We start from the raw sequence: 144,179 nt of genomic DNA on the forward strand, positions 1-144,179 counted from the left end.
GGTGGGGCGGTACTAACTGAATCTTGGACATTTACCAAAAGCATCCTTTTTGACTTCTGCTATATCATTTGAAAATGCACATCCGCCCCAGGAAAGGCTCTCTGCTTCCCACTTAATGAAGTAAAGCCCATGGACACTTTTTCACCCTTCTTTCAGTATTTGCTTTTCAGTAGTTAAAAAACCTTGACCCCACTGAGAGGTCTAGTGGGAGGAGCCTTAGCCACTTGGGGGTGGCAGTGGCTGCAAGGCTAGAGAGCCAATGAGGTTGAAAGTATTGTTTAGGCCTGACTTGGCAGCACTCCAGCTATGAAAGAAGGCTAAGGTCGTTTGGGAGGTGGAGAGGGAGGAGCCTGGGAAAAGAACTACTGGCCACACCCGTGGGTTCTCTTTACTTTTCAAAAGCAAATTACTCATGCTCAGTGGCTAGCAGTTCTCTTGACATGGAAACTCCCGTCAGAAACTGGAGACCAGACGAGGCTTTCCTTGCATTGTAGGAGAGCAGATGAAAGGTACCCAGGAAACCAAACTCCTAGGTAATGCTCCAAACACAGCTCAGAAATGCACTTTTTAGACTAGAAAATGGAATTCAAGAGACTACAAGGAAAAAATACACAATCATTTTTCATCAAAATATAGATAAGCTTTTTTTTTCCAGGTGTCCTAGAAGGCATCTAGGTGAAAGATGAATCTACTTTCCTCTCTATTCATCCCTGAATCAAATATTAATAATCATACTTACTGACATTTTATTTAAATTCTTGGGACAATATTTTTTTTTGGGTTACACCTGGCAGTACTCACGACTCATTCCTGGTGGGGCTCGGGAACAATATGGGGTGCTTAGGTACCAAACCTGCATTGGCTACGTGCAAGGCAATTGCCTTACCTGCTGTACTATTGCTCTGGCCTCTCTTGAGACAATTTTATCTCATGCTAAATACAAAATAAAAACAGCTTTCTGGGCTCCACAGAACCAATTACTCCTGAGGATCTTCTGCAGTGTGATAAATCAGGAAGAGCACAGGTCTTGGTGTCAAGGGAACCTTATTTGGAGTGTACAGCCAGGAGTAACCCGAGCACAGAAAACCAAAACCAAATACACATCCCCCCACACCCCCTCCACAAAACAAAATGGGAAACTATTAAAGCCTTAAGTCAGAAAAGACCTGTACAGTGGAGTAGCAGCAGCTAAAAGATAGCAGCCTGAAAGATAGCAACACCCATTAAAACAGTGAGATTATCTTTAGGTACTGGGGTTACCCAGATCACTGAATCCGTGCTCTACCACTGAGCTACAATCTAGTTTAGGTTTCCAAATTAGGTTCTCAGGGTTGTTTTTGTGCAACACTTGGCAGTGCTTAGGTGCTCTTGCTTTGGTGCTCAGATTGCTCCAGGTAGTATTTGGGGAACCATGTAGTGCAGGGATACAGGGAGCTACAATGATAGTTTGGACTGACAATTATTTTTTAAGTATTAACTGCCTGGCTCTGGAATAAGTTGAAGATCCTTTTGGCCAAATGATGTTATAAAAAAATTTTTTTTTCCCTTTTGGGTCACACCCAAACAGAGATGCACAGGGGTTACTCCTGGCTCTGCACTCAGGAACTACTACTGGCAGTGCTCGGGGGACCATATGGGATGCTGGAAATCGAACCCGGGTCAGCCGCATGCAAGGCAAACGCCCTACCCGCTGTGCTATCGCACCAGTCCCGATTTATTGAAAAATACTGGAGGAGCAGGTTTCTAGGGGAAAGATAGGGAATTTTAGCCTGGGGTATTTAAACTTCCAAAGATGTCAAGAAGACTGCTGAATATTCTAATCTAAAATCAAGGGAGAGGACTATTCTGGAGAAATAAATGGCTAAGGATACATTCAGATAAATGATTATTAGTTATGAAAATTTAAAGATAAAGGGCCAGAGAGACAGTACAGGGTTACCATGGCCAATCCTGAATTGGTCCCTGGTACAAGAAAAGATTCCCCAGCACGGCCAGAATGACCCGATTACAGAGCTAGGGGTAAGCCCTGAATGCTATAGGATGTTGCCCCCAAAAATTTCTAAGAAAAAGATTCTCCCTTTGCCAACTATTTCCAAAAGTTTTGTTTTCCAAATATCATCAATTTAGTTAAAGCCCCTTTAAGAGACTAATATCCTTTTTATGCCCACAATTCCTCTTGCCAGTGAAACCATCTCAATAACTTTCTCAAGATTCAGATTTGGAGGAAGGGAAATGTGGAATGGGTGCAGAAATAACAGGAGTCAGGGAGTCATCACTAATAAGAGGACACCAAAGCATATTTGAGGCCCAGGCCCTTCCTCCCCACAACGGTGAGTTTTCAAATAGTTTGAAAGTAATAAAAAGCCTCACAAACGTCTTACCAAGATTTAATGTACATTTATTCTTAACACGTGGAACATATAGTATAAAGATTTCATACTGAATAAATGATATTCATTAAGCCAAAAAAGGAAAAAAGGAGGAATTTACATCAAGTTTTAGCTACATTGTTTGAAATACAAATATGCAGATTTTATCACTGAAAAAATCTCAATTGTGTTTCTTCATCAGGAACTTCAACTGAACCTAGAACTTTTTCACACCTCGATTAGAAAGAAAACAAAACAAAACAAAAACCCAGAAAAAAATAAACTATAAGTTGATTGGCTGCTGAGACAGCAAGGACTTTTTACAGAGACCTGTACAGCATCGCACCAAGAGGGGCGATGTCTGGCAAGAGATTAAATAGCTGTGTCTCGCTTTGTGCAGGTCACCAACTTATTAACTCGTCATACTATAAAGGGGTAGCTGGGAGGGGACCAAACTGTGGGGCTCCAAGGGTATGTGCAATGTACAACGTCATATATATACACACGTGGCAGCGCAGCCGCTGCAGCTAAAGGTTAAAACCAGTTCTAAGAGGTGATCTCAGGGTTATTCATACAATCAAGGAGGAGAGAAAGAGGTCAGGGTGTTGTAGGTTCACACATGATACTTTGGGGGAAAAGCCTTTTTTTTTCTCCTCAACGTTTTAACTAAAAACATTTTTAAAAACTACAGCTTGCTGCTGACCCAGCGTTTTCTCTTGTTTCCATGTGAGACATTATTATTACAGTATGTTTACAGTATCAGGTGTACAGTACAGTACATAAAAGGGTCTACACTCTACTGCACAGGCCTCTCCAGTGAACAGAGTCTGTTCACAACTGCGAACTTCTCGGCTCCTGTAAGATTGTGAATGTACAATAAACCACGCACAGTTCAGCAGTCATCTTTTTTGTCCTTCAGAGGTTTTTTTTTGTATTTTTCCTTTTTTTTTTTTTAACCATTAAAAACAGTTATGAAATGCGGCATCCCGTTGATGCAAGGACCGGGAAAGCCATTTTTATTTTACTTTTTTTTCCCCAAACTCACTGTAAACGACAGTAACTTTGGTTAAAATAAAAAAGTCTTCTATGTAGGCAGAGCTTTGTCTTCAAACAGGGTTGGGTCCTGAGGGGAGTAAGGTGAGGACAAGGAACAGAAAGGTGTGGGAGGGGAGGGTAGAGGAGGAACAAGAAACAGGAGAGACTTTTTTTTCCCCAAGGGAGAAGCTGGACAGCACAGGGTAAACTGGATTCTGAGGTGGTTTTGCATAAATAAAGGGCAACAGTCAGTTTCTAAGTTCTCCACACACGCACACACACACAGGGAGGGAGGTGTCCCACGGCTGTCATGACTGGCCAATCAAAAACAGTACATCGCAAATGACTTGTGAAACCAATGAGTTCATCAATGGTGATACCGAGATGTCCAACAGCCGTGATTCATACAGCGTGAACTCCGAGTGGTTCTCGTCCACCTTGGCCAGTGCCAGCAGCGCGCGGGCAGCCCGCCGCATCATGTCCACACTAGTTGGCTCGAAGGGTGGGTTCTGCATATGAAGCAGGCTTGCCTGGCTCTGCTGGAATTGTGTAGCAGCGAGACTGTCCTCCAAGAAGCCCAAGAGGTTACCGATGCTGCCCTTCTGTACTGCAATGGCACGGGCTGCCAGGCTGTCACCCTGTGCCAGGTTGGCCAGCAGTACCACAGCCATCTCCCGGCATACCGGGTTCTTTCGGTCACTGAGGAAGCGCACCATGGTGCTATACAACTTCTCTAGGCGGCTGAAGGGGGGAGTGGCCAGGATCAGGTCCACATTGTTGTCCTGGATGCTGAGTTTGCTGAGGGTTTCCAAGACCAGTCTCTGAGGGGAGAGGACGGCATTGGGGCCCAGGGTTGAAAAAGGGTCCTGGGCTTCAGCTGAAGGGCAGACTGCCCAGTGCAGGAGTCCGTCCAGGACAGGCAGACAAATGCTCTCTGGGTATGGGGAGAGGTCCAACTGCCCCGAGATGTTGGCGAGCGTGACTAAGGTGTTTTCCCGGAGCATCTCCAAGCAGTCCCACCACCACTCTACCTTGTTGCAGCTCACCCCTTGGTCCTGCTCCTCCTCCTTCTCATAAGTTAGTGGTGCCTGCTTCCGTTCTGGGTGTTTGTGGTGCAGCAGGATCAGCTTGCCCAGGATCAGCAGGAGCCCCGGGTGTTTGGACATCTCAAAGTCGTTACCTGGCACAAACGACAGGCTTCGGATGGTATTGGAGACACAGACACAGCGCTTGGCAAGGGAATCCTGCCAGTCCAGAAGGGTGCACAGTGGGGTCTCATCTTTACTGTGGGGTTCATCCTCTAGGATCTTGATGTTCCGATGGCTCTGTGCCGGGCTGATGCTGAATGGAAACTTGCTGCTCTCCTTGGTGGTCTCTGCATTCTTAGCTCCCTCCTCGGTCAATGTGCTAGACCGACTGGACAACATATCATCCATAGTGGCTGTGATCCGTTTTTCTGGAAGGCCATCTGGTGGGGGTCCCTCTTGCTCTGTTGTCCCTGGCATATTCTCCATGGCTGTGACATGTTTCCGGGGGATTGGTGGGCAGGGCCCCTGAGGCCGGGTAGGCAGCAGCTCTGTCTTGCTCTCAAAGTGGGTCTGGATATGCTCAGTGGTGTCTCCCCCACCAATCCGCCAGTGCAGCAGGCCACTGTCAAACTCCTGTACACGCCCAAGCTTATCTGAGCAGTCTACCACAAACGGGTCGTTCTTCTGTACGATCTTAACTGGAAGCTTGTCAAATTTACTAATCAGTTTCTCTTCACTATTCTCCGAGGCTTCCTTGTCCTTGCCAGAAAAGGCCATCTCCTCATCATTTTCAACTACTTCCTCCTCTTCTTCCTCTTCTAGCTTAGGACCTAGAAGGTCTTCTTCTTCTTCCTCCTCCCCCTCTACAGGAGCTGGACTAGATGCCTTGCTGAATCTCCCAGGGTCCAGTAGTGTTCTCTGCCCTGGGTCACCCACCTCATACTCCTTTAAAATGCCAAAGATCTCAATCAGGCAACGTCGGAAATATTCCACAAGGAGTTCTAGTAACCCCGGGAGCTAAAAGATAAAGAATAAAAAATAAATTGAGAGAAAGAAGACAAAAGAACCTTAGGTATGTGACATCCCAAAAGCCTCATTTCCCTTTTCCCTCTCAAGATTAAGTCACCAGTACCATTGGAATAGTCAGTTGTTCCTTCTTATCCACACTCAGTACCAAATGACTTGCACTTAAGCACTCCCCAGCAGGATGCAAGAGCTCTGCAACTCACCTATCAGGTATCAATTTCTTAAATCTCCTCTTTCCCAACCAACCTTTTCTGTACCAGGCCCCATTTCCCATTTATTGGTTATTGCCATTTTCCCTTTTAGGATACTCTCTTTCTACATCCCACTGTTAATTGGAGCCCGAAGTTAAGGGAACACTGTATGGTCTTATGTTCATTTGCTCTATCCTTTTTCACTTATTTTTTCTTTTTGGGTCACACCCAGTGATGCACAGGGGTTACTCCTGGCTCTGCTCAGGGGACCATATGGGATGCTGGGTATCAAACCTGGGTTGGCCGCGTGCAAGTCAAACGCCCTACTCGCTGTGCTGTAGCTCCAGCCCTGTGCTGCAGCCTTAAAAGAATTTTTTGTCAAATGCTTGGCAAATGGAAATTGCTCAATCAATATTTGATCCTTCTATTCCTCATAGGAAACAATACTATGTAACGGACATAAAAGTCAGGTTTCATAATCAGAAAGACTGGTATTTTTTGTTTGTTTTTGGGCCAGACCTGGCAAGGCTCTGGGGACAAATGTGGTACCAAGGTTTGAACCCAGGGTGGCCGCGTGCAAGGCAATGCCCTACCTGTTGTACCAACACTCTGATCCCTGAGTTAAGACCATTAACAACTATGGAAACCGTGGGGGAAGAGTCAAGAGTCATCTACAAATGGTCACATTTACTTCAGAAGACTGTTGTGAAACAGAGGTTGGCATAAAGTAAGAAACAATAAACATAAGTATTAATAATAACACTACCCTATCCAGGTCCATGATAGATGACTTAGTAAAGATAAGGATTATCAAATAAAGCATTAACATAAAATAGCGAAAATTCATTCTAGCTACTAGAAAAACTCAAAGTACATCTTTTAATTTTTGGGGGGGCCATACCTGATGGTGCTCAGGAGACCATTAGGGTGGTGGGGATTAAACCCAGGTTGGCCATGTGCAAGTACACCTTACCTTACTCGCTGTACTTTCTCTGGCCCCTCAAGGTATGTATCATGTGGAAAGGATGCAGAGCAACAGTATAGAGGTTAAAGAGCTTGCTGAACACATAGCTAACCCCAATTCAATATCCTGAGCACTAACAGAAATAATGCCAGAGTATAGAGCCAGGAGTAACCATAAATATTACTGGGCACAGTCATAGTGTCCCCACTTCCCCACCAAAAATTGAAAAAAGTGAGGGAAGGAGTGTGGTAAAGAAACAGTTTGTTCACTGTAAAAGTCATAGGTTCTTGGTAGTCTAGAAAATACGGCATCCTAAATGACATCAACCAAATTTGTCTTTCTTACTTTTTTTGAAAATTTTTCCCCTAATTTCCTTTGAAGTCAATCCTTCACAAAAATTACTATTGTTCTCAGTACTCTGGGCCCAGGAGCAGAGGCAAATTACTGGCACAGAATCAAAGTACTGGCATGAAAAATACCAGCAAGAGATAGCACATCTCAGAGAGAGGAGATGTAGCCATGTTGGCTGCGGAGAGTTTAATTCCCTGCGCCACTTTGCACTGTCTATTTCAAGAGGAGTCCAGATCCTCCCAATCTTCCCCAGGCATCTCTACTCACCTGACTGAGGTTGAAGGTCATGATGCTGTTGTCATCATATAGCAGGATGTTTATGGTGTCTAATGCCCACGTGCTCTCTGCCAGCAATCCAGACTTGAGAGACATCATTACCCGCCATGCCTCCGGGGTTCCTAAAATAAACCTCAATATGGTCCATTCACAAAGCCCAGAGTTGCTGGAGGTCTTCCCCCTCCCAGGGTTGGCCCATCATTCTGAAAAATCACACATGGTGGGAATGTGTGGTTTTTTTTGGGCAACATCCAGCAGTGCTCAGGAGTTACTCTTGGCAGGCTTGAGGGATCATATAAGATACTTGGTATTAAACACGCAAGGCAGACACCCTACCCGTTGTACTAATGTTCCAGTCTGGAGAAAGTGGTCCTTATCTGATAGATGGTACCAATCTACCCTTCATGACTTCTAGGCTTTCAGAGGACCATCACCACATGGTGATTACTTCAGGATGGAGAGAACAATGGGCCAGACAGAAAGGGGCAAATTAAGTAACCCAATTAGGGGGGTCTCCTTACCAATGTCTTTCATCGTGAGCCTCCTCCTCTGCTTCAACACAGGTTGTGTGGCTTCTACAGAGCCAGGTGGGAAGGTGATGTCCCGCCGAATCATGGGGGGCTGCACGGGGGCAGGTGCTATGTGTGAGGCAGGTACTGGAGGACCTGCCTTCTGCATCTTCATCCCAGAGTGCAGGAATGGAGACTTGCTCGGAGATGTGCGGTTCTCCATTGGCCGGGGAAGGGGAGCGGGGCTGGATACCTGAGGAATGTGATTCTGCATGCTTGGTGGGGGCTGGTAGTTGGATGGAGGGGGCCTTGTCATGGGTGGCACGGGAGCAGAGGGGCCATATGGAGGCTGGCGTGTGCCATGGGAAGGCCAAGGGCCTTCATGGTTGGCCCTCTGATCCGTGTGCAGCATTTCATCTGTTCGGTTCACACCATGATAGGCAGGGCCCTGGGGGGCAGAACCCGTGCTCTGCCTGTTGGCATAATTGTAGGTCATGTCATTACGTCCCTGCCACATAGTGCCTTGCTGAGCAACCTCAGCTGATGCCTGTATGGGTCCACCCATCATTTGTGGTGGCATGTTCTGCTGGGCATTGGTGCCAGGGGGTGCAGAGACACGGTCTCGGCCAAACTGGAATGGAAACTGGTTTTGGGGGCCGCCTGCTGGTCGGCGCTCAGCAGCCGCCGCGGCAGTGGCAGGGTAGGCATTGCCATACTGGTTGTACACATCTTGCTGAGGGGAAGGCTGGGCAGCTTGCTGCTGGCTGGAGGGCTGGGGCTGGGCAGGGGGCAACTGCTGCTGCTGGGCTTGCCCCTGCCCTGTGCTGTATGGCACACTGTACATCTCTCCTTCATGCCGCTTGGTAGGAGGACCGTAAGTGCCATCCATTGGCCGCTTGTAATTCTAAGACAGAAGAAGTAGAAGAAAAATTAATACTGCACTCAGAACCCAAGACTTGGAGCTATACCAGTAATTGGTTAGTAAAATACTACAGACTTTGTGGAAACAAAGGAATCACTATTAAAGAGCATCTTTTGAAGTTCTTTCTGAAAGTGACATTCTCTATTTGCTCTCTGGCTTTTTTTATGGTCTTAAACAGAAAAAGGTAAAAAAGCTCAAAAATCAAAGTAAGGACCTTTTCAAGGCCTTTTGGAAAACTTGTGAGACTGGGCTACAAGGAAGAGATTGAGTACAAGTCTCTTTAGGCAGAACTGGCTATCTGGGTGAGAGGAACATGAGAATATCTAAAGCAAGTTTCTAGTACTCTTCAACTTAGTTTCTGAATTAGCTTTCAATGGGAACCTGTCAGATCCTCCTTACCTGCTGCTGCTGCTGCTGATACATTGTGGTCTGCTGGCTCGGGAAGGGGCTGCTAGAAGGGGTGCCTTGAGTGGAGAACTGATTGCCATAGGAATCGTGTCTGCAGGAGGGAGATAAAAGATGAGGGTGGGAAACAGGAGAGTGAGCCACACTAGCACTCAGACTAGTTTTACTCACCGCTGCTGCTGCTGCTGCTGTGGAGGGTAGCGGCTGGGAGAATACATCCCCGAGTCTGGATTGGAAGGCATGAGATTAGGTTGTGGGGCTCCAGTGCCCATGTTTCCCTCAGGTCCTATTCCAGGTTCCGTCCTAAACATTAAAGAGAGGCAGGTTGAGTTCACTGTAGTGGTAAGGTGCTGGGACAGGATGTAAGTGGGGCAGAGGGGGCCATGCTTACCTCACTCTGTCATAAGGACCTCCATAGGGGTAGTGCTGCCGCGGTCCCATTGCCACATTTCCAAGCCCAGGGCCAGCAGCTCGGCTGTAGGGGTCCCCCATCCCACCATTGGGGCCCTGCCCTGAGGACATGAAGGGATCACTCCCTGGAGCTGTAAGCAGAAAGAAAGGCAATGAGCAAGCTGGAGATCAGCAGGCCTAGCAACCTAACCCTATCAGCCCCAAAGACCCAGATGCTCTTCAGTTTGGCTTTTGTTTGTATTATTTTTTGGACAAATTAAAGAGAAATCCAACCAACAAAGAGCACACATGTGTCAAGGGGTGACAAGGAAATGCCAGAAAAAGGGAAATAAGATGGCTCAGCAATATCTTCAAATCAGGGCCCAGGAGACAATTCAAGTGGTAGAGCACCTATCAGCATGTACACGGACCTGAATTCGATACTCAGCAACACTTGACCACTTAAGTTTTATAAGTAGCCCTGTGTCCCTCCAGCCCCACTGATTGTTGCCCCAGTGGAGCCAAGGCTGGTAGTGGCTCCTATTAAAAACAAACCTTATATCTCTCTCAAAATACCCTTCCACCCTAAAATACCAGTTTATACAGATCTGTCATCTTGAAAGGCAAAGGCAAATAGCATCGATCACCTTTCCTCATGCTGCCATAAGGATCCTTATTTGGCTCGTAGGACATGCGCCCCATCATGTCAGAGGTATTCATACTGGGCTGGTACCCAGGGTTTGGAGTCATGGAATTCCGCTTCTGGAATGTGGGGTCACTTCCATCAGGAAAGGCATCCTGGATCCCAACTGAATTGCTCCTGCTCCAGAGTAAGGAGAGCCAATTAACATCAAAACAAAAGCAAATTAATGCACTTATATTTGGGTACAGGGGAGTCACTGTTCTGTCCAATGTCCTCTCTAAGCCAGTGCTTCTCAACTAGGAGCCATAGGGCCTCCAGGATAGTCTCAGGAGGCCATCGGTAAAAACTGTGTAAATGGGGAGTCCCAGGAGATTAGGGACACAATAGGATGGGGGAGCCCACAAGAAACAAAACCATGGTAGGAAAAAGGCTGAGAAAGATCTAAGCCACCCCCCCCCTTCCTGCCCTTGTCTTACCTCATGCCTGGCAAGGGGGGTATCTGACTGTGTGGTGTGGATGCTGGGGTTGGTGGCTTCAGGTCTCCTCCTTCTGCCATGGAACTGCTGGTTGATTGAGGTGTTTGTGGCCCCTGCATAGACCCTGATCCCGCTGTAGACAAAAGACAAGGGGTAAACAAGAAAGTAAACTGATAAACACAAGTGTCCTAAAACCTTTTTAGAAAAGCTCTGGGAAAGTCAGGGCTCTTCATTTTTGTTTGTTTTGGGGTCATACCTAGTGATGCTGAGGATACCACGTGGAGCCCAGAATCCAATGTAAAGTAAGTGCTCCTATCTATTGTGCTATTTTCTCCAGCCCTAAAGTCAGGGTTCTTTAGAAGCCTAATGACATTCTCAGTAGTGTCCAGTAATGAAAAGAAATTTCTGATTTCTTTGACTCCTCCCTGCTACTTCTCATCTGGAGACTAGGAAGTAGTAAGTGATGTCACCATGAGGTAATTCCTTGAGTTTCTGACAGCATCCAGACTACTTCACTTCCCAAGAACCCAGTCTTTTTTGGGGGTCCATATGTGGTGATACAAACCAGGGATACAAACCAGCCCCATGCCAGGCACTATAGCCTTATGCCAGGCAAGTGCCTTACTTCCTGTGCAATTTCTCTGGCCCACTCCCATCTAACCCTTAAGACTGCAGTGTATACAAGTTTCCCAGTTAAAGCCTTTAGAATACTGGGTAGGGAGGTGCCATCTGCCCCTAACATGGTTGCATTTTGGGAATCTAGAAGATCCTATTCTCAAACTTCTAACAGAATCAGACCACTCAAGTTTGAATTCCTCTTTAAGCTCATGGGTAGAGAACTACCAGTAATTAAAGTTTCCATTAGTTACCATTCCCAGCAGCAGATATCTTACTGCCTAGGCCTCCCCGGCTGATGAGTCATCTCAGGCACTCATTACACCCTCAGAGGTCAACACCAGGGCACATGTGTTTACACCCACCTTCTAGGAGCCCTGGCCTTCTTCCCTTTCCATGCTTGCCCAGGCCCCAACCTCCTATCAGAAAGGAGGGTGGGTAGAGGCACTCCCATTAGAGAGTTCCATTCATATCCTCCTCACCCCCCCCTTTCCATTCATTACCATCTCAGCTCCCTAGGGAATCCAGGCTAGAGTCTGAATTGCATTCTAAGGCGCTGACATCAGTAGGCCAAAGCTCCCAGATGGCCCTGCTTTACTGCTATTTGTCAGACTTACCCACTCCTTTGGTGTTCCTCCCACTCACTAGTTTACAAACATTTGGCAAGTTGCCAGGTGCACAATGAAAATTAAAACTTGAGGGCTGCTGCAGAGTGCCTCCCAAGAGAATTTGTCACTGCCCATTCTGCAGTCTGCCAACCTGTTAAGTCTCATGGTAGGAAAGGGCACAGTATACATCCCTGGTGGCAGGCACTGCTGAAAATGGAGACAATTAAGGGGTGAACCTTGGTGGGAGATGCTCATCAGATCCTTACCAGGAGAGGGAGGCTGAATCTTGGGCTGGGACTTCTTGGAATCAGCAGCTGCAAAGATATCTGGGGGTGGGTCTTCTCCCCGTTCAATTTTGCATTCAAAGGCATAGAGACACTGGATATACTGTTTTTTCAAGGAGCTGGCGGCACTACTTGAGGTGCCAACATTGAGGTTAGTTGCAAGTTCCCGCCATTTTTTGTTCTTGTTGACCTGTACAACAACCAGAAAAGTTGAGATACATCTACTGGGTCTCCCTGCTCAAAAGCCCCAAGCCCACTCAGGCTACTAGGTACTCATTCCTTATACATTATTTCCTATAGTTAATTCTCAGTTAACTGCAAAAATTACCAGAGTTGGCAGAGAGTCCAAATCCAAAGTTAAATCTGTGACTAGTTTCCCTCTAATCTTTAGCATGCTTTACTTAAAGACTATTCCAATTATCATATAGTATTTATTTAAAATAGGAATACTTAAAAGCATATTTAATAGACTAACTTCACACTAGAATTTGGGTTATATAAAATTATCACCAAAAATTGGTAGACAAAGAGCCATGCCAACTAAGTTTTATAGTGTTCCATATCCATTTGATGCTCAGGGCTTACTCTAAGCTCTGTGCTCAGAAACTGCTTATGCCAGGGCCTGGAGGACTATATGAGGTTTTGGGGATGAAATCCAGGTTGACCGCGTGCAAGGCAAGCACCTCACTTGCTGTACTATCTCTCTGGTGTCCCACTTTGATATTCTTATGCTGCTGCTCCCTTGAAAAGGTCAGTGACATAAGATTGCAAGCCCCTGACCCTCTGAAAACACTGCACTTAATGTCCGGGAGACTCCAGACCCATAACCACTTTCTTTCGGCCATACCTCACACAAGACAAGTGACTTATCCCTGTACTATCTCTCCAGCCCTGTATAAGAGCTTTTGTATCTTCCTAGCAATCATTCTCTAATTCTTCTTTCTTCAGCTTAGGACATATTGAACAGAGATCTTTTCTCAATCCCCATAAAATTATTACTAGCTACATACACACCAGAACTCTAAAACTCAATCTTTTGCTTTATCTAAGAAGGTTTACTGGATGATTAAGCTTATTAATTTAAAACATTACTCTTTCTATGGGGCCAGAGTGATAGTACAGTGGGCAGTGCACTTGCCTTGTACACAGGCAACCCAGTTTGATCCCTGGCATTCTATTTGGTCCCCTGAGCAATGCCAGGAGTAATTCCTAAGTGCAGAGCCAGGAGTGACCTCTAAGCATTGTTGGGCGTGTCCCCAAACCCCAAACAACAATAACAAAATCAGAGACATTGCTCTTTCCACCCCCAGCCTACAAAGAAAGTTCAGTATGTTGTTACTTATGATCTGGTACCACCAGAGAAGACTAACAAAGTAGCAGGGTCTGGAGATATAGTACAGCCTTAGGATGCTTGCCCTACATGCAGCTGACCTGGGTTCTATCCCCAGCATCACATATAATCCTCCAATCCTATCATGGTCCTTGAAGCCTGCCAGGAGTGATCTCTGAAGGCAGAGCCAGGGGTGAGCCCAGAGCACCATCAGATGTGGCCCAATAACCAAACCAAACCAGAGCAAAGAGGGGAGGACAACACTTAGAAGGGAAATGACTAGGAATATTTCCAAGATCAGGTAACACTTGGACGGGTTATTGAAGGCTGGAGATGGCCTTGGCAAGGAAAACTGCTGACTCTCCCACCTGAGCTTGTCAACTGAAATGGCCCCTTCGACTTAAACCCTACTAATCCTTTAGAAAAACTAGAATTTATGTTTTTCTTTCTTGGAGATTTCACATTGTTGCGGCGCCAGGGATCATACTCAGGCCCTCTACATGCAAAGTATGCCTGGCTTACAAATTAATTTAAAAACACCCTTTGATCTCTGAACTTTTAGTTTTTATTTTGGCCAGACCCAGCTATACTCATGGCTTATTCCTGGTTTTGTGCTCACAGACCACTCCTGGAGGGGCTTGGGGGTGGAGCTGGGGCATATGGAATGCCAGGTATCAAACCTGGATAGACCATATACAAAGCCAGCACCCTACCCACTGTATTACAATCTGGCCCCTGAACCCTTTTAGAATTCAAGTATACCATAACATCTAAAAACTATTTATATTCTTTTGCAAAGAAATCCCCATGTATTTCATCATATGTGCAATGAATTCAGAAACCCACCTAACTAAAAGTATGTCAAACTCAATCCAATATCCCTGCCCCTTCTTTCTCTATAGGCAGGACAGATCCCCGAGAATTCAGCACTAGGAAGAATGGTAGGAATAAGACTGGGTCAACCTCAAAAGCCCTCTGGGGCTTTGCTTCCCATGCCAGTTAGATGGTGATTTGCACGTGTTCTGTTTTGTTTTGTTTTCCTTTGTGGGGGAGGGGAATAGAGCCTGAAGGGAGAAGGAATTCATAAATGACTGTTAGTTGGCTTCATTCCAGGCACTTTCTTTTCTGCAAGTGACAGCTGTTTTCCTCTTCTGATTTAGGAGGTTTGGCTTGCTACACTTCCACCTGAGGTCAGCCACACTTAAACCCAGCAGCAGGTTCCTGTTCTGATGACTACAGAACACACACAGGAGAGATTCTAAGGCACTGTAAGCTGCCACGAGTACTGCCTCACAGGTCTGCCATTTGAGCTGAGTATAAAAAAGCTGCATAGGACAGGGGCAAGGCTCAGAGTGGCATTTAACTCAAGAGGTTTTAGGCAAATCCATTCAGTAAATCTCCCAAATTTTTCAACCTACTTCTTTCTTAATAATTTTTCTATTAGAGATGTTAAAATCCCATTTCCACTGGGAAGCTTCCTGGAACGAAAGGGTCAATAACTACTCTGGCTGCCTGTATACCATCTTCTGGCAGACCAATTATGTGGCAAAAATCTTGCTGGAAGCTTTATTATTTTTAGCTTTGGAGAGACTAACAGTTTACAACTGTTTGTACAAATAAGAAAACTGAGAGTCAAAGGGATTATATACCAGTCTGTAAAAGTCACATATGTTGTAAGTGGATAAGAGAATAATAAAAGCAGGCCCGTCTCCCAAAACCCTGTCCGTGTCTACTAAAGATGAGTTTCATGGAATCAGAATGCCCATGAATTCTTCCTGCCCCAATTTTTACAACCCCGTGGGACCACAGACAGATGGCAAATTTAATGCTAATAATTCATACTACACCAAGGAAGGCCTTAGCCTTCTGTTTTCTGAAAGCCCCCGCTCCCTGGCTTATTGCTATGTGACTCAGAGAGCAGAAAGTATGGGATATAAAGCACTGGGTGAGATTCACAGTACCTAAAGAGAGGCTTTCTGAAAGCACAGAAGAAGCCAACTGCCAGGTACTCACCTGAGTCAATCCACCAATCTCTTTCACAGACACATACAGGCGATAGAGGTCCAGAGGTTTCCTGCCCACAGCAGGCAGATTTGTCATGCCCATCGCCTTCTCCTCCGTGAAGGCCAGATAACGGTCCACCCACATCTTCCTCTCAGGCTCACCGCCCAGCTCATACAACTTGGTGATTTTCTCGTTGGTTGTAGTAGAAGAACTGGATTTCTAATATGGGAGGGTCAAGATTTATAGGAACCAGTTGGATTCAAATCCTATACTGTAGATCTTCTAAGTCCCTTGATTAAATGGTGGAAAGTTTATTATGTCAGGGGGGGTTACTACACATACCCTGTCTTTGCAAAATTAAATGGGAGCTAGAGGTTCCTATAAAGGAAGAACACCAACACTTATTACATGCTATATACTGGGTGCTGTGTACATACCTTTACATATGGGTCATATGGGATGCTAGGGATCAAACCTGCGTAGATTACATATAAGGCACGCATCCTATCCACTGTACTACCGCTCTGGTTCCTGAACCCTCTTTTAGAGTTCAAGTACATCATAACATCTAAAAACTGTACTCTTTTGCAAATAGGATTCCCAATGTATTTCAATATATGTTCAGTGAATCCAGAAACCCATCCAACCAAAAGTATGTCAAACTCAACCCAATAGGCAGGACAGGCTTGCTGAAAACTCAATACTAGAAAGAATGGTATTACAAATTACCTCACCTTTTTTGGGTGGGGAGTGGGGAATGGGGGTGTCTACACCCAGTTGTGCCTAGGGCTTACTCTTGGCTCTGTGCTTAGGGATCAAACCCAGACAGGCTGTTTGCAAGGCTAATGTCTTACCAGCAGTACTACCACTCTGGCCCAAATTACTTTACTTTTAAAGGACCAGAAAGCAGGCATAAGATCATGTTTAATGATCTCACAACTTCCAAGCAGCAGGGCTGGCTGTCAAATCCTTGTCCACCAGTGTCACTCCTATTGCTATCATATTATCCAGTAAAGTCTGTCTCAGATAGCCTGAGAAACTCAAAACATGATACCTGAGAGACAATGAGATGGACTAAAAGAAGGGAAAAAAAAAACCCCAACTCTTCCTTCTTTTAAGAAAGCATCTCTGACCTGGAGGAAAGACTTTAAATATTGTACTATCCAAGATAGAAAGACAAAAGGGTCTAAGGGTTAGACAAAGGCCAATGGTTTTTGTTTTTCCTACTTTATAAGACAAGGAAAATGAGGCATGACAGGGGAGATAAGGGTCAATAAAGAACAAAAATATTTCAAGTGAGTTAAATACTAAGTAGATCCAAACTGTCAAACGACTAATAATACACCTTGGATCAAGAGACTCAGGACCAACAACCCACTTGACTTATCCCCCCTTTAATCAACTCAGGTTATCAATGGTTTCTGCTACTCTGAAGAGAAGAGAAGGAAGAAAAGAGCAACTAGTTGCCCATGGCACACACCCTCTATCAAAGCACAATGATAGGGGCATAGTTTCACAGAGGGCAACAGAGAATTCTAGACTGCTGGTCTGGACTTTCCTCTACAACAGAAAGCTATAAGAACATCATGTTATTTACATTTGAACCATTCAAGACAATTCAAACCAAGTCTTTTTTTTGGGGGGGAGAGGGGGCGGAGGGAACCTGACATGACAATAACAATCTTTTTTGGGACAATCAGGTGGGTCTCTATAAAGGCTGTAGTCTAGTCATTATCTTTTCTATTTACTTTCTATCATTGGAAAGGCTAGGACAGAACATTTAGAGGAGTCATGACATAAATCATTACCTTGGATTTAGATTCCGTTTTAGGTGTCCCATCTGCTTTGTTGTTCATCTTGGTGGCTGGAGTTAACTTGACATCTCCAAGACCCATCATCTCTGGGCTGGCTGCCATTCCTTTAAGAGAGGAAACAATCTCTGTCCAACATATTTGTGACATAAAGACCTCACTGGAAGAAATCCCAGAATAAGCAATGACTAAGACATACCTGCTGAATTGTTGGCCATGGTTCCACCCATGGGATATGGGGGTCCCTGAGGGTTGATCATGCCGGCCATACTATTAATACCTTGTCCATAGGGAGGTCCAGTTCCCATTATCCCCCCTTGATTCATATTGGGATAGCCTGGTGGTCTGAGGAAGAAGATAGAAAGTGAAACAGACAAAACTTAGAGACACTAGCTTTCAGATTTGGGCTTGAGCAAATGGGTTGTGTCAACCAAGACCATTTAGGCAGACTTATAACGACAAAGCAGGGGTCCTTCCAAATCACAACACTACCACGTAACACTTATCTACATATTAATTTCCCTCCTTTCCCTTCCATTTGTTGTTGCTCTGATGATGGGGAGGGGGAAGAGTCTGTACACACTTGGTTGCAATGTGAAAGAGATCACACCTTGCTGTGCTGGGAATCACAAACAGTAGTTCCACTGGGCTGCTCTCAGACTGTGAAGATAGTATCGGGATTAATCTTGTGCCTGCATGCCTACAAAGCAAAACTACTAAATTTTCCCTGAAGGCCCCACTAGACAATCTTGTCTTTATTGTGGGGAAAGGTACCAGTCATTCCCAGTACTGCTTGTGGGGAGGAATATAGTGCTAGGGATTGAACCTTGTACCACAAATATGCAAGGCATATATATATATGCTCTACTACTCAAGCCACCCCATTCTTATCTTCTCCCATAAAAAATTCTAAGAGGTTCGAGCTCCAAAGAGGAACCACAGCTCAATTTCAATGGATTATACTCTGAAAACAAGAGGCCTATTAAGACTTTTTTTGTTGCTGGTTGCTGCTGCTTTTTTTTCTTCCTTTTTGGGTCACACCCAGTGATGCACAGGGCTTACTCCTGGCTCATGCACTCAGAAATTACTCCTGGCAGTGCCGGGGGCGGGGGGAGACGGGACACACAAGATGCTGGGAATCAAACCTGGGTCAGCCGCATGCAAGGCAAATGCCCTACTACTGTGCTATTGCTCCAACCCCTGTTATTGCTGTTCTTGATCACAACTGGAAGTGCTCAGCTAATGAAATCATGTGGTGGGGATCGAACCTTAGGATTTCTACATATAGTGCAAATGCTTTAGCCCTTTGAATCATCTCCCCAGGCTATGACTCATGGTTTCTGATCCACTTAGCAGTACTTATGGACTAACCAGGCTCAGAACCGAGGGCTAAATATGCAGTGCTGTGGATTGAATCTGGGCCCCCTACATGTAAAGCATGTGCTCCAGTTCTTTGAGTATTCTCTTAGGGCCTCTTTTTCCATTTTTTGATTATACCAGACAGTGCTTAGGAATAACAGAATCTGAAGTTCCTGCATACAAAGCATATACTCTACCCTATAAACTATTTACCAGTCCTAATATGACTCTTAAATACTGTCTCCCTCTAAGCTATTTCCTAAAGTCAATCTGCAGCAAAAGACCAAAACTGAATTGGTCTCCCCGATCAGTTTTACCTTTTCTTTTTCTTTAAATGAAGCAAGGCAGTTTTTATTGAATGAACTGCTTAGAAAGAGAGAAAATGTGTTCAGGAGAAAACATGGACTTCTTTAGAGTGGAAATAAGCAAACAAAGAAAAAAAGAAAAGCAAGCAAGATATGTGTTCATGGGAGAACATGGGTTGAAAAGCAAGCCTACCTTTCTTAAAAAAAAAAAAAGAAAAAGAAAAAAGAAAAATTTTATTGATGGGGTAGGAGGAAAGGGCAATCCTGAGAGTACTCAGGTTTTACTCTTGGCTCTGTGTTCACAGGAGCATTTTCTGGTTCTGGGATTAAACCTGGGTGGGCTACATGCAAGGCAGTGGTGTGTTTCCTATTCTCTTTCCAGCCTTAGTAAAATGAATTTTACTATTGTCTCCAGTAAAATGAATTGTACTATTCATTGTCACATCAAGAACCAACTGTACTGGACTCCTATCAGCACAGTACCTAGAAGGGCTTTATATTCTTTATGGATCTACTGCAAACTTCATACTATTACTTCTATTATTCTTAAATATTACCAAATCCACCTCTTTTTTATAATCATTAGTCAACCTCCATCCACCAGTAATACAAGAGTCATTTTAAGAACTAGAGGCATTAACAGAGATGTAAAAACAGACCCTTGATAAACTGTGAGATAATAATGTTTAACAAAGTCAGTAATGAAGGAGATTTTTTAAATCATCATACAAAAGCACACAGTAATTTTGTATTTCAGTATCAGTTAAAAACATAGAACCTCATTAAAAAAAAAGAGAGAGAGAGAGAGAGAGAGAAAGAGAGAGAGAGAGAGAGGGGCCAAAGAGATAGTACAAGGGTTAAGGCACTTGCCATACATGTAGCCAAGCCTTGGTTCAATCCCTGGCATTGTCAGGAGTGATCCCTGAGCACAGAGCCAGGAGTAATTCCTGATCACAGCCAGGAGTGGCCCCAAAATTAAAAACAAAATATAGTAAGAGAAATTTCTCACACCAAATTCTGAGTCACGTATATGATAAAAAAATCCTTCTGGAGGGTCAGGAATATGGTTCAGTGGTACATCACATGCCTTGCATTTGGAGAATATGGATTTTTGTTTTGTTCTTTGAAGGAGGATATGGATTTGCTTCTGGTACTGGGAAGAAGGAGAAAATCTTTTTGGAAACCTAGAAACTAAACTGGGAAATATTAAATAAGCTTTTGAGAACGGTTTAGCTGAGCCCCATAAGTGCACAAGTACACATGGACCAGCATTTTTGTTTTTCACTATAAGGATATCTAGTTTTCTAAACAAGCCAACAAAACCCCACCTCTATATAAAATGCATAGTGACCAAGATGATATGGTTTAGGACCAGGAGTATCTCAACGATCTGAATGACTCTGTATTTCTTGCATTGACATCCTCTTTTATTTCCTAGGCCTTACCTGTTTTGGATAGAATTGGCAGCAACATGCATGGCGACAGCAGTTTCTTGAGTTTTCCGGTTCATGCCCCCTGGTGGGGGGCACATCCCTGACCCAACCTGAGGTGGCATATTGGCCATATTAGGGCCATAAGGCCGGTTGCCCATGGAGGCATGACTCATTCTCCCAGGAGGGAGTGTGCCATAAGGTGGGATGCCAGGTTGCCCATGCATTTGACCTCCAGCACCCATAGGGTTCATGCTTCCAGCCATGCCTGCACTGGGGTAGTTAGCATTGGGCAAGGCATTATAGTTTGGCTGCCTGGGGTAGCCTCCTGGGAGGAGAAGGAGAGAAGATGCAGAGATTTGGTTAGTGATCCACTAATAACTCACCAACATTGCTCAACTCTAAAACCCCAAAGATAAAAACAAGAATCATTCAATATTTGGTCTGGAAAAGAGGCCGGCTTTCATGGTAGCCTTTCACTGTAGCACTGTTATCCCGCTGTTCACCAATTTGCTCGAGCGGGCACCAGTAACGTCTCCATTGTGAGACTTGTTACTGTTTTTGGCATATCAAATACACCACGGGTAGCTTGCCAGGCTCTGCCGTGCGGGAAGGATACTCTCGGTAGCTTGCCGGGCTCTCCGAGAGGGACAGAGAATCGAATTCGGGTAAGCTGCGTGCAAGGCATTTGCCTTACTTGCTGTCCTATCATTCCAGTCCCTAAAGGGAATTTGGTAGCTTTTATCCCATTAAAAACAACAAAACAAGGGGGACACAGAAACATATAAAGGCAACCTCTGTGGTCTCCTTACCACAGGACAGCACAGCAGAGAGCAAGGTTGGCTCACTTTGCTATCATCCAAACCCTTTAAACTCCCAGAGAGAGTCTTTCTGTTCTACATGCTCCGCTTGCTTTCTCTCTATGCATGACACTCAACCTTAAGATTCTTTTAGGGCTGATTCTGAGACAAAGGTTTATTACAATGTATTCAAATGAAAAAATGCAATAGCCAATAGTTAATTACCTTCTGGAATTCTACTAAGTTTCTTTCTTTTTCTTTTTGGTCACACCCTGCAATGCTCAGGAGTTAGTTCTGGCTCTGCACTCAGGAATTACTCCTGGTGGTACTCAGGGGACCAAATGGGATGCTGGGAATTGAACCAGGGTCAGCCGTATGCAAGGCAAACACCCTACTTGCTGTACTATTACTCTGGTTCCACTCTCTTTTCTTTTTTGTGTCACACCCAGTGGTGCTCAGGGCTTACTCCTGGTTTTAGGCTAGGATCAATCCTGGTGTGCTTGGGGGACCATATGGGGTCTTAGGATTGAACTTAGTTATACTTTGTGCAAGGCAAGCTGTACCTACCCACTGTACTACCTCTCAGGTCCCCTGTGTTCTGTCTTAGGTTTAACACTTCAGTCCCATTTTATAGATGAAACTGATGCTCAGGGATATTTAAAATCTTTCATAGTCCTGCCCCAGCTAGGCCCTGAAACCAGTAAGTATTAAAGCAAAGACAGTCCTACCCTTATAACCAAATAACAACATACTAGATATATGACTTTTCTTTTCTCACATCTATACACTCACCCTGTGGGCCATACTGACTCCCTTGGGGTCCGTAACTTCCCATGGAGTTCTGCTGGTAGGAGCCCATGCCTGTGTGCATCTGTCCTCCGGAAGGCTGACGTGGAGATAAGGCTGAGCCAGGCTGGGGGGAACTGTACTGGGGCATTTGGGGGTTCCTCTGGATGTAACCTGTTTGTAGGGAGATATTACAGTTATGATCCTGGTAAAATGGAACAAATGCTCTCCCCTTTACCCTAGAATTTCACCAGCAACCATAGCAACTCCCTGCATAAAGTCTATCTTATTTGTTATATAATTATGTATCTTTTTATTTACTTGTGTTTTGGGGCATATGAGGCAGTACTCAGGGCTTAGTCTTGACTCTGCTCAGAGATCACTCCTGGTGGAGTTCAGGGGACCATGTGGAGTGCTGGGAATGGAACCCAGGTCAGCTGCATGAAAGGTAGGTGTCTACCCATTGTACTATTGTTCTGGCCCCTATGTGTCTTTATAGACACAACCCCTCTGAAGTGGCACAGCCAAGCAAGAAAACAGTTTCTATAATGGAGGCTGACAAGACAATAGCATGATAAAAAGTTAAATTGTTGTGTGAATTAAAGGGCAAAGATTAATGTCAAACCAAATTAAGTAAACTGGCAGTGGTGGAACTTACGGTGGAATTTATTAAAAAACAAATACCGAGAAAAAAATATCTGTGGGGGAATACAACTCTAGGAGCTACCAACATGGCTACTTTGACAATGTACTGCTTGGATTGTCCTAAGCTTTATGGTCAAATAGTTTGCAAAAACTATTGCACAAAATAACCAAGTGCTGGCTTTAGCTCTCTACTATGTCTCCTTTGAAAGCAGAGGCTCTCACCTCGATCTTGGGCAATGCTTGATTGATTCATGGAAGGATGCATGATGCTGTCTGACTGGCCACTGGGTGGCCGAGGTGGCATCTGGTTGCCTGCTCCAGACAGAGAAAAGAATTAAGTCAATCATGGCCAAGCCTGGAAATTCTAAGTAGGAGGTCAACTTGGAGCTGGATATGGCTCCTGGGAAGGCCAAACACCTCCCAGGATCACATACACAGAGACATTCAGTCAAGGGCTTCCAATTCCCATTTTCAAACGTTGCAGGGAAACTTCCAGACATAAATCAGAGATGTGCTATTTTTGCCAGAGAAAGGCTGGAGGTTTTCCACTATCTTTGGGGGACAGTCCCCCCCTTTTCCTCGTTCCAAAGCCCAGCATTTCAGGGTACCTGGCACTGCAGCAGGCGAGAGTGGTCCTGAGCGAGACTGAGCAACACTGGCAGGAGAGCCAACAGGGGATGGGGAGGGGCCTCGAATGCCAGGTAGGTGAGGGGAAGTGTGAGGAGAGAAAGGAGACTGAGCCGGGTTACTCTGCTCTCCTTGGCTGCTGGAAATCCCTGATGTGCTCACTCCAGGGCTCAGAGCTCCTTCTGTCCCCATGGGGAGATCGTCTATCGAACCAGACAGATCCTGAAACAAACACACAAGATCATGGATTAGCAATATTAGGCAGAAAGGTTCTTCTTTCAACATTCTTATGACATGATTAACATTTTATTTAAACCAAAAGCAAACACTACACACATATCATGTAGTTATTAAATTATGGCCTACATATGGCAAACAGTATTAAGAGCCATACAGAAAATTTTATTTCTTCTTTCCTTCCATTCCCTTTGTAGTAGCAGTTGATGCGATGACTAGATACACCCAGTATTTGCACATACTTGGTTATACTACACCAAACATTACACATTTTTTTGCTGTGGTACTTACTAGTGACTACACTCAGCATGTGGAGTAACTCAGGTATTGAATTTATAGTCTCATGCTTACAAGCCAGGTGCTTTACAACTAAGCTATCTCTGTGTTCCAAGAAACATTTTTGATTTGATATAGTATTTGATAGACCATATAGAATTTGTTATAAAATGGTTCAACTCTGCTATCATAGTAGCAAGAGCAATTACAGACAACACATAAAGGGTTGTGGTGTAGTAGTAAAATTTATTCATAAAAAATAGGGGTTGGAGAAATAGCACAGCGGGTAGGGCGTTTGCCTTGCATGCGGCCAACCTGGGTTTGATTCCCAGTATCCCATATGGTCCCCTGAGCACCGCCAAGGGTGATTCCTGAGTGCAGAGCCAGGAGTAACCTCTGTGCATTGCCGGGTGTGACCCAAAAAGAAAAAAAAAAAGGCAGGGCTACGGGGCTGGAGAGATAGTACAGAGATTAAAGGGCCTGTTTTGCATGAGGCCAACCCTGGTTTGATCCCTGGTACCACATATGGTCTTCAGTGCACTGCCATGTGTGACCACTGAGCACAGCCCCTGAGCACTGTCAGGTGTAGCTACAGTGACCCACTTCTCCACAGAAACAAAAGACAGGGCAAGGGATGTGACTGAGTGGTAAACCTTAAGCCTTGCATGCATGAGGCCCCATGTTCGATCCCTGCAGCTGCAAAAACAATCAGTTATAAGCTATTATTAGTTGTGCCTATAGTCTATGCAGTCATAAATTTAAGCCTTTCATCTTTCCCAGCTCCAACTTTTAGTCATAAAAGAATAGGTCTTTCAAGGGAGAGTTTAGTTCTTTTCCAAATGGAGAAATTTTACAAAAACAATGCCAAAATAGGAACAGAGCTATTTTAAGAATATTAACAAATTGGGCAATATTCATAGATTCCCCTATTACATTACTATAATGGAAGTTCAGAAAGGACTGATTCCAAGATACTATGCGACATAAGTGTAAGGAGGGAGGAAAAGGTATATTGTACAGGAAAGGCAACTCCATAACTGCAAAGAAGTCTGGAGCTAAAATCCTAATACTTGGCCAAAATAGGAATAAGAAATGTTTATCAAATGAATAAACCCAGTTCTCTCCCCAGACTTAAGACCTTTAATGTGAAGTTGTGTTTATTTAGAGGCTTTGCCCACTTTGAATTAACCACTAGAGGAGCCACCGAACTTTTTTATCCAGTCATCTGTTTTTTGGACAGTTGGGTTGTTTCCAGATTTTGGCTATGGTGAACAATGCAATAATGAACATAGGAATGCAGTATCTTTTCTGAATTTTTTTTTAAATTTTTAAATTTTTTAATTTTTTAAATTTTGCTGTTGAGTTAGATGCCAAGAAGCAGGGTTCCTGCCTAGATAATATCTCTCTTCCTAGATGTGTTTTGCAGGTTTTCTTTTTTGTTTGTTTGTTTTGGGGCCACATTGGTAACAAGGGTTACTCCTGACTCTGCATTTAGGAATTACTCCTGACAGACCCAGGGGACCATTTGGGATGCAGGGGATCAAACCTAGGTCAACCATATGCAAGGCAAGCGCCCACCTGCTGCATGATTTTCTGGCCCCTCAATTTCTAGGTTTCTTTTTTTTTTAGTGTCTATTTTCAGGGAAAAAGAAGAAAATCCCGCTGGCTATGAATGAGGCCCTTCCACATTCACAGCAGTAGTTGTTTTTGTTCTTTTTGATGTTTGTTAGGGTTTATTCTGTGTTCAGGGGTACTCTGGGAAAGTCTCAGGAGACCACTTGTGGTTCCAGGGATCAAACCAAATGAGCTAGGCTGTGTGCAAGGCAAATGTCATACCAGCAGCACTCTGCTTAAACCCCAAATCTCATTGTTTTTTCTTTTTTCCCCCCAAAAAATACCAAATACCAGTATTTGGTAAGGCGCTACCACAGGGGAGAGAAGGGAGGTATTAAGGGAAAGGGACAAGCACAACGCTGGGAAACGGTGGAGGAAAAGTGCACACTCTTGGGGCGGGTGTGGTGAGCGACTGTTACTAAAGAAATCCTATTCATTAAAATATTGCAAATCATGAGCCAAAAATATAAGAAACCAAAACACCCTACCAAAAACCAGACTTTTTATTTTTAAAGAATTTTTTTGTTTGGGGGCCACACACAATGCTCAGGGCTCACTCCCGGCATGGGGGACCATATGAGATGCTGGGGGCTTGAACCTGGGTTGGCTGGGTGCAAGGCAAATGCCCTACTTGCTGTATGTCACTCTGGCCTCCCAAATTTCTTTTAAACTTGTAGAGCTGGAACAATAGTACAATGGGGAAGGTTCCTGCACTGCATATGGCTGATGCCATGTTTATCCCTTGCATTCTGAGACTCATCGTGGCGCCCAAACAAACAGAAACAACCCCCACCAAACCCTCCCACAAAACTTGTACCATGGAATCGGCATATAAAAATAAAATTGTTGGGTTCAAAGAGACTGTACATCAGAGAGGGCATTTGCCTTGCACACGCCCAATCTGTGCTCAATCCCTGGCATACCATATGGTCCCTGGAATGCTGTCAGAAGTGATCCCTAAGTGCAGAGCTAGGAGTAAACCCTGAGCATCACCAGGTGTGGCCAAAAAAAAAAAAAAGAGAGAGAGAAATTTTTTCAGGACCAGAGTGATACTGCCTTGCATGCAGCCAACCTGGGTTCAATCCTTGGCATCCCATATGGTCCCCCAAGACCAATCCCATCCGATCCTGAGAACTGGGCATAGCCCTGAGCATAGTAAATCTCCAAAAAAAAAAGTTTCAAAATAAAAACAAAGAGTAAACCCTGAGTACAGCTGGTCTGGTTCAAAATAAAAACATTTGGGAGCTGGAGAGTAAGGTGTAAGATGCTTGCTTGCTTGTCTTTCAAAAGGCAGACTTGATTTGATTCCTGGCACTGCATATGGCCCCCCAATCACTGCCAGGAGTGAGCCCTGTATATAAAAAAACCTGAAATAATTCTTTTTTTTTTGGGGGAGGGGAGGGTCATACCCGGCGATGCACAGGGGTTATTCCTAACTAATGAACTCAGGAATTACTCCTGGTGGTGCTCAAGGGACCATATGGGATGCTGGGGATTGAACCCGGGTCGGCCATGTATAAGGCAAATGCCCTACCCGCTGTGCTATTGCTCCAGCCCCAAACCTGGAATAATTCTTGAACACTATTGGGAATCACTGTATCACTGTCATCCTGTTGCTCATCGATTTGCTCGAGCGGGCACCAGTTACCTCTCCATTGTGAGACTTGTTGTTATTGTTTTTGGCATATCGAATACGCCACGGGGAGCTTGCCAGGCTCTGCCGTGTGGGCGAGATACTCTCAGTAGCTTGCTGGGCTCTCCTGAGAGGGGTGGAGGAATCGAACCCGTGTCTATTGGGTGTGCTCCAAAAACTATAAAAAGAAATTCTGGGGGTCAAAGAGATAGTACAGTAAGTTGGATGCTTGCCATGCATGTGGTTGACCCAAGTTCGACCCCCACCACCCCAAATGGTCCCCCTGAGACTGCTAGGAGTGATTCCTGAGCAGAGCCAGGAGTACTGCCATTTGTAGCCCTAAAACAAGAAAGAAATTTTTGCTAATATGCACAGTAAAGTCAGAAGAGAAAAATATTGAGCATTTCACCTACATCCACAATGTAAATAAATAAGGCAGATAAATATAAGTAAACAAGCCAACAGATGTTTACGACCAAATCAAGGTTATCAGGAGAGGGAGAGAATAGTGGGTGGGACCAAGAGTTGAGGGGGGGTGTCTAATGAAAGATGAAGTTTTCTGTCTCGAAAAGAAGCCTAAGTAACAGAGGAAGGCATTGGATTTTCCCTCTCTGAGGACTATAGTACCTGGTGCTACAGAATTGTGGGTTCATTTCAAGAGGAGGATTCCATCTCTATGTGAAAGTTAAACTATACCAGGGAGGGCACCTGACCTCTGAGCCTCGGAGAAGTAAATTCAAAGAGGCAGCAAGATGACAAGGAGTCAACTGTGTAAGCCAGAAGGTTTCGCAAGTTACTTGCTAAGCCCTGCCCTGTAACAGAAACCACAGTCTCAGTGCTCTCTTTGAGAGACCAGTAGGTTCCTGCAACATTCCATTCTACACTCTCCCTTATCAACTGCCAGTTTCTGGTAATAAGAACTAGTTGCTCAGAGGAAAAAGAAATCAGTGTATTTCAGAACAGAAAAGAAATCAGAGTTCCAGCCCATAGAACAAGAACTTGGGTCTATCTGGACGGATTTTTTGTGTTTTTGAGTCACACCAGGTGGTGTTCATGGCTCGCTCCTGGCAATGCTTAGGGCGCCACATATGGTGTCAGTGATCAAACCCAGGTCAGCTGTGTCCAAGGCAAGCAACTTACCCACTATACTATCTTCTCTGACCCTTCAAATGGCTTTTAAAATAAATATCATGGAGCTAGAGAGATAGTAAAGAGAGTAAAGTGCTTGTCTTGTTTGCATGTGATGACCGAATTTAATCCCTGGCACTGCATACTGTCCCCCAAGCTCCATCAGAAGTGATTCTCTAAGTGCAGTAGCCCAGTCTCCCCACCTTCTCTGCGTGAGATTCAAAAGCATCTTAAACATTATCTTTAATAATACCGGAAAAGCATAAACATTCTCAGGATAAAAACATTTTTCTTTTTTCTCCTGATGCCAGGGATCAAAATTATAGGTCTATGTATGCAAGGTAAGCATCTCACCACTGGCCCCTAAATGGTAAAACACCCACAGTGCTCAGAGGACCATATGGGGTGCTGGTAATCAAATCTGAGTTGGCTACTTCGTACAAGGCAAGTGCCTTACCCACTATACTATGGCTCCCCCCCTCTCTCTACTCTCTTGAAGCTGCTTTCAACAGAGGTACTTCTAGCAATGGAGTTCTTCTAAGGAACTAATGAGGGAAGTGAAGGAAGGAAATCACCACCATCTGCTGACCATTCTAATGGGTTGGGGCTGAAAGGGTGTGCATGTTCCTTTAGCCATGTTTCTCCACATTCCCAAGAATGTTTGGAGGGATCCCAGGAACTAAAGAAAATGCCAGCAAACCCAAGGCTAGGCTCTCAGGACCTGGTGGCATCTGTAGTGGCAAAATGTGGCATCCTTCACTAAAGCACTCTGAAGAGAGCTGCCAGTTTTGGAAAAAACACAGCTCCTAGAAAGAAGAATGCTAAATAAACCCCTCTCAAGGGTAGCCCCGCATGGGCTAGCATGCCTGGGCATAGAGAAATAGAGGAAAAGGAAGTAGCACTAATTTTCTTATCTTTCTAATTTGGTGGCTGGAGGTCAATTTCTCAAACTATCATTTTCACTAGATGGCTGGCTGGCTAGTTGGGGGTAGCTGACTTTAAAAAAGAAAAAAAAAGAAATTAAAAAGCATAATATCAATAAAGATGGGACAGATTATTTACTATTAATATTACAACAGCCACATTCAAACATATGCCAAGCACTCTTTAAGATGGGGTTACTTATTTTGGGTCACATCCGGCAATGCTCAGGACTTCCTCTTGGAGGGGCTCAGACAATATAGGTTGCCTGGAATCAAACTTGGGTCAGCTGTGTCCAAGCCAAGAATCTTTATCCACTGTTCTATCTTTCAAGTCCTTTTCTACAATTCTTCTTCTTCTTCTTCTTCTTCTTCTTCTTTTTTTTTTTTTTTGCTTTTTGGGTCACACCTGGCAATGCAAAGAGGTTACTCCTGGCTCTGCACTCAGGAATTACCCCTGGCGATGCTCAGGGGACCATATGGGATGCTGGGAATCGGACCCGGGTCAGCCGCGTGCAAGGCAAATGCCCTTCCCACTGTGCTATCGCTCCAGCCCCCTTTTCTACAATTCTTAAAAGTAGTTACTACTAATATTCACATGTTGAAGATGAGTAAGCTGGTGCTTAGAGACTGGATTACATACTTAAGAAAATTAATATAAGAAACCATGGGTTGGGAGAGAGTATAGTGGGTAAGTCGCTTGCCTTGCATACTGCAAAACTAGGCTTAGTCACTGACACCCCATATGGTACCCTGAGCTTTCTAGAAAGGACTGATTCCTGAGTGTAGAGCCAGAAGCCAGCCCTGAGCAGAGCCAGATATGGCCTCAAAAGAAAACAGAAAAGAAAGAAACCAGATTTGGGGGGGCCAAAGAGACAATAAAGCAGGCAGGGAACTTGCTGAGCACATGACACAGGTTTAATCCTGGTACCACATTTAGTCCCCCAAGCACCATCAGGAGCCAGGAATAAGCCCTGAGGGTCACTGAATGTAGCCCGAATCCTCTCTCCCACAAGAAAGAAACTAGATTTTAAGTTCATGTCTGCTGAAGCACAATAACAAAGTCTGTGTTTCCATTCTCTCTCCATTATGCTGCTATGCTACATGGGCTGAGAAAGCCCCATACCTTTTCGGTTATCGAGGTCCATGCCATATATGTAGCTGGTGTCACATACAGCAAAACTAGCACAAGTTGAATTTAAATTTTCTTACACAATGAGAGGGCTGAACAAATCTGAATCAGTGACATCACTGGGGCATATACATACAATTCCACTGGCACCATATGGCTATGGCCATATGGAACACACAATATCATCAGCAATAACTAGGAATCAAGAGATTTGACAATATACATACAAACAGTATTAAGATGTAAGACATACCCTTTGGTTTCAATAACTAATCACAGTAAAACTATGTAGTCAACTATTTTCTCTTTTGTTGCTATTTTTTTTGTGGTGCTAGGGATCAAATCCAGGGTCTCACACATGCAAGGCAAGTGCTATAACCAGTAAGATACACCCCTGGTCCACTTTTTTTTTAAAATTGAATCACCATGAGATACAGTTAAAAAAACTATAATACATCCACATTATTTTTTCAGTTGTTTTGAGGAACTGAACCCAGGCTTCCAGCATGCAAAGCATGCACTCTAGCCCTTTCAGCTATTCCCTAGCCCAGTGTTTTAACTGATGAGGTCAAAAGACTTCAAATAGTGCTTCTCACAACCCAACACATCAACAGATACTGCTCTGAACTCTATGTCCTTTAACATTGCACAGGACACACCTCTGCTTTCTGCCCTACAAAAAAAAAAAAAAAAAAAAAAAAAAAGCCAGTTTTTCTGGTCTTTTGTTCCACAAAAAGCCGGATGTCTGGTTGTTGAGTCAGCCCTTAATGGGACTACAAGTTCAGCTTCTCTACAACAAAACTTTGTGTTTATCACACAAAATTCAATCAAAGACCCTATTCTCCCTGGTGGAGGCTGCTTTTAATATTTCAGGATTCAGTTCTCAGTTCTCCTGAAAAAAGGGCCCACCGAACAGGCACCTTCTAGAAAGAACATTGGAAGAATTGTAGCAATGCCCTAGTGAGTGGAAAGGTATCTTTTTCCCAGGTTTGTTCTTCTCCTCCAAGCATAGTTCTGCTGAGAGATGGGAGGTGAGTATCAGCCCACTCAGTGCCCTGCCAGTTCCAAGGAAGCAGAAGGGCCAGGGAGAATTTCCTCACGTGTTTCCAACGTGTTTCATGCATTTTATTGCTCATCTACCATGCAGATCAAAAGCACTGGAGCAGGTCCAACTATTTCACACAGAATCTCACACTCCAGGCTGGCTACAGCCCCGAAAGCCTTCGTTTCTTCACTTGAAATACTGCCCAATGTTATTTTGGGATATGACCTGATAGAGGAAGCCCACAGGGACTCCATGACGATAACTGTTCCAGCTGTGATTGGTTGCCCAACCCCAGAGGGTGCCAGCATGGGTTTGACAAGCTATGCTGACAAATAGAACTCAGCAACTAACACCTTCTCTTCACACCACAACAAAACCATGCCCCAAATCACACAGTCCATACCTCATTGGGGGTGGGGATGGGATGAGGGTTGCTAAAGCTGCTCTCACAGGAAGAATTTCAAGTTTTGACATGATTTGGCTGCCAGATGAAGTACATTTTCAAACCGGATGATTGGGGTTAGAGAAGGGGGGTTTAAACAATCTCCCGCCAGTTTCTCTCAAGGATGACATCAGTTTATTTTACTGAGCAGATTAAAGAACACCAACAATCAAGTCTGAAGAACAGGCTTATGGGACTGCTCAGATTCAGGTTTTCTTACAAATTCAGCTGACTCCTTAATGAATGGAGATTTTCTTAATCCCCAGATTCAGTGCTCATATTCTTTCAGTTGAAGCGTTTTTGCCAAGCTGGGCTGACCATTAGAGCAGGTTAACTACTGACCAGGAGAGCCAGGTAAATTCTATACACATACTTGGAGTAAGTTTGGGTGTATGGTGGAAGCCTCAGCTATACCCACTAAATTCAGAGATTTCTGAATTAAATAAACCCAAATGCTCAGTCTGAAATGACCAAATCTGCATTACCAACTAAATTCTTCCCCTAACAAGAATAATCTAATAAATTTTAAGTCACAGCAAGAGGCTCTCCCCATTTTGGAGAATGGAAAGAAATCCTGAATACAGAAGAGGCAGGCTGAGAAATCTAATTCATGAAAAGAGGTACTAGCTTTGACAAACTTAAAGGGAAAAGGATTAAGACAAATTTTATACAGAACAAGCTACTTGTGGCCAGTAAATGATTTTTAGACCTAGGTTTTTATAAAACCTTCCACACATATTTGTCAAAGGCAATGAGGAGAAAAGGTTACCTCAAACACTTCTTTAAAATATTCACAAAGTTTATGGGCCAGAATGATAGCACAGTGGGTAGGGGGTTTGCCTTGCACGTAGCCGACCTGGGTTCAATCCCCGGCATCCCATATGGTTGCCCAAGCACCGCCAGGAGTAATTCCTGAGTGCAGAGCCAGGAGTAACACCTGAGCAACAGCTGGGTGTGATCCAAAAAGAAAAAAAAATTCACAAAGTTTCATCCATTGAGTTATTTCTTCCCAGTCTTTGTCAAATGTAAGCAAGAAGGTAATGTGGCCTATCCCAGACAGGTAGGGAGTCCAGATTATGAAACAACGACAGTGTTGTTCCAATGGGTAATGTTTGCAACAGATTAACCGCTATCCTTGCCTAGAGTAGAGAAGCTGACAGGAATGGCAAGGAAGAAACACAATGAACAGCACTATTATAACTGGTGGCACTTCCAAATGAGGGTTTAAATACATAAGGAGGTGGGGTCGGGGGGAGATACTATATCAGCATAGCCCCTTTACCTGGGAACCAAACAGTATCTCTCGCCAAGACTACCCTTAATATTTGGACAGCAGAAACTGCTCCAGCAAAGGCTTCAAGAATCCCACATTCCCAATTTCCAAAACTTCCTCTTTTCTTTTTTTCTTTGGTTTTTGGGTCACACCCAGCAATGCACAGGGCTTACTCCTGGCTCATGCACTCAGGAATTATTCCTGGCGGTACTCAGGGGACCATATGGGATGTTTGGAATCAAACCCGGGTCGGCCACATGCAAGGCAAACGCCCTACCCGCTATGCTATTGCTCTAGCCCCTCTTTTCTTTTTCTACAGTAGACTGCTGTCCTGAGGATAATAGATCATCTTGGTATCTTCTGACTGTCTGATGGGGAATGCACAGTAAGTAATGCCAGACACTTTTGTTTTTTTGGTTTTGTTTACAGTGTGTTTTACAGAGGCTCATCTCCAAGAGGAAATCCTCAACTTACATGTTAGAATTCATACACTGGAAGCTCTGGAAAATCTCCAAACTTTCAAATTCAAAGAATATTGGAAAGAGAAATATAGAGACTACAGAAATATGGGCTGGAGCAATAGCACAGTGGTAGGGCATTCCCCTTTCACGTGGCCGACCTGTGTTCGATTCCTCCGCCCCTCTTGGAGAGCCCGGCAAGCTACCCGTGGCATATTGGATATGCCAAAAACAGTGACAATAAGTTTCACAATGAGAGATGTTACTGGTACCCGCTCGAACAAATCGATGAGCAATAGGATGACAATGACAGTGACAGAAATATAGTTCCTTTGTGTCCCCCTGAAGGAAACCAAAATTGGAATAAGTATGTAACTATCAAGTATTCAATCCCAAGTTTCAATACTCATATTTGCCTTTTGATGTAGGTCTTAACCTCATTTGGGATTAAGAGGAGAACCCCCACTAGTGCTCCTGCCTGGTGATGTGGCTGTATTCAGGTATGATGGTACTACGGGCTAAGAGGGCCACATCTAGCAATGTTTGTGTGTGTGATATGACATGAAGAATAAAGGGAAAGCGAGGGGATGGAGAGAGAGAACAAGAACATGTAGTGCTGTTTCAAATTCCAGCATAATACTGTTTTCTCCCTAGTACCTGGGTTTTGGGATCATATTCAGCAGTGCTCAGGGATCACTCCTGGAGAGTGTTGGGGGTGGGGTGGGGGGTGCATGTGTGGTATAGGAGATCAAATCAGAGGTTGGCCCATACAAGGCAAGCAACTAAATCCTTGTATTATCTCTCCAGCCCTCATCCCCATTTTAACAGAAAAGCAGGAAGTTCAAAAGTGACTTGCCCAAGATCAAAGAGCTATTAACATAAGATCTTGGGGTTCAAACCTACATGCCTTTCACTCTAAAAACTGCACTTAAAAAAAAATTTTAATCATAAAATAGTACTTGTCACTATCAAAGGATAAACTCCATAAATGCAATCAGGTGGTCAGAGATCAACAAATTTCTGGACCATGCTAGTGAACTGGTGACTTGTGGGAGTGGGGGAAGACACACCCAGCTGTGCTCAGGGCTTACTCTTGGCAAGGCTTGAGGGACCATATTTGTTGCTGGGATTGAACCGATGCCAACTGATTGCAAGGAAGTGTTCGAACTGCTATACTATTGCTCTGGTCCCATTAGTGTGACTTAACAGATTAACTTTACCAGGTCTCACTTGGTGCCTCTGCAGAGTATGAAAACTACATGTTTTATTTAACTCTAAAATTCAAATTCTAATTTCCCCCTTTTCCTAGACTCTCATACCTTTCACAGTTAATTTCAATTCTGGTCTTTCACTAAGAGCCCACTTAATTTAAACCTATGTTTTATGGGCCAGAGAGATAGTACAACAGGTAAGGGGCTTGTGTTGCAGTACCTTCAAGTCCAAACCCTGGGGCTGCCTGTAAGCATAGAAGCAATCCTGATGACTCTATTAGGAATCTCTATTAATAAAGGGCCAGGAAGAAGGCTCAGTGGTTTAGAAGATATCCAAGGCAATCTTGAAGTCTTGGGTTTAAGTAGTGCGGAAAGGTGGTAAGGGGTGGGGGTAGAAGAGAGGAAAGAATGGTAGAAAGGTATTTAATGTGCATAAGAGTAGAGGAGAAAGAGACTCAAAACCTAGGAAGATAAGCAGAAAGTAAAGTCCCAAGGCTAGTTATCTGGTCTCTGGCTGGTATTCATATGGAATGTCTTTTAATCCTATTTATAAACACTAGGGTGTATTCCAGAGAGAAGTCAACAAATTCTGGCCTCTAGACAGCCTCATCTCAGGTGATCTCAAATCCTCAGATTTTCATTCTTCATTCCTTCTCAAAGGCCCTGCAGTCACCCTTCCAAACTTCAGTACAACTGGGATACTACTATTCCTCAAAACTGCAAGATGGGGGGATGGAGCGACAGCACAGCAGGTAGGGTGTTTGCCTTGCACATGGCCAACCCGGGTTCGATTCCCAGCATCCCACATGGTCCTCCAAGCACCGCCAGGAGTTGGCCTGAGTACAGAGCCAGGAGTTAATCCCTGTGCATTGCAAGATGTGACCCAAAAAGCAAAACAAAACACAACAACACATACACACACAAATCTGTAAGGTGGAAAAGCACCCTTTTTTTTTTGACAAAACCTCAACCCCCAGATTCACAACAATGCTGCAACAATGGGGTAACAGAGCTCTCTTTTAACAATGCAGCAGGACAGTTTCCTAGCCTCAAAAGAGGAAAACTGGGTGGGAAGATGTTTGAAGAAACACCTACCAACTAAATAATCTTTTGGTCAGGGATATAGCTCAGTATCAAATAACCGGGTTTGATCCCTAAACTACAAAAATAATGAAATCGTGTTTCATCTTGGGAATCTCAAAAATGAAAGTAGCTGTAGGAAAGCAAAACTTCCAAAGGTATAAGTTTCTGGTCCCACTCTCATGTAACAGTCATTGCCCCAAGGTGCACCTAGTTGTTTTTTTTTTTTTTTTTTGCTTTCTGGGTCACACCCAGCAATGCTCAGGGGTTACTCCTGGCTTTGCACTCAGGAATTACTCCTGGCAGTGCTTGGGGGACCATATGGGATGCCGGGGATCGAACCTGGGTCGGCCGCGTGCAAGGCAAACGCCCTACCCGCTGTGCTATCGCTCCGGCCCAAGGTGTACCTAGTTTTAAAGATGACACTGTGATGAGCTTTACCCTGATTTATAAGACCAGAATACAGTCTGTTATTTGGGTCCCCTGAGCACCACCAAGAGTGGCCCCTAGGAATAGTCCCTAAGCACTGCCAGGTGTGTCCCCTGCCTCCACCAATAACACTGAAAAGTGAAACCCTGAATGGGCTGTGGTCATCTGAGAAAGAGCTCTTTATACAAAGCAATTCAAGAAAATAAGGTCTAGAGAGAAGGCTACTGGGAAGTGGGGCTCTGTGTCACGAAATTTCAATCTAATTACACAAATGTAAGAACCTGCCATTCCAATTCCCCTCAGTAAACTCTCCTGAGGTTGGTCTGATTCTTTGGGTAGACTGAAGACACTGCTGAGGTGAAAAAAGGGGAGAAGAAAGACTGTTGGCTGCTTACATTCCTATGGTGTGAGCCCCTGCAAACAGCAGCTCAGTCACTGCAGCAGCCATTGATTTTCCAGGGGTCGATATTCTGCTCCCACAGATCTGCTTGGCTAGAGGTTTAATCACATTGAGTGCTTCTGCTCAACATCTCCCCTGCACGCCCCCCTCCCCAAAGCAATAAAACAAACACCAGACACAATGAGAGTTGGCAATGGCTAGATGACACTCCCCATTACCAGCTCCCACCTCAGTGATATTCTAAACTGTAGCTCCAAGAAGTATCCAAGGGAGAAGGAGCCAAAGCTACTTCTCTGCCCAGATACTACAGGAACAGATTCAAAGGTCCCAGAGAACCCTTAAATCCACTGCCCAATACTCCCCATAGAGATCCTTCTAATAACTGGAGTTTTGTTTTTTTTTTTCCTGTAGTACTGGTGATCAAACTCAGGGCATCACATATGTAAGTCAAAAGGTCACTGTTGAGCTATATCCCACCCTTAATTAGGAAATCTTATAAAGCCCATATTTCTAAAATATGTTGGTGTGAAACAACCAAATCTTGTAACTCCATAGAAAACTAACTGAATGAAATCTAGTTTTCTGGATTTTCACACTGCCTATCAGTTCGGTGTGATACTGTGTTGCCTACCTGAACAATTGCTCCCTGACTGCCCTTCCCAGAAAAACTTTCTTATTTGGCAAGATAGACAATCTTATCTAGTCATAATATACAGTGTGTTTTAAGGGTCACTAGCTAACAGACTCAAATCTGAAAATAACAAAACTGGGTCAGAGCTGGGCTTGAGTTAGAGCAGTGAAGAGCAGTGCATATTTATGGAACAGTTGTTCTAAACCTAGGCGGAAACAAGCACTATAGAACTAGAGAAAGTAAAGAAGGTAGAAATCGGCTTTCTCCAACTGAAGCATCTCCCATTAGGCTAGTCAACTAACCATAAAGATCTTATTCCATGATGATCATCAGCTTTAATCCTATAATTTGAGCAAGGAGGACAGGACAATGGGTTAGAGGAATGAGCACAGAAAACCAAGCAGAATTCTACATATGCAAAATATTGAGGGAAGACACTGCCTGATGTTTCCAACTCATCTAGTTGCCAAGAATTACTGAAAGTAGTAGGAAAAACAAGAGAATAACACCGTTCTCTGCACAACAAAGAAAGTAACGCTGGCATACTGAACACAACTTAAACCAAGATGAAGGGCAGGGGATGGCCTCCTTGGTTTGGTACTTATAGACATTACTATGGCATATAAAATGGCCTAGCTTCACAGCTCGAAATCTGATCTTGAAGTGATTCCAAGCTGCTGAACAATCCCAGTTTCACAGCTCCTGGAGTGTGCAGTTACTTATGTGGCCATGAGATACCTCCAAATTTCACAGTACTGACAGCCCAATAGGAGCACAGCAAATTAAATGGGAAAGTTTCATAAAAGCCCACTAAGCTAAATGAGCAAAAACAGTAATACAGAAAACTCAATTAGCACTGAACAGTCCAGTAAATCCTTGAACAATGATTTTTAGTAACACTATTGTGAGATTAACTATTTTCACATATTTTCTTGTACTGAACCTTTTTCTTTAATATGCCATTTTGTTATAACAAGAAATACAAAATAAATTATTTTATGCCTGGTAAGGGGGAGGGCTTCGGGAGTGAAACTGGGAACACTGGTAGAAGGAAGGTCATACTGACTGGCGTTGGAACATTGAATACCTGAAACAACTGTATTATAAACAAATTTGCAAAAATAAAACCTTGGGGATGGAGCAATAGCACAGTGAGTAGGCTGTTTGCCTTGCACGGGGCCAACCCGGGTTTGATTCCCAGCATCCCATATGGTCCCCTGAGCACCACCAGGGGTAATTCCTGAGTGCAGAGCCAGGAGTAACCCCTGTGCATCGCCGGGTATGATCCAAAAAGAAAAAAAAAATTAAAAAAACACCTTAAATTCTTTGTAACCAGTGGTCTTCTCTATCATGGCCCACTAGCCCAGATAAAATTAAAAAATTGGCTGGAGCAATAACTCAAAGGGGCTTGAGTACACGCATCGCATGCAAGAGGTCTAGAATCAATGGTCATTCAAATACAGAGAGCACCCCTCCAAATACTGGAGGATATTGCCCTGAAAACATGAAGCAAGTGGAAAAATAAGGAGGGGGGTGCAATTATGTGCACGAGAAACCATTGTTAAGAATACTATAAAATCACAGAATCTCAATTTGTAATTATATATATATGAGGGCCTGGGGACATGGACCAGTGGTAAGATGTGGCTCAGTAGTAAGATGCATGCCTTGCATGGGAAGACCTGGTATGGTCCCAGGCAAAGCACAAAAATAAAGCTATAAGGGGTTGGGGAGACAGTACAAGGGTTAGTCTTTAGTACACATATCTTACATGCACACAACCCAGGTTTAATCCCAGATACCACAAGGCCTCCTGTGTATCATATGGGAGTGGCTTTGGGGGTCCTGAGCATTGCCTGGCATGACTGGGGTAGTCTCTAGAGCTGCAGGGTCTGAGCAACACCATCTCCTTGGGCCCTAGCACTGAACTGCCAACCTGGTTGGTTAAGTATCACTGGCAGTGGCCTGGGCCTCCTGAGCACAGCTTGGGAGGCCCACTCCTCCTAAAATGATTCTCTCTCCAGCCTGAGCCCTTCTATTTGGTGTGTAGATTTTCTTCTATTAGAAAACCACTTCATTCATCTCAAACAATATTCAATATTCCTCCCACTTCAATGCTGACCTTAAGGGACAGATTTGATGATTCTCCACATAAGCCTTTTACTCCCAGTTCCCACCTTTAACAAGACATGACATCTTAGCTTCCTTGGAAGAGGTCAACGGCAAGAAAGCTAGCAGCCTCAAAGTGAGCTGTCTCATGGTATTCACAGATTATGTCACAATACCAGTCAATTCCATGATGACACCAGGAGGGTTCAGGCTGGAGCCCAGAGATCAAGCACCAATTCCCAAAAGGGCAGCTTGAGATAATATGCCAGTTTAACAACAGCTTTCAGGCAGAACACCAATGATCACTCATATATGAGTAAAAGACAGATTTGTCAGGTATGTAGGAATAGCTCCATAAAGGGGTCCTCCCCTCTGGATGACCAAGTCCACAGAAGCAGATTCTCACTCTGGTGTAGAGAAGCCCTAGAAGTTTCTATGAAAAGCATTTCTAGGAAGACTTGTTTTACTTCTGGTTTAAAAGGCCCAGGTACCCACCATTATCTGGCTGAGGACAAAACAGCTTGGTGATTATACCTGTAACTCACTTTATGATTTTGATGGTCTTTTTGGAGGATGACAGAAGCTAGGGTATGTTACTGATGAGAAAACTATTCTTACCATGATAAATAGGTTCATCCATAGCTTGATGAAGGAATTGAAAATTCTAGTTTTTATCTGTTTTGGTTTTTAGGCCACAACTTGCAGTACTCCTAGTGCTGGGGGGAACATGATTAGATGGGAGTTAAACCCAGAGTTTGCACATGTAAAACATGTTCCAGACCTTTAAACCATCTTCCCAATCCAAAGAAATTCTAGTTTGTCAAGTTTTTTCAAAATAAATTCTTCCTAAATCCTTCTGGGGAGTATCCTTAAATCTGGAATCTACAGACTTGCCTAGAAATCTCAACTCACATTTCTCCAGATCTTTTATCAAAAAAAGAATATGGGGAACAAAGTCTTTTCTAACTATGGCATTCTTCCTTCTCTTAAATGAGCATCTTAATGGTTATTTACAGGAGTTGGTCCTAATAGTACTGCACTCGGAAACCTAAAATCCTGATTTCTGAATGCATTAAGTCCTTTAGCCATTCTAAGTCTTAGTTTCTTCTTATATAGAGTGTGTGTGGGGGGGGGGGCTGAAGCGATAGCACAGTGGGTAGGGCCTTGCACGTAGCTGACCCAGGTTCGATTCCCAGCATCCCATATGGTCCCCTGAGCATTGTCAGGAGTAATTCCTGAGTGCAAAGCCAGGAGAACCCCTGTGCATTGCCAGGTATGACCCAAAATGAAAAAAAAAAAAAAAAAGTGGGGGTATCTGTGCTAATGTGAACATTCTATGAACTCATGCAGTCTCCATTCTACCTTCTTTCATAACGGTCCAATTATTTCCCAGAATCCGTTGTGGAGGTGCTTTAGATATAATTTGGGTTCCACTAAACAGAATCAAAATTAGATCAAAGCATGGAAAAGGGCACATTTCTGTAACCTCCACTTTTTTCTGGAGGAATATTTTTGTTTTTTCCCCTTGTGGACAACAGGGTGCTGGTTCTAGTAGCAACAGTTGGTCCTTCTTGCAAGACACTGATGCCTGGACAGCAAATACACAGCACTCAACCTCCTAGTGGTTAGGTCAAATCTAGGTCCGCTCCTGGAAGACAGCCTAGCACATAGTCTCTTCAACCTTTTACCATTTTGTTAGCCCAGTTCTCCATATTAAATCTCTATTTATGTAGGCCTCAGGGTGGAAAACACTATAATAGCATTATCATAGGATCCTGAAAGAGCTGAAAAGAGAACAAATAATCATTCACGAAGCATACTCTCTCAGCTAATCAAGAGTCTAATGGGAAAAAGGTAAGACAGGGAAGAAGCTGAGAACTTCTATGTTTGCCCATGGGACTAGAGAGATAGTATAGTGGAACTTGCCTTGCAAGAGGCTTAGCCAAATTTGATCCCAAGCACCCCAAGCACAAACTAGAAATGAACCTTGAGTGCAGGACCTGAGTAAGTCCTGAGCACCACTGGGCGTGGTCAAAAAACAAATAAAATATACAGAGAGCACACCCCCTTTCTTTCTCCTTTTACAACCTCCTTATACTTTCTCCTTTCTATAAAGATTTGGAGGTTGAACTGCTCATACAAGATGGATAGCTGAGTCAGCACATGCTTTTCTTTTTATCCCTCTATTTTCCACAGGCTTGTACTTTGCTTAGAATAGCATTACCAGCTAAACTAAAAACAGTGCTCACTGGACTTGGGGGGGCAGGGGAGGGCTAGGGTTAGCAAGAATACTAAATATCTTGACACAGGAAATGTTTTAAGTTCCAGGTACAAAAGACTTGGGGCACAGCAGTCTGACAGGCCTATGTGGCTAACAGTGAAGACAAGTCTGGCATACACAGATCCTAGCTTATCTTCTTATAACAATTTTTGATGTGAGCAACCAACCACCAGCTTCCTGTAGTAGAGCTGGAGACAAACTGAAAAACATGTCAAATCCAAGTGATATTGCTCTAATGGAAAAGGGCCACTTCTTACCAATCTTCTCAATATGGCTAACTAACCCCAGGGACATCACACTAAAGGTAAAGTTCTATAAGTTTTCAAATTCAGCTTGTTCTGAAGAAAACAAGAAGATTCCAGCAAGAGGAATCTGTGTGAGATACAGAGGCAGGAAGCTGAGCCCAATCACCAGCAACTAGAATAGAAACAGGAAGTAAGCCCAGGAATAAGCATACTGTGATCTGTGGCTAGTAGCACAGACTCTCCTGCAGAAGGCAACATGCAGTATCAGGGCTGGAGCAATATGACAAAAATGTAGATGCAGAATGGCTAGCTCTGTCAGAGAAGCAGCGTTCTAGACACTGGGTGCCTACCTACCTGCACAGGTTGCATCCTGCTCTGAGAAGCCTGGACAGAAATGAGAGAGGGAACGAGGATTTCCTTTTGTGACTTTTTGAGCACTTGGGCTATAATTCAAGGGGGCTAAGTAAGATATTAGTCATACATAAAGAAAACAGGTCACCAACCAATAACAGTCTAGCTTTTCTGGATACCAAAATTGTTAGTTGCGTTTCTGTTATCTTTTTGAAAACAGACATCAAAAAGCCAGGCAAAAACTATTGGTCCTATCTCCTTTTACTGTGAAGTGTGATAAATGAGAACACATACTATAAAATTAAAGTCCTTTCAACACTGAAAAATTTTAAACCTTTAGAGGACTTGTCGTTCCAAGTCTCTCTAGATGACAAAAAGCTGGCTGCCAATTTCAGGTAGGTAGCAATTATACTGGGGCTACTCAACAAAATAGTATCTAAGTATCTGCCTGATACAGGAATTATAAACATGAGTGGTCAAGTATCAGTATAGTATAGTACTATGTTTTCATGAAGAAATTGCAAAACGGAAAGAATACCAGAGAAATATTTCAGCCAGGTTTTAAAGTCAAACTGGAGGTGTCAGAGAGACAGCAGAGCGGGAAAGATGTTTGCCTTGCATATGGCTCACCAGGGTCCAATCCCCAGCACCACATATGGTTCACCAGGAATGATTCCTGAGCACTGCTAGGTGTGGCCCCAAAGCAAAATAAATAACTAAAGTAAAAATAAAATACAAAAGCGGAAGGTTGGAGATTGGAGAGCACAGGTCAGGGGCTGGGGGGGGCGGGGGCCCACAAAGGAATATGGTAGAGGGAAGCTGACACTGGGGGATGGTATGTTTTTTGCATGAAACCCTGAGGGTGCTGGAGTGAAAGTACAGTGGGTAGGCTGTTTGCCTTGCACGCAGCTGACCCGGATTTGATTCCCAGCATCCCATATGGTCCCCTGAACACCGCCAGGAGTAATTCCTAAGTGCAGAGTCAGGAGTAACCTCTGTGCATTGCCGGGTGTGACCCAAAAAGCAAAAACAAAAACAAAAAAATAAATAAAACTTAAAGAAAAACTGATGCGAATGCATTTTTTTGACGTGGATGTTTGATGGGCAGAGATGGAGAGAGTGCCATCTTAAGCAAAATGATAGTGGCCAGGAAGGACTTGGAATTGTGAGGAGCCTCTTGTATCAGGGATACAAGAAGCTTCTGATACAAGTAGCCATTTGATATTTCATCTATAAATATTACTATCAGTTCTGAGGGTCTAGTCCCCTGTTTCTACAGCACTGACATGGGAATAACCTAAGGAGCTTTGTTTATCAATAAAGCAGGGGTAGGCCCAGGAACCTGCACTTATATCAAGTTCCCTGGTGAGATGCACTATTAGATAATGGGCCATATGTTTTCAGTAGGAAGAATGTAACCATTTAAATTAGCATTATTAAGGACACTGTGTCCCAAAGAGAATGGTATAGAATATGGTTTCTATCCATCTAATGCAGGGAGCCCAAAACCCACACTCTAGTCATCTGCCCACTACTGGAGGCAATTTCCTGGTTAGTTCCTCAAACAAGCCTGCTCTACAGAGTTGGCAATCTTCATTTTCCCTCCTCTGGATCCACAGCTATCCTTTTCAAATCAGTGTCTTCACCACAAGGAGGTTTGGGGGCACAAGTGAAATGGAGGGCCGGAGAAGTAGTACAGGTACTTGCTTTGCTTATGGCCTACTCTAGATCACTGCCAGAAATAGTCCATGAAGACTGCCGACTGTGGTCAAACGTTCCCCATCCCACCTTCAGATGAAACAGAAATTCATTTATATTCCTTTCTTTTATGACAAATCTGATAAATGTTAAAAGGAAAAGGGTTGAGGTTTTTGGCTAAATATGAACAGAGGATCAAATAGCCTATGCCTATCCTCTGCTAGGTTGTGTGCTAGAGAAAAAATTATTTCATCTAACGTACCAGTGAAAAGAGTGATAGTACCATGGGTAGGGCACTTGCCTTGCCTTGCATGCACCCAACTGGGGTTCAACCCCCAGGACCCAATATAGTCCCCTGAGCACTACCAGGACTAATGTCTGAGTGCAGAGCCATGAGTAGTTACTGAGCATTACTGGGTGTGACCCCAAACCAAAAAAAGAAAAAAAGTAGAGGCAGCCAATTCAAATCTTGGTTTTGACTTTTTAAACTTTGTGGCAGTAGTAGGGTGAGGACTGGCCACACCCAAGCAGTGCTCAAAGCTTGCTTATAGTGGTGTGCAGAGGATCACATGTGGTGCCAGGGATCAGTGTTGGGGATTCAATTTGAGATACTTGCATGCAACAACATGTGTTGCAGACCTTGAATTATATCCCTATACATTTTAGTACACTCTGGAACCTTTGAATTCCTGACATTCTAGAAGGATGGGTGTGTTGGCAAGAGATCCTTTTCTGGTCTCACTCTTGTACTCTTGAATTCTATAGAAACAACAAAGCTCCCTACTAGTTCATTTCCTGTTTCCAGTTCACTGTAACCTGCACCTTTGCCCTTCACCTCACATACATGCAGGTCTTGAGATGAAATAGAGAAATTTGGGTTGATTCAGCGTCCTCCCCATCACCAATGTCTTTTTAGAGTGCTCTTTTTCCTTTTACTCCTTCCCTCAAGTTCTCAGAAATCAGGCCTTATCCCTATCTAAAAAGAATGCCAATAGCTACTTCAGGTCTGATTTCACTGAAAAATAGATCTGGGGGTTAGGAATATAGTTCAAGTGTCTAACCTGTGTGAAAAGTACTTAGTTAAATCCCAAACACTATATGGCTTCTCAAGCAACTTCGGGTGTAGCTCTAGTGGCCCTGAGCACTGCACTGCTGAGCCAGCACTGCAGGGAGCAACCACACCATCCTGGTCCTTCTCTGATCTCTCCGTCTGTCTTGACAGGCACATCTAATTGGGCACCCATGGCTTATTGTCCAGGACTCTGACTACTTACTCCATCCTCTATGGCCAAGGAAGTTGATTTCAGTTCATGCCACATAGGTAACTCTCAAATTCCTGAGACTCACATCATACCTAAGTTTAAATTTCCTTAGCAAGTATGTTTTTAAAAAAATGAATCACTTCAAGAAATTTAACTTCTCAAAGACATTTTTCTTGCTCTTTTGGGCTTGTCTTCAGAGCTTACTTCTGACTCTGCACTCAAGGAAGGACTGTCCTGGTGGACTCAGGAGACCATATGGGGGCATCAGGGATTTAAGGTTAGCACTTGCCTGCATACTATCACTCTGGTCCCTCAAAGAAGTTCTTCTATTAACTTATTTTATCATCAGTAAGAATTCTTTTGGGGCTGGAGCCATAGTACAGTGGGAAGGGTGCTTGTCCTGCGTGCAGACAACTCAGATTTGATCCCTGACATCCCCTATGATCTCCAGAGCTTGCCATGAGTGATGTCTGAGCACAGAGCCCGAAGTAACTCTGAGTACTGATGGGTGTGGCCCCCAAACAAGAAAAGAATTGTTCCCCCACTCAATCATGAAATTTTTCACCTAATTAAATCCACTAATTCTCAGTTCTACAGATTCTTTCTTACACATATCACAATTGGGACTTGAAGACTATACAAGTGATATCAAGGGTCAGAATACATCTCTAGGCAGAAAAACATCAACAGTTAACATATTTCCTTGTTTCTAGGTTTTCCCCTTTTCAAACATACCACACACCAGCAGATCATCTTTTTCTCTTTCTTAAAAAAATATGGAGGGGCTGGAGCAATAGCACAGCAGGTAGGGCTTTTGCCTTGCACGCGGCCAACCCAGGTTAAATTCCCAGAATTCCATATGGTTCCCCAGCACAGCCAGGGGTAATTCCATGAGCCAGGAGTAACCCTGTTTTGGGTGTGACCCAAAAAGAAAGAAAAGAAGGAAGGAAAGAAGGAAGGAAGGAAGGAAGGAAGGAAGGAAGGAAGGAAGGAAGGAAGGAAGGAAGGAAGGAAGGAAGGAAGGAAGGAAGGAAGGAAGGAAGGAAGGAAGGAAATATGGAGAGGGGCCGGAGTGATAGTACGGTGGGTCAACATTTGTTCTGCACATAGTCGACCCGGGTTCAATGCACGGCATCCCATATGGTTCCCCGAGTGCAAATCCTGAGCGCAGAGCAGGAGAACCATGAGCACTGCCAGGTGTGAGGGAGGGGGGAAGGGAAGAAGGGGGAAATAATGCGTGGGGGGGGGGGGAGTGAACTAATTGCAAGTATATGTCTCAGGCTGAGATGCAGGTGAATCCAATATGAATCCAAGGACCATTATTATAAAACATTCAAGGCAATGCCTTGCACACAGGCAGCTGAAACTGGTTCGGTCCTCAGCACCATGTGATTCCCCAAGCACCACCAGATATAATTCTGGACTGGCAGGGTGGCCCACATAATTCCCTGCACAGCACTGCATCCCTGGGCCCTTATATTATATCCTCAGTTGGCTGAGAATTATAAGGACTCAAGCCTCCTGAGACTAGCACCCCACCACCAAAACAAACAAAAAAACGCAACAAAAACACCACACACACAAAAACAACCCCCCCCCACCAAAAACAAACTAATAACATCAATTTTATTACCTATCTACAAGATCAAATCCAAGTTACTTGTTTAGATCGCCAGGGCCTCAAATTTTGTGATCTAACTTTTTCTCCTATTACTTCCTACCCCCAACTCCAGGAAGCCTCATTCTAACCAAACTCTCAAATATACATTTATACTGTACTCTATGCCCATTGAGTCTCTGCTCAAATTCTACTTTTCCTTTACAATAATCCAAGTATATCAACATTTAGCTCAATCTGAATTTGGCATAAGGGTCCTCCCTGACTAGATATAATAAATGCATGATTAAGTTTACCAAACAGCACTCATCTTCACATTCAGATTTCTCTTTTACTAATGAAACTGAGGGAAATACTTGAGGGCAGCAAACCTATTATATTTGGAATCCTAGACTTAAAGAGTTTAGGTTATTTCTTTTTTGGGTCACACCCAAGTGATGCTCAGGAGCTGCTCCTGGTGGTGCTTGGGGGACCATATGGGATGCTGTGGATTGAACCTGGATCGCTGTGTGCAAAGTAAACACCCTACCCCTAGATTACTTCTAAAGTCATCAAATTCCAAACCTTCTCAAATGCCTATTTGCCTTATATATAACACCTACAGCAAACAATGACCTGTTTTGTTTTTTTTTCTTCCTTTTTGGACCACACTTGATGGTGTTAAGGGAGCCATATTCAGTGCAGAAGATTGAACCAGGATGACGTCCAAAGTAGCTGCATGCAAAGTGGTTTACCTCCTGTACTATCCTTTCTGGCCCCTGTTTTTATTATTGCTTTTTTTCCTTTAGCCCCTGTTTTTAATCTTTGTTTTGGGAACTAGACAAAAGCTCCAGGGCTAGAGTGTATGGAGGAGTCCAGGGTTTGATCTGCAGCACCATATATGATCCCCTGAACAACAGGAAATTGCCACTGAGCTTCACTGGGTGTGGTCCCCAAACCCTCTTCTAATAAGTTACAACAACATTTTCTACATCACAAAGATATTTCTGTGTTAACAGCAACAACAATATCCTTCTGATCACAAAGAAACTTCTGTGTCAAACTTGGGCTTAAGCCTATAAGGTTTAAGCTGCCATGGGTATTCATGGGTTCTAAAGCAGCAATATTACTTGATAACTTTTAGTGATTTTGTTGAGGACACACACCCTTAGAAGAAAAAGAAACAGTTGTCTTCGGGAATCTCTGGCAAGTCATGAGGTATGAGAAAGAATGGGGGACTGAAAAAAAAGACAACAAGGAAGGGCAAAGGAAACCAGAATCAAAATCCACTTCAGAGGTAGAGTACAGGGGCTGGAGTGATAGCACAGTGGGTAGGGTGTTTGCCTTGTATGCGGCCGACCCGGGTTCGATTCCCAGCATCCCATATGGTCCCCTGAGCACCGCCAGGGTAATTCCTGAGTGCAGAGCCAGGAGTGACCCCTGTGCATTGCTGGGTGTGACCCCCCCCCAAAAAAAAAAAACAGAGGTAGAGTACAATTTGGTGACTAAGTTATGGAAATGATTCAGTAACACAGAGGAGAAGAGTTTCCAGGATAATCTGGCAGTACAGGAGTTATCGTAATCCAGGAATAAAATACCAAGGCCACAGCTGCAAGGCTCACGTGTCACTCTCAAGACTTTTTTTTGGGGGGGGGAAGGAGGAGGGAGGGCACTCAGCATTGGCGGGGTTCAGCCTGGCCACTCAGATGAGCAGGGGCTAATCTGCCATGTTTAGGGATCATGTCTGGCTGGGAATCAATCTGGAGTTGGCTCCATGCAAAGAAAGTACCTTAATCCTTGTATTTCTCTAGCTTTCTCAAATCCCCTTTCTACCATTTTAAATTCACACTTTCACTAGATGTCAAACTATAAAATAAATCACTACTACTCTCAATTTTTTTTTCTCTTCCTTTCTAAGGACTATATAAAGCTTCTGCTTCAATCACCAATGGTCTTGGAACTTCAATACCAACAGAGTTTGTTAGAAATGAAAATTTGGCACCCTATTACTACAGAATCAGAAGCCAGTGTTTTAAATAATCTTTAGGGATTTTTTTTTCTTTTCTTGGGTGGTGCTAGATAATAGAACCTAACTCTCACAATCTGCCAAGACATTAATTTTACCATTGAGCCGCTGCACCCCAGCCCTATCCCCAGGCCCAGTGATTCTGAAAGTTTGAGAAACACAAATCTAACTAACTGTCCAGATAAAGGCTTTCAATACTATAGCTATTTTCCATCACTGATCTGAAATTTGATTGTATGTACATTTTCAAGACTACTGACAAATATGTTTCTGTAAGAAAAATTGGGGAAGTATTCATTATTCTAAGGAAGCCACATATATCTAGGTGAATTATTAAACAAGTGTTTTTTTTTTAAACTTTAAACCGTTTTTATTGTATCACCATCAATTACAGAGATTCATGATTCAGGTGTACAGGGCACCAACACAAATCCCTTCACTGGTGTCCACTTCCGTTTGCCAATATCTTGTTTGCCCCCTACCCCTTGGATCTGCCTCTATGGCAGGCAATATTTCCCTAACAAAAGTTTTTTTTTAAAAGATGAATTCCAAGTCATTGTCAAGACTACCGACTATAATCGACCATCCTACTAATTCAGAAGACTCACAAATAAAGACAATTAAGGACATACTGAAACACTTTAGAGATTTGTCCACCCAATATTTTGGTGGAAGGACACACCCCAGTAATATTCGGGGGTCACTCCTGACTCTAAGCTCAGGGATCACTCCTGGTAGAGCTTGGGGAGGCCACACGGATGCCACAAATCAAACCTAGGTGAGCCAAAAACTAGGCAAACACCCTAACCTCTGTACTATCCCCTAACCCCCACCTATTTTCAGTTGTTACTGTCAGTGTCATTTATTGGGTGACATCCAATGGTCCTGAGATAACTCTCAGAATTTGCTCTGGGGTTATGCCTGGGGCTGCTAAAGGAATCACTCAGTACAGGGGATGGAACCTGGGGCTCCAACCCTTGGAACCATCTTTCCAACTCTGTTTATGTATTCCTTGCAAGAACATCTGGAGGGTGGGGCCCTCACCCAGCAGTGCTCAGGGATCACTCCTACTGGGGCTTGAGGGACCATACGGGGTGCCAGGGACTGAATCCAGTTTGCCCATAGAATGCATATGTTCTGTTCATTATACCATCTTTCCAGGTCCAAGCATTTTTAACATATGGTGAAGCAGTAGATATTTCACAAGACAGATGCAAACCCTAACTCTACTTCTTCCTGAAGCCACTATTAGGAAGCACAAATATGCCTTCTAGTAAAACTATGTAATACGTGCTTTGCTCTAGCAGCAAAATCAACAATTTGATTATGTGGTTAAACTGTGTGCCCTTTCAGACATACACTTTCTGGATGAGCACAATAAACTGCTATGGTTTATGCATTTAGTGAGTTGGAGTCTACTGTACACCAGGCATTATGATGGCAATGAATAAGCTGACCCTCACTGAGCCCGTATTAATTGAAATTATATGAATAAGCTTGGGTATGAAGCATTCAGTGATGCACTTCAGTGGTAGAGTTGCCCAGCATGATGTGTGAGCCCCTTGCCTGGATCCCTAGCACTGAGGGAAGGGGAATAAATTATAAAGCATGAGTGCTAAGTTAGTTTTCTATAGCAAAGGAGCCTCTCAGTTTGGAATAAGGGATCTCCACAAGGGCTGTAAATGAGAATCAACCAGGACAGCTTCTAATTATACCAAATGTCCAAGACCCACCCAAATCAAACAAATCAATTGCTCTGATTCCTGGCCTCTAGTTTTAAAGGTCACTCACTTCTAGGAATTCTAACACAAAATCAAGGTAAAGAACCACTGTTCTTCGCTTCACAAGATACATGTTAGTACACAGAGGTCAATAATACAATGTCTGTCCTGTGGGAGCTTATCATCTACTGAAGGAGACATAAAGAGGTAGAAGTACCAATAAATGATCTGGACAACATGGAGCAAATATAACAGCTTTGTTTTGCTGGGCTACTATCCTGATATATAAGCATGCTCTTGTATGGGTACAAGGATTATGGAAAAGTTATCTCAACTTTTACCTGTATTAACAACTTTTGGGTTCTTTTTTTTTTTTCTTTTTGGGTCACACCCAGCAATGCTCAGGAGTTACTCCTGGCGGTGCTTGGGGGACCATATAGGATGCCAGGGATCGAATCTGGGTCGGCCGCGTGCAAGGCAAACGCCCTACTCGCTGTGCTATCGCTCCGGCCCCTAACTTTTGGGTTCTTAAGATAGGTACTCAGGTACTAATTTTTTTTTCATACTTTTTGGTATGTCTTAAATACTGCAGCTTTTAATTTATTTAAAGTGAAGGAAGGCAATTTTTATTAAACAAAACTTGCTTAGAAAGACGTGAGAGGACAGAAAGGGGAAATGTGTTCAAGAGAGAACAGAATTCTCCAGGATAGAAATAAGCAAACAGAGACAAGCAAGTGACATATGTGTTCAAGGGAGAACACAGGCTTGAAGAGCCTATTGCAGCTTTTTTTTTTTTTTTTTTTTTTGCCTATTGCACCTTTTTGAAAGCCTTGGTGAGTGAAAACATGATAGAAGTTATTTATGCTGAGTTTTGAAAACAGCCTGAGTTTTAGTTTTTGGGCCTGAGAAATAGACAGTACTGTGGGTAAGGAACTTATTTTGTGAATGGCTGACCAGGTTCCACACCTTGTTTGCATATGGTCCCCTAGCACTTTCAGGAATGATTCCTGAGCACAGATCCGGAGTGGTGGGGCCATTAAGAAACAAAGAATGTAAAGCAAGGCAGAGAGTAAACAACAATGATATAGCGGTTCTCTGCTGATGGTCAAGCAGCAAAGAGGAATTTGTTAGATATGCAAATTCTCAGCTTTACTCCAGATCTACTGAAGCAGAATGGAGGAATGGGTAGGAGTGTACAGTAATGTATGCTTCCAAAAGATGCCTAGGTAATATTAAGGATTTGAATTTTATTCTGAGACAGTTTTTTTTAAAAAAAGGATTTAAACAGAAGAATAATATTCATCCTAACAATTAATGGTTTGATATTAATAGACGAGCAAAAGCTCCTCAAAACCTAACTTTCATAATAACCAGAATCAGAAATCATAGTCTGAAATTAAAGGTTGTGATGTCTTTAAGAATAAGCAGTTAATGTAAATGAGAAAGAGTGCATGTCAAAAAACGGAGGGGTGGTCCTATAGATAGCCTCATATTTACTCTGTAGCCAAATAAAAACAGAAGAACCATAAACATCTGCTGGTTGAAGGCAGACATTGTACAGATGTACAAATCACCCAACACAGCTGCTTAAGAAAGGAGAGTGCTCTTTTGTAGGGGAATTCTGACTTCTCTTGTCTTCAAATATCTGTTTCCCAAACACAGTTGAACAAGGCATCAAACCAAAATGTCAAAGAATAGCCACCTTCTGTTTCTTGGTCTAAATAGCAGAGGAATAAAAAAGTTATTTAGTATGACTAGAGAGACAGTAGGGGCACTTGCCTGGCACATGTCAACCAGGATTTAATCCCCAGCATCACATGGTACCCTGAGCAATCCCAGAGTACACTGCGGTCAAAAAAGTAATTCAGGGGCTGGAGTAATAGCACAGTGGGTAGGGCATTTGCTTTGCAAGAGGCCGACCTGGGTTCAATTCCCCGCATCCCATATGGTCCCCTGAGCACCACCAGGAGTAATTCCTGAGTGTACAGCCAGGAGTAAGCCCTTTGCATCACCGGGTGTGAACCAAAAAAAAAGTAATTCAACTGCCAATAACCCAGTCTGCTCACCTCTCATGTGGAACTGACACCAGAAAGTAAATGGCGCATTTGGATGAATCTATCAACTTGGGAATGCTCCTTGTGACAGGATGACTATGAACAACCCAACACACCATTCTGTGCCAAAGTGGTTAGTAACAAACATTTATTTCAGTAAGGCGTATCAGAAGCTTTTGGACTCAAGAGTACAAGGTTTTTAACCTTTCAAAGACGCGCAGATTTGTGCACTAGGCTTCTCAGGAACTGAAAATACCAAAAAAGCAGTTCTGTCTAAAAGTCACTAGGAACAAGCAGAATTTTTTCCTTTGTTTTTGGGTCCTAACCAGCAGTCTGAGGGATCACTCTTGGTGGAACTTGAGGAACCATATGTGGTGCCAAGTATTTATCCTGAGTCAGTCCTGTTCAAGGCAAGTGCCTTACCTGCTATACTGTATCTCTGGTCCCCTAGAAACTTAGTTTTTGGTTTCTACTTGCAGTGCCAGCTACACAATCAGCAATATTCAGGGGACCATATGGTGCTGGGCCACAAGAAAACAAGCACCTTAATCTATTCCTATTAATAGATTATTATTAATAGTAATTGTTAATTACTATGCTATTTTTTCAGCCCTAGTAGAAACTTTCTGATTGATGTGGATAATCTGTAGCACTTGTAGAAATCCACAAATTGGGTTCTTGTCATAATGATACTTCACCTAGACTTAGCCTCAAAATATAAAGGAGGGGCCGGAGCGATAGCACAGCGGGTAGGGCGTTTGCCTTGCACGCGGCCGACCCGGGTTCGATCCCCGGCATCCCATATGGTCCCCCAAGCACTGCCAGGAGTAATTCCTGAGTGCAAAGCCAGGAGTAACCCCTGAGCATTGCTGGGTGTGACCCAAAAAAGCAAAAAAAAAAAAAAAAAAAAATATATATATATATATATATATATATATATAAAGGAGTATACATTTCCATCCCTCTCGGAGAGCCCGGCAAGCTACTGAGAGTATCACGCCCGTACGGCAGAGCCTGGCAAGCTATCCGTGGCATATTCGATATGCCAAAAACAGTAACAAATCTCACACTGGAGACGTTACTGGTGCCTGTTCAAGCAAATCGATGAACCACGGGAAGACAGTGCTACAGTGCTATACATTTCCAACTGTCTCAGGCTAAAAAAGGACATTCCAGTCAAGTTCAGGATGTAGAAAAGAACTGCAAGACAAAAGTGAGGGACAAGGAGATAGTATAGCAGGTATGCTTGCCTTACAGGCAAGCTGACTAGGTTTGATCTCTAACACCCTATATGGTCACTAGAACCTGTTAGAAGTAATCCCTGAATGCAAAGCCAGGAAGGAGAAAGCCCTGAGCATAGCTGGTGTGGCCCCAAACCAAAATAAAAACAAAACAAAACAGGAGACCACAGAAATAAATGATTGCCTTATTTAAACACTTCTTCCAATTAGAAAGTCAATAGTCTCAGAAATCCCACCTTATACACTGACCTGGAAAGCCACAACAACAAATGCTGGGGGACTCCAAAGACCTTGTCTCTTGGTACTTAGGAGACTATGCCATGACAAGGATTAATCATGCGGCTCCCACAAGCAAAGCACACATGCCAGCCATATAAATGATCTCCCATACGAGCTACCTACTATTTTACTAGCAATTAGAGCATCCTTTTGCCTGTGCCAAGTAGACTTATTTTCAGAACAGGTAGTGGTAGAGCTAAAACTAGGTCCAACCATTCCCAGAAAATGAGTCTACTATTCATAAGCTGGCCGTTTTTCAGGGTTTGGGGGTTTGTTTCTTGAGGGCATGGGGCCTCAGCCAAGTAGTGTGGGCTTGAGGTGGTTCAATACTTAGGTCCAGTGGTGCTGAAGCCCACATCAGAGACAATCTGGCAGTAATTCTCAGGTTGACATTTTCAGGCTGAAGAAACTATGTATGGGATTATAGTGTTAATAGCTCATATCTATGAAATGCCTAAGATACACAGGCCTGACTCTATTCAATGTTTATACTACCTTACCTTTAGGTCCATTTTATAGTGTAAAAAACTAAGGCATGAAAAGATTAAATGAACAGTCCAAACTATAGTTAATGGCCAAGTCAGAATGCAGACCCAGGGTTGAAGAGATTAGTACAGCGGGTAGGGCGCTTGCCTTGCACATGGCCAACCTGGGGCTTATCCCATATGTGTTCCTTGCCTCCAGGAGTGATCACTGAGAGCAGAGCCAGGAGTCAGCCCTGAGTTCTGCTGGATATGGTCTCAAAACAAAAAACAAAACAGAGAACAGACACAGGAACTCTGGCTCTGAAGTCAAAGCTCTTCATCAGCAGACTACACTGTCTTTGCTCAGGATACTCACTGGTTCCATGAATATTAAATATCTAGCAACAGGCACTCTACAAAAGCATTAATCACACAAAACAGTAATGAGATAAGCTGCTTTTACTTTGCCATGCTTAATGCACCCAGATCCTACTTTCTAATTAAATGCTAAGACAAAATACTAAGAACGAATCTTCAAGTTTAATGAAAAAAAAAAAAAAAACCCAAAACCCAAAACCAAAAGAAAAAAGAAAACAAAACAAAACAACAAAAAACCCAAACCGCTGGGCCAGAGAGATAGTACAGTGAGTAAGGCTGTTTGCCATCCAGGATTAATCTCTAGCACTGTACATAGTCCTGAGCACCTCCAGAAGTGATCCCTGAGCAGATCCAGGAAGGACAAAGTCCTGAGCTTGCCAGGTATAGCCCAAAATCAAACAAAAAACTTTTTAAACAACTTTTGACATAGTGTTTCTCTACCCCTTTCCCACATCCTTGGCTCAATAACCCAAGATTAAAAACAAAACCAAGGCCGCCGAGATGTGATCCTGGGGGCCACATCTGTGTGGCCTCTCCACAGCTGCACGAGCATGACTCCAGAGGCCAGCTAAACTACTTTTGCTATGGGCAGCTCCTTGCAGAATGTCTCCAGACTGAGAACTAAGCTGCGGCCCCATGTCTGCTCAGGAGGGGAAAGGTATTTCTCTCTCTCGCCTTTTTCCTTGCCAGGGGTGAAGGGCGTGGTGACCGCCATATTCCAATATCTGGAAGAAATTTCCCTGGACTTACTTGGTTGCTAAAATACTGAAATCCAAAATCGCGCAGCCGCAATACATATCTCTTCACAAAAGGTCTGACTCCAGTGGGGGAACTCCTAACAGTAATAGTGAGGTTTTTGTTGAAATATTGAATGTAACCAAAGGAAAGAGAAAGTAAAGTGAAATTTATCAGTTCGGGCAGCGGCGGGATGGGAGGTATACTGGGTTTTTGGTGTGTGTGTGGTTTTGTTTTTTTTTTTTTTGGTGGTGGAATATGGGCACTGGTGAAGAGATTGTTGTTTTAGCTGTTTTAGTATGTATAACTGAGACTTAAAACCTGAAAGCATTATAATTTTCCACATGGTGATTCAATAAAATTAAAAAAGAAAAAAACAAACAAACACCAAAACACTCCCTTTAAATAGAGATCACAAACCAATTCCCTGGCAGCCAACACAGACATTTCACAAGATCAGTCCATAAATTTCTATTCAGAATTTTAGACCTAAATTCTAGAAGTAATCATTCCAGTTAGCTTAGTATCACAAAGAAACCAAATCAGAACTTAGTTTTCTTTGCTTTCCTCTCTGCCCTGATGATCTTTGAGAGGGTGGCAGAAATACTCACAGGCAAGCTCGAGGGTCTTGACTGAAGACTCAGGTTCATATCTTCTTGTCCTCCCTTACTGGAGGTCATTGAGGGGGCTGAGGATGCCTGAGACCCAAATGAATCTTGAGATAATTCCTAAAACAAGAAAAATTAAAAACTGTGAAGATCTGATAGTGATAAACTACAGAAGTTTACTTCATGTAAAAGGCTAAAGAACTCTCCACACAAGGAAAGTTGGGTGTGAGATTGCCTATAATTGTCCTCAACAAAGGCAAAAACTTAAGCTGTGGTTCCTGAGACAATAATATCAAAAGTGGGTAAAAATGGCTCTTTATGATGACATCTTCGCGCTTTCATCATCCAGAGAAATTATTCCTTGGGCATAAATACTGGCTAACTACAAGTTATGCATTCATTGAGAAAATGATTTTAAAACAAAAAATAAATCCATGTTACAAATACTACATTAAAACAAATAATGCTGGGCTGGAGTGATAGCACAGCAGGTAGGGTGATTGCCTTGCATGTGGCCAACTGGGGTTCGATTCCCAGCATTACATATGGTCCCCTGAGCACTGCCAGGAGTAATTCCTACGTGCATGAGCCATGAGTAACCCCTGTGCAATACCGGGTCTGACCCAAAAAGAAAAAAAACCCAAACAAAACAAAACAAAAACAAATACTGCTTCTTTTATAGACATTGTCTTGGGATAAGGTATTTATTCTAACAAATGTCATCTATACACAAATATTTTAGTGCACTTATCATTCAGTCACTTTTTCTCCTCTGTTCTTCTCTCTTCATTTTCTTTTCTTTTTTCCTTTGGCGGAATTGTGGGGGAAAGGGGAGTGGTGCGGGCAGGGACTCCCAAATGGTGCACAGGAGTCCTTGCAATTCTTGGCCAACCAGGCTAGCAATTCAATGTTAGGGCACAAGAATGACTTGGTCCTTGTAGTCTCCATGCCACACACGGATTACTCAGGCCACACAGAGTGGTGCTTGGGGAAACAATGTTTCAGGGTTGACAATATTCAGGGAACCACTTGGTACCAGGGATCTCTCCAGCCCCCTTTTTCACTCTTTTAAGAATAAGGTCCAGTTTGTTATTTCATCACCTATCCTGTTCACAGGCAGGGCTAGAAGTCTCAGCTATTTCTCAAAATCAAATCCTCTACAGGTAAAAGGATCTGCCAACACTGAGAATTTTCTAAAATGTCAACTCTAATGGAAATGCCAAATAAAAGAGTTTAAAAGTGTGTGTGTATAGGGGGGGGGGGGGGCCTGGAGCAATAGCACAGCAGGTAGGGCATTTGCCTTGCACAGGGCCTATCTGGGTTCGATTTCCAGCATCCCATATGGTCACCCAAGCACTGCCAGGAGTGATTCCTGAGTGCAGAGCCAGGAGTAACCCCTGAGCATCACTGGGTGTGACCCCCCCACACACAAAAAAAAAAGAAGAAAGAAAAAAAAAAGTGTGTGTGTGTGTGCGCGCGCGCGAGAGTGTGCGTGCACGGAGGTCGGGGGGGCGGTGGTGGTGTCTCTGGGCCCCACCTAGTCATGTTCAAGGGTTACTCCTGGTTCTACATTCAGGAATTACTCTTGGTGGTGCTCTGGGGACAATATGAGACACCAGGGATCGAAGCCAGGTTGTCAGCATGCAAGGTAAGTGCCCTATCCATTGCATCATTGTTCCAGCCCCAAGTCCAAAGTATTTTGAGCAATGGCGAATATAATAGCAGTCAGAATGAATGTACGGCACTGCCCTTTTAGGGGCTTTGGGCTTACTCCTGGCTGTGCTCAGGGATCACTCCTGGTAGGGGATCAAACCCAGATTGGTCACATGGAGGGTATGTGCTCTACTCGTTGCACTCTCTCTCTAGTACATGACTTTAAAAAAAAAAATTAGAATTTACCTTAGTGCTGAAGCTCTGACACACTAGCTAAAAAATAATGCCATTTTAAAATTCTTTTCTGTTTATACCCTTTTGTTGTCCTATTTCTTCATCAATAAGAAGCGCTACAGGTTTCTATGCAGTTAGGAAGGTTATGCTATTATTAGTTCTGTCAATTTAGTTACCATGTTTACCCAGGATTTAATTAGTTTTTAAGTGCATATTAGAGAAGCAGTTATATGTTAAGTTCTCATAACACAATCCACCAAACTGCCTGCGATCATACAAAGGGAAGGACGAGGGACAGAAGTATCTTACCTGTGGTGGAGGGAAGCGCTGCTGAGAATAGGCAGTTTGCTGTGACTGCTGAGACTGGGACTGAGGGTATGCAGCCTGCTGGGAAAGTGTCGAGGATGCTGGCTGCTGAGGTTGCTGCTGCTGGTAGGGAGACTGTGCCTGTGGCTGTGAGTAGGGGGGCTGGCTCTGGGAGTGCTGCTGGGTTGTAGACTGCTGAGAGGGGTATGGAGTAGGGGACTGCTGATGTGGAGGCTGGGATGGCTGCTGGGAATATGGAGCCTGGGAGGACTGGAGCTGTGGTGGCTGCGACTGCGGTGGCTGCTGATACGATGATTGAGCATGAGGGGTCTGGGATTGTGGCTGCTGAGAATAGGGTGGTTGCTGCTGCTGCTGGGGATGAGGACTCTGCTGGTTGTAATATGGAGTCTGGCCCTGCTGACCATACCCACTGGGGCCTTGTTGTCCATAGGGAGGAATCTATAAAAAAGAAAAGGATACTTTTAGTATCAAATCTAGATAAAGAAAGGTAAGATCTATCAGAAGCTCTGCCTGGAGAATGAGTACACAATGCCAAGCTAAGTCTCACATTAGGAAGCCCATGATTTTTCTACCACCCCTTTCTAAACAGAGAAAGGAAAAGAAAAGATGGGTGGCTGTTTGTTGGCTTGTAAGTGGACTGCACAGAAAATTTGTGCTTAAATATTTGGCCAATTATCAAGAGCTCAAGAGCAGCTATTTCCACCAATATGACAAGTTTACTTTTTTTTTTTATCATAAACTAGACTTTTAACACTAGTAACCTTTGTCCTTGCCACAACAGAAAGTCAGTGACACTATCTCATTTTCTATATTTTAGGGCTAGTTTTATTTTAAAATCTTTTTAAGTTTGGCTCTATGAATATTAGGGTTTTTTGTTGTTGTTGTTTTTTGTTTTTGTTTTTTGCTTTTTGGGTCACACCCAGCGATGCACAGGGGTTATTTCTGGCTCATGCACTCAGGAATTACTCCAAGTGGTGCTCAGGGGACCATATGGGATGCTGGGAATCGAACCCAGGTTGGCCACATGCAAGGCAAATGCCCCACCCACTGTGCTATTGCTCCAGCCCCCTATGAAGGTTAGGTTTTATATTTTTTTTGTATTTATGTAAAGTTAGGTTTTCAACTTCCACTTTCTGTTGATGATCATTCAAATATAAACAATAAAAAATGCTGTTAAAAAAAACTCAAAAGATAGTAGTACAGGTAAATGGAGATGAACATTTGTAATAGTGCTGCCAACCTGGGTTTGCTCCCTAGCACCCCATATGGTCCCCCAAGCACCACCAGAGATTCCCTCCACCCTCCACAAGTTAGCATGTTTGTTCTTCTCTCCTCACTTCTTCTATACTCAACCCTCCTAAACACTCATTTTGAACTGCATGTTCAAGCTATATCTTGAAGGAGCACTTCCATCTCTAGGGCACATGGTAGAAGTTTTCGTGGAGCAGGGACATGCACTGTTCGGTCACCTTCTGTCTTCTTCCATCTCCTTTGAGGTGGACAGGGAGCAGTTTTTAATAGAGCAATGGAAACAGCACATTGTAACTAATGGTTGTTATACAGAATCTGGCCAAAGATTTGTTCTAATTTCATAACTCATAGACAAAATCCTGGTTAGCAGCAAAGGTTAAGGTAATCAGAATCATCATCTACCTGCTGTGCATAAGAGAGACCGCCCATGGTACTCTGTGTCCGGCCCTGCATGGTCATCGGGTACCGCTGCGGGGTCTGGGACCCATATGGCTGCCCTGGGTACCCATGTCCTTGCTGTGGTCCTGATGGAGGTCCCTGTTGTTGCGAGTATGGGTTAGTCCCGCCATATGGCTGAGGTCTCATCTTGCCCATCTGATCCATCGGACTGGACGGCTACAAAATAAAAAGCATTTTATTAACCTGAAGCTATTATACCTTTGAACAAAACTCAGTTTTTTTTTAGTCTTTGTGCCACATAAGAAACAAGTTTCTATAAAAAAGTAATGGTATAGCTCTAGTAATAGCTGGGCAAGTGATTAAACATTCCTTAGAACCTTGATTTTGCTACATGTAAGTAGAAGATACCACAAATTTCTGAAAGCCAACTTATAAGCTATATACGACTTTGTAAGTGTAATTTTACTTGAGAACCAACAGACAGGTCAGGTATGAATCAAACAATCTCTGTACTCTATATGTAAAATAAGATCAAGGTACCTCAGCTGGGAGAGAAAGGTGCCGCTAAACCATGACCTTATTGAGGTTTATGCTACAATACTGTTTGGAAACTCAAATAAGAAACACTTAGGGGCTGAAGAAAGAGTACAGTGGGCAGGATGTTTGCCTTGAACCTGGCCAACCTGGGTTCGATCCCAACATCCCATGTAGTCCCCTGAGCACCACCAGGAGTGATTCCTGAGTGCAGAACCAGGAGAAACCCCTGAGCATTGCCAGGTGTGGCCCCAAAACAAAGATAAAAATAATTTGAGGGGACAAGAAGAACAGAACTTTTGTCTCTTAAAAAAAAACAAAACCAAAATATTGGTCTGGAGTGATATTACAGCACATAGGGCATTTGCCTTGCACATGGCTGGCCCAGATTCAATCCGTAGCATCCCATTTGGTCTCTCAAACACTGTCAGAAGTGATCCCTGGATGCAGACCCACTGAGCACCACTGGATGTGACCACCCCCAAAACAACAAAAACACCCCCAAACCCCAAGATACAGAGGTATAGCATAGCAAAAGTAATGAAAGCTCAAAATTCAATTCACAGGTAGTTTGACTATTAATTAGTTTTCTTTTCAGTTCGGTAAGCAATACATTAAATCAGCTGGCTCACTTTTTAACATAAATTTATCTATAGAACCTATAAGACAGTTGCAGCATGCTTTTCCTTGCTGAAATAGCTGCAAATATCTACCAGTGGTATGGATGGAAAGGAGTTTCTCTAAGCCCCTTAAATAGATACTCAAGTAGAAGAATATGGTTAGTCCTGACATAACACTTAAAAACTGAATCTTGGGGCAGGAGCGGTAGCACAGCAGGTAGGGCGTTTACCTTGCACAAAGCTGACCCGGGTTTAATTCCCAGCATCCCATATGGCCCCACGAGCACTCAGGAGTAATTCCTGAGTGCAAAACCAGGAGTAACCCCTGTGCATCTCCAGGTGTGACCCAAAAAGCAAAAAGAAAAAAATAAAACACCCCCAAGCCCTGAATTTTACTTAAAACTATGAGTATGAATGTCACTAACTCTAACATAAAGATGCTCAGTGATTATTAGCATGCATCTGCAAATCATCTGTAAAGCTTCTTAAACCACCAGACTATTGGAACCTGCCCCCAGAATCTGTGTGATTCAATAGATATAGAAAGGAGCCTTGTACATATATTTGCAATACATTCCCAGGAGATGTTGCTGCTGCTGGTCCAGGGGTGATACATCTTTGTAGTTATTTTATTCAATAATTAATACATTATTCTACAACATTATCCTACAATTTAAGGTAAGGCCTTCAATAACCAAAAGCCTTACAAAACTGGAGAAGGGAAAAACAGTTGGTTGTCTGTATTTTTGGGGAGGTGGCAGAATATTATTACATAAAAGAGAAAAAACTATCATAAAGAAAATGGATAATAATCACAACTTTCCTTCTAAATACCAAGAAAAAAAGAATAGAAATAAAGATCCGACTACAGATGAAATTTCAACTGAAGGTAATAGTGATAGTATCCTCCAAAGTTTCTAAGCCACAGTAAAACTGTATCCCCCAAATCACTACATGTCAATAACACTAAAGGACTCTTCAACATTTTCAACAACTACAATTGAATAATACCTGCACCCCCCAATCCTGCCTCTGTATCAGAAGCTCCAACTATGTTTATAATAATTTTGAAGATAGGCAAATTCTTGTAACTATTAGAAAGTTCACATTTATCAGGAAATAAAGTAAGTTATAAATAGCATGTGTGTTCCCCAGATATACCTGGCATTGAAGTCAAAACCAGAATCACCATTCTGGGGACTGGAGAGATTAGTACAGAGGGCAGAGTACTTGCCATACACATGACTAACCCAGATTTGATCCCCAGCACTCTGTATAGACCCCCAAATCCCATCAGAAATGATCCCTGAATGCAGAGCACCACTGGGTGTGGCCCCAAAACAAACCAAAAACATCATCATCCTTTCCTGCAAAGAGCTCTCAGGGCCACATCATCAGATCCTCATCTCATTCCAGATTGCAGCTAATGTCCATGTGGCCCTCAGCTGAACAGGAAGACCAGCTCACTCTGTGTATCTCTGTCAATCCAGAGTTTCCCACAAAACATGAGGCGCAGTACCATGGTTACCATGGAGCTTCTAAAGCAGGTGCTATTAACCAGGGCTAAGATCGGAATTTTCTGTGAAGCCTTAGGAATGCTTAGACCTCTATCTAGATTCCAATGTGGCCTGGGCTGCTCTCTCTATTTCTTTACATCCTTTAGTGACTCTAATGAGAACCAATGATTTAGAAAAAAAAAAAAAGCCCAATAAAATTTTCCGTGACTTGTGGCTCTGAAGTGCTTGAAATATAGCAATATGAATGAGGAACTTAATTTTTAGTTTTATTTACTTTTAATATATTTAAATAACCACTGCAGCAAGTGGCTATCATAATACACCACAAAGTTCTAGAGTTCACGAGTCTAAAGCTCACAATCACTTTCATCTCTTTCCTAGTAATAACTTCCTATTGTGTTTTGTACAGCATCGCAAAAAACACTAAGTAAATCCCTACACTAGGGTTCAAATCCTACTTCTTTCACTGTCTGACCTTGAATGCACCAATTCTTCATCTAAAATGCACATAACAGGGGCACTTGAGGGGTTAGAGTGGTTTATAGCATTCTGTTATAATAATAGAAATAGTGGGCAGAATGCTTGCCTTGCACACGGCCTATTCAGGTTCAATCCCTGATATCCCACATGGTTCCCGAAGCCCAATCAGGAATAATTTCTGTGCATTACCAATTGTGCCTCCCCCGCCCCCGAAAAAAAGCATACTAATAGGGTCCACAGAGATAATTCAAAGAATTGGAGTGTATGCTTTTTATGTGGGACGTCTGGGTTTGATCCCTGGCACTGCGTGATTCTCCCAAGCACCACTAAGTGCCCCCACCTACCCATAAATAAAACACACATTACATAATTCCATAGTGACTAGTATTTAGATACCCATCAGTAACTATTATTAATAAAAACAAAATAGCACTTCTGCCTGGCTCAAAAGTCCTCTACTATCATGCTAATATTCTTCTCACCCAGGCCCCATCCTCACCCCACAACTCTAGGAATGGTGGCCTGTACTGTCCACAATGACTTCTGCAGGCAGAAAACCAGTCCAGCCTTCAACATCAAGTCACTACCATTTGGTATGCTCTGATTTTTTTTCATTTCTAAATTTTCTATTGTAAATTCAGTCTAACTCATGTTTAGCACTTAGCTAACTACAAGCATCTTGCAACTAAATTCTGAGAAGGCAACAGACCAAGTATTTGAAGTCAAAATCCCAATGCAAAATCCCCATTTATTTACCCATTCCCCACAAAAAACTAAGTGCTGAACTAGGGATCAATAATGTACCAGCCTATTCTACTTTGGAAATGGGTATGAGATTCTGTGGGATATAAATCCAGGTCAAATCACCTAGCCACAGAACTAGTGGGACAATCTAAATCCTATGCTAGTTCATGACTTTGAGGGCAAAAAGTAAAAAGTGGCCTGAACTCAAAGAGATGGGAAAGTAGAATAAATTGCCAAGGACACTATGCCATTTCTGAGAATAACCTTAGGTGCCATCATCCTTGTCCAGTGAGATCTTCAAATGGAAAAAGCATCCCAATACACTGCTTAAAAGTAATAGCTAGTAGAAAGCTCTTTTCCTCTCTTGTATGTGAAAGCTTGCTCTCCCAATGGAAGACAGACACTTATATGGGATCTCATTAATGAAGCAATACATAGATTGTCCCATCAGCTTTAGAGAAGTTCCCTCCCCTGGGGTTAGGCTCCTTGCCTTGCCTCAGGGCCACTGAGGAGCCCCTCAGGAGCTGGCCAGTCAGCTCCTTCCCCTCTGTCCCCTCTTCCTCCAGCTCCTCCTCCTGCACGCCCTGCGCACCAAGCCCACACCAAGCCCACTGGGCACCAGAAACAGGCTTCTCGGGCCCTGCCTGCAGTCCGCACCCTGCCACAGCTTCTGCTCAGCTTCAGCATTGGTCTGGGCCAGGATGAAGGTGTGAAGAAGGGAAGTAAGGAGCTGAGGGCTCCATGGCCACCCATGGATAGGCCCCTTGCCCTTTGATATCAGATGAGAACCACTCTGGCTCCTCAAAAATTTTTTAATTGATTACAGACCAAAAATAAAGGCAAGTCAAAGAAATTCTTAGAGCCCCCCCCACCGAAAACAAACAAACAAACCCACAGCACAGGGGTTAAGACACTGACTTGCATGAGGCCAAATCTAGCTCAAACGCCCAATACTTCATAAAGTGTGATCCCAGAGAACAGAGCTAAAAGTAAACTGTGGGGGCTGGAGAGATAGCACAGCGGGTAGGGCGTTTGCCTTGCACGCGGCCGACCCGGGTTCAAATCCCAGCATCCCACATGGTCCCCTGAGCACGGCCAGGGGTAATTCCTGAGTGCAGAGCCAGGAGTAACCCCTGTGCATCGCCAGGTGTGACCCCTGTGCATCGCCAGGTGTGACCCAAAAAGCAAAAAAAAAAAAAAAAAAAAAAAAAAAAAAAAAAAAAAAGTAAACTGTGAACAGTAACAGGTGTGGCCCCTAAACAAAAATTATACTTCCTAAATTCAAGATACAAAAACATTAATTTGAAAGATCTATGTACACCCATGTTCACTGCAGCTTTTAGTATAAGAGCGAAGATATGGAAACAGCCCAATTGTCTAATTAGGAATGAATGGATCAAGAAGTTGTGTCATACAAATAACAAAATGCTATGTAGATATAAGAAGAGATGAAATCATTAAGTCTGCTTCAATGTGTATTATATGTATTAAACTGTTAAAGTGGGTCAAAGGACAAATACCAGATAACCTCAGTGATTTGTGGAATAGAGTCAAAATAAAAGAATATAGTATTGAACAATGAGAAACCCCTGGCACTGGAAACAGAATTACCTAACTGTGGGGGGAGGAGAGGAGAAAAGAAGACCAGAAAAATAGAAACTTAGAACAGTGGTGGAGGGTTGTGGGCACTTTCATGGTGGTGGGTGTAGTAATCTTGTATATGACTATCGTAAACTTTAACACCATTGTAAGCACATAAATTATAATAAAATGAAATTAAGTAAAATACAATGTATAAGACTTTAAAGTTAATTTTTTAAAACATTATTAATAAAATTAAGACATTTCCTCCCATAGTCATCATATTTGTCTTTTCCTACACCAACGGTTTATTTTGATGAAAAAAATATACAACTTAGCAAACTGAAATATATCTAGTTCAAATAATTACATTATTCATTTTTCATGCAAAAGCTAAATATCTGCTCATACTAGAAGATGTTCATATTAGAAAAAAGGGTGAGCTGGGACTCACATTTCTGATTTTTTTTGGAGGGAGCACACCCAGCAGTGCTCAGGGGATCTTATGTACACAAGGGATCAAAACAGGGTGGGCTGCATGCAAGGGAAGCACCGTAACCCTTCTCTCCAGTCCTACATAGTTCTGACATTAAAAACCACTGAGAAGCAGATTGGGAGATGCGTGTGTGCCGAATGTAGACTAATCGAACACAATGGCCACTCAATGCCTCTATTGCAAACCATAACACCCAAAAGGAGAGAGAACGAAAGGGAATGCCCTGCCACAGAGGGGGGATGGGGTGGGGAGGTGGGGGGGGATACTGGGATCACTGGTGGAGGGATGGGTACTCGAACACTGTATGACTGAAATGCAAACATGAAAATTAGTAAGTATGTAACTGTACCCCATGGTGATTCACTAATAAAAAAAAATTAGACATGGTGAATTAATAAAAGAATTAAAAATTTAAAAAAATTTAGAATGATCTGAAGGAAAAAGAAAAACAAAACAAAACACTGAGAGGGGCGGCATTGATAGTACAGGGGATAGGATGTTTGCCTTGCATGCGGCCAACCGGATTTGATTCTCAGCATCCCCTATGGTTCTCCCCCCCACCCCCAGCACTGCCAGGAGTAATTCCTGAGTGCAAAGCCAGGAGCAAACCCCATGCATCTTCGGTGTGACCCCAAAACCAAAATAAATAAATAAATAGAAACCACTGAGAGGGCTGGAAAGATAGAACAAAGGGTTAAGATGCTTGCCTTGCACATGAGTGACCTAGGTTTGGCTGGATTCACATACTCCACCCCCAACTCCAATACCAAGCTGTGGCCCAACCCACTCTCCAACCAACTAAAAAAATAAAATGAAATCACTTCAAGGACTGGAAATGTTGTTCAGTGGTAGACTATTTCCCGCATGTGTGAGGTCCTGGGTTTGATCTCTGCCATCACCCCGCTGGCCCCACCCCCAATCCATCAATAAAGACTTGTAAAAGATTTCACAAACTTGATTCTGTTGTGAAGTATTTGTAATTTGCACAAACAGATTGAAAATGTCATTTTCTAATCTCTCGGAACAGGGAAGGGGCCATAAGCCTTCATTAATCAGTTTTATCTGTAAGTAGCAATTTTAGATCAGAAAAATCCCTTTTACATGCCGGACAGAAAGTCAAGTATCAGCAATGTACAGGAACCAAGAAAGAAGTAGCGGAATGGGAAACACTAAGCCCTGGCTGCAAAGAGCTAGAGTCCACTCTGGGAAAGCAAAAAGGAAATCCTTTCAATGGGAAACCACAGGAGTAGATTACTGTGATTACAATTCAAAAGCAAATGCTCTGTCACAGACACATTACTGAGAGGAAAATGCTGGCCCCTTGATCAGGGAAGCTGGACCCCCTGCTATAGACTCTTACATTCATTAAAAAAAAAAATTCTTTTAAAGGGGAAAAGAGACCCCCATCTCATCCACCACTTACATCTTTCTAGTTCACTGGTCATGTTATAAATTGCCTGATAAATGAAATGCATCAAAAGATGGAGTTTAGGGGGCATCAAAGGCAAGGATGCCTATCAAGACTGGTCCTGCTGAATATATTCAGGCAAACAGCTCTAAGACTAACCACCTGAGTGGAGAGGTCTCCCCTATTCCAAGTAGATGAAATTACAAATTCCTCTAGGCCACTGGATTAACAGAATCCCTTACAACTTCTTACTGCATCAAGAAAAGCTATAATGACCCTCAGGGGTTGTTGAGATACAAGTCTGTACTTCAAATTCTCCAACTTCTGAACATGACTGAGAAATAAGGGCCATGGACACAGACATGCAAACAGAAAAAAAGCACCATCAAAATACACCACACCTTATGCTGTAGTGGCACCAAGAAAGAAGTGACAAGATAGTCACCTCATGATGTGACTAGATTTGGTTCTCAAGGACTGATAAGAATGAGTATAGAGGAATGAACCAGAGCTGTGAGAAAATCTCAACCAGAAAGCAGAAATCCTAATGATCACTTGTTCTATCACTCTAAGAGCCGAATGGTCTCGGCCAGCATAAACCTAGAGCCATAACCTTGGGTTTGGACTTTCAAATATTATTTCTTGCTCTAGAGCTTTTGATTTATTCCTGGCCAGATTTGTTGTATGACTTTTAATAATAACAATAAAAAAAGCATCCCTGGCTCTTTAACCGAAAGAACCCCCTAATTGATTCCCACAGTAATTAACCTGCATTTTACCTCAGAGAGCGGTAGTTAAGGAAGTCGGCACTGCTATTTATAACTCATCTCAAATTGAGGGCAGACTGCCTAAAATCTAACACATCCCAGCTGTACTCCTGTTTGAACTGGGGCCAAGGGAATTTTTTAAAGCAATCTTGGCACCGAATGAATGACACCAACAGTATGAGAGCGAGCGGTTGTGTTGTGGTGACGTAGCACTGGAGGTGGAATGGGAGGGGGCCAGTGTACTGTGATCCCTCTAGTGCACGCCTGCTGCTCGCTGAATCCCAGTACAGTAAGCTGGGAACCGCCCACTGAGAGCCAAACACAGGAAAAGGCTTTTCCTGTGGAACGCCTTGAAGTGAGAAACACATGGCTAATCTGCATAAACGCGAAGCCACACCGCCCCTGCCAGGAAGGTTAGTGCTCGTAATCTCTGGCCATGAAGCTGGCTGCCTGGGAGGACTTGGACAGGCGCCTGATAACCCAGAAAGAGCCGAGAGAACAGATGGGTAAGGACCCCAGCAGAAAACAGCCCCGGGTCACGTGACTTGCCACATGGCCCCGCCAGCACAAACTATTGTCTGGCTGTGTGGCTCCCCTACAAAGGCACTCAGCCTCAGGAAGCTTCCTGCGATCACAGGGACAGGAGCAGCTGTTGATCCAGTTCCCGTATGGGACCCTCCCCTATTGAAGAGCATTCCAAGCAGGGACAAATAAAAGTTAAGGCCTTCTGCTTCCTGCAAAGCTCCACGTGGCTCTACTCAGCAGTCAGGATGGACAGAGTAAACTTCCCTAAGAACTGTCCAAGATAAGAGACAGGTCAGAGTTTGGGTATATGCCGGCGCCTCTGCTGGACCTGACACGGCATGATTTAAGCAGCACCTCATCCTTGGGCTCTTGCATCAGAGCCATCAGCCATCCCTGGTGGGTTGCCCACCTCCAGGGGAACTGCTTGGGAAGAAAAAAAAAATCAACTGTACACAATTGACCAGCATAAATCTTTTTTACTTGGGGGAGGGGGCCCACACTTGGTGATCTTCAGGGCTTACTCCTGGCTCTGCACTAGGCGCTCCTGGAAGGCTCAGGGGACCATATGGATGCCAGTTCAGCCCCGGACCAGCATAAATCTTTATCACTGTACAACCCCTCCCTCCACAGCCATACAGACATGTGTACCTAATAACCCCTCATTTTGTCTTTTCTTGCTCTTCTATTACTTCATGGCTTTGAAAACTGGCTAAAGGTCCCTATACCAAGAAGAAACTGCTAGAAACACGGTTAGTTTCACTCCAGCCCTATAGCCTACCTTCTAAAATAAGATTTCCCTCCCTTTGCCTTGCATTTAAACACAAACACAAGTAACCCCTTTTTGTATTGTTTTAAGTTTCACTGTTTTTCTAGGGGTTGAACTTTGAGCCTCACACATTCAAGACAAGTGCTCTTACCACTGAGCTACTGCCTGGCCCAAATTAAATGTGGTTACTCCTTTTTCTCCCACGTTGTGGAAGACTGAACCGAGTCTCAAGTATGCAAAGTGTGAGCTTTACTTACAGCTAAGGTACATCCCTAGTCTCCCCACCCCACCCCGCCACAGCTTTTTAATAAGATGAGGACAATAAAAGGTTCTTAAATTCCTATTGGACTTCACCAGAGACATCATTAAGATTTCCTGAAGCCAAACTGATCAGAAAACAAAAATCTTTCATCAGATATACACTTAACCTAGGAAATTAAACCAAATCAGCCTGACCCTTGTTTTCTACTTTTTTAAGAAACATAAAGCATTTTTTTTTTTTTAGCTTTTTGGGTCACACCCGGTGATGCACAGAGGATTACTCCTGGTGGGGCTCAGGAGACCATATGAGATGCTGGGGATCGAATCTTGGTCGGCCGCATGCAAGGCAAACGCCCTACCCACTGTACCATAGCTCCAGCCCCAAAGCAAATTCTTTCAATTAGTAAGTTAATAGTTCATTCAAGATCTAAACTGGTCATCTGCTTTTGGTAAGAGAGAAATAACAGTTTACAACAGTCCAAAGACATTGGTTTTTAATTTTTTTAATTTCATATATGTTTAGTTGAATGAAAAGGTAAAAATCCAATGTCAGAGTTCTCTCTACCCCATTCTATTTAAAGAAACTGTTCTAGAAGGAACCAGCCTGACCAAATCCCTAGGCAGAATGCAAATAGAGATCACTCTCCAGCCCTTCTCTTTTTGGAGGAGTGGGGGTTGGGGTGGGGCTCTATACCTGGCTATTCTCAAAGATCATTCTTGGTAGGATTCAAAAGATAAGTGCCTTGCCTAGGGCACTATCTCTCCAGCCTCCCTCCCTATGCACTCCTTAGTGTGTCTACCTAGTGTCTCTAAATTGATAGAGAACCAGACAAGAGGCCTTGTTCTTTCTATGGCTCAGGGATATTTAGGCTACTATGTTCTATCCTTCCAGACTAGAAGATCTGAGAAAAGTCACCAGGAGTCAAAAAAGGAGACTAAAGGGTAATATGAGTCAATGAATCATCTAGCAAAAGTCAAACAAATGATGAGAGCCAACTGTAATAACCACCTCACAGCTGTCCAGCCAAAAGGGGGATGCCAGAAAAACCACAGCCAGGTGGCTGGTGTTCCTGTATTTTTTTTTCTTTGCTTCTAGAAAAGGACTTTTAAATAAAGCAGCTAGAACACCAAAGTAAAGAATTCACCAACATATGATAAAGTTCCTTCTCAACCAGAACACTTTCATCAACCACCCTTCACAGAGAAAATGCTAACAGAGACACAGAGACAGAGAGAGAGAGAGAGAGAGAGAGAGAGAAGAAAAGCACCTGTCATAGAGGCAGGCAGGGGGTGGGGGTGATGGGAGGGAAGAACCTGGGACACCAGTGCTGAGAAATGGGCACTGGTGGAGGGATGGGTAAACGATCTCTGCATGAGTGAAATGCAAACACAAAAATTCATAAGTCTGTAACTGTACATCACAGTGATTCTCTAATAAAAAATTTAAAAATGATAAAAAAAAATTTTAATGTACACTGGTGGAAGGATGGGTTTTGGAATACTGTATGACTGAAATCCAATCATGAACACCTTGGGTCTGTATCACAGTGATTCAATAAAAAAGTTTAAAAAGAAAAAATGGGGCCAGAGCAGTAGTACAGCGGGTAGGGCATTTGCCTTGCTGACCAGGTTCGATCCCCGTCATCCCATATGGTCCCCCAAGCACCGCCAGGAGTAATTCCTAAGTGCAAAGCCAGGAGTAATCTCTGAGCATCTCTGGGTATGACTCAAAAAACAAAATAATAATAATAATAACAAATAATAATAATAATAAAAGAAAAATCAAAGATCAATTTCTCCCAATTTTTAACAATTGTTTAAAAAATGTCAAGCAACTTGAAAAAATAATTCTCTTTGGGCACTACATAAAGCTCTGGATTATAAAAAAGAAGAGATTCCAAAACTACAAACAGGAACTAAAATACTATTTGATGAAATTAAACATCTCTTCTTTACAGCTTTTTAATCTCAAGAATAAGTAAGGCAGCAATACCACATGGGTGAAAGAGTAACTAGGCTGAAAGAACACCTGGATTCTGATTCTACTTCTATGACCAACTGGGGGTGGGGTGATGAAGAGGGCAAGGCAACTAGACTGTACCTTAACCTCCTCAGCTACACAATCAAGTCCTGCTCTCCAGTTCTGAATCAGCAGCTCTGGGATGAGGTCAAGAATCTCAGGTGATTCTATGCACAGTGTTCAGGCTCATGGCCTCTTGCCAAAGCTCCTCCTACCTCTAGAACAGAGTGACTCTAGAGCTCAGAAGCACCTTCAGTTTCCTTAGCCAGACAATGGTTTGAAGAGGGCAGTACTTGGGTCAACAGAGAAACACTAGACATGCACCTGAGATTCCCAAATATGCAGCATTATAAAAGCCAAGCTTCCCCAATTTTCATTGTTCACCGAGTACTTATCACTAGAATCCTAGATATGCTTACATAATCCTAGACTATAAGCTCCAAAATGACAGAAATTTTTTTTTGTTTATTTTTAGAGAGTCATCGTGAGGGTACAGTTACAGATCCATACATCTTTGTGCTCATGCTTCCCCCATACAAAGTTCGATAACCCATCCCTTCACCAGTGCCCATTCTCCATCACCCGTAAACCCAACATCCCTCCCCCCCTCCCCAGTCCCGTCTCCCCCCACCCCACCCTGCCACTATGGCAGGGAATTCCCTTTTGTTCTCTCTCTCTGATTAGGTGTTGTGGTTTGCAATAAAGGTGTTGAGTGGCCATTGTGTTCAGTCTCTAGTCTGTATTCCGCCCGCCTCACCCTTCCCCCACATGACCTCCAACCACATTTTACTTGGTGGTCCCTTCCCTGAGTTACCCAGAATGAGAGACCAGCCTCCAAGCCATGGAAACAATCTCCTGGTACTTATTTCTACTATTCTTGGGCGTTAGTCTTATAGTCTATTATTCTATATTCCACAGATGAGTGCAATCTTTCTATGCCTGTCTCTCTCTTTCTGACTCATTTCACTTAGCATGATACTTTCCATGTTGATCCACTTATATGCAAATGTCATGACCTCATTTTTTCTAACAGCTGCATAGTATTCCATTGTATAGATGTACCAGAGTTTCTTCAACCAGTATGACAGAAATTTTTGTGCAAAACTTTCCTATTTAATTTTTTAAATAGGGTCATACCCTGAGGTGTCTGGGGTGTCATACAATGGCAAGTATAGAACTCAGTCTAAACACATGTTAAATATGTATCTCACCACTTCCTTGTTCCAAACTTTCCTACTTTTCAATTAGGAAAAGAGGAGCCAGAGAGATAGTGCACAGGTTAAAGGTGCTTGCTCATGCATTCTGCACCTTGATTCAATCCCCCAAACCAGGGAACATACAATCTCTCAAGTACTGTCAGGAGTGAGCCTTGAGCACTGAGTTATGAGTATCCCCAGTAGATAGAAGACAAAATGATGTTCCGGGGGTCTTGTAATTCCTAATCTCCTTCATTCTGGAAGTGTCTTGGATTTACATGACCAGTCTGAGACAACTTCCATAAGGCCTTCAATTTTCTTTGTCCCTCTGAGTCAGTATCAATAGAATAGAGATAATAAAGGTAGCACTATTATGAGTGTTGAATGACATCTCTTAATACATTAAAGCAAAAACCACTGTACTGCAAATTAGGTGGACGTGATACTGACTCAGCCTTTGTCTTCACTTATACCTCCACTTAGAATAAACTTTCTTCTCCCAGACACCAGTATACTTATTTTCTTCCTGAGCATGTGGTAACTGCATATTATATGGTTTACTCATTTATCTGGTTTAATATCTATACCCTATAGACTAAAATATATTAGCTTAGAAGGCATGTGTGTGTGTTTTAAATTCACACTATATTCATTAATGCCCAAAATGTTAATAGTTATTATCCTATACAATTCCAAGCTTCTAGCAATTAAGTTTGGAAACTACAACCGTTAAGTTGTAGTTTGGTCCCATATATTCAAAACCAGAGACCCAAAGCAACTGACTAAAGACTAGCAATGAAATAAATTAAAGTTAAGCTTTAAGAATAATAAAAAAAAAGGGCATACATTCTTATACCTCTTTAAGCAAGTCATTTTATCAGCTGCCCAGAATCACCAGTAATATGAAGATGGATAAAATGCTTAGCAGCCAAGAAGATACTCAAAGGGCTGGAGTTCAGGCTTTGCTTGCAGGGTCCCTATATTTGATATCAGGCACTGCATAAGCAATTTTCAACAATGTACTGGGAGTAGCCTTCAAGTACCACCCACTCTGGTCGTTCCAAACAGAAATAAAAATTGCCTAACAAAACTATGACAGTTCAAAAAATATGGAACTCTCTCTACCCCTAATAGAAGAAAAAGCAAATTCAAAAGTGTTTTCAAATTATGACACCAAAAGGGTTGGCTGGTCTGATTCATAAGCACCACCTACACCTGTTCATCTAAATAAATTTGTTCAACAGTATCTTGAGAGTAAAGTCCAGTAACTTTCAGCCAGGAGAAAAACTAACACCTGAAAAGTGTTTGAAAGTAATATAGTGGCCAGAGTGATAGTACATCAAGTAGCACAGGTTAGATCCCTAGCATCCCAGACGGTTCCTTGAGCATAACCAGGCAGGGCCAGGAGAAAGCCCTAAGCACTGCCAAGTGTAGCACAAAACCAAAACAAACAAAAATACCCAAACATAAACAATGAAAACCTGTATAAAAGTAACTTTTTTTTTTTAAAAGTTATTAGAGACTCTACAGCACTACCTGCATTTAGTAGCTGAGGATATTACCTGTGGAACAGGATGTCAAATGTTCTGCAATGCATCTCCCCACAAATAAAAGCCTCAGAGATTAAAAAAAAAAAAAAGCCTCAGAGATAAACAATGAATTCGGGTATACTACAAGTCCAAACTAGAGAATTTCCTGTACACCTGACATTTGAGCAGGGAAAAGAAAGGTAAATCAGAATTGACCTATCTCAAGAACCCAATAGTACATAGCCACCGACAATCTATGGTGATCAGTAGTACTTCAAAAAAGTTGGAAATAGGTCCAAGAGATGACCAACAGGCTGAAGCACATGCTTTGTCTATAGAAGCCTCAGATTTAATCCCTGAGCACTTACAGGAGACCTCCAAGCACCACTGGGTGTGGCCAAAAAAAAGGGGGGGAGAGAGGAGGAGAATGTGCCAAAGGTGCTACTTCTCTTGTAATGCATACATATTGTAATTGTAATGACACTCATATAATAATTTACTTACAATCTTCCCCATTAGAAATTATAACTCCTATATTCACAGCAGAAAGTCACACCAGAAAGATTTTCCTCTTACATACCATTCTTCGGTTCATCTGCTAAGAACAGGTCCTTTAGAGTGCATGGACCACAAGCCCTATTGAGTAGTGCAAATTTTCTTGGGGGAGTTTTGGGATACAACAGCAGTGATCAGAGGACCACAGAGTGCCAGGGATTGAACCCAGGCTATCCGTATGTAATCCAAGTGCCCAATCCACTGTACTATTGCTCTGGCCCCTGGGTGTACAATTTTTTAGACACTTGCTGCCCTATTTGGGATTTATCAGTGATACAACACATTTAAGGAAGATATTCAGTGGCAAGGTAACCTTACAAACAGAGCTTCACCCAGATTATTTACCAACTTTAATAAACACACCTAAGTCACACCTAGTTCTTCTCTTCTACTATCTGAAATATTTTTCCTTCCATTTAAAACTATTGCAGATAATTTGCTCAAAAACAAAAAAGCAGGGGCTGGAGCAATAGCACAGTGGGTAGGGCGTTTGCCTTGCACGAGGCCGAACTGGGTTCGATTCCCAGCATCCCATGTGGTCCGCCGAGCACCACCAGGGGTGATTCCTGAGTGCAGAGCCAGGAGTAACCCCTGTGCATTGCCAGGTGTGACCCAAAAAGCAAAAAAATAAAAACAAAAACAAAACCCACACAAAAAAGCAAAGACAAAAACTGCTCCTACACACAAAATTTACATCTCTATTTGCTTTACTCTTTTTTAAAAAAGGCTATATAGAAGGTAAGGAGCTTGTCTTGCATGTGGTCCACCCCAATTTGATCTACAGCATCCACATAGTAGGGAGTACCCTAAGCACAAAGCCAGGAATAGCCCCTCACCACTGCTGGGTGTGGCCTCCCCGAAACAAGGAAATAAAATTAAAATTAAATCAAAAAACCTCAGGCTGGAAAAACAGCTCAAAAGGCTCAGTGCTTGCTCTGTATGTAGGAGCCCTGGATTAGACTCAAAGCACCACATATTCCTCAAGCACTGCCACTGATGGCCTAAAAACCCTCTTCTCTCCCCACTCCTTTATTTGCAACTCCAATCATGAACTGTTTTACTTGACTATATGAAAAGATCCTAAATTTCTCTAGTACTATGTCCTGTCAAAATTTTTTTCTTTCTTTCTTTTTTTTTTGCTTTTTTGGGTCACACCTGACAATGCACAGGGGTCACTCCTGGCTCTGCACTCAGGAATTACTCCTGGCAGTGCTCGGGGGATCATATGGGATGCTGGGAATCGAACCCAGGTCGGCCATGTGCAAGGCAAGAGCCCTACCGGTTGTACTATTGCTCCAGCCCCCCCAATTTTTTTCTTCTATACTTAAAAAATGAGACACATCACTGAGTTGTAGAAATTTGATCTACATGTTACAGGGATTCCACACATCTGTCATGCTTTGTATCAACTCAATAAAATCCTGTGTTTTGAAAAGACAGTATGAAACCGGGCTGGAGTGATAGCACAGCGGGTAGGACATTTGCCTTGCTAGTGACTGACCCAGGGTTGATTCCCAGCATCCCATATCATCCCCGAACACCACCAGGAGTAATTCCTAAGTGCATGAGCCAGGAGTAGCCCCTGTGCATCACCAGGTGTGATCCCCCAAAAAAAGGTAAAAAAAAAAAAAAAGAAGACAGTGAGAAACAAAAGCAATGCCACTGCGTTATTTCATTAATTCCTAGGGATACTTTGGACCACTCCCCCAAAACGCCATTCTTCTACTAGGTCCTCCAAGTCTATTCTGAACAACTGAATAAGTTAAGTGACTTAGAGGGATGGAAGGATGGGAGAGATAGTCAGAGGATGTGAGGCCCCACCCCCCCCATAAAAACCAAAAAAAAAAAGTTTAGCAGTCTAGGGATGTAGCTCAAATGGTAGAAACAGGAAGATTTGAGGTTCTAGATTCTATCCTGGGCACTACTTGCTCTCATTCCCACCCAGCACTGTCCAGCATAGCTCTAGTCACAGCCAAGAGCCGGGTGGCAAGACTCCAGAAGTACTTGTGCTTATGCCCTTCAAAATAAATTAGATATAATAAACTATACACATTATATATAATACATACTACATACAATGGGCTGGAGTGATAGCACAGTGGTTGGGCGTTCGCCTTTCACGCGTTCGACCTGTGTTCGATTCCTCCGCCCCTCTTGGAGAGCCCGGCATGCTACCGGGAGTATCGAGCCCGCGGCAGAGCCTGACAAGCTATACGTGCGTATTGGATATGCCAAAAACAGTAACAGTAAGTCTCTCAATGAGAGACGTTACTGGTGCCCGCTCGAACAAATCAATGAGCAACGGGATGACAGTGACAGTGACTACATACAATGTACATACATAACTGCATAGCCAACCATCTTGAAATTATAGGATCCTCCATACCTTCTTACTATGTTGGGGGAGAGACACTTTGGTGACACCTGGAAATACCGAAGGGCTATTCCTGACTCTGTTCTTGTAGGTTGTTCCCAGAAGTGCTCAGAAAACTATATGGTACCAGGGATCAACCCAGAGTTGGCTATGTGCAAGGCAAGCGCCTTAACCACTGTACTAATTCTCCAGGTTATTATTATTATTATTTAAGATCAGCAATTCCATGAATGAAAAGTCCTACAGAGTCCTAGGAATGCACCAAATCTTTTCAAAGATCCAAAAACACCAACAAGAATGATCCTTGAGCACACAGCCTTTATTAAGGCCTGACCACCGGGTATGGCCCCAAAATACAACAAAACACTGATACCAACCTCCTCTACACAACTGTCCACATAAATATGAGCAAAAGCAAAAAAAAGCAAAATAAATAAATAAAAAGACTCTATTCATCTTTCATACCAGAAATACATGGAACTACATCAAAATAACTATGTTTTGTTTTAGAAAAAAATGGGGGGCCTTATTGGCATGAAAATAACTTAGGTTGGGAAGGAGTTGGAGAACAGTTTCCAGCAACCAATAATCTTTTCTGAAGTTTGTCTCTTCTCTTTTATCTATGAGAAGTTTGTCCAGTATAATCATGCTGGGATGAATACCTGCTATGCAATAATAAGCCATGGAAAGCTAACTAAAATTTATCTCTGACAAATCTGTTTTGGCTCATAAACTGTTTTAGATTCTCTCATTCAAAGCACACTATTTTTTCCTTTGGTAAAATGAATCTGGGTGGGTGAACCCAGCTATCTCATTTATTTTAACCCAAAATACCACAATGAGACCCATATTGGTCACTTGAGGTTTTAAGGTTTTAAGGAGGTTAAAGAAAAAAAAACGTACATTCAAAGCTGTATTGGAAAAGTAGAGGATTCAAATCACTAAGTAGAAAGAAAATCAAGAATGCTACTATTCTGTCCTGGGCCAACAGAACAACAACAACAAAAAAAAGTAAAAGAAAATTGAAAAACCTCACCAGATTAAGAAAGGATAAGAAACAGTCTCCAGACCAAAAGCAGTGAGAAAAGAGAAGAGGTACAGACTGTTTAGGAAACTTCTGTTTATTAGTTAATTAGAAAGGCATTTCCTGCCTCTACTTAGCCAGTTCATTCCAAAAGATGTAAGTAGATACCAGAAATCAGTCACTGAAATAATTGATTTTAGATGCCAGAAATCAGTCACTGAATTGATCTACAGCTATAAATTCTATCTCCAATTGTTATTATTACTTTTGTCACAACAGGGCATATCCCTGGCTCTGGGCTCAGGGATCACACGTGGTTATGCTCCAGGGACCATATGGGGTTGAACCAGAGTAGGCCGCATGCAAGGCAAGCACTTGACTCACTGTACTATCACTCTGTCCCCACTCTCTCTAGTTCTTTTAATGACATTTTACCAGTTCTGGTATGGCAAAGTTACTGATATCACAGTGTGCTTTGCATTCTAATACAGTTTGATAACAAAGGAGAAAATGAAAAAGGAAAATACCAAGAGCAGAGAGAGCAATGCTATGCAAAGGTAGAGGTCAGAGAAATAGTACAGCAGGTAAGGTGCTTGTGAAGGAGTTTGGTACCTGGCACCCCATATGGTCCATCTAGCACAGCTGGGTATGGCACCCCCTCCCCCAAAAGGGCAAAAGGATGATAAAGTAGGCTTAAACACAGAGAGTCTGTACAATCCACTATTAAGAGTACTCATCCGTACATTAAATTACCAAATATAGATGAAATTATTATTATTATTATTTTTTTTTTGCTTTTTGGGTCACACCTGGCGATGCACAGGGTTTACTCCTGGCTCTGCACTCAGGAATAACCCCTGGCGGTGCTCAGGGGACCATATGGGATGCTGGGAATTGAACCCGGGTCGACCGCGTGCAAGGCAAACGCCCTACCCATTGTGCTATCGCTCCAGCCCCAAATATAGATGAAATTATCAGGAGCCAAAGAAATAGTACATGGGTTAAGGTGTACACCTTCATGTGGCTGACCCTGTTTGATCCCTGCAACTACATGGTCCCTTGAATACTGCCAGGACATAGACTTGAACACGAGCCAAGAGCAGGTCCTGATCATCACTGAATGTGGCACCCCAACAATAACAAAAGAAAAACAGATCAAACTAGTCAGGATATTGTGTCCTAGAAGTTTCTTGTCTTCATAGCAATTGGACTGATAGCTGTAAGTTCACTTTTCAAGCCTAGAGGAAGTAAGCCTAGTACTTGGATATTTATTTTTAATGAGAAGGGTATCAAAACTATGTTTGGTTTTCAGAAAGTCTGGGTTAACTAGAAAACTAGTTCTCTACTTGATCTTTGCAATGCTAATGCTTATTATCTGACAATTTCTAATTATTTCTATGCCAAACATAATCTTCCTTCTTTAAGGGACAGTCTTGGCTCAAATGTCCACTTCATGGAGAGATTTAATTTGTTGGGAGCTTACTTAGAGGATTTATTTGTGAGGATTTCACAAGAGACACAACAAGGAAATGAATCACAGTAAAATGGAAGTTAGTCATTGGTGGGGTAGGGAGAAAGGGAAAGAAAGTCTTACGGTTACCAAAGGTCCAGAGACAGTACAGTGGGTATGATGCTTGCCTTGCATGTAGAGGACCCAGGTTTAGTCACTGGCACCACATAAGGTTCCCCAAGAACCACCAGGAGTGATCTCTGAGTGAAGAGCCAGGAATAAGCACTGAGCACTACAGGGTGTGACTCCCAAACCAAAAAAAAAAAAAACAACAAAAAACAAAAACCACACATATCTCAAAAGGTCCTGTTCATGCTCCAATACTGGAGCATTTTCAAGAACCAATTTCATCATCTACTTTTTCATTTCTTCATTTTTGGGCCACATCTGGAGCTCACGGTTTACTTCTGGCTCTGTGCTCAGGGAAACATATGGGCTACGTGGATTGAACTCAGGTGGGCCTGCAAGGCAACTCACTACCCACTGTATTATCTCTCCAGCCCCTCAAGAACAAATTTCTTTGACCAGAGAGATAGCAGAGCAGGGTGTGTTACCTTGCACATGGACAACCAGGGCTCAATCCCCACATCCCCTATGATTCCCTGAGCACCACTAGGTAAGGCCCCCCAAAATCAAAAGGACCAATTTCTTGGGCTGGAGCGATAGCACAGTAGGTAGGGCGTTTGCCTTGCACACGGCCAACACGGGTTCGATTCCCAGCATCCCATATGGTCCCCCGAGCACCACCAGGAGTAATTTCTGAGTGCAGAGCCAGGAGTAACCCCTGTGCATCGCTGGGTGTGACCCAAAAAGGAGAAAAAAAAGTGTACTTAACTGGCCAGATCTGGAGACCACCGTAGGCCATCATCTTAAAAAGACCTTTTCTACTTTTATCAAATAACCAAGATCACAGACTCAGCTTATCTTCAAGCTATCTTGACCAAAAAGCTGAGAATGGTGGAGTGCAAAGGGATGGGGAGATGAGAGGGGCAAATGAGGAAGGAAATTAGGGAGTCCCAAGTCTTGTTTTATTATATATATGTATCACTAAAATTTATCATTAATATAGAAGATTCAACTCATAACATTTTTTTATCCTCCCAACTCTAAGCATTTTTAACCTTTTCTTGATCCAGGAATAATTTATCATGGGAAGAACATATAAACCAGAAACAGCCTATGGTACAATTTGGAGGCACCCCAGAAAAACATGGTATACTCTGTAGCCCAACTGATCATAAATCCAGTAGTTCTCAAAGTTGAGTATGTATCATAATGGCCTTAACAGTTTGTTAAATGCACTGACAGAGTCAACAGGTCTTAGGGTCAGAAAGATAACAGAACAGGCAAGGTGCCTGACTAGTACATAGCTGACCTGGGTTCAATTTGTTTTGTTTTGGGACCACCGGGCTGTGCTCAGGGCTTTTTCCTAGCTTTGCCCTCAATGATCACTACTGGGAGGGTTTGGGGAATCATGTAGGTTGCTGGAAAGCAAACCCAAGTCAGCAACACCTCATATGGTCCCCCAAACCCTGCCCAAAATGATACATAAGAACAGAGCCAGGAGTAACCTGAGCACAGCCGGGTGTGACTCAAAAAAATCAGAAACAGGGGCTGGAGTGATAGCACAACGGGTAGGGCGTTTGCCTTGCACGTGGCCAACCTGGGTTGATTCCCAGCATACCATATGGTCCACCAGCACCAAAAGGAGTAATTCCTGAGTGCAGAGCCAGGAGTAATCCCTGTGCATCGCTGGGTGTAATCCGAAAAGCAAAAAAAACAAAAAAAAACAAAAAAACAAAAACCCGAACAAATATAAAAAACAAAAATAAATCCACTTAAGGACTGGAGAGAAAGCAGAATGGGTAGGACTTTTGCCTTGCCCATAGTCAATCTGGATTTGATCCCCATCATCCCGTATGGTTCCTTGAGCACAGATAGGAGTAATTGCTGAGTATAGAGCCAAAGGTAACCCTTAAATGTAGCTGGGTATGGCCCCCAAAACAAAACAAAACAAAACCCACTAGATTCAGCTGCTTTGGCTGAATTTGGTTTTGGTTTTGGCTGAATGCTTACAAGGCCTAAGTGCTGCTGTTGCTGATGGTCAGGAATTCCACTGAAAACAGAATCACTATTTGGGGGTGGGAGTGGAGGGATTACTCCTGGTTGTGCACTCAGAAATAACTCCTGGCAGTACTCAGGAGACTACGTGGGATGCAGAGGATCAAACCCAGGGGCAGGGGGTGAGGAGGTGGTGGGAGATGTTGAAACAAGCGCAATTCTATTGCTCCAGCCCCTCCACTATACTAGTCTAATCTCTCAAGTCAGAACAGGTACCTGGCAAAATTTGCTTTTAAGCAGGGATCTAATTCAACTATACTTAACTATGGGATGATTTTATTTTTTGAGGTTTTTTTTGCTTGTTTGTTTGTTTATCTATACACTACACCCAGTGGCATTCAGAGACCACTGCTAGTGCAACTCAAGGGACCAATGTGTTGAAGATCACATCAGGGGCTTCCTCAACAAAAGCAAAGGAGCACACAGCCAAGTAAGGAATCCCCTGCCATTACAAAAACCAAATAAAGAAAAAGAGAAAAAAAAAATCGTATTTCATAAAAGTTTAGGGCTGTTGAAAAAATTATGTACCAATAAATGTTACAGCTTGAATAATTAGTATTCAAGCAAATTTAGTATTTCATAGTGTCATTTCTATAAGATGGGAGAATGACAGCAACCATCTTTTAGTTTTAAAGATTAAAAGGGGAGGAATTTGGAGAGATAGCACAGCGGATAGGATGTTTGCCTTGCATGCAGCCAACCTGGGTTCGATTTCCAGCATCCCATATGGTCCCCCGAATACCCCTGGGAGTAAATCCTGAGTGCATGAGCCAGGAGTAACCCTTGTGCATCACCGGGTGTGACCCAAAAAGAAAAAAAAAAGATTAAAAGGGGAACTGACCGGGGCTGGAGCAATAGCATAGCGGGTAAGGCGTTTGCCTTGGACGAGGCCGACCCGGGTTCGACTTCCAGCATCCCATATGGTCCCCTGAGCACCGCCAAGTGTGACCCATAAAGCAAAAAAAAAAAAAGGGGGGGGGAATTGACCAAGAGGTCCAAGCACCCAAATGACGCACACATGCACAAATATACTCTGGTCCCAGCAAATCATATGCCAGCTTGTAAATATGGATCTCAGTGAGGCCCTAAGCTTATCCCTGATCCAGGACAAAGCTACAGATACATAACCTACAAAAGAGTACCCCAAATCCAGCCAGCAGGAGAGAACTCAAAAGAACTGGAGACCTCAAATGCTTGCTTTGTTCTGCATGGTCCCTTAAGTAATGCTAGAACTACCACACCATAATACCCAGCATAACGGAATATGGTGTTTCTTCCCCCAAAAGTCAGTTATCCAAATCTGAAGCAACAGATTCACACTCCTGAACTAATGCCTAACCAAACACGAACTCTACCACCTTAAGGATCATAACAGACTGTTCTCCAAAGAGCAAAAGAGAAAGCCCTCTTGTATTTGCTAGAGAAGATGTAGTCACGAAAAGCAACTAATTCCCAGTGTTTCTGCTCAGGTGACTTGTTCTCTAAAGACAACGGAGTCATAAAAAGGGCTACCCAAGAAAAAAAGAGTAATCAGTGGGAAAAAGGAGCCCAAAGACATACTTGTTTCCTCTAAAAGGAAGCACCCCATGAGACTAGAAAGACAGTCCAAGGGGTAAGGCACTTGCCTTGCTCAAGGCTCACCCGGGTTTGATCCCTAGCACCCCATACAATCCCCCAAGCCCACCAAGAATGATACCAAAGTATAGGTGTGCTCCCCCCAAAAAACACAGTAGTCTTTAATCATCTACCATCTGGCCAAACTCATCCTCTTTTTAAAACCAAAGTACATCAGACTTAATTGGTCAAGAGGAAACATCTAGATGCAGATGTACTTTCATCCAGCAAGTTGTAACCTTAAGGAAAGTAGCAAGCACACATAAAATGGGTTTTTAATGGTTGATATTCTACCCACTCCTAATCTACTCTGCTGTTATCATGCTAGTGCTAGATTTGGGGGTGGGGAGTGGGGTTCCCTTTAATAGAGATGTTTATAAACAAGTTCAAAACTAAGTTTAAGGGGGAACGTGTATAAAAATATTGGTTGTAGGTGGTGAGACACACACACACACACACACACACACAAAATCAAGAAATGTGCCAGTGTCGAGAGGAGGAGGAGGAGAAGGAAGTCTAATAACTAACTTTGCAGACTTGAGAACCCAAACAAAGCCATAATGAAGTCCAACAGCGAGCAAACGACAGCAACCCCCCCCCCAAAAAAAAAAAACAAACCCCCACATGGCACATTTCCACTTTGTGGTTACAGTTCAAGCAGTACCCTGGGTCTGCAAAAGCCCATACCCTGGTGCCCCTTTGCTCTTTAGTATTTCATATCAACATTAAGTTCCTGGAGGGTGGCAAAAATCTGTCCTGGATTACTGGGTGATTTCTAATATGTACCATAACCGTCACTAAGCCAACATTTTAGGGATCAAATTTCTCACTCTGCAACATGTTGGAATGCATTCTTGGCATTAGGCTTCTTCCCAATGTGTCCACCCTTAAAAAATGCAAATGCCACTGGGAATACTCAGTCCAGTCTACCATCTTCTCATATGCACATGTGACTAACAAAAACAAATAAAAGTTCACTCAGATGTCCTTTAATATTCAATAAAACCTCATTTCACCCATTTAAGACCTGGGAGGAGCAATTTCAGGAAAAGATATGTTTGCAAGGCGATTACGTCAACATTCACCCTACCTTGAATTCTTCTAAAACCTGGGATGAGTAGGTATTCACTTCAACTCCCTACACAACTGCTGTCCATGGCAGACAACATTCTTAGATATTGAAAGCTTGTTTCTGCATAATGCCAAATGGAAAGGCAAAAGCTGGAAACTATACTTCTAAACTGGAATCTGTATTCAAAACTCCATACTTCTCTACTGGAGCACTACACCCTGTCCTTATTCCAGGTAGAAGCACTGCAGCAGCCTGGCAGTAGCTACTTCAACATCTCCAGATATTAACATCCCTTAAAAGTACCAGAAACCAGGTCTGATCCTATCTTACATGGACCAGTAGGTAAAGAGAAACTAAAACCACTATATATATCAGAGGCTTCCACAACAAAAAAGCCATGTGCTTGCTGCATTTATGAGCTTCTTGGCCACAGTCAGCCTAATAAAAAATAGTATTAAAGGTCATTTCCATGAACACACAGGCAAACTACATGTGTGGATATACACACAACTCAATCCTCACTATAAGACCCAATACAACAACTCAGTTCTAACAGTTCACAAATCTTCAGAAAAAGTTAACAGCAGAGGCCTAAGAGTCCCAACAGACAATGACACTTGTTTTTGTTTAAGAAAAAAGTGAATTAACTCTTCCCCCCAAATTCCTACAGTTCCAAAGTTAAATCAGCAACTGGTTGTTTAGGGAGCACTCTGAAAATGACATTTTAAACTCAAAATTACTTCAAGAGTCCCTGAACTGGCAAAGAACTTGGCAAGTTATACTAAAGGCCCTGCATAATCACAAGAGCAACTATTAAGACCCTAGAACCACTCTCTTTTATAGAATTTTATGGTTAGAGTTCAAGGTCTCATAGTCACTGAATGAGACAACTACAGATCTGGGAATAGATGTATAATGCGGATTCTAAAAAACACACAGAATTCTGGGTATTATGGAAAGTAAGATCAATTTTTTAATTTTCCCTTTCTGGAACAGTTAGTTTTACAAGTCACTGTCTCTGAAAAGAAAAGCTGTCATTGGTTAAACTTGACCAACTAAAAAATAAAACAAGACCCACCCAAGCAGAGCCCCCAGCAGCCACCTGCTTCCACAATTTAAAATTGCCGCTATATACCCGGCCTGACTCCATTGTCTCAGGATGGACCTCACCAAGATATAATCTGCTGAAAAGTCAGATATGCAGGTTTTGTGACTGAAATCTCCAGACTTTCTCAGAGTTGGGATAGGCTACCTCCCTCTGTTTCCCAATACTCCTGGAGTGAAGTGCTGGCAGTCACCCCCACGAACCAACTCCAGTGCCACCATGTCTACTACCGGCCATGCTTCAGAGACCCCTAAATAAATCTCGAAAGAGATCAAAAGCCACTCGGACCTACACATGGCTAAACAGACTGGGGTAAATCGGAGGGCAGGTTGGCCTGAGGCCCACCCAAGCAGAGTCCTTGGCAGCTTCTTGCTTCCACAATTCAAAATTGCCACCATCTCCCCCCCACCCCCCACCCCCACTCCCAGTCTGACTCCACCATCTCCGGATTGACCTCACCTAGATATAATCTGCTGAAAAGTCAGGTATGCCGGTTTTGTGACTGAAATCTCCTGGCTTTCTTGGGGTCAGGATGGGCTCCTTTTCCCCACCTCTCTATACTTCCGGAAGCCTCTGCAGTCATATCCATACCCCAAAGCAGCCACCCAATTAAAAAGCTATTCCAGCCTTACTGTCCCAATAAAAATACCGAATGTCCTGAACAAACACCATGACCTCTTAGCACTTGTATTGCAAACCATAATGCACAAAAGGAAAAGGAGAGAGCAAGGGGCTGGAGCGATAGCACAGTGGGTAGGGCATTTGCCTTGCATTCAGCCGACCCGGGTTTGATTCCCAGCATCCCATATGGTCCCCCGAGAAACGCCAGGAGTAATTCCTGAGTGTACGAGCCAGGAATAACCCCTGTGCATTGCTGGGTGTGACCCAAAAAGCAAAATAAAAAAAAAAAAAAAAAAGGAGAGCGCAAGAAGGAAAGTGCCTCCCATAAGGAGGCTAGGGGCTGGGGGCTGGGAGCAGGGTGTTGGGGGATGGTGGTAGAGGAACATGAAGACATTGGTGGTGAGAGATGGGTGGAGGAATGGGTGCTGAATCATTGTATGACTGAAACCCAATTATGAACATGGTCTTTGTAATGGTCTATCTCATAGATATTCAATTAAAATAATTTTTAAAATTTTTTTGAAAGAGTAATGTTCATGCCCAATTCAATCAGCTTAATCAATGGCTGAATTAATAGGACTCCTACATTAAAAAATAAATAAAATTAAAAATAAAACAAATTCTGTAGTAATTTTTCTCCTCCCTTTCCCTTCTCCTATTGTAATGACCCAGCATTCTGTAGTTGTGATGTTCACACACACCTTGTTGTAATACATAATATACCACATATTATGCTGTGGCCTTAGGGATTCCAAATGACAGTACCTCCTGGGTCAAATCTGTGGCCTCATGCCTTCAAGGAAGGTACTCTACCACTAAGCTATTCCTGCACCACTTGATTGTTGCTTATTCTTGGATTCCTTCAATACATGTAGTTACTGTGGTCTATATCTATTTATAAAAAGTTGCTTTGTAGGACTAGAGAGCTGATACAGTGGGTAGGGGGTTTGCTGGGTTATATCCCTAGCACCTCATATGGCCCCCAGAGCCTGCCAGGAGTGATCCCTAAGCATAGAGCCAGGAGTAAGCCCTGAGAATCACCAGGTATAGATCAAAAACAAACAAAAAAGATGCTTGCAGGGCTGGGGAGAACATACAAGGCACTTACTTGCCTTCCACGAGGCCAACCCAGTTGGATCCCCAAGAGTCCCATATGATCCTCTGAGCACTGCCAGAGTCATTCCTGAATGCAGAACCAGGAGTAATACCTGACCATGACTGGATACGGCCCCAAAACAAACAGACAAAAGATACCTGACTTATACGTAGCTGGTTCCTGTTTGGTCCTGGCTACCATATACGGTCCTTTGACCACTACCATGAGTAATCCCTAGCACAGTGCTCAGGTTCCCTGAACACCTTCAGGAGAGGACCCCAAACCCAAAATAAGTGAAAATAAAAGAGACTTTATAAAATAGAGATTTTGGGACAGAGAGGTGACTCAAAGGATTTAACACATAGTTACCTGAGCATAACACCAGGATTAACCTCCAAGCACAAAGCTGGGAACAATCTCCAAACACTACCAGGTATAGCTCTCCACACACCAACCCCCACTCCAAAAAAATAAAAGTAGAATCAGAATTCAATAAAAGGGAGATGAGACTTTGAGGGGAAAAGACTATGGACCAAGTGGTAGTCCACATGCCTTGCATGTATGAGGCTATGAGTTCAATCCTGGTGTCTCATGCCCCTACCCTAAACACTGCACAATTCTAAAAAAGAGGGCCAAAGAGAGAGCTTAATGAACTGAGCACATTCTTCGAATGCAGCAGACCTAGTTTTGATCTCTGGCACCACACAGTCCCCAGCAGAGTCAGAAGTAGCTACCAGCCTGCAAGGTATGGCCCAAAAAACAAAAATAAGGAAAAAATATAAAGAGAAACTTGGAAAATGTAAATCCTGTCATCTCACAAAGCAAAGTATCACCAGCAGTCATCTAATATGTCTAAAATACTTCTTCCTCCATAAAAATAATGTTTTGCTAAAGGAACCAAATTAAATTTGTAATCATAAAACAGCAGTATCAAGACAAAGACTGAATAACCGTTCAGGTAGAATTTAGTGGGTCTCCAAACTTTGAACTTCGCACTGACCGGGGTATATAAAGTATATGATACAAAAAAGGAGTCCAGTATAAGTATAAACTATGTAAGTTTATACCAGTTTCTGGAGGGGGTTTTAATTGAGAGCTATAAGCAGATCAGAGGCTGAGGTCCACTCTGCGGTTGTAGAACCTTCTTTTCTCCTTTATAATACTTAAAAAAACTACAAAATCTCCGTCAAAGAACAAGGCCTTCAAACTATGAATCTTATAAACCAAGCTTATGGAGCACACTTACTACCAAAACATAGGGCCTTGTTTCCAACCTTATTTATTTTCATTCTAAAACTATAACCGACTTTGAGAAGGGCTCCACATGCCCTCCCTAACTTAGCATGAAGCCGGAGACAGGGAGCCCCTCTCCCAGGGCAACATCTTTTTACCTCTTCTCTCTCTCTTCTCAGGGTGCTTGCCCCTTCCTCCACACACCACTATCTTTCAATCTTCAAAGTCTTTTTTCCCAATATTATTTTACTCCACCACATGAGAAGAGACTAGCATTAGCTTTGCTTGAAACTGTTTATTAATTTGCCTGTCAAACATTCTATAGAGCCGTTTACATCTTACTCCAGAAACCTCCTGGGTACATATTGACAGCTCAGCAAGTATTTACACAAAGCTCTGAAACATTTGGTTCCTCGGGAGAGGAAGAAGCTGCTGTGTCAAGCAGAGAAATAACACTTTTCCCTCTTTTATAAAGGAAAGGTTTCTTCTAGCATACCTCTAAGAATGACTAAATTACACTTGTAAACTACTAAACCAGGAAGAGAATGGGAATTCAGATGTGCTGAAGAAAGCACAGCATTTCCAGGACCATGTGCAAATCACACTACATACGCAATCTGAAAAACCAAGGGCAAGAAAAAAAGGCAAATATACCAAGGAAACAGACCCCATGCCACTTAGCTTTTCCTAGTCTAGTCTCAGAATTTTCTGCTCCTCTCTCAGCTATATTTACAGGGCAAGTTCAGGCACTCAGATTACAACCAACTGCCCTAACCAGACCTAAGCCTGCCTAAATACCAGAAGTCTGGTGAGCTAAACACTACCTCTTCCCACCATCATTGTACTCCCCCAGAATAACTGCTCAGACTGAATCTGTGAATCCACCCTACTTCCATTCTATCCTCCCAAATTCCCACTTGGAAATCCTGAAGCAACTATTTTAATTTAAAAGTCTTACTTTAATAAAAATCTGCCTAATTTTTCAGTTACTGTTTAGTGTTTTAAAACCACCAGCTAGGTGGAATGACTAATGGCAAACAGATTAACAGTCAAGGCAAAACAATCTGGTAGGACTTTTCTGTAAAGGGCCACACCATCATGGCACCCAACTGTTCAGAGTTTGTTCCTGTAAATTCTCTGAAGAAAATAGCTTTGAGTTCCTTAAGCCCAGGGGAGTAAAGATGATATTCAGACCCTTACTGAAAAAATATGTGCAGAAAATCTGTCCTCTGTATATATTTTTCAGTAAAAACAGGAGCTATAGCACTTGCCTAATATGTATGCAAAAACCCTGGTTCAAAATCCCTTGTAATATAAATAGTCCCCAGAACACTCTTGGAAACGGCCCCTGAGCAACCGAGTGTGGTCCCTCTACCTACCCAAAAGAAGCTGCTTCATAACAAACCAGGTGTGGAAAGAGACAAATGTGTAGCATCAAAGGGGGACATTATGTAGCCCATCAACTTAATTTTACTGATTACGAGGTCTATGAAGAACAGAAAGCAAATGACTTGCCTAAAGTCACAGAGCTTAATTCAGAGTGTGAGTAGAACCAAAGCCGGAATTCTATGATCTTTACTGCAACCACTCTGCTGCAAACAACCTGAAGTATATCAGTAACAATAATGACCAGCCTAAACATTGAAAAACCCAAGGACAAAAGCCAAGGGAATCAAGTCTCAATTTCACAGCCTTGGCAGGGGAAAAATATTCCACGCCAATTTATTTTTTAATACCATAGTTTAGCTATATTTGCAAAGTTCAGTCGCTTCTTGAATATGGGGCAAATTCAACACAAACTTTTCAGCATGAAATGAGAAAATGCCCAAGTCATAACTTTGCTAGCTTATTTTTCAGTTTTAAAAAGTTCAGTAACCTTTTTCCTAAAAAATGTACTGTAGACATCACACCCCACAGGAGTTAACCCAACATATGAATGTTTTAATGCAATCCAAGACAACTCGTTACCAGGTGTCACTTGTCATGGTTACTCTGTCACACAAAAGGGAAAGGACCTAAAAAGTCCTAGCAGAGCCCAACTCAAAGTAATGAACTTTCATTCTATTTTCTCTTCTCTCATCACCATCCAACTCCCATCATTCCCATTTCTCTCACAGATGGCAGAGAAATAGGAAGCTCCCACAACTGTTAATTCAGAAGCCTCTCAATGTGGTTTTTCCTGGTCCCTCCTCCTTGAGGGAGCTCCAAGAGCCCCATATTTCAGCCAACCCAGAGTTTCTGCCAGGAGGTATTTCCATGATAAACACAGGATACCTGGTGCATTTGTTCCCTAGGAATCAGAAATACATTTGATATTTCCATAGCAGAAACCAACAGCCAAGCTTCATAATCAAATCCATCTTGATTCCAAACTACTCATTCTATTTTTTTAAAACTTTGATAAGATAGACTGACTTATCAAGGTACAAAAGCTAAAAGCAACTTTAAGAGAAAAAAAAAAAAAAGCTTTATTTACATCAGTTTCAAGAATATAAATAACCGGAAAGTATTTCATCAGTAGCGGGATTCAACTGATCTTGAGACACAATACTACTTATGGAAAAAAAGTAAGGATATTCTCTCTTCCTGTGTAAAAGACTTAGCTCCAGTACTTACCTAACCTTTATCTCATATAACAGAGTCAAATGATAACATTCACACTTAAGCTATATCAATCAATTCTCTGTGAAATACTCTTAATTTAAGACTGAGTTAGGGAAATAAAGGGACAGAAGCAAGACCCTCTACTATTTAAGCATAGGTAGGAGGTCATGAACTGACCAGAGATTTATCCTTAAGCAGCAAAGAGGAATTCAGAATAAAATCTATTCTGAATATATAGACCATATATATAGAAACATCTAGACTATACACCTGAAGCAGCTCACAAAACTGGACGTTACGCTTTATGTTCCAAGCTCCGTCATCATTCTCTGGGGGCTCAGAGGTCATCCACATCAAAGAGCTAGAGAGGGTAGGGAGTTAAGGCACTTGCCCTGTAGGTAGTCTACACAGGTTCCTTTCCCCACTGCATATGGTCCCTTGGGAACTGCCAGGAGTTAAGTCCTGAGCAGAAAACCAGAAAGCCTGCAGTACCTCCAGATGCAGTCCAAAAATCAAAAAACAAAAAACTGGGGGAAGGGGGGAGATTCACTGAAACACCCAAGATTCCAAAGAGGGACAGTAGTATCTTCCTATCACTTATCCAGGACATAGCATAGTACCTCACTTATAGAAGGTGCTCAAATATTTGCTTAGTGACTAAAACCAAAAATCACTACATTGCAAAGAGGGCTTACTTCCCCTCCCCCAGTGCTTGCCTGAATAACCCCTAAACCAGAACTAGAATTTTTGTTTTTAAATGAGCCTTGACGTATTCCTAAATTCTTTACTCCAATAACCTAAAGCAGTAAAATTTTAGTTACCTTCAAAAGATGAGGGGATGAGAGGGAAAGAGCTAATGAGAAAAGATGAAAATTATTCCTGAGATATCCAATTTTTTAAAATTCCTTTATGACTTGCCCAGAAATATTAAGAACATCATAGAAGATGTAGGGTCAAGGTACAAAGCTCCAAACCATCTAACATAATGATTTTCAAAATTCCCAGCTCAATGGAGGTGTAGAAAAAGCAGTTCTGGATTGGGGAGGGAATACAAGTAATTAAGCTGCCAATGTGAACAAAATCTTATAGCACAAAGGTTCATTGGGTACTGCTGAGAGAAGGGACTTTGAAGGAAGCTTTTCTCCCTCTGTAAAAAAGATGCATGACTCCACAGAACACCTGATTTTCCTGACACAAAGCACTGAAGAGAGTGTGACGAAAAGAGCAAAATAAAATACAAAAAAGAAGAGACCTAAAAGTTAATGGTTTATAAGCAAATATGAAGTATCATTGTGGATTATATCTTTATCATCTTGAATGACAGAAAAGAAAATGGAACATTCCTTGTGATGCAAAGGGAAAAAAAAGTCAATATCATTTTCAAAGCTCTGAAATGATTGATGACAAAAATCATCAGATTGTTTTAATGTTCCAGAACATATGATAAATTTTACCAAACTGAGTCTTTAGGGGACAGTCTTCTTCTGGATCCTAAAAGATGTTAGCATCCCTTTAAATTGAGCTGCTCACCAAAGTTCAATTAACAAAAGAAAGTGTTAACAAGATTTAACATGTAAACAAAGAATGAGGCCAGCCTTCCTTAAAACAGAACATTTGAACCTAATATGAAATTCTCTCAGAAAGCTTCCAGTCTTCAAGGAGAAAAAATAAGTTTTTTTCCTACCCCCTCATATCCTCTCGTAAAGATCCCACATTTGCCATTCAATTAAAAAGAAAAACCAGGAAAATCATTTCAATTTTGCAAAGCAAACAGGGTACAAATTACCCGACAAATGCATCTTCAGACCATCAAAGAAGTCATTTATACCATCAGGAAAGTCACAAAACCAAAACAAACAGCAAACCCATTGTAGAGAAAACTCAGCTACTGTTCTGACAACACAGAATCTATTTCAAGCTGCATAAAACATAACAAGCAAAATAAATCCAAAGGTACAAGCAAAAGGCCACTGCCTCCTCTTTTGTTTCGGGCACAATGTAACAAGGGCAGCCTGTCTGAGGCTCTGCTCCTGCTGATACAGTATTGCTGCTTAAACCTCCCTCCTCAAGGTCACAGCCAATTTCAGCTCTGGAATAAAAGGCAGATAGTGGTAGAGATGGTTTGGGTTATCACTGGCAGAAAAGCAGAGTGTAAAAGTTTATGAGCTCATCAGGATTGTTGTACCATTACATCAGAGGCAATTATAAATGGCCAAGAGCAGGAGATGGGGAGCCAATCAGATCACAGATAGGATGTCAACCTAAGACCAACTGTCTCCTGGCTTTGACAGAAGGATTTTACCTCCATAATTCAAATCCCAAACCAAAGCAATCTGCACTTACTACTCCAATCACTCAGCTGTTTACCAGCACTTCCAGGGAGAAGCCCAGGCCACTGGGTCGACGGAGACCAAGACAAGAGAGGGTCGGGGCCGCCCTGGGCGAACCGTGCCCGGCCTCTAGCTGCCCCCAAGCAGGTCCCTGCCCTCCCTCGAGGTCCCCCCGAACCCGAGGGGCCCCTCGTTGAAAGTACAGGCGGGGAACGGCCTAAAGAAAAGCAGACCGGGCAGAGGGGTGCGTCAGGTGAGCACAGAGCCTCCCGAGCTCCTAGCACTGCCTACGCCCCTAACCCGAGCCCCCAGCGCCCCCTCACCCCGCGCCCGGCCCTTCCCCGCACACACTGCCCCGCACCCCCTGGGAGACCCCCAGAGTTCAAGGGGGCCGGGGAGAGAGCGAGAGGGGAAGCAGACAGCTCTGGGAAAGCCCCACACAAAGGCTGAAGGAGGGAAGGAGAGGAAGGCAGACAGGCAGCCATTTTAAGAGAAGAAACCAGACAATGGCAGCTCCCCAGCAGTGGGGGCCCCGGGCTGGGGGTAACCCACGGCCGGGGCCTGCTCCCCACAGCCGCCACCCACCCCCACGTCCCCGCTCGCCCCCCAGCCCCCTCCCCACTCAGTTGTGTACCTGCGGGGTCCGGGCGAGCGGCTGCCCCCCGCCGCCGCTGCTCCCGGGGCTCATGGGCGCGTGGTGGCTCCTTTGTTGGGCCCCTCCCGAGGCGGCGGCCGCCGCCGCCGCTGCCGCCGCAGCAGCCCCCCAGCACTGCGAGGCCATGTCCGCCGGGCCCTTGCCGGCGCCCCCGTCCTGGGGCCCGCCGCCGTAGTCGCCCCCGGGGTAGCCCTGGTAGCCCCGGGCCGAGCTGGGCGACGTGAGCAGTTGGTTGAGGGTGGGAGTGGCGGTGGGCTGGGGGGTTCCCCCGCCGGCCGCGGAGGGGCCGCCTCCCCCCATGGCCCCGAAGCGCTGCTGAGCGAAGGACGAAGACGACGAGGAGGCGGAGGCGCTGGAGGAGGGAGGCGGCTTGGAGCCGGCGGCCGCCGCCGCGCCGGAGCCCGGAGTGCCACCTCTCGGGGAGCCCAGCGCGTAGGCCTGGGGGGGCGGGGGGTAGGCGCTGCGGTTGGGGTAGTAGGAGTTGTACTGATGGTTGGGGAAGCCGTGGTCGTGCGAGTTCTGCTGGGGCCCCGCGTAGGGCTCCAGGCCCCCGCCGCCGCCGCCGCTCTGCAGCGCTGCCAGGCCAGGGCTTTGTTGTCCGCCATGTTGTTGGTGGAAGACGGCGGCCGCGGCGGCGGCGACGGCAGACGGGCTCCGGCCGTAGGGCTGCCCGAAGCCGTAGGCGGGGGGCGGCAGGGCGGCCGCGGCCGAGTGAGGAGGCGCCCCCACCCCGTCGCTGCTGCCGCCGCCGCCGCCGCCGGGCGGCTCCGGGAGGTTATTGTTCAGGGCGGGCCTAGGGCCCGCGTTCCCGTTCGAGTTCTTCAAGTCCGGCTCCGCGCCGGGCCCGCCGCCGCCGCCGCCGCCAGCTCCGGCGCCGCCGCCTCCCCCATTGCTCTCGGCCCCGTCCTGCAGCTCCTTTCCCAGCGGCGGCGGCGGGCCCACGGCGGGGCCCTCGCTTTCCTGCCCGGCGGCTGCCTTCATTTCCCCGCGCTCGGCCGCCGCCGCCGCCGCCGCCGCCTCGCCCCCCGCCTCCTCCCGCTGCTGCTGCTGCTCCGCTTTCTTCAGCTCCGAGGGCGGCGGCGGCGGGTTGCCCAGGCTGCTGGCGGCGGCGGGGGCGACCTGCGCGGCCATGATCCCCGCTGTCTCGTCCGCGGAGAGACCCGGCCCTGTCTTCGTCTTCTCCCCCCCTCCCACCCCGCCCCGGGGCCGAGTCCCCCGGGCTGCCCTCCCCACCCGCCCGGGCGGGCCTCGCGGGGCTCCGCTGCTGCGCGGCGCTCGCTCGCTCGCTCCTCTCCCCCCCGCCCCGCCGGCTCAGGCTCCGGGCTGGCGGCGGCGGAGGAGGAGGAGGCGGCGGCGGCCGAGGCGCTGGCGGCTCAGCTGCTCCCGGCTCTGTAGGCTCGGGACCCGGCTCTCCCGGCTCATTCCCCCCAAGCCCTTGCCTGGGAATGAGGGGGGCGGTGGAGGCTCCGCTCCCCAGGGCCTGGCCCCGCTGTGACTCTCCGCTTTCTGCTGCCGGAGAAAGGAGGAGGGAGGGAGGGAGGGAGGCAGGGGGGAGGGGGCGGGGAGGGAGGGAGGGAGCCGGGGGGAGGGGGACCCGGGACGGGCGGGCTGGAGGGCGCGCGGCAGCAGCCCGGGCGCCAGGAGGCAGAGTCGGAGCGCGGGCCGGCCCGGGCGCCCAGCCTCCCCTCCCCGGCCGCGGCTCGGGCCGAGGCTGCTGCGCGGCAGCGGGAGAGCGGGCGGACGCGCGGCCGGACGGAGCGGCGAGAGCGCCCCACTCTCCTCCGAGTCCCCCTCACTCCGACACGAGGCTCAGCACTGCCATTTTACCCAGCGCCGTCGCGGCCGCCTGGCAAACCCGGAACGGAGCGCGGAGCGGGCGCAGGCCGTGGAACGAACTCGCTCCCTTCCCCTCACAAAGGAGGAGGGGAGAGAAGTAGCCGCGGCGGCGGCAGGCCCTCCGCCGCTTTCGCTCGGCAGCGCCGCCGCCGAAGGCTTCGGGGAAAACCCGGCGCGGAGCACGCGCCCCTCCGGAGCCTGCGCCGCCTCCCGCCCGGCGCCGCGGTCCCGAGCGATCCCCCTCCGGGCCGCGCGGACCCGAGCGGGCAGCGTGAACTTTACTCGCGGCTGCAAAATTGGCCTGAGCCCGAGACCGCTGCCGCCTGGGCCCAGGCCTGGCCCCCTGGCAGCGAGCCTGGTCTCTTGGCTGCTACTTAGCACCTCTACAGCACTTTCCCTTCTTCAAAGCCTTTTACAAACCTGCTCTAAAGACTCAGCGGAGAGCCGGAGAGCGCAAGCAGGGGACATTTTGCCTCTTTTGCAAGCCAGGAGGAATAACTGATCGCTCTTTGGCATTTCATTTCCCAGTTGCCCGGCCCTGCCCTCCTCTGAGGTCCTAACGCGGCCATGGACGCTTGAGGTCTGATTGTCCCCATTTTACAGAGAGGAAGGATGGCCCATCACTTACAGGGATGAGCCAGGGTGGTGTAAAAAAGCAGGTGAGGGCCAAGGAGATGGCTCAGAGGAGTGGAAGGCCAGCTCCATCCCTAAGACCGCATGGTTCCCCTCCCCCCACAACAGGCCTGGTGGGGCCCCTGGCTGAGCCCAGAGCAGGCCCCTGAGTGCCCCCAGGCCTGAGTACTGCTGGGGAGGTCTGATAAACAATAAGAGTCCTGGTCCCAAAAGTTGCCCCTGTCTACTTAGCCTTAAACAAACAAACAAAAATAGGTGATCAGTTTGGGCCATTTGCAGCAATGGTTGAAAATTTCACAGTGGGTCTGAGGCCAAGGCAGGTTGTCCTACCACTGACAGAAGGATCACTTTTTAAAAGGGCCTTTGCGTAGAGGAACCCAAGTTGCATCCATTTTGGCTTCCTGAGAGCATAATCCATGATGATGGACAGTCCCAGTCTCCAGTGAGTACCTGTAAGACTGTAATGAGAACACGTAAGAGGCTCCAGGGACTAGAAACACCTGAGTGTTCAAACCAACCACTGCAGAAAAAAGGACCACAAAAGGAGGGAAACCATTTTCTTCCCCTAAGTGAGAAAGGGAGCACTTCAACAAGCCATTCAGAAAATGGATGCAACCCAAATTTGTTTTAAAGTTCACCATTATATTCTAAGAGACTGATCTAGAAACACAAAAAAGCTTCAGAACTGCAGACCCCACCAATCCCAGCAGCAGCCTTTTCCTCTCCGGCCAACTTGCCATGCTCTGACCTGCCAAGGCAATTCCAGCTCCCCACTGGGCACCAGTGCCTCTTTTCCCCCTCAGACTTTATAAAAGTACCATCATCTTAGAACTTCTAGGTTTCCTAGGTCTCTGGAGTTCTGGCCAAGCCACTGGTCACTGTAAAGGATTCAAAACATCTCACTGAGAAAAACTAAGAGCATCTTACACAAAAAAAGGAAAGACCGTTCTGTTACTCTAAGAACCAAGTGTTTCCCTTCCCCCACAGCCACCCCCAACCCCCAAAGCCAAAAACCAAAACCGGACTCCCAAGATCTCACTAACTAGAGGCCGCCGTGCCCTGGTTTCACTCACAGTCCTCAGGGGCAAGAACTAACTCTCCCGGTGCATTAGGTCCTAGAAACCAAATTATAGGCTGCCTCATAAATGGAGCTTGGCTATTTAATCAACTGCCTCTGAGCTGGCAAACAGTCCTGAGTCCTGCACACAAATGAGGAAATTTTTACATGCAATTACCCTGCCATTTTCCTCAGAGCTGGAGTGTAATGGGAAACCTGGAGCCCAGTGAAAATCTGGAAGCCAGAATGGATTTGTCTCCAAGGAAGCGCACATCCACTTTCTTCAATGGCTATGAAATTTGCAGAGCCAGAATTCTTTTACGTACACGTGGGCACGCTGTTTTGAAAACAGCCATTTTAATCTAGCAATAAGATAAAGTATAAAAATCTATGCACCTGGCTCAGAGGAAGTAATGTGGGATTTCTCCTCTGCCGCATTAAAAAAAAAAATCCTTTAGGGTCCTCTTCCGTTCCTACCTTTAGAGCCCCACACCACTATCCCTGGGACAGCCGGTTTGAAGGGAACTTTCTTAGAAACTGGCCCATCAGCTTTCCCCAGGGGCAATGGCAGCGGGAAGGGGGGGAGGGGACGAGCTGGGCACGTGGCTGGCCCGAGTTGCGAGACCCGAGTTTGGGGTTGTGGGTCCTCCCCTTGGTGGAGTTTTCTCCCCCACGGCCCCAGCCTTTTAACCCCACACCCAGGCAGCTCAGGAATCCCGGTGCAGATTGGAGAACTAGGACTAGGACAGCGCTACCCTCTCGAAAGCGCCTCTGCCACCAAACAGCCTGATGGCAAATATGGACTGAATCGTTGACATGGAAACCGGACTAAAGTCTCGCTCTCTCCCTCACAAGAGAGTTCTTATCACCAGCCCCGACCGCACGGCACTTGGCAAACGTGGACTGGATCCCCGGTCCGGAGGATCAGGCGGAGTTTGTGCTCTTAGCATTAACTCCCGCGGCTGCGGCAGCCTAGGCTGGGGGCAGGGCTGCCGGGACCAACCGACTGCAAATGGCAGAGGAAGTGCTCACATTTTATCCGGCTGCACAGTCTGTGTGCTTGGATTGGGCCCGAGAATAAGGGAACAACCTATTAAAATCCACAGTCAACTGCAAAATATGGAAGCGAGGCCTGGAGGGTTTGCTAAAAGAGAAAGACTTTTGCAGGGAGAATAGTCCTTCCTCTCTCGCAATGTGCTTCCCCTAAAGTCTCTGAAATGCAAAACTCAACAAACAAACAAAAGGGCGGGCTGGACTCCCCAGAGCTCCTTCCCTTCTACCACTCCTTTTGGGGGAAATACGTTTGAAGCCCAGGGATCCCAGTGAAGGTTTGACTAGGTTCTAAACTAGGTAAGGAGCGAGGACCCGGTGGAGCCCCAGAATTATGGCCCCCCACATGCTTCCCCGCAGTGGAAAGCAGAAGACACCCAGCAGAGCTCTCTCGAGTGCGAACTGGAGCTGCGAGTTTGAGCAAAAGGGCAACTATGTCAGTTGACGGAAGCCAGAAGCAGAGTTCAAAGCCCGGCGTGGATTTCCATCTGGAGCTGTCTGTTTCTTAAAGTTTGTAACTCCGTGTTCAGAAACAGCCCCAGCGGAGGCTTTGAGAGCAGTGTGAAAGTCTAGCACTACCATCTGACAGCGAGCTGCAAAACTTTGGGCTGCATATTAAGCGAGGAAAGTGGATTGAAGCGAGAGTCAAGGCAATTCATTACATTACCGGCTCCCAGGCGGAAGCTCAAAAATCCGAACTGGATCGCCATGGAGGGAAGTGGAATGGAGTCTGAATAAGGTTTCAGCAGCTCTCCTCGGTAAAATTGTATCTGCCCCGCACCTAGAATCCCAAAGAAGTAAACCCAGAGGCGTCACGCTTAGTGGGTGTTCAACAACTGCTGGTCTTGATCCTTTTTTTCCACTCTTCTGAAAGTCTTCAACAATTTGAGGGTAATTTGCATTTCAGAATGATGATAAAGAACACATTTTTTAGAATGTTAATTTCTGAATGAGACTTTTTATTTTCCCACCAGGAGAGTAGTCATGTAAAAATACCCTTAGACATAAGTCAACCTGCTATTTTTGTACCAGTATAAAGTAAGAACTATCCTCACTGGCCTAGGATATGGCTCAAGGGGTAGGGCACAAACTAAACATGTGCCAGACTGTGGGTTCAGTTCCATCACCACATACTCTGCCACCGTGTTCCCACTCTAAGAAGCACTGGATCTGGCCCCTATTTAAAAATTAAATAATTGTTTAGTTTTGTTTTTTGGGCTACACCAGTGCTCAGGGATTACTTCTGATTTTGTATTTAGGAATTACTCCTTGTGGTGTTTAGGGGACCATATGGGATGCAGGAGATGGAACCCCCCCAATTAAATAACTTTTTATAAAATTGCCCTCACCATCATCTCCACCAAAACTAAAGTCAAAACTAAAAGTCAAAAAGTCCAGGGGCTGTAGTAATAGTACAGCAAATAGGGTGTTTGTCTTGCATGTGGCCTACCTGAGTTTGATTCCTGGCATTCCCTATGGTTCCCCGTGCACCGCAAGGAGTAATTCCTGAGTGCAGAGTAACCCCTGAGCATCACTGAGTGTGGTCCCAAAACACCCAATCCCCCAAAAAATACCCCAAGATGGTCTGATTTGTGGTGGGTTTCAAACATAACACTCTCAAAGAGCAGAAAGGTATCAAACACACCCAAACATCTGCATTCTCCTTATCTGCCAGGCTTAATGGCTAGTTTACTGGGCCTTCCTTTTGAGAAGAAAGAGTAAAACTACTAATGTTTTAAAGACAAACAAACAAACCTGGACTGGAATGTTAATAAAAAACGACTGAGTATATCAGGAATTTGGACATTTCTGAGTCTCATTAGAGGTTTGTATTCACAATTGATAACAAAAAAGAGTATACCCAAAAAATCTCCTTACAAAATAGCTTGTAAGCCACTTACAGTTCATCAAAGAAAAACTAAACAATTTTGTATTTGGTACTTATTATACACATCAGTTTTTAGATTTGGAGAGCTAAGCACCAATAGCATTACCAAGGAAAGATAAGATCTTTCGTCTTAATACTGAAGGTTATTACTCAGGAATGGGAAAAGGCTGTTATCTTTGATTTCCCATATTAAACCAATGTAAGCTGTTTTTTATTTTACTTTATACTTTAAAGTCCATGTGGGAAAATTTCACATTTGTAAAATGATTGTAAGGGAAAATTTTCAAAATGAGGGTGAAGAAGAAACTAGGAAGGAAAATAAAATCTTCTAGGTGGGTTTTTCCTTCAGCCTTTGGTTTCATAAAGCTTTCTTACACTGCCATTTTACTGAGATAGGAAAAAGAGTCAGAGAGTGGAGAAGTTTCTCATAGCAATTCTGGAATGGATCTGGAATGGAGTCTTGCTCTTACACAAGTTCTGTGGAACAGAGTTGGAAAGGGGAGGAAAAACAGTGTGAGCACTGACAAAATGGAGGGAGGCGGGTATGCAGTCCTGGGAAACGGAGGAGACTGACTGCAAATGTGCTGCCGGGTGGTTCTCTGCAACAGAGCCACCCCAGGAGAACTCAGCAGCAGCACCACCCCAGACTTGCCTGTAAGAATCAAAGAATATTCGAAGGAACCTATTAGACATAAGGTGGGAAAAAAGTAGCCCCTAAGGAAAAGCATTCTGGCTAAATAGATAGAAATCAAACCCAACTATCCCTACAAAACATTACTTCTTCCAAAGGTAAGAGTGTACTGAACAAACAAGGTCAGCTGAGGGACTACTCTAGTAGTAGTGATCTGGCCCTTACGTGAGATGCAAAACTTAAAAATGACACCAAGGAAATTCAGCTGCCAGGGACAGTGACAGTGAGTTTTTGGCACTTTTCCAAATGATCACTTTCTGCCCTGAAATTTAACAATATGAAACTGGATTCAGAACCAACTAGAGGAGATAGGGCATGGATGGGGGGGGGGGAGCGGGAGGAGGGACCAGCAGGGTGTTCCCCAAAGACTTCTAAGGTCTGTGCTTCTTGTTGAAGTCAGGAGACTTCTGAGGTCTGTGTGTGTTGTTCTTCCAGTCTTGCTGTGGAAGGGAAAGGAGACAAAAGAGAAATAACCAAATACTCTTCCTTGAGCTTCACCACCAGGGTTTTTAAAAACAGCAGCTCTCTCTCTCTCTCTCTCTCTCTCTCTCTCTCTCTCTCTCTCTCTCTCTCTCTCTCTCTCTCTCTCTCTCTCACACACACACACACACACACACACACAATCACATACAAACACACACACACACTCACATACAAACACACCCTGGTCTCCACAGTGTGTTTTCTAAAATAGAGCCCATCTATAAACTACAATGTGTGTAGTGTAGTGTTGGAAAGATAGTTCAGGATAAGGCATTTGACCTTGCTTGCAGCAAACCCTGGTTCAATCTCTGGCACTCTGAGCACAAAGACTGAAGTAACCTCTGAGTACTGCTGTATGAAGCCCAAAGCCTCCCTGCATATAAATTAATTTAAAAATAAGACTATATAGTGCCAGGCAATGTTAGATACTCTTTTTGCCCCAAACACTAAGACCAGAATGTAAATTACACACTTAAAATTTTTTATTTATTTTTGGGGAGACACACCCAGCTGTGCTCAGGGCTTACTCCCGGCCCAAATTTTCACTTTTTTGGGGACTGGAGCGATAGCACAGTGGGGAAGGTGTTGACCTTGCATGCGGCCAACCCGGGTTCTATTCCCAACATCCCATATGGTCCCCTGAGCACTACCAGGGGTAATTCCTGAGTGCAGAGCCAGGAGTAACCCCTGTGCATCGCCGGGCGTGACCCAAAAGGCCAAAAAAAAAAAAAGAACCACCAAATTTTCACTTTTTTTTGTTTCTTTGCTTGTGTTTTGGCCACACCCAGCAATGCTCAGGAGTTACTCCTGACTATGTGCTTAGGAAATTACTCCTGATGGACTCAGGGGAACATATGGGATGCCAGGGATCCAACCTGGGTCAGCTGGATAAAGGCAAGCGCTTTACTTGCTGTACTATTGCTCCAATCCCAAATCACACATTTTTAAATGTGATGTCCCCTTTGACCTCAGAACAAAGTCCTAGAGTTTGTTTAAGTATTTTTTTTCCCTAATCAATAATAGCTACCTAAAAATATGAACATTCTGCCCAGCAAAAACTAGAGCTCATGAATGGTGTTATGTTTTATGCATCTAAAATTATAAGTCTAAAGTGTTTTAGACAGGAAAGATATGTATCCTCTGGATTTTTCTAACAGTTTTTCCAAGAGAGACTCACAGGAGATTTAAGGTACTAGATGGCCTTGAAAAAGATAATCTTGAGGAAACATTTAGAGACATGCAGATCCAACTTGATTACCTTTAGTAATTCATTAGAAGCATAATTTATAACTGTGAAGCAGTTAGACAGGAATTATTTTATTAACTTAATAGAATATGGAAGATCAAAGGCACACAGTCTCCACTTTGAAAACACACTTTTCATGATTTTTTGGTTTGTTTTCATAGGGCTTTTTTGTTTGTTTTAGTGCTACACCTGGCTGTGCTCAGGGCTTACTCCTGGCTCTGCACTCTAGGATCACTTCTGGTGGTCTTGAAGGATCATATGGGGTGCCAGGAATAGAACCCAGGTTGGCTGTGCAAGGCAAGCATCCACCTGCTGTACTATCTCTCCAACCCCTGTTCATTTTTTGTTTTGGGCTACACACAGCTATGCTCTGGGCCTATTCCTGGTTCTGTACTCAGGGATCACCCCAGTGGTACTCAGGGGACCATATGTGGTTTGAGGGATCAAACTGGGGCTTGCCACATGAAGACGAGAACCTTACTTCCTCGACCAAGTTCTCAGCCTTTACCTTTCATGTTGAAGCAAACTTACCCTACATTTCTGACGTTCTTCACAATTCTACAATTGCATGTGCTGTCCTAACCCCATCCCCACCACACTGGGTCTCCACCTGAAGCTCAGCAATCCTGGGAGCATGTTATTCTTTCAGTTAGAATAGCATGACTTCATCAATCCAAAAGCCATACTTACACACTGAATTAAGTACTTTGTCCTTCGCTTGAACTATCACCTAGAATACTTGTTAATGCTATCCTTGGCAGTAGACATTCTACAGTCCCACAATAAAATACACAGGAGAGCCCTGCAATAGCAATAGTGCTAGGACGAAACGCAATGGCAAACAGAAGCAGTCATGCTGAGCCAGAACCGCTCACTGACATCACCTTCTGACTGCCGGTGAGTGATTCATATCCTCAGTGATCTGCTAATTGAAGATTAATTAATTTAGCGAGTAAGTTCTTCACCACTGAACACACTATGCTAGCTGACCTAGACTCTCCCTCACCTCTATCACACAGTTCACTCACAGAGGCACACCTCTGACATCATGTTTCGGTATGTGATGCCAAAATATGAGAAATATTTAACAGGAACAGCAGGAGAAACATTTTCTACACAGTGAAAAATACAGATGGGAATTAGATGATAAGGAACGCTTTTCATTTTATTTAGGCTTTTTATTTCTATCCTTTCAATTTCAGAACACACTTACAGACATGATAATATATAAATTCTACTTGATGTTTGTGGGTTTAGTAAATACACCCAGTGGTCACTCCAGGTCACTGCTCAGGAGTCATTTCTGGTGGTGCTCAAAGGATCATACAGTGCTAGGGAGGCCTCCTGCATACAAGACATGTCCTCCAGCCTGGGGAACTCTCTTCTAGCTCCAAAAAATATTTTTTTTCTTTTGTCATTATAGGTCACACCCAATGATGCTCAGGTTACTCCTCCTGTCTCTGCACTCCATAATTATTCCTGGTGGTGCTCAGACCATATGGAATGCTGGGGATCAAACCCAGGCCAGCCACGTGCAAGGCAAATGCCCTACTCACTGTACTATTGATATTCCAGCCCCATAACTCCACAAATTTTTAAAGGAGCACAGATATTGGACAGCATTAGGGTATGACAAACATATTCTACACTGCCATCTTTCAAACAAAATCATACTCAACGAGGCCAGAGTGATTGTACAGTGGGTTGGGAGCTTGCCTTATACTTGCCAACCCAGGTTCAATCCTCAGCATCCCATATGGTCTACAGAGAGCAGTTCGGGGAGTAACCCTTAAGCATCTCTAGGTGTGGCCTGAACAACCAAACCAAACCAAAAAAAAAAAAAAAGAAACTGAATAAAAACATAGTGAAGGAATTTTCAGGAGTACTGCAAAAATAGATGAAAACTCCATTAGATTTGTTCGTCCTGGAGGGGAGTAAAAGTGAGGAGTGTGGAGGAGAATAAAATGGAAAGGAAGATCTACCCAAGTATTCAAAGCAAGGAGCCTACAGTTTAGGAGCCATCTTAATATTTGAGACAAATGACCAGACTTATTCTGTCATGTTTTTAAGTAACTGTATCAATTTATAAACTGCAATGACCAGTAGACACCAAATCTAGTCATATGAGTGATATATGACTAGACGTATCAGAGAAGTGGTTCCCAAGAAGTCAAATGACCATCTCTTCACTTTGATGTTTTCAAAGCAGTCTGGAATTTTCCACTTTTTAGTTTTTGGATGTCAGTCTCATTTAGTTGACTCTAAATGGGAAATACTTTTAACTCTGCTTTGTAACTCCCAGAAATTACTTTGTATTCTGATCTCTACCTAAAAGGAAAATCATACTTCCCCAAAAGATGAAAGTTTCCTTTTTCCCTCCTTCCCTCCTTCCCTCCCTCCCTCCCTTCCTCCCTCCCTCCTTCACTTCCCTCTCTCTCTCCCTCCCTCCATTTTAACTTTAAAAGGAAAATCATACTTCCCCAAAAGATGAAAGTTTCCTTTTTCCCTCCTTCCCTCCTTCCCTCCCTCCCTCCCTTCCTCCCTCCCTCCTTCACTTCCCTCTCTCTCTCCCTCCCTCCATTTTAACTTTAAAAGGAAAATCATACTTCCCCAAAAGATGAAAGTTTCCTTTTTCCCTCCTTCCCTCCTTCCCTCCCTCCCTCCCTCCCTCACTCCCTCCCTCCCTTCATCCCTTCCTCCTTTCCTTCCTTACTTTCTCTTTCCATCTTTCTTCTTTGGGGCCACACTCAGCAGTGTCCAGAAAGTGCTAATTCTGGCTCTGCTCCCAGAAGTGCCCCAGGTAGTGCTCGGAGGACTATATGTGGTGCCAAGACTCAAAACCTAGGTCAGGGGGATGCAAGGCATGTCTTACCTTCCAGATCTCTGCCCTCAAGATCCCTTCTTTTTTCAAGAAAGTTGGTAGACAAAAAGAACTGAAAAACAAGGAAAGATTTAAGACATGGTAATTCCTATTCTATGATACCTTACAAAGAAAATAATGAATGTTAAAAGTACTCTTGAGATCACTGGCATAATTACAAAAGGTATTCTTAGTATTACTTATATTCTTACACTAACGTTATATTTTAGTCACTTTTTTCCACTGAAGGAGAATTAAGGTATCTTCTCCTCTCCTCCTGCTCCTAATGCTTTTCTCTTTTCTCTCATCTTTCTTTGAGACTGTCTCAGAGTGAATAAGGCTTTCACATTGGGCAATTGTACTTGGGCTAACCTGCACATTTTTTTTTTAATTTAGAAAATGGCCATAGGGCTATGCGATGTGGTGGCTCTCCAAATTCAGGCTTCAGAATCCAATGGGATTCTTGCCCAGGAATTCCTGCATGGATTGGAACCCAGTGCAGCTGAAGCAGTTACATGGAATTGGGAGACAGTTGTTCTATTTGGTTGACTCTTTGGTCTTTTAATTTTGTTTTTAATTGGGGGGGTCACACCAAGCTATGTTCAGAACTTACTTCTAGCTCTACTCTCAGGAATCATTCCTGGTGGTGCTTGGGGACCATGTATAGAACCAAATTTGGGTCAGCAGAGTGCAAGGCAATTGCTTTAACATCAGCACTGTCTCTCCAGCCCTGCCTGTTTTGTTTTTGGCCATTCCTGGCTTTGCTCAGGGATCACTCTTTGGCAGTGCGCAAGGGACTAGGATTCAAATAGGGGTTGGCCACCTATCTCCTACTACTATCTTTTCTGGCCTACTAGTAGGCTTTGTCACAAGAGAAACTGTCTACCAAAATAAATGGCTAAAATGTACCAAATCAAATAATCTCCTTAACTGCACAGATGAGAAAGGAAAGAGTAAGGCCAACCTAGAGTTCATTTCTCTGGACTCTCCAACAGATTCCTGATGCTAGATGAGAAATCAGAGTACCAACTTCCAACCCTGTGGTCTTTGCTATTAAAGACTAACATTTGGTCCTTACTTTTTTGTTTGTTTGTTTGTTTGTTTTAAATTGAACTGTGGTGTTTATGTTGGTGATGTACAAGAACCACTAGGGCTATACCCAGAGCTTCTGGGGGCCATGTGGTGTAGGATCAAACTCAGAGCTTTACACTTGCTAGGATTGTGCTCTACTGCTTGTGATGGATCTTTAGATCAGTGTTTGGGGATTTCAAAATGAGTGAGTGGGAAGTCCCAGCCAGCAGTTAGCACTTCCTCACTCCATTCAACCTTTGTGAGCACCTCAACCAGCATTATACAAAGCAGAACAGAAAAAATCTTAAATATTCAAACAAATTGAACCTCTGGTTTTCTTTTCCAAACAAAAAATACATGCTCAGGGGCCAGAGCAATAGTACAGTGAGTAGAGGGCTTGCCTTGCATGTCGCCCATCCAGGTTTGAGAGATCCTTGGCACTCTATGGTCCCCAAGCTCTGCCTGGAGTGATTCCTGAGCATAGAGGCAGAAATAAGCTCTGAGCACTGTGAGATGTGGTGCTTCTTCCACCCCTCAAAAAAAAAAACAAAAGAGGAAAAAGAAAATACATGCTCAATAGAATACTCTGTAAAACAGGTTTTGGTTTTTGTTTGTTTAAATGGCATTTCTAGGGGCTAAAGAGATAGCTCAAAGGGTGGGTGGGGTTTGGGCACAGGTGTAACCAGAGTGAGGTCCCATGTTTGATTCCTGGCATCACCAGGTGTTACCAAACTGGGGCCCTCAGTGTTGCTGGAGTGACTCCTCCAAAAAAATAAAACAAAAAATAAAAGTGACACCTCAAAAAGTTTTGTATTTCCTGGGGGCTGGAGCAATAGCACAGCGGGTAGGTCGAGGCCCACCTGGGTTCAATTCACAGCATCCCATATGGTCCCCTGAGTACGCCAGGGGTGATTCCTGAGTGCAGAGCCAGGGGTGATTCCTCTGTGCATCGCCGGGTGTGACCCAGAAAGCAAAAAAAAAAAAAGTTTTGTATTCTAGTATTTATGACGGTTGAAATGATGTTTACTTATTTAATTTTTTGTTTGGGGGCCACACCCAGAGGTGCTCAGGGGTTACCCCTGGGTCTGCACTTAGGAATTCCTCCTGTCAGTTCTTGGGGAACCATAGGGAATGCTGGGGATCGAACCCCAGTTGGCTGGATGGAAGGCAAGCACCCTACCAACTTGACTATCACTCTGGCCCTGTTTATTTTATTTTATTTATTTATTATTATTATTATTATTTGCTTTTTGGGTCACACCCAGCGATGCTCAGGGGTTACTCCTGGCTTTGCACTCAGGAATTACTCCTGGCAGTGCTTGGGGGACCACATGGGATGCCGGGGATCGAACCCGGGTCGGTCGCGTGCAAGGCAAACGCCCTACCCGCTGTACTATTGCTCCGGCCCCCCTGTTTATTTTAAACTCTAAACATTTACCAACTGGCAACATTAGAGTCTTCTATAATTTAAAAAATAAATAGAGAAGAAAAACACTTTTTTTTTTGCCATGCTCAATGGTGCTCAGGGTGCTCAGGACTCACTCTTGGTGGTGCTCAGAAGATAATATACAATTCTGGAGATGAAACCAGGGTTGGCCATGGACAAGGCAAGTTCCTTCCCGAATGCTGTACTCTCTCTGCAACTCCACCTGCTCATGCCCCCCCCCCAAAAAAAACCCCACAACAATCCATTGTTCTTAAGTTTCCATATGGCGTAGGCCTTCATGTAGGTAATGTTGAGCATATAGTGATAGAAAGGAGGTGTTGGTTAGAACCCAAGAGATAGTGCAGTGGATAGGGCACTTGCCTTGCATGCAGCCAACTTGGGTTTGATCTCTGGCATCCCATATGACATCATGTAATTCCTGAACACAGAATCCAGAGCCCAGAGTAATCTCTGGGCATTGCTGGGTATGGAGAGAAAGAGAGAGTGGGGGCTGGAGCAATAGTACAGCGGGTAGTGTGTTTGCCTTGCACATGGCCTACCCAAGTTCAATTTCCAGCATCCCATATGGTCCCCCGAGCACCACTGGGAGTAATTCCTGAGTGCAAAGCCAGGAGTAACCCGTATGCATCACTGGGTGTGATCCAAAAAGAAAAAAAAAATGATTGTACGAGAGAGTATGAAAGAGAGGGAGAGAGAGGGAGAGAGAGAGATCTTGCCAATGACATTTAGTATTTGCCACCTTTTCTTCCAGAGACCAGGAAAACAGGAGACAGAATTGGCCCAGAAATGGAGAAAGAATATAAAAACAAACAGAAAGAAATGTGGTAAGAGAAAGAAACCAATCACAAAGATCATGTTAAACAATTCCATTTAGATGAAGTATACAGAGTAATCATACTAGAGAAACAGAAAGAAGAGTTACTTACTTACCCTTGAGATAGAAAGGCAAGCACCCTATCTGCTGTACTCTCTCCAGCCCATTCTTCTCCGGTTTTAAACTCATTGTTCATAAATTATTTGGGGGGGACTGGGGTTGGATCATACCCAGTAGTAATCAAGGATTACTCCTGGCTCTATGCTCAGGGATCAGTCTTGGTGGTGCTCAGGAAACTAAATGTGATGCTGGGAATCAAACTGGGGTTGATTGTTTCCAAGTCAAATGCTTTTACTCCTTTATTATTTCCCTGGCTCCATCAATCACTTAAAAAAATTTTTTTAGAGTAACAACTCTATAGAGATATAACTATAGTTCATCCATTAACAGATACAATTCAGGCCAAGGATTTAGTTTTGTGGTAGGGCTCTTGCCTTGCATATGTGAGGTCCTAGCTTCAATTATCAAGAACAAAAATTTAAAAATACACTATGATTCAAGACTGGTTATATAACTTCAATGGTAGAGTACAGACCCTGAGTTCCACCCTTGGGAATATAATAGTGCCCCCAGCACTGCTGGGTGTGGCCTTGGTGACCCTTGAGCACCTAGAGAATGATTCAGATCTCAGGCACACACTGGGTGTAGTTCCCAAAAGAATAAAAATATAAAGTGTACAATTTAACAACTTTTTGCTTATTCAGAGTTTTTTGTTTGTTTTTGGGCCACAGGTTCAGAGTTATTCCTGGTTCTGGGCTCAGGAATTACTGCTGGCAGTGCTCAGGAGACCATATGGGATGCTGAGAATCAAACCTGGGTTAGCCATCTGCAAGGCAAACACCTTACCCACTGTACTATTACTCCAGTACCAAGTTGTACAAACTTAGCCACAATAAGCCAAAAAAGTGACACCCCAAAATCTACCCTGTTGACTATTTATCCCCATTTTTTCTGTCCCAAGGATAAGTAAGCTACTTCCTATCTCTCTAGTGTGATTATTTTGTATACTTCATATAAATGGAATTGTTTAACATGATCTTTTGTGATTGACTTCTTTCTCTTACATTTTAAAGTTTTATTCATATTCATCAATTTGTCTGAACCTTTCCTTCCATGTGGCAGTATTGTCAATAGATGTATGGTGACCAGGCAATGTGGCTCCATCACCGTCTCTTCCTTTGGAGCCCCTGAGTGCCTCTTTCTTCTTTCACTACTAACTACCCTAATAAGGAGGTCTTTAACTGGGTTCTCTATTTCCATCTTCTCCCTGGGACTTAGCAGTTCAAGTATAGCTGGCTCTTGGCCAAGTTTCTCTCCATAACACCTGCAGACACTGCCAGTGCTGCCACCTTATGCCCATTTCTTGAAGTAGTGGACACTCACTTAGACACTGTCTTCCTCCCCAGAGCCCTGCTCTTAGCTGTTGTCGCGAAATCAGGTTCTGACTCATGACCAAGTGTGACCAGGAGAGGTCGAGGCTGTTCTGTCTGGGAACTCATGCCTGGTAACTTCAAATAACCAAGAGGCAGAGAAAGAAGCAAATGTAAACAGACTTTGGGCTAAGTTTAGGGGAGCGTGGTTTTACAACCTCTCTTCTTGATTCTCTTGACTCTCTTTGGCTCCCATTTCTCTTCCTCTCCTTGGTTCACTTTCTTTTCCCTGTTGTTCTTCCCAGAGTAGGGATCCTAAACATCTTTCCCTGTTAACCTCTACCTGGATTGTTTTCTCTTACCACGTCTAGCAGCCCCACAACTGTTTTCTTAGGCATTTGGGTATGCTGAGTTACATACACACATATATATGTAAATCATGTATATGTAAAAGTTGGTATAAACATGTTGCTGTACTGAACATGCAAAAGAAAGGTTTGCTGTTCTCCAAAACCAAGATAATTTTCTTTACTAAATCAAGCAACACACAGCCAAGTTTTTGTTAGGAGGTGTAAATCATCAGTCCCCAAGAAAAACCTGGGGGGATATGCAAAGGGATGAAGCTCATGTTTTATATGCAGGAGCCCTGGATTGGCTCTCCAGCACCACTCCTGATCACTGCCACAAGACAACCCCAGCCCTACCGCCCCCAACACCAACATGGGTACAGTGCCCAGAGCACTGCTGGGTATGGCCCCAAAACCCAAAGGAAAAAAAAAAAAACATTTGATTGATCCACATGCCTGGATTTGGAACCTTGTTTGACTTCATTACAGAGTATTGTACACCGCTCTGTACTTCCTGTGTTGCCCTTATATCACGAATCATTCCCTCATTCCTGGGAAAGTCTTTCTCAGTTCGTCTCCAGGTACTTCACAATCTTACTGCCACTCTAACAAATTAATTGAAGAAATGTTTGGATACTATAAATGCCGGCACTGTACTAGACATAAGGCAGACAATGTTCCAACTTCTCACGGGATTCATGATGGGTGGGGGAGAGCGCAGCCCTAATAGATCTAGCATATACTTGGCTGATTACCTCAGTGGGTCTTGATGGATCCAGATCTTTCTGAGTAAAGTAGGTAAGAAAAATCTTGCTATCTTAGATAGCAAGGAAGAAAGGCAGATAATCTCATGTGATTCTGGCTGGCCGGGAGGCTTACAGAACCCTTTGCCTTCAACTTGCTTTGACCCCTGAATAGCTCACTAAGAACCATAGAGGAATTGCAAAAGCTGAGAATCAAGGCATTAATGGACTCGTGACATTATTGAATTCCTAACAGTAGCTTATGTGTGTATTTGGTATTACTTAGAAATTGTTCTTATAATCGTTGTTAATTAGTACTGTCTCTTATTGTTTAGCACCATAAATAATTTTACATTGTGGATTTGTTTGTGTGATCAGCCTTTAATCCCTGGGAACTTAGAACAAGGTGTTACATACCTTTCTTATTTTCTGCTCTTTTTGTCTTCCACAGGGCTGGGCATACCAATGGGAGCTTGTTAAACTTTTACTGTTAGTCAGCTTGTAGAGGAATGCATTATTTATTCTCTCTTGCTTGGGGGTCAAAGCAACCAACCAGATCTGAAGACACATTTAGAAGACCTGTCAACATAAACAGGTGTGTATTTACTCTGACTTTGCTATTACAATTTAGTAAAACTTCATTTATCTAACACCTTTGGAGAATGTGAAAAACCTGAATTTGTTTTCTGCATAGTTGAAACTAATTCCTTTAAGTACAAAATGTTTTAAAATCCACCTTTAATTAAATATTATTTTAAGTAAGATAGATTTTTGCCTCCTTGAAATGTATAGCATTATATATTTAACTTCTTTTTTTGAGACATTATTAGCATTCAGAACTAGATGGCAAAGTGATACTTCTTTGGAAAATATTAAAATAAGCAAGCTTCTTTGCTTTAGTCAAAGGGATGTCTTTTAGTTCTTCTATGTCTTTCTGATAATTTTTTTGGACTGTTTCCTTTCCTTTGTTAAGCTATTAGATAATACTTCTTGCTACTTCCTAGGTGTCTGACTTTAGTGATCCTCTTCCTAATTTGTGTCCTAGGAAACCAGATAACCAAGTTTATTAGCATTGTCTGTAAAACAAGAGCAAATAGGTTTTAAATCTAAGAGTTTTTCCCAGAAGTGAATGGTGTTGGCTTTTCAAAGGCAGTTCAATGTTCCTTTTCACTTGCTCCAGTACATTCAATTCCCCTGCTGATGCACCCAGATTGTTGGATAAATTACCTCCTATAGAAAAATGGAGATACTACCATAGTACTTTTCTGCTAACACAATTCATCTAGATATGATTTTTTTTCCACCAAAAGTTCTCTTTTCTTTCAAAAATTTTCTTTTCGGTTCCTCCTGATTTCTGATTTCAAGCCATTATTCTTTTCAATATGGGCAAAAAAGAAAACCTAAATAACTTAGCCCCTGGTAAGATTTAAAGATCTTTTGTCCCCCTTCCCTTTCCTTTCAGAGTTGTTGCCATGCCTAGGGTTCACACACACTCTTGGTTGTGAAGCTCACTCATTTGGCCATGGAGCTCACTCATGTGCCCTGGTGCTGGCTGGAGGCTGCACACTTCTTTCGAGGTAGTTGCACAATGCATACAGGGGTGTGTGTGGGGGGGTGAGGGTACCATATCCTTTGATTGTGGTGCTTGCTCAGGTCCCACATTTGGTCTCACACATACCTAGCTGCAATGCTATGGATACCTCACAGTGGGTGTACTCATTGCAAATGTAGGCAGTATTGGGGATTAAATCTGAAGCCTCACAACTTTGGAAGGCAGGAATTTTTTGCAAGCCATCCTCCCCACCACCATACCCCCTGGTCCTTAGAGATTTATAAATTACAGGGATTTGTCCAAATATACTATTGTTCTGTTTTGTTTTTCATAATGGGAATAAGACCTGTGTTGGATTTTATCGATTATTTGGATCTAATCTAGCAGTGCTCAGGGGCTACTACTGGCTTGGTGCTTAGAGGTCACTGCTGGAGTGGTTCTCAAGGGACAATGTGGTACTGGGGATAGAACCCAGGGCTCCAGCATATTAAACATGCACTCCAACCCTTTGAGCTAACTCCCCAGCATCCTAAATTGGATTTTGTTTTGTTTTGGTGCCACACCCAACGATGCTTAGGGGTTACTCCTGGCTCTGAACTCAGGAGTCACTCCTGGTGGTGCTTGGGGAACCATTTGGGATGCTAGGGATTGAACCTGGGTTGGCTGTGTACAAGGTAAGTACCCCTACTTGCTGTACTATTACTCTGGCCCTCTGAGTTGGATTTTTGAGACCAAAGTACTCAGTTGGAGAGATAACCAGAGGTCACTGAATCAGGAGACATCCCTGAGTACCTCTGTGTATGACCCCAAATAGAAACAAACTGAATCCAAACTACTCATTTTATTTTATCATCGTCATCGTCATCATCATCATCATCACTATTAGCTGTTTTATATTCATTTATTTTATTATTATAGCTTTATTTATTATTTTGGTTTTTGAGCCACACCCAGCAGTGCTCAAGGCTTACTCCTGGCTCTGCGCTCAGGGATGACTCCTGGTCAGAGGACCATATGGTCAGGGGACCATATGCGGTGCTGGGGTTCAAACCCAGATAGGCTATATGCAAGGTGAATGCCCTATACAAATGGCTGTACTATCACTCCAGCCTTAAAGTACTAATTTGAATATTTTTTTCACTTTTAATTAACTTTTCTTTTTGGGGGGTGGATTCAGGGCCACACCTGTCAGTGATGAGAATTTACTCCTGGCTCTGTGCTCAGGGATCATTCCTGTCAGTGCTTTGGGAATCATATTCAGTGCTGGAAATAGAAGTGGGCTCAACCTTATGCTAGACTAGCATTTTGACCCCTGTACTCCATCTCTGGTTGAGTTTTTTTAATTATTATTTTAATTGGGTTATAGCCAGTAAGTTGGGGTCTGAAGCCACTCCTGGTGATGCTCAGGCCATGGTGAGGTCCAAGTTTGTGTTCTCAAGCCCCTCAATTCAGTGCTGTCCTGCTGGGACCACCAAGGCTCCCCCAGCAGAGCTTAGGGTCCTGCAGTGTCAGGGGTGAAGCACAGGACCCTGCACATGCTAGAAATATGCTCTAGGACTTGAGTTCTCTCTCTCCAGCCCAAATGGTTCTATTTGGGGGCCATACCTGGTAGTGCTCTGTGCTCTGGGGTTGCTCCTGTTGGTGCAGGGGGACAAGGAAATGCTAAGGTTAAAACTCAAGCCTCCTACATACAAATCATGCACTTAGCCCATTGTGCTGTCTTTTGGTGCACTCAATTTTATTTTATTTTATTTTATTATTAATTGATTGATGGGCTTGGGGCCATACATGGTCTTATTCAGAACTTACTCTTGGCTCTATGCTCAGTGATCACACCTGGCAGGACTTGGGAGACCAAACGGAAAGCCGGGAAGCAAATCTGGGTCAGCCACTTGCAAGGTAAGTGCCCTATCCACTGTACTATGGTTCAAATTAATTGCACTTAATTTTAAATAGTAACTGTTATAGGCCAGTACACATGGCCTCCCCTGGGCACCATCTCTGGCACCATGTGCTCAGTGGAAATAACCCTCAAGCTTTAAGCAGGGAGTAGCTTCTATGCACTGCCAAGTATGGTTAAAATAAATAAATGTTTTGTTTTGGTTTTTGGGCCACACCCACAGGTGCTCAGAGGTTACTCCTGGCTCTGTCCTCAGGAATTACTCCTGGTGGGGTTGGGGGACCATACGTTGTACCAGAGATCAAACCTGTGTCTGTCACACACAAGGCAAATGCCCTACCTGCTGTATTATCAGTTCAGACCCAATAAATATTTTTTTTTTGCGGGGGCACACCCAGTGATGCTCAGGGATTACTCCTGGCTCTGTACTCAGGAATTACTCCCAGTGGTGCTCAGGGGACGACATGGGTTACTGGGGATTGAACCTGAGTTGGCTGCATACAAGTCAAGCACCATACCCGCTGTACTATCACTTTGGTTCTGATAGATAATAAAATAAAATAAAATAAAGTGTCCACTATATGCCAGAAGTACTTATTTTTTTTTTCTTGTACTCAGAATAGTGCTAAAAAATCTAATAATTGTACTTTAGATTTGTGTAAAACTGAAACTAATAGATATTGTAAAGTTATTTAACAGGGTCCTTGGAGCAATGTGTATGAACATCCTGAATCAAGTATGCATTAGTTATATGCTTATTTTGTAAATAGAAAACAGAAATTTATTTCTCCAGCAGTCGTCTAGAAGCTACTAGACAAAAGGCAGATCTACTCTACCTGGCCACTCAAGGACTTGGGTTCCTTCCTTTGCTGCTTGCCCTGTCTTTGGAATTTTCACCTCAATGCATGACCAAAGCTGTTTTGGGCACATTTGGTTCAGCTTTCTCTGGAGGCCAGAGGCCAGAAAGGACTGGACAAGGGATCCTTTGAGTGCCTATGTTAAGTAAAAGGACAAGTGGGGTCTGGTGGCCCGGGATGAATGAAGAAGGTCAAGAAGTGGGGATATCCAACTCCTCCCATCTGTCTTCTTCCCTTCCTTCAATACCTAGACTAGAAAGCTGCTCTCCAAGTTTGTCTCCTTTCTATTTAGTGAAGTTGCCTTCCTTATGCTATTTGATTATTTTTGTTTCGTGGCCACACTTTGGGTTGCTCAGTGGCTACTCTTGGCGATGCTCAAGGAACTCTTTCCTAACACTCTTTTTTTTTTTTCTTTTTGGGTCACACCTGGTGGTGCACAAGGGTTACTCCTGGCTCCGCACTCAGGAATCACCCCTGGCGGTGCTCAGGGAACCATATGGGATGCTGGGAATCGAACTCAGTTGAGCCGAGTGCAAGGCAAACGCCCTACCCGCTGTGCTATCGCTCCAGCCCCTCTTAACACTCTTTATGAGATGTCATAGGAGAGTTCAATGTCTATTCTCATCACTGTGGCCAACTTAACCAGTGACTTACCAGTAAGAAAGGTAGCCGGTCAGCTGTGTCTTCATGGAATCAGCAAATTTATTAGAGATAAGGTGAAGTGGCTCTTCCCATCTGCTATAATCTCTCCCTGAGACCAGACTGTTTTAAAAACCAAGATTGGATTCCATAAAAGTAGATCTTAATGGGAATGTTGCTCAGTTCTGGGTACATGCTTTGAGGCTATGTGCACCTCCCCCCACACAACCCACACACTTTCTCATTCCGATCCTCACCTGTACACACTCATACACACATGTTTACACACAAATAGAACATGTATAAAGTCACTTGATAAGAGTCAAATGGACAAATATTGTCGATCAGGAATATGAGTACCCCAGCCAGGATGCAAAGGTAAATACTAGGTTGATATAATGTAGTGTTGAGACTGGTAAGAACAAGTATAAGAAGTCTTTGCTGGCTGGGGATGTGACTCAAGTAATAAAGGTTTGATTTGATCATCCCCCAGCAACTCTTGGTTTCCCTTGCCCCAAGTACTACTACAAGTAAAAGGGTCAATCAGACTAAAGGAATAGGATCTTCTGTGAGATGACTTAGATCATAGAAGACTTTCACAAGTTTTGCCATTTAGTTCTTCTTTTTAGTTGAATCACAATGAGACACACAGTTATAATATTGTTCATGATTGGGTTTCAGTCATATAATGTTCCAACATCTGTCCCTTCACCAGTGTACATTTCCTACCACCAATGTCCCTAGTTTCCTTCCCACCACCCCCACTGTCCCTAAGGCAGGAATTTTTCTTCTTCTTTTTGTCTCTCTCTTTCTTTCTCTCTCTCTTTATGGTTTGCAATACAGATACTGAAAGGTTATCACGTACTTCCCTTTATTTACTTTCAACACTCAGTTCTTGTCCAAAGTCATCACTTCTATTATTGTCATGTTGGTCCCTTCTCTATCCTAACTGCCCTTTACTCCCCGCCACCCCCACCCCACCCCCTGCCACACACACACTTGTAGCTTCTAACCACGGACCAGTCCTCTGGTCTCTGTGCTATTTAGTTCTTATTAATATGTAGTTACTCAGAGCCTGAGCGTGCTCGCGCACGTGCACGCACGCGCGCGCGCGCACACACACACACACACACACACACCTGTAGCATCACTCAATGTGTTTAAATATTCACAGAGACTACCAAGATCACTCATATGTCTGTGTGTAATCCATGCAAACCATGACAAAGGAAGCCTGAGGGTGCATACCTGGGTGCTACGCATCAAACCCAGGGCCTCACACATACAGAATACAGAGTTAATATTTATGGTAGTTAATACTTTTTATCTCTTTTGGGGGGCACACCTGATGAGTCTCAGAAGTTACTTCTGGCTCTGCACTCAGGAATTACTGATGGTGGTGCTTGGAGGACCATATGGGATGGGATGCCCAGGATTGAGCCCAGGTCAGCCACATGCAAGGCAAGCTTCCTACTTGCTATACTATCTCTCTGGTCCCTCTTTTTAAGTTTTTATTTATTTAACATTTTTTCCTCTTTTAACTGTGACAAATACCAATTCTGGTAGCTCCACTTGATTCCTATTCCTGCTTCCATTTTCTGTGTCTGCTTTAGATTCATTTTATGCTATAAATTAGATAGATAGATAGATTAGATACATTGAATTAGAGTTTCTACCCAATTTGCTTCTACTCAGTTAGCTATACTATTCCATGATTCTCGCCAATTTCATGCTTGGGTGGGTTTTTTGTCTTGTGCTTTGGTTTTAGGCTTTTGGGTTTTTACAGTGCTCAGGATAAAACCAGGGGCTCTCATATGGAAGCACGTGCCCTCCCACTGGGCCTGCCTCCCTGGCCTTCTGAGTTGAATTTCTTCTGAAGGACTTCCCCCTAAGCTTTTCATAATTTCATTTTTGTCTATTTCTTGACCTTTTGTGTACCTCTTACCACAGTCCCTAGAAACTGTGAAATACCTCATCTTTCTTTTGCTGAACAGGGTTGAGATCCTTGGGGTCATCTTTCTTCAGACCCTCCTCCCCATCAATGTTTAACTAAAAGCTAACAAAGGGCAACTGAATCACTATTTAAACCTTTGCTTTGGATCTTTGTGTGGAGAGGAGGGGAATGTGTGGTTGTGGGCCATGAGCTATGGCACCGCACTAATGGATCTTGTCTTTTCCTGTTTGCTCCAGTTCCTTCAGTTCCCACCTCTGCAAGCAGCAGTGACTGAGGATGGGGTTAATCTAGTGTAGTCTTGTTCCAATGAAGACTTCTTTCCAAAGTGTTACAGATCCTTTGATACCTTTTCTCAGTCTGCAAGTCTCTAATAAGAGTCTCCCTAATATCTCATCTCTTACCTCTTTGACTTGAAGCAGCCTCTATTCCTCTAACCAGAGGTTAACAAGCAATTTCTGTAAAGAGCCAGATAATAAACATTTTAGATTTCACAGCAGTAAGAGAACTGTATCCCAGTGACTCAATTCGATTGTGGTATAAAACAACCATAGATAGCTGGGGAGAAGGCTCAGAGGGCTGGGGTGTGTGCCTGGCATGCACAGGGCCCCAAGTTCCATACTCAGCACTGCTCCTTACAGCAGCTCCCTAAGCACTGCCAGGGGTGACCCTGATAGGCCCTAAGATTTCTCCAGTTTTTCCCACTGGAGAAACCCCAAAAACAAAATCTCAAAGGAAAAAAAAAAACAGAGCCAGAACTTTAATGCAGGGGTTAAAGGTTAGGGAACTTTCAGCTGGAACGATAGCACAGCCAATAGGGTATTTGCCTTGCTGACCCTGGTTCAATTCCCAGCATCCCAGATCGTCCCCCAAGCACCACCAGGAGTAATTCCTGAGTGCAGAGCCAGGAGTAACCCTTGAGCATTGGTGGGTGTGACCCCCCCAAAAAAAACGTGGTTAGGGAACTTTACTTGTTTACAGCAGACCCAGGTTCAGTTCCTACCACCACAGTCCCCTGAACACGGCTAGTTAGTTATCCTTGAGCACAAAGCCTAGAAGAGCCGTTGAGCACCACTGGGCATGGCTCAAATCCTCCCAAACAATCATCATCATCATCATCATCATCATCATCATCATCATCTCATTGATAGTCAAATTTCTCGAGCAGTCTCAGTAACATCTCCATTTGTCCTAGCCCTGAGATTTTAGAAGCATCTCTTTACTTGTCCTTCCCAACAATGCAGCATTGGAGGCTCTTTCAGGGTCAGGGGAATGAGACCCAGCATTGTTACTGGTTTTCGCATGTGAATACACCATGGAGAGTTTGTGAGGATCTCCCAAGTGGGCAGGAAACTCTCAGTAGCTTGCCAGGTTCTCCCAGAGGGAGAAGTAGGCTATAAGATGTAGCTTTCCAGGAGCTTGGTTTTAAGTCTCTGGGTGTTGGCCGTTGGTGGTTGGTGGGATTATACTGTGCGCCGGGGGCAAACAAAACAAAACTAAACAAAATGCAACCAGAGATAATAGAAAAATGGTTGAACTAGACTATAAGAACAATTACAGGCAATACTCTCCAAGCCTTTCTTTATAGAGCTAGAGAGAGAGCTCAAAGAGCTTTGCATGCTTCGTAACCCCTTTGATCTGGGAGTAGACCTCCAGCACCACCAAGGCACTGCCCCTAAATTAGAAGAGACCTTTTTATTTACAGGAAAAGGCAATGGGCTAGATTTGGCCTATGATCTTCAGTTTTTTGAGCCCCCTACTTAATAATTTATTCTCCAATTTAATTGTTCTTGCTTCTATTATGAAATTTATACTTTAAGTTGACCTCCACCAGAGGTAAGCTTTGAAATTCTTCAGGACAAATATTTTGTCTTTATATCTCTCTGAATCAAGCATAATGAAGCTCCTAGTAATTATCAGTATTCAATAAGTATTTCTGGAGAAAAGGTGGATGAAGTGGGACCCTAATTAAGCAGCAGACAGGACCCTGTGAACCCTCTCTGGATATGCCTCTTTGAATATGGCCTTCCTTTAATATCAGAAACAGATGCTTGTAAAATGTCTGCTTCACAACAGTACAACGGGTAGGGTGCTTGCCCTGCAGGAGACCAACCCAGGTTTGATCCCTGACATCCCATACGATCCTCTGAGCACCACCAGGAGTGATTGCTGAGTACAGAGCCAGGACTAATCTCTTCACACCACTGGGTGTGGCCCAAAAGCCTAAAAAAAACCCAGCTACTTCAGGCTCCTCAGAAAAGTGTGATTTCAGAAGCTTGTTTTGCTCATGTTATATGGTAGTCAGTCCAAGGTTGCCCTCATAGATACTTACCTCCTGATGTTGTAGCCCCTCTCAGATGGAATAGAAATGATTATGCAACCAGTAGTAGTCATAGCAATGAAGGTACATGATTAGAGCAATTCTGAAAGAGTTGTGGTTTTTGCCTTGACTCCTTGTCTTTTCCTTCTCTTTATCTGAAAGACAGTAGCTACTTTGTCTCTCTGGGTATTTTATTTCATTTTTGACCACACCCAAGTGGTACTGGGGGTAGGGGGTATGCTCCTGGCTCTGTATTTGAGAACTGCATCCAGCAGTTATGGGGCGGTGGTGGAGGGGTACCATTTAATGCTGAGAATCAAACTTGGGGCTTCTCACATGCAAAGCAGGAACTCAGTCTGTTGAGCTAGATCTTGAGCTCTGGTTAGTGTTCTGAGGACTAACCATAACCCTGTGGAGTGGGCCATGGGGCAAAGTACTGAGGTTTCCTGCTAACAGCAACATAGGTCTACTGTCCGGGAATTGGATTGTCACTCCTAGGCCTTAGATAACTATAGTCCCAGTAGAAATTTTGACTACAAACTCATGAGAGTTTGACCTTATCACTTAGAAGCTCCTGAATTGCTGACCTTCAGGATGGATATCTATGTGATAGAGCAAATGTTAGAGTATTGCTTTCAATGGCCACATTTGGAAATTATTTGTTATATAGCAATAGACAACACATACTAAGTGACTTTCCTTCTATCTAAATCTCTCTAGTCTTTCAGAAGAATTTGTTTTCCTTTTTTTAGCATTGAAAATACCTAATTGTATATTTGTTTAGTGTCTCTCTTTTTTATTTGGATAGAGGATATATCAGATATTAACTGTTAACAACAGAGACTCTACTTGATCTTAGCCAAAGTCTAAGAAAGGATATTTGACTTCATTTGGTACAGATGCCACATGTAAATTTCTCTTGAGCACAAGGTCCAGCATTCCATTTAGGAGACATTCAAAGATCTTTAAAACAGGGCTGCTCTTTCAAGCCTGTACTCTCCCTTGAACACATATCCCCCTCTCTTTCTGCTTTTTTTATCCTGAAAAAGTCTGTGTTCTCTCTCTGTCTCTCTTTTTTTTTTGCTTTTTGGGCCACATCTGGCATCGCACAGGGGTTACTCCTGGCTCATGCACTCAGGAATTACTCCTGGCAGTGCTCAGGGGACCATATGGGATGCTGGGAATCGAACCCGGGTCGGCCACGTGCAAGGCAAATGCCCTACCCGCTGTGCTATCGCTCCAGCCCCCTGTATTCTCTCTTAAATATATATTTCCTCTCTTCTCCCCTCACATCTAAGTAAATTTCTCTCAATAAAAATTATTTTGCTCTGTCACTGTCATCCCATTGCTCACTGATTTGCTCAAGCGGGCACCAGTAATGTCTCCATTGTTTTTTGTTTTTTTTTTTTTTGCTTTTTGGGTCACAACCCAGCTATGCTCAGGGGTTACTCCTGGCTCATGCACTCAGGAATCACCCCTGGCAGTGCTTGGGGGACCATATGGGATGCCAGGGATCGAACCCGGGTCGGCCGCGTGCAAGGCAAACGCCCTACCCTCTGTGCTATCGCTCCGGCCCCCAGTAATGTCTCCATTGTGAGACTTGTTGTTACTGTTTTTGGCATATTGAATACGCCACGGATTGTTTGCCAGGCTCTGCCATGCGGGCAAGATACTCTCAGTAGCTTGCCGGGCTCTCCGAGAGGGGCGGAGGAATCGAACCCAGGTCGGCCTTGTGTAAAGAAAACACCCTACCTGCTGTGCTATTGCTCCAGCCCTATTTTGCTGCATTAAAAAAAAATTAAAATAAACATCAAAGGAGCCGGAGCTAGTAGGGCCAGTAGAGCATTCACTTTACTATGGCCAATCCAGATTTAATCCCTAACACAACATAAAGTCCCCCTGAACTCTGCCAGAAGTGATCCCTGAGCACACACTCAGGAGTAACCCCTGAGCAGACCTGGCTGTGGCTCAAAAATCAAATAAATAAATAAAATAAATATCTGTAACAAACATATTCAGAATTATTAATCCAAGTGTGATTTGCTCTCAATGTTTAGTATCTCTAACACATAATGGTGTCTTTCCTCAAATCATTCTTCACACAGGATTAAGATATTTATGTGCTGAAGAGATAGTACAGCAGGTAGGGTGCTTACCATGCATGCAGTTGATCTGGGTTTGATCCCCAGCATCCTAAGCACTTCCAGGAGTAATCTACAGTAGAGACATGCCTGAGTATCACTTTTGTGTGACTACAAAACAAAACAAAGATATGTATGTGCTTCCATTATAGCAATATCACACAAAGTAATAGTTGCCTGTGAATTTATGAGAGCAAGGGCTTTGCTTATTATTTCTGTTTTGCCAGCATTTGCAACTGATGCTTATTGAGTGATAAGTGAAAAATAGTGATCAATTTGTGGAATGACTAAAGATGAACTCCCCATGATACCATTTAAGACTAGAAGGTACTCCTTATTTAATATCACAGATTTGGAGATTCTTTGCTTTGTTGTGTTACCATTATTTATATCACTGTATCACTGTCATCCCTTGTTCATCGATTTGCTCAAGCGGGCACCAGTAACGTCTCCATTCATCCTAGCCCTGAGATTTTAGCAGCCTCTCTTTACTAGTCCTTTCCAACGGTGCTGCACTGGAGGCCCTTTCAGGTTCAGGGGAATGAGACCCATCATTGTTACTGTTTTTGTCATATCGAATATGACATGGGGCACTTGCCAGGTTCTGCCGTGCGGGCAGTATACTCTCATTAGCTTCCCGGGTTCTCCTAGAGGGAGAACTAGACAATAAGAGGTCGTGCGCTTCCTCTTATTTATATCAAAAAAAAAAAATAGAAACCTCTAATGATCCCTCTTGACCAGAATGTAAATAAATAATTCTACTCAGAAAGACAGAGAGAAGTCAAGAGTAGCATCTTCTAGTCCAAATGCTGTTCCAGTTCAGGAGGAGGAAAACTCAGGAAATACACTTTCCATAATCAATCCCTCTTTGTGCTGAACAGGCAGATTCAAAGACAGTATGTCCAGATTCTGCAGGTAAAAGGACTCCCTTGGGAGAGAATGTCATTCAAAATACATAGAAAGTCCAAGTGACAACAGAGAATTTAGATGATTCATCATACATGGAATAGAAAATCCCAGAGTAAAATACCTTAAGACTGTTAAGTTATTTATAGTAAGAATCAAAAATGGTCATGGGTGAAAATACTATTACTACAGTGTCAGCTAGTCAGCAGATACTTCAAACTCTTCAAACTTTTTTTCTATTACTGTGACAATCTATAAAAGATCTGTTAAAGTCATTCTCAAGGGGAAAAGGCCTGCAGTAGAATGTACCAAACATGACTCGTTCCTCTTATTTCAATCAACGTGACTTATACAAATTATATAATTTATTAAAAGTAGCAAGGGAAGGACCTGAGCAGGTAGGGTGCTTGCCTTGCATGCAGCTAACCTAGGTTCAACTCCTGAGCCTGTAGAATAATCCCTGAACACAGAGCCAGGAATAAGCCTTGAGCACAGCCATGTATGGCCCCAAACAAAATAAACAAAAGCAAGGAGTTCAAACTAGCAAGAGTGTTGGTTGATTTAGGATTGACTGAGTTAAATTAGCAAAATTTCTCCTGTGACTTATATAATTCACATTGCAGTCACTGGTTACTAGTGATTCACATTAATGTATTCATATTAGTTTTATGGACAAAAGAATGAGGTTGTGAAGTCCACAGAGGTAGTAACATAGATTATGTGGCTTAAACAACAACAAAATATTTTTTTTTCACAATTCTGCAAGATGGAAATCAAGATCAAGGTGTTGACATGGTTGGTTCTAATGAGTGCTCTCTTCCTAACTTGCAGGAAAACAGTAGGTAATGCTTACATTGTCTTTCCTGGGTGTGTGCTCTTGGGGAGGGAGTAACTGAAAGAGAGACACACAGCCAGAGAGACAGAATCAGAAAGAGCTGGGGAGAGAGCTCAAAGGACTGGAATTTATACTTTCTATGCAGAAGTCCCAGGATTAATCCCTGAAACCAGCAACCCAGAGTACCAAGCCATAATGTAGCAGAAAGAAAGCACATTTCTGATATGGTATACACAAATATATATATTTATACTTACATATACAACATACTCATATATACATATATATAATACACTCATATATGTACTCACATATAACATACTCTTACAACTCAACATCAACCAAAAACACACAATTTTTTAAATGAACAAAATACTTGAATATGTAAATAATCAAAAGCACAAGAAAGATGTTGAACATACTGGCCATTAGAGAAATGCAAATCAAATCCACAGTGAGTTCACTTCACATCCACCATCATGGCTATTATAAGAAGGACAGATAATACTAAATGTTGGCAAGGAGGTAGAGAAATTGAAATCCTATGTTGCTGCTGGGAATATAAAATGGTGCACCATTTTTGGAAGAAATTTGACAGTTCCTCAGAAAGTTAAAATAGAGTAACTCTATGACCTAGAAGTGATTCTCCTGTTAGGTATAAATGTAAAGGAAATGAAAATACATATTCACAAAAAAAGTGTATGCAAAAAGATACATATGAATGTTCAAGGTAGCACTATTCAGAACAGCCAAAAAGTAGAAATAATCTAAATGATCATGAACTGATGAATAGATAAATGAAAGTGGTATGTCCAAATGGCAGAATTATTATTCAGAGAAATAAAGAAATAAGTGCGGATACATGCTACAATACAGATAAACTTAAAAACATAAGCAAATGAAAGAATTTCGGCACATATATAGCAACAACAACACTCATATATATACACACACACTCTCTAGTGTGTGATTGTATTATATGAAAAGTCCAGTGCAGGTGAATTCTCTGATACAAGATTGATGAATGTGTGGTGGCTTCTAGAGGAGGGGTAGTAATAAGAGGTTTCTTCAGGAGCTGAAGAAAATTTTCTAAAATCGATTGTGATTACAATGTAATTAAGTCATACACTTAAGTGAGTTTTCTGGCACTTGAATTATATCAAGTGAAGGGTTTTTTTGGGGGTGGGAGGAGTGCTGGGATCACATCTGGTAGGTGCTCAGGGGCCATACCTGGTGGTGCTCAAAGAATTATACATGGTGCCAGGAGATGAGTCAAGATGAGACAGAGTTGTTTGCTATGCAAGTGCCTTCACTTTTGTACTGTTTGGACCATGAATTAAAAAAATAATAAATTATGTAGTGCCAACTCAAGGGGCAGGAAAATAAAACTCTAGGGGCTGGAATGATTGTACAGCTGGTAGGGTATCTACCTGTACGCAGCCAGCCTAGGTTTGGTTTGATGCAAGACAATATATACGGTCCCCTGAGTCCCACCAGGAGTGATTCCTGAAGGCAGAGCCAAGGGTGAGCCCTGAACACTGCCAAAAGACCAAAAACAAACAAACAAACAAACAAACAAGCAAAACTCTAGTAAATGCTTATGCAACATTTCTATTTGGGATTTACTCGTAAGCATGTCTGATTTTAATGCCTGTGTGTTCTTAACCACTCTACTGTACTGCCCCCTAAGAATTATTTCCTTAGGTGAGATTCCCAGAAGTAGAATTAATTACTGAGACAGAGGATGTAAACAACTTACTGGAAGGGCTGAAGGAGTCCATGAAGTCATCTGGGCTTGCCAGGTACATGGACCCTTTCTAGGCAAAATGATCCAAACTGTTCTTTCCTGCTCAAGTGCTATGACTCATACAACTTGTTTTGAATGAAACAAACCCTGCTATCAAGGCTGATTAACCAGCAGCTAAGATACAGCCAAAGGAAACTACATACAGGTAGCCAGCTGCCACCAAGGCAGTAACTGAGAGTTCAAAAGCAGTTTTTAATATGTAAAGGCAAATCAACCTGATCAAGCTTTCTCTTTAGAGACATATAAATGCCAGATAAACAAAAAGTCAGCAAGTAACTCAAGCCCAAGTTGCTGAACTTTTTTTACCAATAGTGCAACAAGTACAGAAAATTAATTATTGATAGATGAGCTTTAAATTATCATCCAAAAAGTGAACCCAAACACCACTTGGAAACAAACTTTCCTCCACTAGCAACTCGTGTATAACACATTGAGGTTAAGTCATTTATACTAATCTAATTTTAGAAAACATTCTCTAAGGATAAAGAAAGGTATTATCAGAGGGAAACCCAGTCATTCTATTAAGTCAAATCATTGTGCTAATAAAAACTTCATGGGAGAAGCAAGTAGGACACTTGCATTGCACGTCGTAACCAACCTGGGTTCCATCCCCACATCCCATATGCCCACCAAAATAAATCCTAAGTGCAGAACCAGGGGTAATTCATGGCACAGTCAGGTATGGCTGAAAAACAAAACCGAAAAAAAACCCAAAACTTTAAGGGAATTGGCCACACATGGTCAAGTTCAGGGGCTATTCCAGATTCAGTAATTGGAGGCTAACTTGGTGGTGTTCTGGGGACCGTACAGTATCTAGAATTCAACCTGGGCCTCCTGCAAGCAAAGTTTATTTGCCACATTAGGGATAGAAGCCAAGACCTCACAAATGCAAAGAATGTACTTTTGGGAACCCTGATTATCACCGGTTGTGGCCCAAAAACTGAAGGAAATAAAACAAACAAACATGCACTTTAGATATTGCGCATTTCCCCAGCTTTAAATAAAGCTCAAAGATGGAGAAAATGAATAGCAGTTAGAATATCTAATCCAACAAGGCATCTAAAACCTTCCAAATCTTCATCTCTCCCCAAACCTTAACACTCCTTCCTGCCTTACATTCAGTTAATGAATTAGCCTGTTGCATCCCTAGGAGAATAAAGGCAATTTTTCTGCAGTGCTGGGGATCAAAGCCAGAGCTTCACACAGGCAAGCCATGCACTCCACTGCTGGTCTAAGCCAGATGGCCAATAGAGGTAATGTGTAAGAATGCTCTTATCCTCTCACCACCAAATCCACCAGTCTAACTGCATCAACATCTGTATTTTCTGTTTTCATTGACATGATAAAGGGATAACAATCCCTGTTTCTGATAATGGTAGAAGGAAGTGGATACTCTGGGGGAGAAGGAAATGAAGGTTGTGCTAGGCACAAAACTTTATCATTAGTAGTATTATAAACTACTGTGCCTACAATTAAATAAAAAACTTATTAACACAGCTGTATATTTTCACAACTCTTTTTAAAAAAAAAACTTTATTTTTGGGGGTCACACCCAGTGATGCCCAGGGGTTACTCCTGCATTATTACTCCAGCTCGGCTACCTACTCTTGATTCAGTGTTCTTGGTAGTTTCTGGAACATGTTGTACCAAGGATTGAAGCCTGGCCTCCCAATGTGGAGCTATCTCAGCAACCTCAAATCAAAAAAGTCTGCAAGGAAAAACAAAATAACCATAAATAAAATGAAAAGACATTTTCAACTTACACTACAAAGATTTAATATGCCTGATACATTAAAAAGCGCCTATAAATCAATAAGAAAAAGACCAACAACCCGTTAGAAAAATTAAAAAGTAGGAAAAGAGAATTCAAAGAAAAAGAGACAGGGGCTGGGAAAGTAGTTCAAGTGGTAGAGACATGCTGGCATTGCAGGAGACCCTGAGTTGGATCCTCAGCACTCTGGTGGCTCCTGAGCACTGCTGGGTGTAGCTGCCACCAGTCTGATCCCCACACTTCAAACAAGTATGGCTAAGAAGAGCCTTTGCATCCCAATCCCAGCGCTTGCATGGACTCATAAGAAAGAGGAGGCAAAGAGGTAGTATAGAGGATAAGGTACTTGCTAGGAGTTATACCTGAGAATAAACAGGTGGAGCTCCAAAACAAACAAATAAAAGTAGAAGAGAGAGAAAGTAGTCAAGGATAGGGCTAAGTGGAAAAGTATGCATCATATGCACAAAGTGGGGGGAGAGGAAATACAAATAGCCTTTTTTTTTCTTTTTGGGTTACACCTGGCAATGCACAGGGATTACTCCTGGCTCTGTGCTCAGCAATTACTCCTGGCAGTGCTCAGGGGACCATATGGGATGCTGGGAATCGAACCTAGGTCAGCCGCGTACAAGGCAAACACCTACCTGCTGTGCTATTGCTCCAGCCCCATACAAATAGCTTTTCATTTCTTGAGAATATGTAGTCATGTTATAAACCCATGTTATCATGTTATCTCAACATATTATGGGGGGGGAGGGACTGGGGGTTGTTTGTTTTGGTTTGGGGCTATACCCAGCTCAGGGGTTATTCCTAGCTGTGCACTAAGAAATTACTCCTGATAGTGTTCAGCAGACAATATGGGATGATGGAGAGCAAACCTGGGTCAGCTCTGTGCAAAGCGAGTACCCTACCTGCTGTACTACTGCTCTAGTCCCAATGTGTGTGTGTTTCTGTGTTTGTGTGTGTTTGTGTGTATGTGTTGCTAGGGATTGAAACCAGGAACTCATACAAACAAGTCATGTGCTTTATCACCGAATCAAATCCCCTACTCTAAAAGAAAAAATATTAACACATCAAGAGACTACTTTTCATTTATTTGATTGGCAGATAACCTATATGGAAAAATAGGCATTCTCTTTTGCTGGAGGGAGAAATATTGGTACAAATTATAGGACCTAAGATTGAGTGTGTGTTTTGCCTGCAGGAGGCCTAGGTTTATTTATTTATTTATTTATTTTTCTTTTTGGGTCACACCTGGCTATGCACAGGGGTTACTCCTGGCTCTACACTCAGGAATTACTCCTGGCAGTGCTCAGGGGACCATATGGGATGCTGGGAATCGAACTCGGGTCGGCCGCGTGCAAGGCAAACGCCCTACCCACTGTGCTATTGCTCCAGCCCCAGGAGGCCAAGGTTTAATCCCCAGTACCACATGGTCTCCTAAGCACTGCCAGATGCACCACCTGAGCACAAAGCTGGGAGTAATCCCAGAGCATCAACAGGTATGTGCCCAAAACAAAAACAAAAAACACGTATTTTGGGGGCTGGAGCAATAGCACAGCAGGTAGGGCGTTTGCCTTGCACGCGGCCGACCCGGGTTCGATTCCCAGCATCCCATATGGTCCCCTGAGCACTGCCGGGGTGATTCCTGAGAGCAGAGCCAGGAGTAACCTCTGTGCATTGCCGGGTGTGACCCAAAAAGCAAAAAGCAAAACAAGGGGCTGGAGTGATAGCACAGCGGGTAGGGCGTTTGCCTTGCACGCGGCCAACCCGGGTTCGAATCCCAGCATCCCATATGGTCCCCTGAGCACTGCCAGGGGTAATTCCTGAGTGCAGAGCCAGGAGTAACCCCTGTGCATCGCCAGGTGTGACCCAAAAAGAAAAAAAAAAACAAAACAAAAACACGTATTTTTAATATATAGAAGCATTTTGGTACTGTATCTATCAAATTCACAAATACAGTTAACTATTTCTTTTTTGGCTTTTGGGTTATAGCCAGCATTATTCAGCAGTTAGAAATTACTCCTGGCAGTGCTGGGGAGCCATATAGGATGCTGGGGATCAAACCCATGTCAGCCACATGCAAGGCAAACCCCTTACCCACTGTACTCTGGTCCCACACTTAACTTTTGACGGAGCAATTCTTCTGAGTCATTTTATCCCATAGGTATGTTGCCACACATGTGAAAGAACCTAGATATAAAATTATTCACTGATTTTGTTTGTAACAACAAAAGATTAGAAGTGACCTCAATATTCATTAATAGAGATAACTGAAGGACTAAACAAATCAATTACAATATAATAGTATAATGCAACAATAATTAAGGCTGAAACCTTTTTGTATATCTATATAAAAAATCTATGATATGTTCATAAGTAAGAAACTAAGGAGTAGAAACTATGTACAGTGAGATGTGTATTTGTTTAAAAGGAGAAAAAGTGTTGAGCTGGGAAGATGGCTCAGAAGGCTGGAGTGTTTGCCTAGCAGATAGGAGTCCTAAGTCTGACCCCCCTCCCCCGTATCGCCAGAATCTTGGGAGCACTTTCAGGAAAGACCTCCCACAACACTGAACTTTGAGTTGCCCCTGAGCACCACAGGGTGTGTCCCAAAAATTAAAATAAAAAAGGAAAATTGAAATATTACATTATCATATTATATGAAAGTGAAAAGTATAAACACATTTATAAGGCCATAGATATAGCTGCAACCCTGGTTCAAATCCCTGGAACCACATATGAACCTACGGGCCACTCCTGAACACAAAGTAAGGAATAGCCCCTGAGTACCACCAAGTGTGATCACATCCCATATATGTGTGTGTAAATATATGTATTTTTAATATTTTATGCATACCTTTTGGCTATGTGAATAATTCTACTGTGAACAATGGTATACAGATGTCTATTCTAGTCACTGCCTTCAATATTTTAGATATAATATACCTAAAAGGGAGATTACTATAGCTATAGAAAGATTTTTTAGTTCTGGGAATAAATTTCTTTGGCCACACCCAGAAGTGTTCAGGGCTCATGTAGCTTTGTTCTCAGGTGTCACTTCTGGAGGCACTGGGCTGTGAGAGAACTATATGTGGTCCCGAGGATCAAACCCTGTTTGGCTATGTGCAAGGCAAGTGCCTCGCCCACTCTGGCCCAAAGCAAAACTTCTTAAACTTTTTCCACTTGTGAATCCTTATTGTCCTAGATATTTTTTTTCCTAATTTATTTTTTATTGAATAACCATGTGGAAAGTTACAAAGCTTTCAGGCTTAAGTCTCAGTTACATAATGCTCGAACACCCATCCCTTCACCAGTGCACATATTCCACCACCAAGAACCACGGTGAACCCCCCCACCCCCCTGCCCCCTGCCCTAGATATTTTTATATAATCTATATAGGTATAGAAAATTGATACACCAGTCAAACATTTACTAATTAAGGAAATTTACTTAAATGCTCCTTATTGTCCGTTATATGATCCCATTTGTGTTACACCCTACTCTTTTTTTGTTCTTTTTGGACCACACCCAGTCTTATTCCTGGCTCTGTGCTCATAAATCACTTCTGGTAGGCTTGGGGGATCATGTTGGGTTCCAGGAAAAGAACCCCAGTTGGCTGTGTGCAAGGCAAGCATCCTACCCACTGTACATTCTCTCCAGTTCCTACACTCCAAAGTTTAAGGAGGAAGGATTTTGAGAACTATCTAGTCAAGTCATTTGCCCATTTCTATGTTATTTGGGTAACCCCCAGGTTAGATTTGGTATTGGTGTGATTCCCCAGTACCTCAAAGAAAATAAAAAGGGCAGATAGCAGAGATCACTCACTGACCCTGAGTGCATATTTTGCATGCAGGTTCCTAGGGTTCAGGGCTTGATCCCTAGTACTTCATGGTTCCCTGAGCACTGATGGGAGTGACTCCTGAACACAGAGACATGAATATCCCTCGACTTCCTAGGTGTGGCCCTGCTTTTTTTGTGTGGGGGGCCACACCCAACAGCAGTCATACATTGCTGGCTGTGTTGCAGCTAGAAATTGTTTGCAGTACCAGGGATCACAGAAAGCAGAGCTACCATGTGGGACACTGGGAGTTTGAACTCTTTAGCATATGCTTATAAGGCAGGTGATATAAGCCATTGAAATATTCCTCAGTAAAATTCACTCTATTTATGGGAAGGGGAGCTTTCAAACAGTGCTCAGGAGGTCTAGGGGACCCTGTTGGCAAATCTCTATTGGACCTAATGACCCAACTCCCTATTGACCAACAGGGCTAGTAGTTGTGTGAGGGCCTAAAGGTGAGAGTGCTGTTCGAGACCTGTGGTTCCAGGGATCACCCAAGTCACACTGGTGGTGCTCAGGGTCCTCCAAGGCTGTACCCCAGGATGCTTGGGCAGCAGGAGGTACTGGGTCCAAAACACATGTTTAATTCTTCAGACTAACTATATATCAAAACATTGATAATATTTAGTCTGGAAAAAAAGTGGAGAGATGAGAACTCTCATATGTTGCTGGAGAAATGAAAATTACTATCACATTTTAGAAAATAATAGGGCAGTGTCTTATTTTTTCCTCCCTTTATGTAAAGTTTTTTTGGGGTCGGTAGGGGTTCGGCCACACCTGGTGGTGCTCAGGTCTTACTTCTGACTCTGTGCTCAGGGATCACTCCTGGAGGTGTTTATGGGGAACATACCAGGTGCTGAGGATCAAACCTCGTTTGGCCATGTGTAAGACAAGCGTCCTGCCTGTTGTACTATCCCTCTAGCTTCTGTGGCTGTAACTTTTTAGACCAGTTTAAGTTTTGTTATAAGCCACTCCCAGTGGTGTTGAGGGGCTATTCCTAGCTTGGTTCTTGGGAACTGCCCCCAGAGTCTTGTGAGAGGAAGGCATGTGGTACCAGGGATGGGATCTGGACCTCCTTCCTGAAAAGCATGTGCTGAGTACTTAGAGCTACCTCCCTGAGTCAAATGTGGCATTATCTTTAAGTCTTTTAAAGATAGCCTTTTAATGGGCATAAAGATCATTTTCGGTGGAATATCAGTATGTAAATATATATGTACATATATATATGCAAAGTTATTTGTTGTGGCATCATTTGTAGTAGGAAAAGACAGAACTGGAAAATATTCAAGTAGCAACTCTCTTTATATCTTTCTCTCCCTGGGTCACAGACTTTCCCGTATCTTTTATCCTCTTCTTGAACTTACAGATAGATGAAAAAGTCTACAGATTTGAGTATCTCTGGTCTTACAAATTTTAGAGCTCACACTGTTTTAGTCTAGAGTTTCTATTTTGTTACAAATCTGAAATGTTGCTTCTTAAGTCACTTTTTATATCTTTGCCAAGTTTCTCAAGTTTGGCTTTTATCTCCCATAGTACACAGAAATGTTTAATAGTTTGCATCCAATGATCAGAGCATACAAAGTCCTTATTTTTGGGAAGGGAAGGGGGAACACCCAGTATGCTCACTCCAGGTTTGCTCCTGGCTATGACCTCAGGGACCACTACTGGCGGATTCAGGGGACCATATTGGGATGCAGGGGGTTGAACCCAGGTCAGCTGCATGTAAGGCAAGCATCCTTTCCACTGTATTATCTACCCAGGCAGAAGATCTTATGTGTGCTTTTATTATCTTACTTTTTAACTTTTCCTTACACATGATGGTCATGTGCTCAGTTGTCTTTTTGTTAACACTGCATTTAATTTTTTCCACAGGGACTCAGGGAATAGCTCAGGAGCAAAGCACCTGCCTTGCAAGCATGAGGCCACAGTTTGATCCCTGGCGCTGCTCTACATATCCCAAGTGTAATCCCAGCAGCACTGCTATTTGGGATCCCAACACCACAACAAAGTGTGAGATACCACAACCAAGCATACGGAAGCACTGTACCCACACTGTGTGATTTTTGGCATGTAGTGCCCATAAAAAGGTGTGTGAATACTTCAAACAAGTGTGAAACCCCCAGCAAGCACTGTAACAAACAAAAATGTACATGAAAAGTGCAATTAAAGACTATGATTCCCAGGGGGCCAGAGTGATAGTATAGCAGGGGAGGCATTTGCATTTCACATAGCTGACCTAGGTTCAAACCCCAGCACTACATATGGTCCTCTGAGCCCCACCAAGAGTGATTCCTATGTACAGAGCCAGAAGTAAGCCCTGAGAACAGATGGCTGTGGGCCCCCAAAACAACAAGAGAGTATGACTCCCAGTGAGCGTGTGTGCCAGCACTATAATCAACTGTGTGAGCAATGCAACAAAGTATGCGTGACTTCAGTGATTCCAACAACAAGGAAAGAAAAGGAAATAAACGGTTAGGGATAGGAAGAAAATTGGGGACATCGGTAGAGCAAAGAACACACTGGTGATGTTGAAACACTAAATGCCCGAAACGACTGCATAATGAACAGCTTTGTAAATCACAGTGTTTTAAATAAAAATCAATATTAAAACAAGTAATTATATTTTAATAATTTTTAAAAAAGAAAAAGAAAAGGAAAAAAATTTTTTGAGGGCCACAGCTGTCATTGCTCTTTAGCTACTCCCAGTTTGTGCTCAGGGGACAGTGCCATGATGGGGATTAAAGCTGGGGTTCCTGCATGCAAAGCATATGTTCAGTCCTTATAGCATCTCTTCTGTCCAAATTTTAAAATATGTATATTTATAAAAATAAGTTGAAGGGCTGAAGTGATAGTACAGCAGGTAGATCATTTGCCTTGCATTCAGCTGACTCGGGGTTCAATTCCTGGCATCCCATATGATCCCCAAGCACTGCCAAGAGTAACTCCTGAGTGCAGAGCCAGGAGTCATCCATGAATATCACTGGGTATAACCAAAAAGCAAAACAAATAAGTAAATAAATAAGTTGAGGATGATGGCTTTTTCCCCAAAGAGGATTTTTATTTTCTCTTGCCATTAAATATTAAGGCAAATTTAATGCAAATCTTGAGGTTTTGCTAAATCACTTATCAGTGGTTTTCAAATATTTGTACATTTGTGGACTGGCACAATTAAAATCACTAAGAGTTAGAGAGATGCTACAATGGGTAGGGAGCTTCTCTTGCATATAGCCAACCCTGGTTCAATGCCCTGCACAGCATATGGTTCCTCGAGTCCTTCTAGGAGTGATCCATGAACACAGAGCCAACAGTAAGCCCTGGGCACCACCTAGTATGGTCCCAAATAAAAACAGTAACTTTAATAATAAAATCATAGCACTGTAGCTCTGTTGTCCCATTGTTCATCGATTTATTCAAGCGGGCACCAGTAACGTCTCCATTGTGAGACTTGTTATTACTGTTTTTGGCACATCGAATACACCACAGGTAGCTTGCCAGGCTCTGCCGTGCAGGTGGGATACTCTTGGTAGCTTGCCGGGCTCTCCGAGAGGGACGGAGGAATTGAACCCAGGTTGGCCGCGTGCAAGGCAAATGCCCTACCCACTGTGCTATCGCTCCAGTAAAATCATAGGTTTAGATAATATGAAGTCAGGTGCTATTTGGATCACAGTTTATTTCTATTGCTCCCTGGTACCTACAGTGCAGCCTTTTATTTTATTTTCATCTTTTGGCTTTTTGGGTCACACCAGCGATGCTCAGGGGTCATTCCAGGCTCTGCACTCAGGAATCACTCCTGGCAGTGCTCTGGGGACCATATGGGATGCCAGGGACTGAACCTGGGTCAACTGCATGCAAGGCAAACAGGCAAACACCCTGCCCGCTGTGCTATTGCTCCAGCCCCAGTGCAGCCTTTTAAAGTTCTGGACTGAACCAAAAGATGTTTTATCAGTTACCACCCTTTATAGGTCCTGAATTCCTACTTTTAAATCTTTGTTGGGGGGAGACACACCCAGCAGTGCTCAGGCATTACTCCTGGCAGGACTTGGGGGACTGTACAGGGTACCAGGGATTGAACCAGAATGACTATGTGCAAGGCAAGTGCTCTACCCACATGGTAAGTTTTATTATCTCTCTAGTCCCTGAATTCTGTTTCTTCTATCAACTCTTTTAAGCAAGGTTTGTTCATTTGTTTGTTTGGTTGTTGTTTTTTGGGCATTGGGCCATACCTGGCTGTATTCAGACTTACTTCTGGTTGTGCTTGCCAGAATTCAAATTAGGGTTGCAACCACAGCCACATTCGTGCTGCAAGCACTTTTTGTACTGTGTCTCAGGCCTAAACTAATTTTTCCCTCCCACATCTCCATTCTTGTTTCTTCTAACTTCCCATTTCTTCCATACAAAGGAAACTCACGGAACAAATTCAGCAAAAGAAACTCACAACTTTATATGCAAACAGTTCAGTCACTTTGAAAATCAGACAACTTAAATATATTTTCACTGTATCACTGTCATCCCATTGCTCATCAATATGTTCGAGCAGGCACCAGTAACGTCTCCATTGTAAGACTTGTTGTTATTATTTTTGGCATATCAAATATGCCACGGGGAGCTTGCCAGGCTCTGCCGTTCGGGTGAGATACTCTTGGTAGCTTACCGGGCTCTCCAAGAGGGGTGGAGGAATCGAACCCCAGTTGGCTATGTGCTAGGCAAATGCCCTATCCGCTGTGCTATCTCTCCAGCCCCTCACGGGGATACAATTTTAAAAAAGAAAAGTAATGTGGAGCCCATGCCCAATTCAATCAGCTTAATCAATGGCTGAACAAATAGCAGCACTCCTACATTATTTAAATAAATTTTAAAAAAAAGTTTAGGTGTTCATCTGGTGCACAGCGATCCCAGCACTGAATGGTCTTCTACAGGCCAAGAGTGACCCCTGAGCACCACCAGGAGTGGCCCCAGCAGTAATGGTCCTGATGCTCTAGGTTCATGTGTGTCACCTTCCTGAGGCTGAGGTCGCGTGACACCCCCACCTGTAGACAAGGGTGCTGAGACTCAAAGGAACTTCGGAAACACTCCCGTGCACATCCACACATTGGCTGAACCTTGGACGGGCCGGCTCTCAGCTCTAGGACAGCGAAGGCGACCTGGGGGGTGGGGGGGAGCAAGTGGCCTTCTGACCACTGGTCCGCACTCTGCCCACCCGGACCCCTCTGCTCTCAGCCCCTGGGCTGGAGGCCACAAGAATCCTGAAACATCGACTCTGCTGGCCAAGAGGTGCTGCCCTCTGAGGACATGCAACATGCAATCCCTCTGAAGAAGAAACACAGACAGTTTAACAAAGAATTAGGGCCGGAGCAATAGTATAGCAGTTAGGGTGCTTGCCTTGCATGTGGCTTACCTGGGTTCAATCTACAGCATCCCATAACATCCCCCAAGCACCACCAGGAAAAACCCATGAGCACTACTGAGTGTGGCCAAAAAAAGCAAAAAAAAGCACAGCAGTAGGGCGTTCGCCTTTCACGCGGCTGACCCATGTTCGATTCCTCCGCCCCTCTTGGAGAGCCCGGCAAGCTACCGAGAGTATCTCGCTCGCACGGCAGAGCCTGGCAAGCTAACCGTGGCGCATTCCATATGCCAAAAACAGTAACAATAAGTCTCTCAATGAGAGACATTACTGGTGCCCACTTGAACAAATCGATGAGCAACGGGATGACAGTGACCGTGACAGTGACCAAAAAATTAAAATATTAATTCAGAGTCTTCCACAGACACCCCCATCAACCAGTTTCAATAGCTACTCTCCAAGGGAGAAATGACAAAGTATAAATACCAAGGGCTCACTTTCTTAAGAAAGATCTTTTTTTTTTTGCTTTTTGGGTCACACCCGGCAATGCACAGGGGTCATTCCTGGCTCATGCACTCAGGAATTACCCCTGGCGGTGCTCAGGGGACCATATGGGATGCTGGGATTCGAACCCGGGTCGGCCGCGTGCAAGGCAAACGCCCTACCCGCTGTGCTATCACTCCAGCCCCCTCTTAAGAAAGATCTTTAGGAGATATTTAGTATTACAAAACTAAGAAAGCAAAAATAAAGTAATATAGCAGGGTTTTGTCCAAAGAAGAAATCATAAAGTAGATTTATTAGGGTTATCCCCTAACATATTCTTATTTAATAACAATGAGAGCTCTCTGATAGTCTATAGATACTATTTGAATAATTTATTTGATCTTCCTTTACATTGGTTGTAGTGCCTAGGCCCCAGGACCATTAGAGGCAACCCAGGCAGCTTTAATATAATATTCCAGGCCTGCATGGAAATTTTAATTTTATTTTTATTATTATTATTAATTTTTTGCTTCTTGAGTCATTCCTGGTGATGCTCAGGGTTTACTCCTGGCTCTGCACTCAGGAATCACTCCTGGCAGTGCTTAGGTAACCATAGGGGATGCTAAGAATCAAACCCAGGTTGGTTGCATGTTGTACTATTGCTCAGGCCCCCACATGGTAAGTTTTAGCCTATTATGTTCAAGAATATCACCTGCCTTGGGGCTGGAGTGATAGCACAGCGGATACGGGGTTTGCCTTGCACGAGGCCGAACCGGGTTCAGATCCCAGCATCCCATATGGTCCCCTGAGCACCTCCAGGGGTGATTCCTGAGTGCATGAGCCAGGAGTGACCCCTGTGAATTGCTGGGTGTGACCCAAAAAGCAAAAAAAAAAAAGAATATCACCTGCCTCAATGCAATACTTGTATTGTTGTGTACATAAACAACAACAACAAAACCAAAACATACAGTTAGGTAAAAGAGAGTATATGGGTGGTGGAGAGTTTGAGGCCTCACGTGACAGTGCTCTGGGATCAATTTTGGCAGTGCTTTGGCAGTGCTGACCATATGCAGTAAAGAGAAGAGGTCAGGGGCTGGAGCAATAGCACAGCGGGTAGGGCGTTTGCCTTGCACTCGGCCGACCCAGGTTCAATTCCCAGCATCCCATATGGTCCCCCGAGCACAGTCAGGAGTAATTCCTGACTGCATGAGCCAGGAGTAACCCCTGTGCATCGCCGGGTGTGACCCAAAAACCAAAAAAAAAAAAAGAAAAGAGAAGAGGTCAGCCACATGGAAGGCAAGTATCTTATTTTCTCTACTATCTCTTTGGCCCCAAACTAATATATATATATTTATATTTTTGCTTTTTGGGTCACACCCGGTGATGCACAGGGGTTACTCCTGGCTCTGCACTCAGGAATCACCCCTGGCAGTGCTCAGGGGACCATATGGAATGCTGGGAATTGAACCTGGGTCGGCCGCGTGCAAGGCAAATGCCCTACCCGCTGTGCTATCGATCCAGCCCCAAACTAATATATTTTTAAAGGCATTTTTTGCAAATGCTTAGTGAACGAATAAAAGCAGAAAAAAATCAGAATAAAAATTAGGAGTAGAGCAAGTGGTTGATCATTTCTTTAGCATATAACTACTTAATTAAAAAAAACATAACAGGCGGTGACTTTTATGATTTTATTTCATTTTTGTCTTTTTGGGTCATACCCGGCGATGATCCTCAGGAGTTATTCCTGGCTCTGAACTCAGGAATTTCTCCTGGCATTGTTTGGGGGACCATATGATATCCTGGGGATCAAACCCCGGTTAGACACATGCAAGGCAAACACCCTATCCTCTATACTATCGCTCCGGCCCCCACTTTTGTGATACTTTTGTCAAAAGTGCTTACCTCTCTTATTTTCTTTCTTTTTTGAGGTGCCAGGGATTGAACCCTGAACCTCATACATGCAAAGTTTGTGGTTTACTTCTAAACAATATCTCTGACCCTCCAAAAATGAGCAGGGGATTTATCCTACACATGGCCAACCCATACCCCATATGGTCCCCCAAGTCTGCTAGAAAATGATCCATGAGCATAGAGCCAGGAGAAAGCCTAAGCACAATCAAGTGTGGCCCAAAAACAATTTTTTTAAAAAAGGGGGGATGTGTCTTTGTATACAAAATTAAGGATATTGAGAACAGGGTCATCTCAGTATCTAAGTCGTTCCTAAATCCAAAGACAAATGTCTTTATTACAGACACACAGTGGAGCTGAGAGGAGAGACTGTGACCCAGCAGAGATTAGAGGGGGTCACAGTTAAGAAACAAGAGCTGCCAGAAGTAGGAAGAGACCAAGCATTCTCCCTGAGAGAGAGTGGCCGCTGAGAGTCTGACTTTGGACTTTAGGCCTCAGATCTGTGAAAGAATACAATTCTGTTGTTTTAGGTTGCTGAGTTTGTGATAATTATTACAGCAGCTACAGGAAATACAGTAGGAAAATGGTGCTCTTTCTTAAGCAATACACACTAGAATATTTATCTTACTTAAGAAAGTTCCATATTGTGGGCTACATGCAGCTGACTACTGAAGAGACCATAAAATTATATTTTAAAGCGTCCACGTATATACATATTTTACTTTTATATATGAACAAATGGATAATAGTAAGGAGGTAAAAATATTAATTTACCAATGGATAAACTTCACTGTCACAGTCACTCTTATCCCGCTGCTGATCGATTTGCTCAAGCAGGCACCAGTGACATCTCTCATTATGAGACTTATTGTTACTGTTTTTGGCATATCGAATATACCATGGGTAGTTTGCCAGGCTCTGCCATGCCTGCGAGATACTCTTGGTAGTTTGCCAGGCTCTCTGAGAGGGGTGGAGGAATTGAACACAGGTTGGCTGCGTGCAAGGTGAACACCCTACCGCTGTGCTATAGCTCCAGCCCATGGATAAACTTAGGTGAAGGATATAAGGCAGGTGATCATGTTGAAGAGCAAACTCAGGACCTCATATATGCAAAATGCACACTCTACCATTGAGCTACATCCCAATTCTTATTCTTCCCTTTTTTTTTTTTTTTTTTTTGCTTTTATGGTTTCTGTTTTCTAGGCCACACCCAGTGTTGTTCAAGGCTTACTCCTGGCTCTCTGCTCAGGAATCACTCCAGGCTGATTGTCAGGGGACCAATCATATAGGATACTGGGATTAGGTCAGCCATGTGCAAGGCAAGCACCTTGTACATGCCTTGGTATCTCTTTAGACTCTCTATTTTTTAAAAACTGGGGGAAGCATCTAGCAATGCTTGGTTCATGTGATGCCTGGGATCCAACTCAGAGTCTTACATATGCAAGGCATTGTACTCTACTACTTAAAATATAATTTTTGCTCCATTCTTTCCATTTTTTATGTAAGTAAAACATTAAAAATTAAGTTATTTTAGCTTAAGTATATATTTATTGGCCATATTATAGTGGTGAGTCTTAAAAATAGCTTCCATAGGTATCACTTGTATCACTTGTCATCCCATTGCTCATTGATTTGCTTGAGCGGGCACCAGTAACGTCTCCATTCATCCCTGTCGCATGCTAGTGTAGCCCAATGGCATCTGCTCGCTCCAGGAACATGAAGAACCTCAAACTGTTAGTTCAGGGTCTTGACGAAGAAGTCTGACCATCTCGTAGGTGGGCAGCCAGGAGTTCTTTTGACATCCCATGAAATCCAGTCAGTAACAGCTTTAATCTCATTCCATAGGTATGAGGATACTTATTATAGAATGCTTCTTAGAAATCTCTATAAGCAGTCAGTTGTGGCTGCTGTCTTATATGCCCCTCTCAGTCATAAGATGGAAAGTTAGGGACCTAGGGATTCCTCAGGGTTAAAACACTTGCCTTGCAAGCTTAAAACATTTGATCCCCAGTTCTACCCCACTTTCCCCAGTATGATCCTAGTGATTGCTTTTTGGGATCCTTGCTATTACACCAAAGTGTATCATGTCCAGCATACCAAAAACATGTTGTATGTCACTCCTGATCATTACAGCAATAACAAAGAACAAGAAAGAAGGGAAAGGGGGAAAAATAGAAAGATTATAACTCAAGGGCACATGAACCTCATCCTCACACTGAAATCATTTTAAAAGATAGAAGTTGGACTGGAGAGACAGTACAGAAGGTTAGGTGGCCTTACATGCAGCCGATCCACATTCAAGCCTGGGCATCCTATATGGTTCCCTGAGAATCACCAGGAGTGATTCCTGAATACAGAGTCAGAAATAACTCCGGAGCATCTCTGGGTGTGGCACCAAAACAAAACAGAACAGAACAGAACAAACAATAAGATGGAAGGTTATGAAAAGTATACAATGATCCTGAATGACTGGCTGAGAAGAGGGCTGAAGGACATGCTTCACATTTGGGAGTCCTGGTTAAATCTCTAGCACTGCATGTTTCCCCTGAGTTCTTCAGGAAGCGACTCCCGAGCACTGTTCAAGGAATACTCCCTGAGCATTGTCAAATATGGCCCCCAACTAATAATAATAACAATAATAATGCTTCTGAATAACAGAGCTACACAGCCTTCATTATCTTTTAAATTGGGGGGTGGATCTTATAGGTGGGAGTAGGAAATTACTAATAAAAAGAAACCCAGGGGCTGGAGCGATAGCACAGCGGGTAGGGCGTTTGCCTTGCACGCAGCCGACCCGAGTTCGATCCCCGGCATCCCATATGGTCCCCCAAGCACCGCCAGGAGTAATTCCTGAGTGCAGAGCCAGGAGTAACCCCTGAGCATCGCTGGGTGTGACCCAAAAAGCAAAAGAAAAAAAAAAAGAAACCCAAAGACTATTCCTTGAAAAACTACATGGAAAAAAGGAAGAAAATCCAGCCACTGACCATGCTCTTTAAGAATAAACCACCTCCATTCCCACTCTCCCCAAAAGAGTAAAGCCTCTAGACTAGGGTGATAGTCAAAGAGCTGGAATACGTGATTTGTATGCAGGAGCTCTGGTGCCAGGTGGCATCATGGACACTGAGCTGGGAGTAGCCTCCAAACATCACAAGTTACCCCCAAACCCAAACCCAACCAAAACAACAAAGGGGAAAAAATGTGAGGTGCCAGATAGTACAGCAGATAAGGCACTTGCCTTATACTTCACTGACCTGGTTTTGATTCCTAACACCCCAGAAGTTCCCCCAAGCCCCACCAGGAGTGATCCCTGAGTGGAGAGTCAGGAGTAAGCCCTGAGTCCAGATGGTGTGACAAAAAAAAAAGTGAAGTCTCCACTGACTCTTTTCATTTTTGAGTCAGACTCAGTGGTGCTCAGGACTTACTCTTGGCTCTGAACTCAGGGATCACTCCTGGTGGGCTCTAGGGGCTACATGGGATACCAGGGATCAAGCCTACATCAGTCACATGTGAGGCAAAAACCCTACCTACTGTATAATCTCTCTGGCCTCTCCACTAACTCTTTACAATGAATAAGCTTGGGGTTTATACAAACTCCATCCTGAAGCATCTCTATACTGAGCACTATTAATAGAAGGTCAGTGGGTTGCAAAGCAGGTAAAGAACACACAGCCTGGGACCAGATCGATAGTATAGTGGGTAGGGCATCTGCCTTGCACATGGTTGACCCAGGTTTGATCCCTGGCATTCCGTACGGTCCCCCAAGCACTGCCAGGAGTAATTCCTGAGTGCAGATCCAGGAGTAACTCCTGAGTGTCACCAGGTATGACCCTAAAAACAGAACAAGACAAAAAACACACAGCCAAATGCCTGAGCTGCAATAATGAAAATACTGACAAAATAGGATGTTTTTAGGGAGTTTCTTACCAGTAGTCAAGTCATTAAATGTAGAGAAAACCCAGTTTCCTCAAGGT

At 43.6% G+C, this 144,179-nt stretch overlaps 1 protein-coding gene across 2 annotated transcripts; it reads right to left on the reverse strand.

Moving 5' to 3' along the window:
- Positions 1-2,377: 2,377 nt before the first annotated feature.
- On the reverse strand, positions 2,378-95,573 carry ARID1A (AT-rich interaction domain 1A). 2 transcript variants are annotated; one of them, XM_055137498.1, is made up of 20 exons: positions 94,349-95,573; positions 60,015-60,227; positions 58,344-58,799; positions 56,151-56,267; positions 23,171-23,411; positions 22,785-22,874; positions 21,924-22,091; positions 20,347-20,659; positions 17,437-17,582; positions 17,235-17,344; positions 15,436-15,645; positions 12,075-12,282; positions 10,586-10,718; positions 10,114-10,286; positions 9,468-9,618; positions 9,248-9,379; positions 9,071-9,170; positions 7,762-8,653; positions 7,232-7,362; positions 2,378-5,449 (listed from the first exon to the last, which is right to left on the reverse strand). In XM_055137498.1, exons 1-20 carry the CDS (start codon positions 95,498-95,500, stop codon positions 3,713-3,715), a joined length of 6,873 nt encoding a protein of 2,290 aa, XP_054993473.1. In that variant the 5' UTR covers positions 95,501-95,573; the 3' UTR covers positions 2,378-3,712. The 2 variants fall into 2 exon arrangements, with proteins under 2 accessions (XP_054993473.1, XP_054993472.1); XM_055137497.1 differs by having other exon boundaries at positions 10,114-10,289.
- Positions 95,574-144,179: the final 48,606 nt, after the last annotated feature.

The sequence above is a fragment of the Sorex araneus genome, chromosome 5 (assembly GCF_027595985.1).
Source record: "Sorex araneus isolate mSorAra2 chromosome 5, mSorAra2.pri, whole genome shotgun sequence".
Taxonomy (NCBI): Eukaryota; Metazoa; Chordata; class Mammalia; order Eulipotyphla; family Soricidae; genus Sorex; species Sorex araneus.

Excerpts from the sequence above, each read along its gene's own strand:
- ARID1A (XM_055137497.1), bottom strand. The coding sequence starts at position 95,500 with ATGGCCGCGCAGGTCGCCCCCGCCGCCGCCAGCAGCCTGGGCAACCCG. Across the intron at positions 15,646-17,234 it reads AAACGGAATCTAAATCCAAG|AAATCCAGTTCTTCTACTAC; the intron begins GTAATGATTTAT and ends CTCCCATATTAG. Across the intron at positions 9,380-9,467 it reads GGTCCTTATGACAGAGTGAG|GACGGAACCTGGAATAGGAC; the intron begins GTAAGCATGGCC and ends TTTAATGTTTAG.